Source organism: Zosterops lateralis (assembly GCF_965231275.1).
Source record: "Zosterops lateralis genome assembly, chromosome: 13".
Taxonomy (NCBI): Eukaryota; Metazoa; Chordata; class Aves; order Passeriformes; family Zosteropidae; genus Zosterops; species Zosterops lateralis.
The window spans coordinates 1,683,480-1,820,285 of record NC_139773.1 but is presented as its reverse complement, the minus strand read 5'-3'; the positions used below and the strand labels follow the sequence as shown (position 1 = coordinate 1,820,285).

Below are 136,806 nucleotides of genomic sequence, written 5' to 3'. Positions count from 1 at the left end.
CATGTGCCTGAAAAAATAGCTGAAAGCCTCCCATCCCTGCTTCAGGGGCTCTTGTCCCCCAAATCCACTGCAGCTCTGAGGCCATGAGATGGCTCCAGATTAACTCCATGGACACTGATCAGCCAAACTTCCTAACTGGGGATAATTGATGGCCTGAGCTGTTGTGTTTGCACAGGGCTGACTGTGCTCCCGAGGCTCCAGCCTTCCTCCAGACCACTGCTTGCTTCCCCGAGAATCAGGAACTGGCATGGGATCTGGGAGCCATGCCAGAGCCATGCCAGCCATCCCAAAGCAAGCTCCTGTGTGAGTGACAGGTGAGGAAAGCATTGTCCCTTCATTCCCCTGCTCTGCTGGGCAGCACTGTGTGCCTGCTGGGCACATGGTTTGGGAATCTGATGCCGTGCTGAGATTTCCTTCACCATTGAGAATGAGAGTGGCAGGGAAAGCCCCGACCTGGTTCCTGCTGCCCCCTGTGCAAACACATCATGTTTGCCATGCCTTTATAAAGGCAGCAGAATTTGGCTGTGATGAGAGAACATGGCCATTATCAGAAAGAATTCCAGCTCTGAGATATGCCAAGGCACAGGCAGACTGCCCCTTGTTCCCATCCAGAATATCCTTCCTGAGGGTGGAGAGCTCCAGCTCTTGCAGCATCCCCAGGGAGTCTGCATCCTGCATACCCTCGGGGTGAGTCTGCTCTGAGATGCTCTGGGTGGATGTTATTTACAGCAGCGTTTTTCATCGATAGGAAATGGTTCTTGGTGCCGGGAAAAAGCTGCTGGCAGGGTGCGGGCAGGGTGCAGCCGGAGCACCCAAATGCCTGCAGCTCGTGAACGCTGCCAGTTGCCTCAGCAGAAAGTCAATATTGACCCTCCGTCAGCGCTTGCACGCACCGGCACTCCTGCTGCCAAGGCAGAACAAAGCCCAGTGCGTCCCTTCAGCACCGCCTCTCTGTGCCGGCTCTTCAAAAATAAACAGCGTTAAATTGTTGGGTCTGCCGGGGCTTTGCTTGTCGTCCCTGAATTTCTTGCCTTCAAGTGTTTGAGTCTTTGCAGCAGCTTTCTCACGCTGCTTCATGTAAACAATATGTATTCTTAGAAATTATCTGTATGTTTTGCATTCTTGTTCTCTGAGAGAGAACTTGACTGATGGTCATATTGACCAATGGAGTCAGGAGGTTGTAACCTCCTTGGGCCAATCTTGGCCCTCTGTACAAAATGTATATAGGCCTTTGGAGTCAGATAATAAAGAGCTTTCCATGATTCACCAAGCTGCTGCCTGCTGTCTTCTGTGAGGCTCCACTCCCACGTCTCAACGTGTTGCCCCTCTAAAGGCTGGGGTAACATTTGCTGGAAGTCAAATGCCTGGGAAAAGCCATGGAGAAAGAGAGCTCCAGCTGCTCTGCTTCTTACTCCTCACCCTTCTCTCCCGAGCCAGCATCCCTCCTCTCCCAGGGCACCCATCCAAGCTGGATCACTACAGGGAAGGGACATCACCTCACATCTCCGTCACATCCCCAGCTCCTCGGAGGGCACTGTTGTGCCAGAGCCGGGACACGGGAACTGGCAGCACCCCAGGGGAATAAAAGTTGAAGTGCTTTGAAGACTTGGCCTCGAAAGGGGGAAGGTGATGGGGGAGAGGAGAGGAACCAAAACCCAGCAGTGGAGGAACAGGAGGAGGGCAAAGGGGAAGTGAAAGCAGCTGTGATTACTGAAAGCTCAGATGTGAAAGACTGGGACCACTATCTTTGGAGCTCTCACTTCCTTGTCTGTGCAGGTTTTCTTGGCTTTGGGCTGTTCTTAACCCCGTTCCTGTCCTTGCTCATAAATTCCACCCTGGGGTAGGTGAGGTTGGTGTCACTGGAGGTGGGTGCCACACGAGCCATCAGAGTTTGGATTGTGGGGGCTGCTGAGCATCCCTGCATGGTGTGGTTTGGGGGGGGGAGGTCACCCAGCATTCCTGGTCTGCTGAGTTTTGGGACTATTCCCTGCCAGTGATGCAGATATATCCAAGCTGCATCACCCCTGTCCATTCCCTTTCCATCCCATGGCACATGGGCTGTTTGACCTCCAAAAAATGAGGTATTTTAGTCTTTTAAGCAGACTCACAAATATATGGTTCCTGTCCCCAAATATTTTCTGCAGGACTGCACACCTGGTGGTGGGGCAGAGTGGGGTGTTTGAGTACATCCAGCACCTCAATAAAAGCCTTTTTAACATGAAACATCATCACCAATGGTTGAAAGAGCTCCTAGTCTGGTGTCAAGCAAGAGTTTTCTTTCTCCAAAAATAATTAGTGATGCTTCCTCTAAATGGTCCCAATCCCTGCAGCCTCCACACTTAGTTTTGAGTAACAAAATTCTGCAGATGCATGTATTTAAGCAATTTAATTGCACTAATTAAAACAGTGCACCCCCCACCCCGTCCCTGGAAAGAGTCAGTGTAACTTGGCTATGACCTCGGCTGGGCTGTGTGACTACTGTCCTCTGTGGGACCCCAAACCTGGGCTTAAAGTTAAGCCTGGGATTAGAGGCTGTGCTGAAGCCAGCGGGGTGAGTCCCTCAGTGTCCTGAATCAGCAGTGACTGCACAGGGAAGCCCTGGAGCAGGCAGGGCGTCTGGCAGCTCGTGGGGTGTTGGATGCTCAAAGGAGGGAGCTGGCTGAGGGTCCCCTGAGCTGTAGGGGACAGAAAACCCCAGTGAAATCAACACCACTCCCACACACACCCATTGGATTTAACCCACTTAAGCCTCTGTGCCTTGTCCTGCTGTGAAGGAAGCATCCTCATTCTCCCCCAAAATTCTCCCAGGGATGTCTGCTCCTTTAATGCTGCTGGGTCAATTTGCCCCCGTTTCCTCTATACCGGCCTTAAATTCCATAATTAACAGGTCAATGCAGTCAGTCCAGTTCCAGGGATGAGGAGGGAGGCAGGTCCTGCTCCGTGCCAAGGAGGGGACGCACAAGGAAATATCTGGGGGCTTTCCCTGTGAATTAAACCAACACAAGAAAGAAAGGATAATATAATTAGGTGGGGGGAAAGGCAGAAGAAAAGTCACTCCCTGAAACCCAGCCCCTTTCATCCCGCAGGAGCTCGGCAGGAAGATCACAGGTGAAGCTGGGTCAGATGCGCTGTAACATTTCCAGGCCTAGAGTGTTTAAATAGAAAGGTTATGTACGTGGGAGATTTATTTCATCTCTTAATTGGTTGTTTGTTTACGTGACTCGGGAGCTCTTTGCTCGTGTTTGTTTTGCTGGCTCACTCAGCTGCTGAAAATCCCGGCCGGCCCAGTCCCGACCCGGCCAGTGCCAGGCGTGGATGGGGCTGTCCTTTGGCTCCGGCTCCTTCCCATGACCCCTTCCCATCCCCCGGCGCCAGCGGCTCTCCCATGGCACCCAGGTGTGCCGGTGGGATGCTCCAGCTGAGGTTCCACCCTGCCTCTTCCCTTGTGGAAGCCAGGAGATGGACCACGCTGGGCCAGGATTTGAGGCTCTCCCTCTCCCAAGCATTCTGCCAGGCCCAGCAGAGGATGAGATGCAAAACGCCTCGGGTTTGGGTTTGGGTTTGGGTTCGGGTTTGGGTTTGGATTTGGGTTTGGTTTTCCCACCGGTCTTGGTTCTCAGCTGGCCTCAGCCTGCACAAAATTTTGGAGGAAAATCAGCTTTCTCCTACCATAGCTCTGGAGAGAAGTTTTAGCAACATCTGGAGAAGTGCAAGAGCTTCTCTCTCACCGTTCTCTCTTGGCTCTATTTACATTTTATGCTAATTTTTTCTGGGTTTTATCTCGGTTTATGTAAATTTTCCCCCGTTTCCAGGCGTGCCCAGGCACGGGCTCGAGGTGCCCTGGGGCTCTTCGGCCCAGCGGGTATCCTGATGGCAGATGATCCCCTCCACCTCCTCTTGGATGGGAGAACCTCTTTCCCTCCCCCTCCCTGGAGCCAGTGGATCCTTATCTCAGCCTGGCATCCATCCCTGGAGGGGAGAAGGGAAGTTGGGCTCCTGGCTCGGCCCGATAAGGAGCACCCACCCAGATGGATCAGTGGGATGACCTTGGGAGGAGCAGCCTCAGGGGCCATAGGAGACCCGAAGATAAAGGCGGGGATCATGCCCAAGATGAGCTGGCACTGGCCTTGAAATGAGGAAGGTATTTCCAGAACAGGCGGGTTGGTCCCAAAACACCTCCCAGCTCCTGCAGCTCTCCTGGAACTGATGTCAGCAGTGGCCACGTGTGTTTGGGAGGAGGTGATGGGTGTCAGTGCAGGAATGTGAAGATCTGGGCCTTTTTTTCCACGAGGTTTTGGGTTGCAAATGCGTTAACATCTGGGGGTTTTTTGTTTGTTTGTTTGTTTTTGTTTGTTTGTTTGTTTTTTCAAAATTGTGAAAAACAAGGTTCACTTTCTATGTAAATTTTAAGAAATAGGTTTAATAATAATAAAAAAAGACAATTAGGAGACAAAAAAAGCAAAGTATAGCTGGCCAGGTGACTTGACATTCAGCCGAGTCCACGACCTGCTGTTTCAGAGGCCTTCTTTAAATACCCTTTCTATTGCATCAGTCTTGTTGCATTCAAGCTTTTCCACAAACTAGCTTCCATATTCCTGGAACTGTTTAGCCCCTCCTTGGGTCTGCCTTTTTAGATCATGGGTGTTTCTGGGCTGTGTCTTCATTATCACCTCCAGCTTGGGCCTTGGGCCATACTTTCTTCAGATGGGAGATGGTGATAGTTGGTGTATCAATAGCAGGGTCTTCTTTACATGTTCACTGGGTGTTATCCTGACCAAACAGACAGTTTAAGCAGACTATATCAACTACTACCACTATGCCTAATTTTCTTTACTAATAGGAGAAATAAAAACTTATATCCCTACCACAAGTTTATTAATCATATAGCACATGTCTTGCAAAAAGCCAACTTTTTAATATACGCTTATAAAAAAAATCAATCCCTTTCTCAGTCTTTCCTGGATGCAGATGAATACACATTGCTAAGAGATAAATCAGAGCCTCTGCTTCTTCTCCTCCTCACTCACCTCTTCTTCTCTCCTTCCTCCCTTTGAAGTCTGAATCAACACCAATAATTAAAACCACGTTTGGGAGAAGTTTATTGATTTATCCTCTGGAATTTCTTTTTCCTCCTGGACTTTTGAACTGCTGTCATGAAGAAAGAGTTTCCCATGTGCTGCCCACATATTTTTGTGGGGATATGATGGGGATTTTAGGAAAGGCACCAACTTACAACCATCCCAGGCCATGATGGTGTCTCCAAGCTTTGAGGCTGTGAGGGCATCCTGTGCTGTCTCCCCAGTCCATCCCCAGTCTCTTGGAGTCAAATCCAGCAAGACACAGCAACCCAGCCCCAGGCCATCCACTGAGCCCCATGAGATGTTTAGAGCAGCAAGGAGGTCAGGAAGCCTCCAAGCTGGTGCTGGCCTGAGGTGGTGGGATGGGAGGACCAAAGGCTATGGGGAATTTTTCCCTCTTGCTGCAGGGCGTTGAGGAAAAAAATGTGTCAGGATGTGGTGATGGGATTACCCAGCCCCACTGGGTAATGGAACATTCTCCAAAAATTCATCATTGCTTGGGGCTGAAAAGTCCTGCTGGGGAGCTGGGAGTCACCTTCTGGAGAGCAGATGAGACCCTGCACTGAGCATTGTTCTTCTGCTGCTCCTAAGCTTTGATGGGAAAGTGCTGGGTTTTGGGACTGTGGAGAACAGCAAAGGCTCATCCAGGATTTTCCTGGGCTGGGATTTATGTATGCCACTGGCCAGCTGATGAAAAGTCTGGAAAACCCGGGACCTGCCATGTCTTGCTGAGCCACTGGTTTGGCATAGGCAAAGCCCAGGCCACTAATTACCTGCCTGAGGACAAAACCTTGTGGATTTGTGTTTTCTTCATGTCTGATCCAAGAAGGTCCCCATCCAAGTGGCACCAAGAGTGCCCCAGGGAGATCTGGCGTCCTTCTGGAGAGCATGCAAAGCAGGAAAAGCTTTGAAAGCCAAGAGAAGGAGGAGGAGATCCCTGAGTGTCACTGAGCATCTCCTCCAGGCCTGGCTGATGCAATGTGAGCCCTTCCAAAGGCTGGGAAGCCATGGGAAGTCCCCGGGAATTTTGGTGGCATCAAGGCCAGCTGCTGACTTGGGCTGGGGACTCCGCAGCCCAGGGGCAGATGCTGAACTGGGGCCAAGCTGTGGTCCCCTGTGGGAAGGGCTGATCCAGCTGCTGTGGATCAGATTGCACCAGATATCCCTGAGGGAGGGTCAGCCAGGAGTAAACCTCCTTCTAACAGGTTTCTATGAGCTGCAAGATGATGAGGACGTGGGGTTGGGATGGGGGAAGAGCAAGGCAGGGGGTCTTTTCAGCCCTAAACCCTGAGCAGCCATCCTTCTCCCTCTCCCCCTCCCTCTCCCTCTCCCTCTCCCTCTCCCTCTCCCTCTCCCTCTCCCTCTCCCTCTCCCTGGCATGGTAAAGCCATCCCTGAGCTGGCAGCATGGTTTATCCCAGCACCACCTCATCCCCAGCCCTCTTTCCTGAGGATTTCCACAATAAAAGCCCTGCTGAGGGAACTGGGGTCAGCCCCAACATCAGTGTCCAGTAACAGAGGGGTGAAAAAGGACAGCTTGTACATCCAAGCAGTCAGCTGGGGGATGTCCTGTCCCGAACTGGGCTGGAGAAGGTCCTGCAGCCCCATCCAGGGATTCTGCAGCAGGCACAGCCAAGAGCCTCACTCTTTGATTGTTATTTTCTTTTCTTTTCCAGGCACTGAAAATTGCTGCGTGGGAAGAGAGGTGTCTGAAGGTGATGAATGGCTTTGCTATGTTTGCCAAGCAGATGTTTTCCTTTGATGGGCATCAAAATACCTGGGCTTGCCCTTCCTGGCTGGAAGAGTGAAATTCCCTAAAACATCTCATAGATACAGGCCAAGTCCATAGTTTCAGGAGAAAAAGAGGAAGGCTGGAGGTGCCATTGCAGAGGAGGGGAGAGGCCTTGCTCAGCAGTCTGAGGTATGTGATGTCCATGTGCTGCTTCTGTCCCAGCCAGGGGGATTTTCCAATGGCCTGGATGTGAGCAGGGCACGCTCCATCCCTCCCACCAGTCCTGGCTCAGAGAAACTGAGTCAGATGAGCATCCCTGAGCCTGGAGGTGGGGAACCACGCTGGGATGAAGGCTCCCAGGTCCCAGGGATGCAGCACCCCAGCCTCAGCTCCTTGGTTTGCATGTTGAAATCGGGGTTTTCCCATGACAGGAAGATTGTGGTATTCCCTCTGCTTCCTTGGAGGAGCAGCATGTGGGCTGTGAATCATGCCTTGGGTAGCAGAAAGGAGATCTTCAGGGCTTGCTCCCTGCTCCACTAAACATCATCCCTCCATCCATCCCTCCATCCTGAGCCATTGCACCAAACCCAGGTGCTCCTTGTCATCCCAAGCTCTCTGCCACTGCTGCTTTCCTCCCTGAGAGTGGGATCACAGGGATTTGGGGCTGTGGATGTTGGTGCACATCATTTAACCTGGTTTATCTGCTCTGTTTGGGATGCATTTGTATTTTCTCATAGTGCTTCTGAGGAGCAGAACCCAGGCAGCTGTTGGGCTGCAAAAACTTCAGTGGGCTGTCATGGACGTGTTGCCCGATCCCGAGAGAAAACACAAACCAACAGAGTGTCAGTTTATGCGGTGCTTTATTTGAGGGCCCTGGGGACCTGAGGACTAGCGTCCCAAGTCAGAGTCCCAAATTGGTTACAAAGATGCTCATCTTTTATACCTTTGTTACGGGTCTTACTTCATCAGCCTACGTGCAGTTTCCTACATAGTTTACTTTAAACATTCACATTCATCTTTTAGATAACCTTTCTAACGGTTATAAATTTTGCATGCTTGCTTTAGCTAAAACTAAAGGTTAATCTTCTAAACTTAACTCCCACCATAGAAAACATCTTATCGGTAACAATGTAACCATATTTCACGAGTAATCTGTATATCTGTATGTACTACATGCTCTACTAAATCCTTTGAACATTGTTCCCTGCATCAGCAGATTCTCAGGCCTCATTTCTCAGGCTTGGTTCCTATGGGCCTGCACCAGAAACCAAATCCTTAGCCTAACTACTGCTAATGGAGGCCTTATGGCAACAGACGGATCTCTTCAGAGAAACATTTTTAAGCAGAAAAAAATAAAATACTGATTTATTTTTAGTAGCTTCTTTTTTGTTTTTTAAAATCACTTAGCTGGTTCTTCAAGGCATTCCAGCCCCAGCAGCATCTCGTGGTGAGAAGTTCCCTGGATGAATGCTCAGCCTTAGCTCACCTCTGCCAGGGCAAGGACCTGGCACTGGAGCATCACCAGTAATTTTCCACCTGTCTCCACGCTGTGGAAATACACCCGGGCATGGAAAAAGCCTAGAAGGGAATAAAGAAGACACTTGGCCTGTAGAACTTGGCCAGCTCCCAGCTGAAGGAACAGCTTCAGGTTCATCCCCAGCACTCAGTGCTTGGCAGGCTCAGCTTCTACAAATGGGACAGGCCAGCAGCATCCCTGCCAAAACCCAGGGTGCTCCCGCTCCAACAGCTCCCTACGCCCATGGGTTTGCAAGACAAAAAGGGGAGAAAGTGGCCTTTTTGTGGGGTTTGGTTGGGACTTTTTCCTTTTTCTCACCACGGAGAAAAGAAGGAAATACTTGGCATGGAGGCTGGAGCGAGGAGGAGCTTGGGGACAGCGGGGATGTGGCGGTGGGAGGTGAGCGGTCTCTTTATGAGGCTCTAATTACTCCAGCTAAAATCCACATTAGCCCGATGAGTGAAAGGAGGTTTTTACGAGGGTAATAAGATGCCCCAGCCTGCCGGGGCGGTGACTGCCAGCCCGTGGCCTCGGGCTCTCCGAGGAGCCGCTGGTGCTCCTGCTGCAATTCGACTCCAGTTCGGCAAGAGGGTCCGGCCCGTTTCCCAACCTCGCGGTGCTAATCCCTCTTACCTCAGTGGTGCAGCAATTACGTCCGGAGCCACCACCACCTCCCGCTGCCGGCGGCTGCAGAGCACAAGATGTTCCCGGACAAGGCTCCTCATACCCTGTGCAGCCCCGGCAAACAAGGGCGGCTTCCCAAATCCCCTGAGCATCCTTCTCCCAGCAGCTTCCAATGGGAAACACCCCTGAAGAGTGGCTGTGGCTGTCCCCAGTTCACTTCGTTGAAAACTCAGGTTGCTGTGAAAATTGTGGTGAAACAGGCTGGGAAGGGGGCATCAAGGGCAGACATGACCGAGGTCTGTGATGTCCTGATGAGTCCAGAGAAGATAAGTGATGAGAAGGTGATGACTCACTGCCTCTTGTGCATGATGCCTTAGGAAGGCTGACCTGAAACAGAGACAGGACAGAGCTAGAGAATAAAGTAGGTGTTTATTGAAAGGCCTCCAGGGTCCACCTTGGGCAGGACAGGAGCCTGACCAGGGCTACACCCAAGATGGACTAAGAATGGTCACAAAAGGGGTAGCAAGTCATGAGACCTTATATTTTTATAAGTTTTGGTCTATTTGCATAATGGGGATTGATTGTCCAATTACAGCTGCAGGTTGTGAGGTCTCATCCTTCTTGTTCCTCCCTTCAGCCACCCTTGTTTGTGCTCTTGGGCCTGAAAGTTGTCCATCTCCAGCAGGAAAAAGATTTGTTTTGTCTCCTTGCTCTGTGAAGAGAGCTTACTAGTACTTAATATGAGGCTCTGAACTACACCTAAGCAGCACAGAATCCAAAAATATGAAAGCGAAAACTTAAGGCATCATGCAAAACCCAGAACCATCCAATGCATCCAGCATGTCTGAAGGAGATGTTTCTCCATAGGATTTCTCCAGATGCAGGAGGATGAGGGTGGTTTCAAAAAGCAACTCCTGGAAGAGGAGGTCACCCAGGACACCAAGACCATCACCAGCTCACTCTGCTGGGTGTAGCAGCTCACTGAGGTCTGATGTTTTCCTGGGATCCTCTGCTTCAGGCAATGGCTGTGGAGGAAGAAAACCCATCAGCGAGGTGTTGCTCCCACATCCAAGGCACGGGGTTCAGCAGTCAGTTCCTGGGGACAGGCTGGCCAAAGGTTGGCCAAGCTCCAGGGTCAGGACTGGCAGGCCTGAGCAGGAGCAGGAGGGGGTTATTTGGTGGAGGTGGACACAAAGGAAACAAGATATTCCCAAGCAAAGTGCCTGAAGGGAGCTGCAGACACCAGGATTTAACCCCATGGGAAGAACGAGTCAGTCACAGGATCTGTTATCAGAAGGATCTGTTATTGGTGGGAAATCTGTCTCATGAGGGCATCAAAGCAACTCCTTGTGTGCCAAAAGGAAGGAGGAAGGGGAGGAGAAGGGGACAAAGATCCTCTGTGCCAGGCAAGGAGAGTTCTGTGGCCCCCAGCCCCTCTGAAATGGTGCAGGAGGGCGTTCAAAGCCCCATGTCCTTCCGTTTGTGAGCTTCTTCAGCCCATCCTGGCAGCCCAAGGGCTGGGGGAGCAGGGAGGGGAAGGTCTCACTCTCTGACAGCACCAGGAGCCAGAGTTGGGCCCAGTGTGTGTTACTCACCTTGAAACTATGTGAGTAAACAGAAAAGACTCCTCTTCCTGGTCCCACCTCAGCAATTAGGTTGCTGGAGCAGATGAGCCTGAATCCACCCTGGCAGATCATGGGGACGTTCTGCTCTCTCCTCTGTTGAGTCCTTGGGCCAAGCCACCCAGGAGAGGGGGACAGTGAAGCTCCATTTGCCCTCCTGGGTCATCCCCTCCTATATGGAGTTTCTTGGAGATGTCCTACCAGGAGGAAAACACCCCTTCCCATCACTTCTGGTGTTTTTTTAACTTGTATCACCATTTTTCGTTGCTGAGCAGCAGCTACACTCGTGGCTTACTCTGACATGGGGGAAGTGGAGCCAACTGAGAAGAGCCCAGTTGAGAGACTCAGCACCAGCTGTGAGGAAGAAGAGATGATCCCACAAGAAAGGAACCTCAAAGCAAAAGCCTTTGAGCTGCAGGGATTTGGTGGCCACCACTGCAGCCATGAGTCCCATTGGATCCTGATGCCTTCCACCTTGGTCCTTAGGGTTCCCACAGAGGCTTGGCTCTTCTCTGTGGAAAACCTTTATCCATCTTGGTGTCCTCTTTCACCAGTGCTAGAGGAAGAGGAGAGACCACCCTGGACCATCCTAGAGGGAAGAGAGCAGCCTGCATAGCAGGACTGGAGCCCAGAGCTGGGGAGCCTTGCAGAAGACTGAAACCTTTCCAGGATTGACAGTGATTTCTGCAGGCAGGAAAGGGAATAAAATGGTCAAATTCCTCACGATTCCATGCCTGTCCTCCCACACAGAGTAAAGGAATGTGGAAGATACCGCAGCAATGCCATGCAAACACCCTGGAGAGGTGAACCTACTCCTGACCCTGGCTAGGAGAGAACAAAAACTTTGTTTAAAAAGTTTTAAAGACTTTTGGAGCATCTTGATGCATCCGTGGGAGGCTTGTGGGCAGTGCATTGGTGGGAGGCAGCTGAAGGGTCAATAGCCCAAAGGAACACCGAACACATGGACATCGGAGATAACTGGTGGAGATAGAGTTCAGAGATGTTACAGAGCCTTGCAGCCATTCCCGCACTGGGAATCATGTAGAAATAAATTAATTTACCATTCCAGAGCTTTAGGTACAGACAGCAGCGTCTATGCTGGCACACACACAGGGATTCTCTTTGAGAATGAGGCCACGAATGGGAGGAGAAGGGGAAGAAGGTCCATGTGTTGCTGAGGTTCAAACTGGGTGACCTCAACCAGAGCAGAAAAAAAAAAAAAAAAAAAAAAAGAGAGAGAGATAAGAAACGGCAGGCTGATCCCTTGCAAGGCTCCCTCAGAGTTACATCATGGTGTTTATTAGGATGCAGGTCCCTGGGAACCATAGCTCCAGAGCCTCTGGAAGGATCCCTGGGGATGCGGGGCTACCTGGCCAGCAGCCAGGGCAGTAGGGATGGCACCTCAATCCCAGCTGTGCCACTGAGGCCAGCTTCCCTAACACAGGCACTGCTGGTGTCCCCACAGAGGTACTTGGCTTTGTTTGGGAGCCCAGGGAGGTGAGGGGTGTTTGGGCGTGGGGCTGGCTCCTGTCTGTGCTCATCCCGGTGTTCCTGTTCACTGTACAGCTGCTGCTGGCCGGAGCAGAGGGCAGCTGGCCAGCTTCCCTGGCTCAGCTGTCACCACACCCAAGGCTTTGCCAAGATCACAGGTCTATTCCTCACCACACAGCACTGAACAAGGTGGTTTCCCTGCCCTGGCTGCTCTCTTCCCTGAACCAGGAATGCTGAGTGTCCCTGGAGGTGCCAGGTAGGGGACTGCTTTCCGGTGGAAGGGCAGGGTGGGGAGGTGAGGCGTACGGTGATTTATTAAAAAACTATGGATATTGATCTAATACAAATATCCAACTATGACGGACAAAGACTCTCTAACAGTTCAAAGTTAGAAAGTGTATGTTTATTACGACGCTGGGCAGCGTGCGGGATCGCTCCCAAATACACACGCGCCATTTACAGATGATCACAGGGTCTTTTATGTACAGGAGTATTGAATACACAAACTACAAATGCATATTCATAACTCTGGTACCTCCCATTCCCCGCTTCGTATGGTAATTAGCCCAAAAAGCCACCAAGCATGCATAGTTTGTTCTTTGAAATGGGTCGGTGGTCTTTTTTATAGGGTGGGGTCCCAAAATGATGAAGTAAGATGGGTCTTCCTCCCTTGACTTTTTAACCTTTAGTGTTCTTGACAGCTAAATCCTGTTTTTTCCAGGACTGTTTGATTTATGATTGTATTGTATTCATGGGGTCTATTGATTATTCAGGATGCAAAAGCCTAGTTTGACAGCTTCCCTGATTTATCAGTTCCTTCCAAGATTTATCAGTTCCTTCAGTCTGGCTTCTGTTAGCAAAAGGGAAGTCCTAGCTACATTATCTCAGCACTATCTATTTTGACTACAGTCTTTAATTCTTCTAAATCAGTGCCTCAACGGGGGAATCCCAGGCCAGGAATCTGCTCCTGGGTGTGAGATTCCTGCTAAAGGCCTTTTCTTATGCCCCAGGGTGCTCCTGATGCTGGTGAAAAACTGTGCCATGGGACGGGCCTGGATGCTCCATGAGAATCCATTCTTGGCTTTGGGGGTGTTTCCTTGCTGCAGGCAGGGAGCAGGTCAGCCATCCCAGCGCCTGCATCCTGCCTGCTGAGAGAGCAGGGAGCGTGCCCGGAGCATCCCCAGAGCTGCCATTGTCCCAGGACTTCCCACAGAGGGAGCATCCAAACGTGCCAAGTTAGCAAGTCGGGCCGTGGAATTCATCGCTGGAGCCGCAGACTCCAGGCACATGTCCTGATGCACAAGTGCCTTTCCTCAGCTTTGGATGGGTTCCATCAGCCTGCAGGCTGCTCCAAGGGGCTTCTCCCTCCCTCCATCCTCCCCCAGGGTTTTGCAGGATTTCACCTCCCATACTGGAAAACAAAAGCAAAAAGAAACACCACGGCTTTTTTATTATGAAGTGCAGGAACGGGGTGTGAATGCCAAGGCAGTAATTCAAGAGGGAACATGGACCTGGAAAGCTTTCAGCTCCCAAACTCGACCCAAGCCTCAGCACTTGGCTTTGTGCTGCTCATTCATCCACAGGGTTATTTTTGGATTCCTCCTCCTGGGAGAACAGGATTAGTTTTGTTTTCAGTGTTCCTTGGAGAGCAGCTTGCTGAGGGAATGACTTAGCAGAGAAAAACCCTCTTGGCGGGTGGGGTCTGCTCAATTCCATGATTCTGGATGGGAAGGTGATTATATTTCATGTCCCTTGGGGATTTATTCTCACTCTGCTCTTGCTGGGGCTTGGATATCTCATTACCTACGGATAATTATCTGGAGATAAGGAGGTACCTGCATCTCTGGGTTGCTGGGCCTTGTCTTTATTGCTTTCCTGGGGCAGCAAGCAGATTAGGTTGGGATTTTTATTTATTTATCAATAGCTGTAGGCCCTGTCAGGATCCAAATCAAAGTTTTGAAGGAGATAAAGCTAGAAAAATGTTGGATGAGCAATCAGACTTGCCCATGCCACATTAGAATCATAGAATGGTTTGGGTTGTAAGGGACTTTAAAAATCATCCGATTCCATACATAATTTTCTCCTAGTTCAACCTAAAAGGGGATCTTACTCTGGATAGAAGGAGATCCAGAGCAAAGAGGGGTGAGAGAAGCTATAAAGACCCACCCCAAAAAACTCTCAGAGTGTGGGATCTGACTTCCAGGACAGGGAGAGATGTGGGAGTGGGTATTTCAGAGGATGTTTGGTTCTCCTCCTCTCACTGACAGCACTCACTTGGAGGCTTGGAAGGAACTGGCAGATTCCAAGGCTTCAACTCCTTCTTGGCTCCAGAAGAAATGAGTGGGATGAGGAAACCTGGATCCCTCTCTTCACAATAAGTGTACTTTAAATTTAACCACCATGGCAGCTGTTGGGAGCCCTCCCTATAACCCTTCCTAATCCTTACCCCCTCCACTTCTCGATCCCTTCATCCCTGTTTTCCTCTGCCTCTCTCCTCCAGCCAGGCTGTGTGTGGGAAATTGGGACTGTCTCTACAGCTCTCTTATTCCAATTAGCTCGCTAATTAGAGCCTCATCAGCTGCTGCTGCTGCCAAGGATATCTCCAAGGCGAGAGCTGCTAACGAGGCTGGGAAGTCCCCAGGAGGAGCCCTGGGGATGGTGGGGTGGGATAAAACCCCCCTTGTCCTCTTGGACAGAGCAACAAGTCCTGGTGTCCCAAATTCCTTATGGTTGGATGGAATTTGGGGATTTTTTTGGGGGACTGAGGGGATGTATCTTCATTCCATATGTGGGACATGTTTCAGCTGTAGAGGAGGACCCCATCTATCTCCCACTCCCCTCCAAATGGCTGAGTCAAATAAACCATCTTTGTTTTGGCTCTCTTGGGTAATTTGGGGAAATTGAGGGATGGAGAGGGGTTGTCTGGTCCCTAGGAGCATACCCAAGGTAATTTTGGAGGGCTGCTGTGTTTAAAACCAGGGAAGCTGTGGGGTTTGTGGCAGCAGGTGACCTTTAAATCCCACCTCTCCCTGTCACCATGGGATGAGTTTAGTAGCTGATGTCTCCTGAACCTAAAGCATGACTTTATGGGGAAGTAAATCAAAGAGAAGAGGGGGGAAAAAGAGGGAAAAGGAGTGAAGGTAGATATTTCTGGACCGATCTGCCACAGGAAGAGGCAATGAACAGACCACTGAGATGGAGACCACCCCCCTTTCTCCATCATTCGAACCCCTGGCCAGCATCACTCTGGGTTCTCCCCTACCAGAGGGGGTTAAATCCTTCTAGGGGGCTTAATTAGCACCACGACAAATTGGGGAGCAAAAGCTGGGACAAGATCCAACCATTTTGGGGTATGAGAGAAGTGGTGTGTCTGGGGAGCAGCAATGAACTCCGAGTGCTGCTTGGATGCCCATACTCCCACCTGGAGCCCCCACATTCCTGTGTCTGCCAGGGTGAACCCCAGGATGGGTGTCCCACCTCAGACATGGAATGTGGGAACCCTGCAGGCAGTGGCAGTGTGAAGCCAGCAGGTTTCCTGAGCACTTAGAGGGAGCCACAGCCCAGCAAACAACAGATTGAATGGAGATGCTGAGGCTGAGAAGCCTCAAAAAGAAAATGGAAAACTACACAACCAAATTTTGACTGAATCAGTCAAATCCTCCCCTCCCTGGGCTCACAGCAATCCTGTGGGGATGCTGGGGCTGCTCCCATCACTGAGTTCCAAACAGAGAGGATGCTGGTGGCTGGAGGGGCAAAAACGGTGGGAATGGCCATGCCCTGAGTGGGATCACCATCCACCTCTCCCCCAACGACACAGTCCCAATGTGAAATGTGGGGTTGTGTTTTGTGTCAGGTGGAAAAAGGTGGCCTGTGTAGTTGTGGTTGTGAAATGTGTGGAACAAGGCCATGGGGCAGTTATAAAAATGAGTTTTAATGAACAAATGGGAAAAGCATGGAAAGAGGCTTTTGGGACAAATATTTTGAGTGCTTATAAGTGAATAATGTGAGCTTTAAAGTTTTCACGATATACATTTTAAATTTTGGTTTTTTTAGGCCTTTAACATGTAGGATAAAAGAATGCAGAATTACTATTATTTCCTTTGAAAATAAAATTATTATAAGCTTTAAGCTGCTTTGTAATAAGTTTTGAACAATAGCTTTAGAATATATAAAAAGAGTTGTAATCACCTAAATAAAAGAAGGAAGTGAGTTTATCCCAAGCTAAAATTTGATGATCCTGGAAAGGAAAACTGGACGATCCTGGAAAGGGAAGCTAAACATCACCATCACTGATTTATGGTCTTCAAAAGAGAAGCTGGGCCTCACCATCACTAATTTACAACCCTGGGGTATAGAAATTTGACATCACCAATAGGAACTGATCACAATGGGGTATAGAAATCGGACTTCACAAATAGAAACTAGGAGGAAACCACACACACACAAAAAACCAAAACCAAAAACAAAACACACAAAAACAAACAAACAAAACCCTAAAACAAAAACCTGCTGAGAAATGCTTATGAAGATGCTCAATAAATACCAGCAAAAATTAGTAGCCAGCGTGCAGTTGGAGGGGAGACCCCCACTGTACCCAGCACACTGCTTTGCTCACACTTTCACACCTTACCATTTGAATTAATGAATTGATAAATTGATTGTCACTTGATACATTGGCTGAGTCAAGCTTTTCTTCCTTATACCAAGTCTTTAAAAATTAATATAAAAATTAAAACAATAAAATAGAAGTTAAATAATTGAGGTGGGGTTTTTTAAGTTGGTGTCTCCTGTGCCAGCAGGTTTGATGCCTCAGCAAGGAGCTGCTCAGACCATCTGAATCCCTAAGGCAGAGATGAACCACATGGGAAGCTGAGAGAAAGAAATTCACAGAAAAAAGAACAAAACAGCAGGTATTTGCTGAAACAAAAGGTAAAAACTCCCCTCTCTTCGGCAGAGAAATCTAAGAGTGAAAAAATGTTGAAATTTAGCTTTCAGAGTCCAGCTGGATGCCTGGCAGCAGCGATGTGGCCAAACTGGGATGAGGAAAGGTGTTTCTTGAGTAAAGTTATGTAAATGTTGAGCCAACTCAAGCTTAAAGGGATTATGTGCCATTCTGAGGGAATTGTGATTCTGTTCATCGAGGCAAAAATTAACACTGATCGTTTTAATGCCCAAAACTCCAAATAACAAGCCTTATTATTCACCCATTTGCTTGTTTTAATACATAATAACTGTTATATGTCGCACACTAATATATAGTATCTCATAATTGGATGTAGTAACTATTCTGTAATTGCATTACCATTTGACCAAAGAAAATATTAATTAATATCACCTGATCAATGAACTCCAGACAAAGCACTGGTGTGTAAACTTCAGAGCCAAGGGACTGGGAATTCAGTGCGAGCTCCTCCCAGATCCTTGTTTTCTTTGCTGCTGCCACAAAACTGCTATAAATTAAAGCTGTAAGTGGAAAATAATGCTTGTGAGGCCAAGGAGAGGAGAATTCAAACCCTGCTTTCTCGGTCTTTGTTCAGTGAAGTAATAAAAAAGTGGAATTATTTCTTTTTCACTTTATTTCACACTGCCTGAGGGAGCTGAGCCTCTGCCACTGCTTCACTCCACGGCCTTGGGCAACACACTCGATCTGCCAGGATCTGTGTCACTGGGTTAATCATATTTACGTGCCTTTTATGAGGGTTAATGATTAGTCCGGGAATGTTTGCATGGACTTTTCCAGACGCGACTCCTTAGATAAACGCTCCATGTTAATGCTTGGGGCTGGCGGGGGTTAAATCCAGGAGGAGAGGCTCTGCTTTGGGGCGGGGAGGGACTCCGAGAGGGCTCAGAAACCATCCCCAGGCTGCCAGCGGATCCTTGGCTTTCCCAAACGGAATGGGAAAGCGATTTTTTGTGGACTCAGGGACTTGTATCCGGCCACATCCCGGTGGGCTCGGCTTGGGGAAGGATTCTCTGTGCTCTGTAAGGGGGGGAGCTCGGGTTTCACAGGGAATCCCCACAAGGCAGCAGACAGACACAATATCTGTATCTGCTGTTTCCTCACCTGAGCTGACCCAGCTTTGCTCCCTGCTGCGTGCAATGGACGCTCTTTGAGCTTTGGAACCCAATGTATGGGCTGCAGTGGGGGATCCTCTTCACAGGCACTGCCTGTGTCACCGAAATTAGAACTAAAACTCCTTAACCGCGGTGTAGCTCTAAGAAGCAGATGTTATTATCTGCCCGGATACAGGGCGGGTGACTGCGCCTAAGGTGCAGTCGTGGCTCAAGATGATACACGCCTTTATTAACCGGTGCCAGTCCAACAGAAAATGTTACATATAAAGGTCTTGGCTGTCAGGGTGAGCTGTGTTTTTTGAACAATTTGTTACTCAGGCGGCCGTGGAGTCCCTAAACTGGATTGGACCGCACGGAATTGTTACTGAGCTCTCAGTGTTCCACAGCCACATCCCGTTCCTTGAAGTGTGACTTCGCCGTCAACACCTGCCCGGGGGGTCCCCTCGCTGGGGGTCCTCCCATATGGGGATGCCTGTAACTGGGGGTGCCTCCTAATTTGGCACTGCCTGTAAGGGGGGGGGGGGGTCCTTCATAGGGGCCCTCCCTAATGGGGACTTCTTGTAAGGAGATTGTAAGGTCGCTCCTCCCTAATGGGGTCACCCTTTAATGGGAAGGGGGTTCCTAATGGGGACTGCCTGAAGGGGTGGCCCCCTCACTGGGGGCTCCACACAGTGCGAGTCCCCTTAATGAGGCACCGTACAATGAGGGCTGCCCTTAATAACACTCTCCCACACCGTGGGCTCCCCATGCGGCCCCTCCTCTATAACGGGGGGCTCTCTGCAACGGGGACCCCTCCGTTCAGCGGCCCCCCGGCTGCGGGTGTCCCCCGGAACGCGGGGGATGTCCCCGTGCCCAGAGTCCCCGCTGCAGGCGCAGGGGCACAGCCCCGACCAGCTCAGCGCACATGTGGCGGGGCTGTCCTCTCCTGTCCCGCGCCGTCCCCTCCCCGCCTCCGGCCGGCCCACACGCACACCCAGCCCTCCTCCTTCTCCACCTCCTCCTCCTCCCACTTCCTCCGCACAACGCGGGCTGCCGGCCGAGGAGGGGCAGCGTTCCCCGTTCCCCCGTCCGCGCCGAGCCCCCACCCGAGCCCGTAGCGATGCGCCGGGGGAGGCACCGCGCCGCAGCCGCAGGTGAGTGCGGGCCCGGGGGATGCGCGTCCCGCAGGAGCCGCGCTGGAGCCGGGGGATGGGGCTGGAGCAGGAGCGGGGGGACCCCCAGCCAGCGCTGCGCCTGCCTCGGGGCTCCCTCGGCGGGTGAAACCCTCGATCCCTGCACGCCTTCCTCGGGATCGGCTGTTCTCCTTGGGCCGTGCAAGGAAAAACGGGTTGCAGGCTCCGGATTCCGGGATTTTACCCATTTATGGACACTTCGGATCATGCGGCTGATTGGCAGGGAGTGCGCTCAAGCTCCTGCAAAAGGTTTATTTTGGGGGTCGCCGGAGTGTTTCCCGCGGAAGCGGTGGCCGTGAGTGTGCGGAGGGGACAGAAGGACAGACACGGTCACCCGCCCCTGCCACATCCAAACCTCGTGTCCTGGCAGGGGCTTGGGAGCACCGAGGGGGTCCCAGCCGTGACCGTGGCCACCCTTGGATATGACATTTATGAGTCGGACTGGGATCAATGCGTTTTGGAGGGGTTTTAATCCCCCAGGTAGAAGGGGATACAGTCACTGAGCCCTTCTAGTGACTGCTTAATGCTCCGTGAAGTTTTTCGATTTTTAAGGTAAAAGTGAATATTCCTGGGGGGAAGTTTCAGCTTTAATCGCAGAACAGTCGCGGCTTGGTGCGTGCATTCCATAGGGATACTGCCTTAAAAAGCAGCGGGGTTCCTCCACGGGAAGGCTCCGGCCGGGCTTTTGCCCGCGTGGGAGAAGCTCAGGAGCTGCAAACTTTGTGGGAAAGGGACAAGATGTAGAATAAGGAGGCTGGGACCGCTGAGGCCTCTTGTTTGTTCCCCCAAATGACCGAAGTTTGGGGAAGCGATGCCGGTGAGCTCATCCGAACCCGCCGGCCGTGGGAATGGTGACCTCCTCGCAGGATCCCAAAGTCCCCGAGATTGTGAAACCAGGATTGCGGCCGGCCAGGAGAATCCGCCTCCTTACCGGTGGAGTCCATTGGTTTTGGGGAGACCCCGGGAACACCCCCCGTGCCCCAGCTGCTCGGGAAGTTGGGGTCGCTGGGTGCTAGCAGATCTAGGAGATTTTATTTCTCGATCCCTGCGGGTTGGCCGGGAGTTGGCGGCTGTTTTTGGCATCACGTGGCGATGGAGGAGGCGGGAGACTGCGATGAGAGAGGCTCCCGCTCCGGGCATCGCATCCCGGGGAGGAAATTCCGGGGAGCCTGCGTGCCCCGCTGATAACGCACACGGGCGCATTGTTCGGAGCTGTCGGAACAAAAAAGGGATGCCTGAGCTGTTCCCAACGGCCTTGGCAGGCCGAGGAGGTGCGGGAGCCGTCCCGTGTCCTTTGAACACCCAAAACGCGGCAGATAAGGCTCCCGTGGGAGCTTATCAAGGAGGTTTCGCTGGTGGTGGCACGTGTTCCCTCCGTGCTTGGTTTTGCTTTTACTCCCTCGTGGCCAAACGGCCCCTTGTGGGAAAAAAACCCTGAGAAGAAGGAAGGGAAAGAAAAAAATATAAATAAAAGAGGAGTAACGGGTTGTGTTTATTCCACCCGCTGCTTTTCCCAGCTGTAGGGTTTCAGAATTACTGGCTGCATGTGACGGGGTTCTTCCAAGCATCCCCCCCCCCGCAGCGCTGATTCCCTCGTGTCCCTGTCCTCCCCCTCTGGCTGCAAGGAGGATAGTCCCGGAGGGAAAAGGCTGACGGTGACAGCAAAAGCAGAGCAGTTTTCCTGGCGTGGCGCAGGTGTGGGGATGGCACCGGTTGGGCAAAGTCCCCGGGGATTTCATGGAGAGAGGGAGCCCCTTTCCCTGATTTGGTTAATGAGCTCAACCCTACCAAACGATCCCTGTGCCCGGCTCCAGCCGCTGCAGTGTCATCATCACTCGTCCTGCTCTGCAGCCCTCCAGCAGAATTTAACTTGGAGCTGGGTGAAACAGGGCGATTGCATCGTGCGGTGTGGCGTCACCTGATCCCGTGGTGACAGGAGGGCCAGTGTCACAATATCCCCACGGTGGGGCTTTGGGGAAAAGGGAAGAAGCAGTGGGGAAACGTCGGCACTCACAAGGTCCTGGATTGCTGTCCCAGCTTGTCCACCCCTAATATTGTCACAGCTGGGAAGGGATCCCATGCCTGCATCGCCCTCCCACGCAGCATCTCCCAGGGAGATGGATTTAAACACCACCTTCCCAAGAGATCCCTTTTGGAAGGAAAATAACCCAGTCTGGAGATTTCTTCAAGCTTTCTTCAAATCGAAGGGAGCTGTTTTCCCTGGATCTAAGTGCTGGCAAATGACCCTAAGGGCTTATCCTGAGGATAAAACTGTTGGAAATTATGTTGCGGATCTGCTTCCAAGGGTGCAAGCAAGGAGGGAAGCACCGAGGCTCCCGTGGGGATTTTCTGAGGATTCCTGAAGGAAAGCAGTGTCCTTCCTGGTGTTAGTGTTGAAACACATAATCACAGAATGATTATATGCCGGTACTTTATTGAAGAGCTCTGGGAATCAGGGGTACAGGGTACAGACCCAAATCTGACTCTGACATGGGTTCGAAATGGACGTGTTTTTATACCCTTTCATTATATAACTATATATGTTAATGATTAAACCCACATTGTTCTGTTGTATCCATTGATCTTATCCAAGCGTGAATTTTGTAAATATCGATTCTCATGATTCTTGTTTAAGATAATAATCATATTTGATTACCAAGCCAACGTTACAATTAACAATCATATAATTTATCATATGATGATTATGCAGGTGCAGTTTCACCTGACCTAGTAAAGAAGGCCTAACTTTTGTTTCCAGAGCCTGCATGTTGACTAAGAATCACAATCATCCCCGCCTCCCTTGATTTATTACCTAGGCAAAGTTATACTTGATTTGGTTAGGACAATAGTATGAAATAACGTCCTGGTTACAGTGAAGCTAACATTCTGTTCCCAGGCCTTGCTGCCCAGAAATCATTTTAACCCTATCCTATCACTGGGAAGTGCTGAATTGTTGAAGCTTGCATGAAAAACCCACTGGGAAGGCTCAGTAAGAGGTGCAGCCTCAGTTGTGCTGTTTTGGGGTGAGGTGGGGAGCTCTGGTTCCCTCCCAGCAGAGCTGCACACCACCACCACAAGTCTCTCCCCATATCTGCTCTGTTTCCCCTGCTGTTGATGTGGCTTTTATCTTATCTGCACGTGCTCTTCCTCCATTTCCTCCTTGGCTTCTCTGCTAACACTGCCACAAAAGGAAGGAAGGAAAAAAAAAAAAAAAAAAAAAAAAAAAAAAAAAAAAAAAAAAAAAAAAAAAAACCACAACAACAACAACTGGAGGAGATCCTACTGTAGGGAGTCCATCCCTGGGCTTGGGGTTGTTGTGCTGTGCTATGCTGGGTGACAGAGAGTGACATTTGGTTGTGCTGGGAGGGTGCTGAGGGATGCTCAGATTTGTCCTGGAGCTACCTGGGTGATGTACAGGATGCTCAGGTAATGCTGGGGATCCTGGTTGATGGTGCAGTGGTGCTCTTGGGGCTCAGGTGATGGTCAGGTGTCTCAGTGGGATACTCAGGAGATGCTGGGTGATGCCAGGTGATGCTGAGAGTACTTTTGGGGTTCTCAGGGATGCAGGAATGTGATGGGACAGGCTGCCAGCTCCACCTGCTGGCACCCACCACCTGTCACTGCAGGCCAGCACCCACCCCACAGCAGCCTCAGATCCCCAAAGGGAGAGGCTGAGCTGCTGCCTTGGGGTAAAAGTCTCCAATTACTTTACAAGGTGAAGCCGGGAATGGCAATTTTGGGCACTCTGTGTCTGCTGGCTCCTCACCTGAGCTGACCCAGCTTTGCTCCCTGCTGCCTGCAACAGATGCTCTTTGAGCTTTGGAACCAAAGCAGCCAGACCTTTTCAGGGCTTTTCCAAGGAGACAGATGGAGAAATGCCCTGCCAGCCTCCCAGGACTCCCCCCAGGGGCAGGGAGGGTCAGATCTTGTGGAAAGGGGAGATCCTGGCACAATTAAAGCCCTCACAACTGGCCACACTGGAGAAAGTGTACAAAAGACTGTGCCTCTCCAATTAGTGCACACAGAGTTATTGGACCTGTAGTGACATTGCCCTGTGGAAATGGACTCGGATGTGCAGAGATTCCCTGTGTTGATCCGAGGAACTAAAAGTTTGCGATAAGATTATCAGTTTGTTTATAGTTGTTTTATTTGTATTTTCATCAAAATAACTAGTTTGGACACCAAATGTTAGTCAAACAACTTTTTTCCATCGTTAGTTTCATTTTTGCTATGTTCATTTTGTCTTTTTACTTGGAAAAAAAATTATGTGGGAAAGCTTTCTACCTTATGGGAGTATGGTTTTCTCTCAACCAAACTTAGCCTGAGAGTTAGTGCGAGGAATTATGCATGTTTAGAACAAAAAAGATGTATACCTTTCATGTTCTGCCTCGGAAGGCTTGATGAGGCTACATTTTTCAGAGATATTCACAGGAGAACTGAGTAATCTGGACAATGTAATAGAGAAAAGGTCACATGACCTCTCCCATTATACTGCAAATCACAACCGTGGGAGAAGATTTGGAGTGCGCAACAGCAGCAGAGAACTGGTGGAATGTTTGAGTAGGGGGTGTTATAAGAGGCTGGAATGTTAATGGTTAATGCCTCAAACAATCGAGCATTTGCAGTAACTGCCCAGGTGCAGATGGGCGGACATTCATCCCAGCCTGCAGTTGTCTGTTGAACAAGATAAGAGGCTGATAAGAGATAAATCCTGCCAAGTGGGATGATGCTTTTTGTCCCTGCAGAGTGGCTCAGCTGTGAAAATTCCCCTTATCTGGATATTAGCCTGCAGGTACTCATGCCCTCTAATGGGCCATAGACACTTCTTAAAAGGTGTCACAGGCAAACAAATACTCCGAGGTGTTCAGTGATCCACAGCATTACATCATCCAGAGTAAAACTCCCTGCCCCAGGGGAGGGAGGTACCTGGGCGTTCCCACGGAGCCTGAGCATTATATTAACCCATGGAACTTTGTGTTTCCTCTGCTTCCCTCACCGCAGACAGATCATCACAGTGGAATTGCAACTTCCCAGTCTTGTTGTAAGATCCAGGGGGGTGGGATCTTTCCACTCTTAACCTTCCCTTTCTTTTTCTTAGGCATTGTTTGGAGAGTTATTTTTATGCTTTTATATTGCTGTATTACAGTAGATAATAACCTAAACGGCTCCACTGCAACCAAATTGTTCTAAAATAAACCTCATAATTTATATATATATTTATAAACACTGGTTATTCAGCATTGTTTCATTTTAATCAGCCCCTAGAGATGCGTTAACAAGAACCTGGGTTATGCTCCTGTCTTGGGTTTTGTAACAAAAAAAGGGAGTTTATTCCATCTGTTAAAAGCCGGTTGGGGAGGTGTTTTTTTCTTTATCTATTGTAACTCCAGGAGGGAGGGGGTGACTGTCTTTCTGATAACAAGCCAGCTGTTAAAACCGGGTGGGGCATTGTTCCTTATCTCTTTCCACACTCCCAGGGGATATTTTCTGTAATGGGCCATTAAAGCTTATCACCCTAGTGTCTCCCATTACCTCCACGGGGATATCTTCTGTTAATGGGCCATTAAAGCTCACCAATGACATGACACATTGCATCATCTCATTGTGAGATGCTCTGCCCAGGGGGAGGAGCCAAACCATTTCCACTTAGATAAAAAGGAGTCACCAGTATTCTGGTGACATGTTTGGGAAGAGAAGCTCTTCCTGAAGCTGCCTGGGAGCTTTGTGGACCAAGTGCTGCAGAAACACAAGGTGGAGCTGTGTCCCACCACCCTCTCGGAGGAGAAGCACCTGAGGGACCTAGAACTGAAGTTCCTACAGGACTTCCAAAGGAAGACTGGACCCATTCTGGACCCTTTTCTCTACAGGACCATCTATACTTCCAACAGGACTACTCCAGCAGGGCTTACTTTTGGACTGTAACCAATACTCTGACCAACAGCGTGTCAGGTTGTATTCTGACTCTTGTCAGTGTTCTTTTGTATTACTGCATTTATTTTATTTTATTTTTTTCCTCCTTCCTACTAAATTGTATTTCTGACTTGGAGTGTCTTATTGGTTATGCTTTCAAACCACTATGGCTCCCCTTGTGGGGTGGGTTGTAACCCTCAGTCACCCTGTGCCATCACAGACTGCTCGCTGTGGGGACTTTGCTTTGCTCATGGCTTATTCTCTCTCTTGTATCCAGGAAGGCCAGCTCACCTCTCCCGTGGGGACATCAGCACTGACGTATAAATGGCCTCAAAACGGCACTTGCAGTCTGCGGACACCGTGGTTGTCAACAAGCTACCTCGTCCAGACCCCGCTGCCGCCTTCCTGCCCAGCAAAATCCCAGGCACATCCAGCCCCGTGCCCCAGCCTGGCTCTGAAAACCATTTCAACTACAAGGGCTTCTACTTTGCCTGCCCGCTGCAAAGCCCCGAGAGTCCCGCAGCTGGCTGGAGCCCTGCGCCTGCTTACCTGCCCTACGGCCCCGGTGCCCTGAGCCAGCCCGTGCCGGCCGAGGGGCCACTGCTAGGCTTCCTGCCCTACCCACCGGGGAGCCCAGGCTCCAGGCTGCAGCCTCCAAACACCCACAAGTGCAAGGACAGCCTGAGCCAGGAGCAGCTGATGGCCAGGAAGAAGCTGGACAGCCCCAGGTGCCCCTTGCCGGTGAAGAAGCCAATGGTGGTGAAGAAGGCAGCCCCTCTAGCACCTAAGCCGGTGTACGGAGCCCCTGCCTCCTTCCTGGCTCCCAGGATGGCTCTGCTACTGGGAACACAAGCAGAGAGCCTGCAGCAGCGACCAGGAGAGGTAAACTGGGCTCTGCCCCCCACCACCCACCCTCTGCACCCCGCCGAGCCCCACAAGAGGAGTCCCTGCTCTGACCACAGGCTCCAGCTGCTGCCCTCCAGCCAGGCCCTGCCTTCCAAGGAGCAACTGGGCTCCCGCGTCTCCTTACCTCACTGCTGTGTCACCTTTGATAAGTACAGGGCACCCCCCAGCACCCTGTTCCTGGAAGCAAGTCGTCCCTCTGCCCAGAGCCAGAAGGTGCCAGAGGTGCCCAGCCTCAGCCTGGACTCCTGGCCCAAGCTCCAGGCACCTGATGCCAGCCCAGTGACCCGGGATAGGACAGCAATGTGCTACCCAGCGCCCCCCTACCCGCTGTCACCCCACAGAGCTGGGCCCCTGTGCCACCCCCCGGCTCCCACTGTCGGGGAGCCCAGTGCCCTGCCTGGCTTTGGGTATGTGGGAAGCAGGGAGCCCTTTCCCAGCACCTACCTCAAACCCCAAGTCCCCAGGAGTTACTTCCCCAGCCCCCTGGAGCCCTACGTGCAGGGGACAGGGGCTGCCAGTCTGGGGGTGGTGCTGAGGGATGCTGAGCCACCCAGGGATGCTGAGCTGCCCAGGAACGCTGGGTACCCAGGGTTTGCTGTCAGCCTGGGAGATGCATCCATGTTCCATGCCTCCTTTCCCAGCATGGAGCTGGGGTGTGAGCAGCATGGGGCTGACAGTCCACAATGGCGAACAGCACCAAGGCACAGCAGTGCTTTCCAGCCTGTCTGCACCTCAGAGAAGCTTTCTGGAGGCTCTGGTGGGCTTGCTGAGACATTTCCTCAGAGAGGAGGGAACTGGGAGAAACCCAGGCAAGGGGTGGAGGAGCCGCTGTACCCAGGGAGGAGGAACATCAGCCTGGTCCCTCAGGACACCCCCCATGGGGGACCAGGGGAAGGAAATGCCTGCAACATCAAGGATCCAGCCAAGGAGCTCATCCGCCCTTCTCCGTCTGTGACCCCCACCCAGGGGCTGGAAGACCTGAGGGACACCAAGGCTTTGTCGTCCTCCCCACCCATGCCTGTGATCCACAATGTCTTCAGCCTGGCACCATACCAGGAGTTCCTGGAGAGGGCCAAGAGCTCAGACCCCATTCTGATCTGCAAGAAGCACCTGTGGGAGGACTCCTCACCCCAAAACACGGGTGGCAACCAGGAGCCTGCTGCCCTAAAAGACACCTCGGTGGTGTCCAGCCCGAGGTCAGGCAGTGCTGCAGTGCAGAGCCAAGGGGAAAACTGTTACAGGAGCAGCCCGAAAACGCCAAAGTCTCTGCCCCAAGAACTGGATTCTCAGGAGGGCAGCCCTGACAAGGTGGGCACTGAGGAGCTGCACCCTGAGGACAAGGTTTTGGATCTTAGCTTCAAGAAGAGACTGGTAGAAGCTGGGGACACCCAGAGTCCCTCTGGGTGTGCGGAGGGGACAGTGGAGCGAGAGGTTAAGGAGGAGAAGGAGGCTGCAAAGGGGAAGGTGGGGTTGGGAGAGGGTGCGCAGCCCTGGATGCCTGAGGCAGACTCGGGAGACAGGAGCAGCTTCCAGAGCTCAGTCACCTTCATGTTCCAAAAATACAAGCTGCTGCCCTCCCTCCTGCCAAGCACTGAGCCCCCCCGGCAGGATGGCAGCCCCCAGGCCCCCCAGCCCAGCCCCCCCAGCAGCACCCCCACACCAGCTCACCCAGCCCCCTCTCCATCCTGCACCCCCCTGCTCCCACCACCTGGCCCCCAGCTCAGCATCATCCTAGGCCCAAACCCTCCCCAGACCCTGCTTCACAAAGCCCCCTCCACCCCGGGGGAGGAGAAGGTCTCGGTGGCCAGGCAGGCTGGTGGTTCCCCCACACGGAGCCACTCGGGGCAGTATTTCACCACCCTGCACACCTTGCTCTGCGACACGATTTCAGAGTCGGTGTCCCGCTCCTCCCCAGAGCTCCTACGGCAGTGGCTGGAGAAGGCTGACCTGGCAGGAGAGCTGGGAGAGATGCCCAAATCCCTGCCCAAGCCCAAAAATGGCTCCAAGGCTCCCAATCCTCAGAAGCCCAGCAAAGGCAAGGAGATCTGGCTGGCTTTCCAGGACGTGGCTGAGCTCCTCAGCAAGCTGCTCTCCGAGCTGCATTCCTTCATGTTAGCTTGCCCTTTCCCCCATGTTGTCCGGGCGGGAGCCATCTTCATTCCCATCCACATGGTGAAGGAGAAGCTCTTCCCAAAGCTACCTGGGAGCTTTGTGGACCAAGTGTTGCAGAAGCACAAGGTGGAACTGCGTCCCACCACGCTCTCGGAGGAGAAGCACCTGAGGGACCTGGAGCTGAAGAGCTGCACCTCCCGCATGTTGAAGCTCCTGGCGCTCAAGCAGCTTCCTGAAATCTACCCTGACCTGCTCAACCTCCACTGGCTCAATTCCATCTGGCAGCAGCTCGGTAGGCAGCCCGGCATCTCCTGGGGGTGGGTCCCTGGGGCTCTCCCAGAGATGTTCCAGCTGCAGCTGCCCTCCATGTGCTGCTGTTTTTCGGGGCATCCAAAGGTCCCTCCATATCCCTGTCCTACTGAGGGTTCTCCCCAGCTTTTCCTCTGTGGGTTGTGGAGGGGGAAAGTTTGAGCTGGAAGGGAGAAAAAACATCCTGGGGATATCAGGAAGGTTTCAGTCAGTTCCAGGCCACCTCTGTCCATATGAGGGTGCAGTGTCAGACATGCCACCCATGGCTGTCCCGTCCAGCTGGTGACTTCACTGCTATGTTCAGATAACCTTTTGTTGCTAATCAAGGCCCTTACCTGTTGCTGGAGGACACAAAAGAACTACACTCACCCATCAGGTTCTGAGATGAGAAAGAAAGTTTATTTTGGTTTGGGATTTAAATAGGGTTTGGAATTTGATCAGGGATTGAGGGATGAGAGTAACACCTCTCTGACCCCAGTGGTCAACTTAAAAATTCATCAATTTGTCCTTCCCCATGGAAGGAATGTATTATTTACTCTTTGTTTTTCTTACAATTTGTAAGAAAGCTCCAGTCTAAGAATGATAACCTCAGAAGGCTGAAAAATTAGGGTGCAACTTACCAACAACTTTATTTCTTCCAGGTTCAAGCTCAGGCCCTGGCCAGCAGCCTTCCAAATAGGTAACTTCTCTTCCACGTGAGTTAATAGGAATTTATGGGATTTGTTTGTCATTTTGTGGAGATGTATGTGTGTGGATTTCATGTGATGATGAGCAGCTCGAGCTGGCTGGGGAGGCTCCACTCCCTGTGCTGGGCTGGAGCAAGGGATATTTGGGATGTGGAAGTGTGCCCTCCCTAACCACTCTTTCCTCTCCCAAGTAGCCCTGGCATTGAGGCACTGAAAGCTGATAACAAAGCACAGCCACGGACAGGTCAAGGAAAAGGAGGCACTGAGGAATGTGCCAAGGGCAACAGCCAAATGATGACAGGAATGGGAAGCTCCTGAGTCCGCAGAACCATTGGATGCTGAGACTGCCAGCAGCCCTGCAGGCAAGTGCTCAGCTCCCACCAGAACCAGGATCCTCCAGGATGCTGATACCTTGCCAGGGACCCTCTGGGGATGCTGCTCAGGGTGGAGAACAGCTCAGTGGTGCTCCAGAGACACACACAGGGATGCTGGGGGGTTATCCAGGCCCATGGGTATGGGCTGGAGCCACTCACGACAGCTGGAACTGCTTTTCTTTAAATGGATCATCTGTGATTGCCATGGTGAGCTAGGAGGGAATGGCTGGAGTTCCAGTGGAGCTGGAGAAAGAGCAGCATGGAAATGGCCACAGCACCGTCCCCAGCCTTGGAAAAAGGAACTGCAGGGATGACATCCCCCCTCCTGCTTTATCCACACCATTCCAAATAAACATCTCTTTCCTCTGGGATTTTCACCTTTAAAGTGCCACAAAGACTTGGCACAACAGCAAGGGCAAGGGAGTCATGACTTCCATAGTCCCAGGACTAAGTTGGGTTTTTTTAAAATGAACATCAACATTTTACAAATGTTCTAGATTTACCTTTATAAGGAGCTGCTACCTTCAGGTCATGTGTTTTGGGTTGTATTTTTTTCTTTAAATACAGTAATTTATACGTGTCTTTTTATTTAAACTATAAGGCTGCCAGAAAGATTTAAAGACTCTTAAAGAAAAGAAAACCAAATCACTTTGCATCCCACAGGAGGATGTAGGAAATACATGTTTAGGGACCACCTTGGTAGAGACTAAAGGGGCAGTGAGAGGAGTGATGCTGCCAGACTTGGAAGGAGGGATCCTTTCATCCCAAAGGGTTACAGGCATCCCAGGACCAATGGACATCCCCTCACCCTGGGGGCTGCAGCAGGGTACACAGCAGAGGCCTTAAAAACTCATCACTCAGGTGTTCTTCAAGGTGCTGCAGGGTGTGGAGGAACAAAACAAAGTTTATTCAAATTTTGTGTTTCACTACAGGGATTATTTATTTTAAACTAAGAAAACAGAGCCGGGAGGGGGGGGGGAGGAGGGGAAGAAATGACCCTACCCAAACTGTACTTATTTCAGCCAAATGGTGTATTTGCTACTGGGGGTTTCTGTGGGTGCCTCCCTGGTTTTCCGTGAGGATGGGGTGGCTGTGGATGGAATGAGTAAAGGGGATGCTGCTGCCGTTCTCCTCAGTGCTCCTCACCACTCCATGCCGGTGCACAGTGATTTGGAAAGCAGTGTTTGTTAATAACGTTGTTGTTTTTATATGTATAGAAGGTTCTGGGGAAGAAAGTTCCTTCCCTTTATTTAATTTTTTTGTAAGAATATGAAGAGCTGCCTTACTTGGTTTAAAAAAATTTGGTTTGTTTCCAGACATGCTCTGCTTCTGTCTCTGCTTCCCAGTGTGGGCACAATGGGACCTACTATAAAATGTATTTGTCCTGTTTTAGGGCAAATTTGGGAGAAAATTTCTGGATGGGGTCCCTCTGGGAAGTAAACCCAAATGGTCCCTCCTCTAAGTGGTCTGTGAAAAAAATCTCATTGGAGAAAAGTGGAAAAAACTGTTTATTCAACTAGTAGAGTGCCTACAAGCATAAAAAATGGGTAATATGAAACAATAAAACCTCTCGGCATTCTGAAGAGAGATCACAGAATTGAGGAAGTCCTTTCTTGGCTCACTCAGTCTCTTATCACTCCCTCTGGTGCTGGAAAATGTCATCCTGGGCCCTGGTGGGGCTCCCTGTGCTCTTCTGGACTTTAGTCCAGAGCAGGTTTAAATAGTCCAGAGCAGGTTTAAATAGTTCTAAGAAAAAGGAAAAAAAAAAACTCATCTAGGGAACTTCTCTGCCTCAGCTGAAAAACTAACTAAAAGCAAAGGAGATCTCTGTCTCGCTGTCTGTCTGTACTGCAGACAGCACAGTCCAGGAGGAGAATGTGGAGCAATGAGAGCAGTTTCTGAGAACAAACTCTGTGCTTCTCTTTTTCCCCCTTTGCTTTCGGAACCAGTCCTAAAGGTACAGAACATAATATCCAAGATAACCAGAACAGAGAGTTGGGGATACAAGCATCATAAAGTCATCCCAGGACATTCCACCCCTTATCCCCATATCATAAACTTACTACTGAAACTAATATGTATTTTGACACTACACACACATACATTATATATATATATATATATACATATATACACACACACACACACACACAGAGTACACAGCTATATGCAGACAATGGCAGTGACATTCAGCAAACAGTGATATTTACACATGGTTCTCACCCAACAATCAGATCTCCCTGAGGCACACATCGTGTTGTTCATCTTTCTGCATTATCCACCATGTGCAACCTGGTCCCTGAGCAAAGACAGTCCCACAGATGGGTTTGTCTGTACTTGAGGCAGAATTGATCCAAACTGTCTTTTCTAACAAACTTCTCACATGTACCAATGGCACTTTATCTCCCTTTATTGTATGCAGGGGCTCAGACTGGGTAGGGCCTGCTCTGTTGGTGGAATCTCGGATGTTAACTAACCAGATGGCCTTTGCTAGATGCTGCTCCCAATTTTTGAAAGATTCCCCCACCCAATGCATTCAAAGTGTTTTTTAACAGTTTTACTTCTCCACTTTGCTTGCAGCTGGTGCATGGTAGGGGATATGGTTCACCCACTCAATACCATGTCCCCTAGCCCAGATGTTGATAAGGCTGTTATTGGAATGAGTCCCATTGCCTGACTCAATCCTCTCAGGGGTACCATGCCTCCAAAGAACTTTGTTTACAAGGCCTAGAATGGTGTTATGGGCCATAGCATGAGGCACAGGGTAGGTCTCCAGCCATCCAGTGGTGGCTTCCACCATGGTCAGCACACAGCGCTTGCCTTGGCGGGTTTGGGGAAGGGTGATGGAGTCAATCTGCCAGGCCTCCCCATACTTACATTTGGACCACTGCTCACCATACCACAGGGGCTTCACCTGCTTGGCCTGTTTGATTGCAGCACATGTGTCACAGTCATGGATAACCTGAGAAATACTGTCCATGGTTAGATCCACCCCTCGGTCTAGTGCCCACTTATAGGTGGGATCTCTATCCTGATGACCTGAGGCATCATGGGCCCATCGAGCTAGGAACAACTCTCCCTTGTGTTGCCAATCTAAGACTGTCTTTGACACTTCTATCTTTGCAGCCTGATCTACTTGGTTCTTGTTTTGGTGCTCCTCATTAGCCTGACTCTTGGGGACATGGGCATCTACATGACGGACCTTCCCAGGTAGTTTCTCTACCCTAGTAGCAATGTCTTTATACTCTTCAGCAGCCCAAATTAATTTTCCTTTACGCTATCAGTTAGCTTTTTTCTCCTTCTTCAACCATGCCCACAGAGCATCAGCTACCATCTATGAATCAGTGTAGAGGTAGAATTTTGGCCAGTTCTCTCTTTCAGCAATGTCCAGGGCCAATTGAACAGCTTTGAGTTCAGTGAGTTGGCTTGACCCACCTTCTCCTTCAGTGACTTGTGCGACCTGTCGTGTGAGGCTCCACACAGCTGCTTTCCACTTCCAGTTCATCCCTATGGTGTGACAGGAACCATCAGTGAAAAGAGCGTAGCGTGTTCTGCTGGCAGTTGGTTGTACGGTGGAGCGTCTTCAGCACAGGTCACTTGTTCTTGTTCCTGTGTATCAGTGGGACTAAAGTTTTCACCTTTGGGCCAATTTGTAATTATCTCCAAAATCCCAGGGCAATTCAGTTTTCTAATACAGGCATACTGTGTGATGAGAGCAATCCACTTACTCCATGTGGCATTGGTGGCATGGTGGGTAAGGGGAACCTCTACTTTGAACATCCACCCCAGCACAGGTAGTCGGGGTGCCAGCAGGAGTTGTGTTTCAGTGCCTGTTACCTCTGAGCAGCTCAGACTCCTTCATAGGCTGATAAAATTTCCTTCTCTGTGGGAATGTAGTTGGCTTTAGACCTTCTGTAGCTTTGACTCCAGAATCCCAGTGGCTGACCTTGAGTCTCCCCAGGCACCTTCTGCCACAAGCTCTAGGACACACCATGGCTCCCAGCTGTGGAGTAGAGCACATTCTTCACATCTGGTCCCATCCTGACTGGGCCAAGAGCTACTGCATGAATGATCTCCTGCTTGATCTGAACAAAGGCTTGTTGCTGTTCAGGGCCCCAGTGGAAATCGTTCTTCTTGCAGGTAACCAGGTAGAGAGGGCTCACAATCTGACTGTACTCAGGAATGTGCATTCTCCAAAAGCCTATGGCACCTAGGAAAGCTTGTGTTTTCTTCTTGCTGGTTGGTGGGGACATCGCAGTGATCCTTTTGATAACCCCGGTGGGAATCTGACACAGTCCATCCTGCCACTTTACTCCCAGGAACTGGATCTCTTGGGCAGGTCCCTTGACCTTGCTCTTCTTGATGGCAAAACTTGATGGCAAAAGCTTCCAGGAGAATGTGGATGATCTTCTTTCCTTTCTCAGATACTTCCATTGCCGTGTTCCCTCACACGATGATGTCATTGATGTACAGTAGATGTTCTGGAGTCTTGTTCTTCTCCAGTGCAGCCTGGATCAGCCCATGGCAGATGGTGGGGCTGTGTTTCCACCCCTGGGGCAGTCGGTTCCAGGTGTACTGTACGCCCCTCCAGGTGAAAGCAAACTGAGGCCTGCATTCTGTAGCCAGAGGAATGGAGAAAAATGCATTAGCAATGTCAATAGTGGCAGACCACCTCGCTGCCTTGGACTCCAGCTCATACTGGAGTTCCAGCATGTCCGGCACAGCAGCGCTCAGCGGTGGAGTCACTTCATTCAATGCACGGTAGTCCACAGTCAGTCTCCATTCTCCATCAGACTTGTGCACAGGCCAGATGGGGCTGTTGAAGGGTGAGTGGGTTTTGCTGACCACTCCTTGGCTTTTCAGCTCTTGGGTCATCTTGTGGATGGGAATCACAGCATCTTGATTTGTCCGATATTGCCGGCGGTGCACCGTTGAGGTGGCAACAGGTACTTGTTGCTCTTCTACCTTCAGGAGTCCTACTGCAGATGGGTTCTCTGATAGTCCAGGCAAGGTGTTCAATTGCTTAATGCCCTCTGCCTCCACATCAGCTATCCCAAAAGCCCATTTGAGTCCTTTAGGATTTTTATAATAGCCATTCCTGAGGAAGTCTATGCCCAAAATACATGGGGCCTCTGAGCCAGTCACAGTTGGATGTTTCTGCTGCTCCTTCCTGGTCAGGCTCACCTCAGCTTCCAACAGAGTCCATTCCTGTGATCCCCCTGTCACCTCAGCAATGGAAATTGGTTCTGCCCTCACATGTTCTGATGGCATTAGAGTACACTACACACCAGTATCAACTAAAGCTTCATATTTCTGTGGCTCTGATGTGCCAGGTCATCAAATCCACACCATCCAAAGACCCGATTTCCTGTGCCTCTTCCTGGCTAGAGGTAGGGCCCTTCTAGCACTGGTTATTGTTTCCTTCCTGGGCATACATACAGAGATTCTTTCAAGGGGATCCGACATATTGTCCTCACTTCTGTAATACCTGGCAGCTTGGTCATGGGAGGCTGAGGCAACCTTCATTTTAGTGGAACCTTCTTGGTGAGTGTTTCTCTCCTTGAGCTCACACACCGTGCTGTCAGGACAGAAGTGGGTTTCCCATCCTGCCTTCCCATGTCTTCCCCGTGGTTGCGCAGGAAAGACCACAGGTCAGCTCATACCCTCTCTCTCTGGCTGGGGGACGTTGGGCTCTGACTCTGGGGCCTGTGACTCACACTGGTGCCACATGGGAACTGTTCCTCCTCATCTCCTCCCTCACCTCCCTCATCTCCTCTATGAGTTCCTTCACCACAGCAGAGACCTGAGCCTGCATCAGGCCACTGATCATTCTCATGTAATTTCTGAGCCTGTTGTTGACAGAACCCACTGTCTCTTAGTTGGAATCAGGATTAATTGTTGCAATGAAGGTGGTGTATTGAAATGGCCCTTGAGTTGCCAGATTGCGCTACATGTGCCCTGTGTACTTGACTTTGTTGGGGTCATTATAATGCTGTCCAGCCCTCCCAAAGAGTACCTCCAATACTGCCACTTCTCTCAGCACTTGGGTCCCCTTCTCAAGGGTCTTCCAGCACATTCTATGATGGTGCTCCTGCATTCTCTCTCTGTGGACAAATCTCTCCCTTACACTCATTAAAAGCCGCTCCCAGAGAGAAAGAGGCCCTGGCTCCCTTACAAATACCTGATCCACACCTGAGTCCTGGGTCAAGGGTCCCAAATTCCTTGCCTCACCACTATCCAGTTGCACACCTGTACCCATCAGGTCCCAGACCCAAAGTAGCCAGGCTGTATAAGCCTCATGTCCTCGTCCTGCAATATATTTTTGTAGATTGAATAGACTTTCATACATCAGGGACTCAGTGATGACCTCAACTTGGGGCTCCCCTGCGGGTTGTGAGGGCCCTCCTTTCTTATCCTTATTACCTAGGTGCTCTGATTTCATCTTATACTTCTTTGTTTCCACAGGGGCAAGTGCTGCTGGCTGTGACTGTCCCTGTGGTTCAGCTGGAACCTGGGCACTTGTAACGACTGTGGGTTCCATTGCTGCACCTTTAGACTCTCCCTCTTTGAGGCAAGGAGAGGGTCTCCCACTTTCTGGGGCTAATGAGACCACCACTGAGGAAATGTACTTCTTTAGCATCTGGCCCATCTCCTTCACCAGAACCCCCACCCAGACTGGGTGGTTCATTTCTGAGGTGGGCTGTGGGGCAGGGTCAGGCTCTGGGGGAGCATCCCTAGACTCCGGGGCTGTGTCAGGCTCTGGGGGAGCATCTTTATTCTGTGGGGTAGGTATCAGGGTGGTTATTTAGGTCAATCTCCCCTTTTCTCTGAATGCTAAATAGAATAGTCCTATCAGCAACACCAGCCACTGTATGATATCATTAGCATTCAGAGAGGATTTTAACTCTTCAAAAACTGGTGGGGTAGACCCAAAGAGCTGGGTGAAGGGTTGGGAAAAAAATCTTCCCCAGTGTCATTTCCTCACAGTAGGTACCATTGTTAAAGTAACCCCAAAACCACACAGTTAGTTGTGATAGCTCTAAATCTATGTGCCCACCTACCAGAAGAAGTTAAAAATCCATGACTTCCTCACTTTATTAACCCATAAAGCAAACTGGATGACAGCCACAGTAGCCTTAGTTACAAGGCCCGTGTTTAGATAAGGGCCTGCAAATGTGATAAATACAGCCACAGCCACGTACCACCTGAACCAGGGCAAGGTAGACCACATGGAGTTACTTAACGAGGTTTCTATATCCAGTGCACACAAAAGAAAAAAATTAGGTGACTCAAGAACAGTTATTCCTTTTTTCACTCTTCTTTTCTCAATGCCCTTGTGCCCTATGTTGGGCACCAAAGTCTATCTTGGTTTCAGAAGACAGGTGTCTGTCAGGGAAAAGCCAGAGTCTCTCTTGGAATGGAGAATGTAAACCCCCTCCCTCCAAATTAGTATAACTTTGAAATTAAGGGGCTTTCAGGCAAAGATACGGGAATAACAGTTCTGTACTAGAAATGTTAAAAATAAAAATGTAGTAGTACAAAAAAAGCAAACAAACAAAAAAGGAAGACACTAACAGAGTCAGAATACAACATGACACCCTGTTGGTCAGATGTTGGTAGCAGTCCAATAAAGTCTTCCTGGAGTAACAGATGTGGTTCTGTTGGAGCACAGATGATCCTGCAGAGAGATGTAGTTTTCCTCTGAAGGTCCAGTGGTGGCATAGAAGGGTGCAGTCTTCTTCTGGGAATCCAGTGGAAAACAGGCTGTCCTGGTGTTCTGAATCTTAGATTTTGTCCAGGCAGGAATGCTTGGCTTCTCCCACTGGTTGGAGCATCACACAATGACATGATGTAATTTTATCAGTGTGCAGTGAGCCTTGATGGCCCATTAACACCAGATAACTCCTAGAGGGAGGATGGATGCTGGAAGAGATAAGGGCACTGCCCACCTGGTTTAACAGCTGCTCATTAACAGAAGATACCAGCCCCTCCCCCCTGGAGTCATGAGGAATGGGTCATAGAAAAGAAAAAAACACCTCCCCAAGTGGTTTCAACAGATAGTAATAGAATACCTACTTTTAGTTACATCTTGCATTGCAACCCAAGGCAAACCATGAGAAGATAACATGGAAAACAACTTGTCAAGTTCATGACTCATAGTCTTAAATAATATATAGAGATAAAATACTCAAGTCTTCCCATTATAAAATCTTTGTGTCATTTGAATAGGTAAAATCCTTAAACAGTCAATTCAAAAGGTCCCAGATTTCCATGTAAAAGGTGTAGAAGTTGTTAAAATCCTTGGTGCACAATATCTGCTGTAGAACATCAGGAGGGAGTTGTCTCTGGTCCTGAGCAGGACGTGGGCCAAGGCAGACACACCTGGCTGGTATCCATCTTGTTTCTGGTGTCTATGGAAATGCAACCATACCCACACCCCCACGGAATGAGGTGCCATGGACCTTCCCACTTGTTTGTGATAATGTCTTTTACCATTACTTTAGGTTTAGGTGACTGGGCATCACCTAATGTAATGGCAGGAAATGGTTTAAGATTAGTGGGTTTGGGGATTGTTCTGGTAGTGTTAAGTGATTCAATGTGTAAACAGCTTTTGCTACTCTGCTCTCTGGGGTATTTTCACTTCCATGAGCCAAACAATACCATGCAATTTTTCAGTACAAGATTCCTTAATCTCCAGAGCCATCAGGATAATGGATTCAAAGCATCTTCCACATGATTAAACATATGAAGGAAAAGTCTGGAAGTTTCAGTAGTTTATTATACAAAAACTTATAAAGATCTAATGCAAAGATTAGCTTCTAAGTCTAACAAATAAATCTTGTTGAATTAAAGCTTAAGGGGAAAGGAAATACAGACTGCTTTATGTTCTCCAAAAGAAAGGTGTCAGAATGCCCTTTGGTAATGGAATTTCCTCTGCCTGTAGACATTTCTGCACAAAAATCTTCAAACGTGACAAACAGCCCATCTGGCCAGAACTGGTCACTGCTTCAATTCTTGGAATATAGGATTTCTGGACAAAGAACATTGTTTTCCAGAACTGAATCCCATACTGCTTCATCAGAGCATTGCCACACACTTCCAAGAAATCCAAAAGCAGCATAGCTGTGACATCTGCCAGAGGCTCCAGATTCAACATCTGTGCCAGCCAGCGCCATCCATAGCTCAGACCATGAGGATGTGCCCCTTGTTTGTTTCCATAAGGCCACCAAAGCTGAATGATGGCAGCATAGAGACGAATCATTCCTGACATTCTTTTAAGAAAATGATCTTGTTCTTCCACTGTAGAATCATGAACTTCATACCCAAGCATCCTCTGATACTCCTCCATAGAAGTCCCCTCTCTCCAAGCAGGGTAAAACGGCACAGAATATGGGCACTTTTTGTGTAGATGAGCTAAAAAAATGTCTCCAACTTGAGGGTGTAATTCCCAGATTCCTGAGAGCACCACAGCTATTGGGAAAGCTGAATCATGGTGAAAGGATACTTCTGCTTCCCCATGTCTCACAAACTTCTCTGCAAGTTTGTAACAAACAAACTCCAGCCCCTGTGGATGCTGAGTCACCAGCACCGTTTGCCCTTCAGTCTGAACAGGCTTACCAGACAGCAGGTTATTGATTTTGTCAAACACCTCTCTCAGCTTAGAGCCTGATATGCTTGAGATCTGGCTCACAGGGATTGTAGCTGCTTTCTGCAAGTTTGTTCTTATCTTCTTCACCTCAGTGTTGCCTTTGCAGTTTCCAATTTCACTGAAAGCAGCAACACATTGCTCAGCAGCATCCTGAAGCCGCTGGTACCGCTGCATGATACTTTCTTCTGTTTTAACTTGAAGTCCTTCCTTTTGCTGCTTTTCCCCCAACTGCTCTGCAGGGGCAGGAGTCTGACTCTTCATCTGCTTTTTCTCTAACTCTTTCTGCTTTCGTTTCTTTTCCTCTTCATCTTTTCTCTTTTTTTCTTCTGTGGCTGCAGTGATTTCCTGCTGCATGCTGGATATCAACCCTCGCATCTCCTGCAGGGCTTGTTCAGTGCTGGCCACATCTGCTTGAGTCGGGAACCCTCTCTCGTTCATGGTACGGATAAGCCCTGACACCAGCCCACAGATCTGGTTGCCTCGATTGCTGTATGCAGACAGATCGATTCTGGGCAAGTCTTTGTGCCTGTAGTTAGGATCAATCTGCTGGTTCAGCTGCAGCAGCTCCTCCTGGATGGAATAAAGGTGACACAGTCTCTCCTGGCCCTCTTCCTTGAGCAAACGTTCCAGCTCTTCCTGGCGTTGCCTCTGCTGCTCTGCCTCACACAGTTTTAGGTTCAATACCTTTGCTCTCTGTCTGTGTTTTTCCTTCAATTTCTCTTGCTGCTCCTGAGCCCTCTTTGAGCTGTTCTCCATTACTTCTTGCAATTCTTGGAATTCCTGATGACTCTTTAGCTTTCTCAGTTCATCAAAGCGCTTCAGCTGCTCAATGGCCTGGGTATAGGCTGCCCTCACCATCTGCTCCTGCCGCTGTCTCAGCCTCTCCCTTGCTCTCAGCCTGTGCATCTCTTCATACATCTGAATGCAGGTTTCGACTTTTGCAGCTTTAGATGACAGCACTGCTGGAACAACTTCTTGATTTATTTCCAGGAGACTAAGATGATCATTTTCCTTTTTCCAGATGGTCACAGGATCAGGCAGGGCTTTTGGCAATGTGGCAATGGTGACGATATTTTGGGGCTCCACTGAGGGATGATGGCTCTGGCTCTGTCTCTCATCCCTTGCTGGTGTACAATCCAAAGCAACCTACCGCTCTGATGGTGGCAGTGCAGTCATGGTGACAACTGCTGAGGGATTCCCCCATCTACTGTTTCTTCTGGGAATTTCTGATGACTTATTTCCGGGCCTGCCCCTGAGTTGCAGGGACAGCTGGACCCACCCTGCAGAGGCTGGGCAGAAGGCACAGTCTCAGAGCCAGACCAATGGGCTCCAGGAGGAGGCAGTCCTGGTGCACGTGCTGCAGCAGGAGGTGTAGGTGTGTCTGGCACACACTGTTGGAAGGGCTGCACAGGCATAATTGGAACAGCTGTAAAGTGCTTTGTCTCTGCAAGAGCAAGGTGCCCCTGCAGTGCAGCGGCAGAGCCAGCATAGTTAGGCTTGGTCACAGAGTGCTTCTTTGTCATTGCTGCCCAGCCAGACTTGGTGGCAGAGAGCCCTCTGCAGCAGCCACGTGCTCCACAGCAGCCACATGCTCTGCAGCAGCCAGTTATCTCATGGTGGCCCAGCGTTGCCTGGCAGCAGGCAGAGGCAGCTCCACAGCATCCAGCCATTTTGCGGCAGGCGGTCGTGGTCTCGGTGGGCTCAGCTGAAGTGGCAGGGCACAGAGAAAAGGCAGGGCAGCCCATTGCAGCTCCAAGGGCTGGCACAGCAGGATGTGGAGATGAGGCAGGACCAGGAGCAGCAGGACTCTGGGGGGCTGCAGGACACCTGTTTAACTCAGCTCGGGAGCATGGGCTGTCTCCATATCTTTGTTCACCAACGGTGTGCTCTACCACCATCACATCCTGGTGTGGGCTAGTTCCATGGCTCTGCAAAACGGTGGGACAATTGGCTGGCATATCATCCCTGCCTGGGGCTATGGTGTGGTCCTGGGCAGCCACAGGGTGATCTGTGGTCAGGTCACCCCCAGTTGAGGAGTTGCTGCTCCGTGCAGTGGCTGCTCTACCTGTCCTCCTCCCCTACTCACCCAGTACCCTCCCCTCTGCCACACTCATATCTTGCTCACTCTCTAACTGTTTTATCAGGTCCAGAATGAGCCTCCAGGGTTTGATGACATTGATGGCAGTTTCATTGCCTATGGCAGCTGCTGCAAGTATATGTCTGCCAGCCTGGTCCCATGTTTTTAAGTCCAAGGCAGCCCCTTCGGACACATCCAGTCTGTGGCTCCTGCACCATTCTACTAAGGCCAGTAAAGCCTGTTTATCATGTTCAATCCCTCTTTTTTGTTAAAATCAGAGTCCATACCTGTAGTGTAGAGTCTTCTGGCACCGATGCCCACGCTTCCATTTCTCCCAGTGGTGTCTTTAAATGGACCCACGTGGCTTCCTGCTGTTCTTTGCCTCACTCTACACTGCCGGCAGCACTCTCTGCTGCTTGCAGTGTTCACTGCTGCCCACAGCTCTCTCCTCTGCCCTTGGCTTTCTCTGCTGCCTGCAGTGTTCTCTATCCACAGCTTTCTTTGCTGCCCGCAGCTCTGTTGTGGTTTGAAAAGATAGGTGTCTGCAAAGGAAAGTAGGAGCCTCCCTTGGAATGGAAAATGTAAACCCCCCTCCCTCAAAAATAAATTTGAAATTAAGAAGTTCTCAGGCAAAGATGAGAACAGGAATAACATGTCTTGAATAGAAAAATTAAAATAAAATACAGTAGTACAAAACACTGACAGAGATACAACCTAACACCCTGTTGGTCAGGGTGTTGGTAGCAGTCCACCTAAATGTTGGCTGCAGTCCTCCTGGAGTGACAGATTTGGTTCTGTAGAAGTGATCCTATAGAAAGGTGTCGTTTCCCTCTGAAGGTCCAATGGTGGCATAGAAGAGTCTGGTCTTCCTCTGGCAATCCAGTGGAAAAGGCTATCTGTGGTGTTCCAAATCTCACATTATATCCAGGTAGGAAGGCTTGGCTCCTCCCCCTGGGTGGAGCATCTCCCAACAGGACGGTGTAATCTTATCAGTCATGCAGTGAGCCTTAATGGCCCATTAACAGAAGATATCTTCCCCAGAGTGACAATGGGTTGTAGAAGAGATAAAGAACACTGCTCCACCTGTTTTTAACAGATGGTAATAGAATACATCCTTTGGTTACATCTTGCATTGCAAGTTAAGAAAAGGTGTCTCTGCTGCCCACAGGTTTCTCTACTGCCCACAGCTCTCTTTGCTGCTTGCAGTCTTTTTTACCTCTATCTTCTAACAAGCTAGGCTGGTCGAGTTGGTGTCTGTTAGGCCAAATTATCTGTGCAGCTACAGACCAGCTATAGCTGTCACATTGCTGTACCCAGGGAGGAGGAACATCAGCCTGGTCCCTCAGGACACCCCCCATGGGGGACCAGGGGAAGGAAATGCCTGCAGCATCAAGGATCCAGCCAAGGAGCTCATCCGCCCTTCTCCGTCTGTGACCCCCACCCAGAGGCTGGAAGACCTGAGGGACACCAAGGCTTTGTCGTCCTCCCCACCCATGCCTGTGATCCACAATGTCTTCAGCCTGGCACCATACCAGGAGTTCCTGGAGAGGGCCAAGAGCTCAGACCCCATTCTGATCTGCAAGAAGCACCTGTGGGAGGACTCCTCACCCCAAAACACGGGTGGCAACCAGGAGCCTGCTGCCCTAAGAGACACCTCGGTGGTGTCCAGCCCAAGGTCGGGCAGTATTTCACCACCCTGCACACCTTGCTCTGTGACACAATTTCAGGCTTGGTGTCCCGCTCCTCCCCAGAGCTCCTGTGGCAGTGGCTGGAGAAGGCTGACCTGGCAGGAGAGCTGCCCAAATCCCTGCCCAAGCCCAGAAAGGGATCCAAGGCTCCTGTTGGGAGTTAGAATTGATTCTTTTTTACTTATAGAATTTTTTCCCATAAGTTGCTAGGAAACTAACTACTGGGTACTTATACTTGTGCTTATGGGTACTTATAGGTACTTAAGCAGAACAAAGTGGCCAAAGGAGTGTAACACCTGACTACACTTCTTTTGTCTCTGGGAGTTTCTCTTCGATGGGGAAGATTGCTGCAAGTTTTGGGGGCAGAAAAAGGATGGGGCTGGGGGCAGCTGCTCTCTCTTGTTCTCAGCATCAGAAGGAGGATGGCCAAGCTCTTGCTTATTGTGGGAAGAATTCACTGTCACCATCAAATCTGGTCCTAGGAAATCTACCACTATCTGCTCGTGTGCCCAGGAATTCTGAGGTCACCTCCTCCTGCCGTGCTGGAGCTGGGCTGGCCCTGTCCTGCTGCCAAGCCTGCTCTGAGTATTTTTGTTACACTGTAGCCCTGCACACCCTGCCCTGCTGGGACATCCCTGCTGCTCCAGCTACCACTGCAGAGCATCTGATATATCTCATCCAGCAACCTGGGATTCCTGCTCCTTCCTGCCATCCCAGCTTGGTGCTCCTCAGAGTCCTGCAGGGTCACCAAGATCAGATGTATGTTTAGGGACCACCTTGGTAGAGACTAAAGGGGCAGTGAGAGGAGTGATGCTGCCAGACTTGGAAGGAGGGATCCTTTCATCCCAAAGGGTTACAGGCATCCCAGGACCAATGGACATCCCCTCACCCTGGGGGCTGCAGCAGGGTACACAGCAGAGGCCTTAAAAACTCATCACTGAGGTGTTCTTCAAGGTGCTGCAGGGTGTGGAGGAACAAAACAAAGTTTATTCAAATTTTGTGTTTCACTACAGGGATTATTTATTTTAAACTAAGAAAACAGAGCCGGGGCGGGGGGGGGGAGGGGGGGGGGAGGAGGGGAAGAAATGACCCGACCCAAACTGTACTTATTTCAGCCAAATGGTGTATTTGCTACTGGGGGTTTCTGTGGGTGCCTCCCTGGTTTTCCGTGAGGATGGGGTGGCTGTGGATGGAATGAGTAAAGGGGATGCTGCTGCCGTTCTCCTCACTGCTCCTCACCACTCCATGCCTGTGCACAGTGATTTGGAAAGCAGTGTTTGTTAATAATGTTGTTGTTTTTATATGTATAGAAGGTTCTGGGGAAGAAAGTTCCTTCCCTTTATTTTTTTGTAAGGATATGAAGAGCTGCCTCACTTGGTTTAAAAAAATTTGGTTTGTTTCCAGACATGCCCTGCTTCTGTCTCTGCTTCCCAGTGTGGGCACAATGGGACCTTCCTGGGGTTGGAGGGTCCCCAAATCCCCCACCCACTGCACTTGCCTGTTTCTCCCTGCAACAAGCCACAGGTGCTGTGCCCAGCCCTTCTGTCCCATCACTGGAGGCTGGATCCAGAGTCCAGGATGCCATCACAGAAGCACATCTCAGCCTCCACAAACCTCCCCAGGTGACAGCCTGGGAAGAAGGTGCTGGGGAATGTCTGAGCATCAGAAACTGGGCAGGAGAGTGTGGGGTGCTCAAGGGATGCAGCTTTGTGAGGCAGCTACAGAGAACCAGAGTGTTATGAGCTCCTCACAGCTGAATCACATCTGGGGTTGGCCAACAGCCCCAGAAAGGCTTAAAAATATTAGCAAGATGGTATCAGTGGAGATGTTTGAAAAGCAAAAATGCTTTAATTAAGATGAAAATAACAAACAGAACAGTGGAAAAAAAGCTGTGCCAGGTGCAATGAGGATCCTTGTACCTGCTAAAACATCCCAAAAATACCATGAGGGGCTTTGTGGGGTTTTTTTAAAGAATGTAATGACTGAGATGGGATTCTTGGCATCCTGCCCAAGAGAAATAGTAACAGGTTTTGAGGTACAGCTCTAAAGACCCAACAAGTGTCTCTGTGCTGGCAGACAGCCAAATAAGGTGAGAAAAGCATCAAAGTCTTGGGGTTTTTTTTTAACTTATAAATGAGACAAAGAGTGAAACCCAAATCTTTCCATAATATGGAAACCCATCCTACTGTGGGGTGCACAGCCCACTATGGTGAGGTGCATTCCTATAGCCTGTGCTGATCCAGTGGGGACCTCTGAGAGTCTCCTCCTTGTGATCCTCCCTCAGGCACCGAATCTGCCTGATCCCCAAGGCCAAGTGCTGCAATCCACGATTCTCAGGCTCAGTTACTGGAGCCCAGCAGGTGAACACTGCCACAACCTCACAAACAGGGTGTTTTGGGGAGCACTGGCAGGGTTTGGGGACCATCCTGCCTGGAGGGGAAGGCCCACTCCCTCCTTTTCCTGCCAAGGGCTTAATGAGCAGCCGAGGGGAGCTGAGACCCTTTTACACCTGGGGAAGTGCAGATGAGTTTGTGTGTTAATTGGGAGCAGCTGGAATGGAGCCACATCTCCCCCACCTGGGGAACCAGATAAAAGCTAGGCCTTGGCTAGGCTTTGCTGCCTTCTTCTTCTGGGGTGCTGCCAGGTGAGGGGTGCTGGTAGGCCTGGCCTCGCCTCCTTGAGGAGGTTTCTGGGGGACAAGGTGGGTGTTTGGAGCAGGAAATGTCTGAGCCCAGGGCTGGTTATAACCCTGTGCTGCACTGGGAGCTTCCCAGGAGGTGCTGAGGCTTGGCACTGGCTTTCCTGAGCTGGGAGGCTGCTGGGGAGAAGGAAGGTGTTTTAATAAGGAGCTCTGGAAGTTTGAGAATGGGCTAGGTACTGGTATGTGGGTGCTGCAGAACCCCATCCTGAATCTCCTGCTGTCCTTCATAGCTGAGCTCTTTGTGTGTCTTTTCCCAGGATGAGACAAGGAGTTGGACCACCAAGCCCACCGGATGCTGCTGCCTCGCAGGCAGGAACGCTGCTCCGTGCTGAGAGGGTCGGGACTGCGGGCATGGCCCCGTGTGCTGCTGTCCCTGCCAGCAGGATATGGTTCAGGGTCCTCCTGCTGCTGGCTTCATGTGTGTGTGTCACTGCTGTCCCCTACAGTCTGAGGGCTCTGGCTGCTGTCACCTGGGGTCCCCCAGGCTCACCAGCCTCCCAGCAAGATGTGGGTGACAGTCTGGTGACAGCATGTGGGGACCTCCTCACCTCGGGCTGCTTCCTAAGGCTCCAAGGAGTTGTGACCACTGAGGGACAGAGCCTGGGGACACAGACTGCGGCCACACGGACACTTTGGACCTCCCTGCAGTGGCAGCCTGGATCTGAGGACAGAGAAGGGCTTAGGCTGGACACAGCAATGGCTGTGACTCTGTCCCCTGCACAGTGGCCTGGCACAAGGGTGCCTGCTCCCTCAGCTCGGCTCCTGCAAAGTGAGAGTGGCCCCTGGCGCCGCCTTGATTGGGGAGGCCACCACAGAGCAGAGCCAGGCTCACATGGTGCCACACAGACGCCAGCAGTGACTCCAGCTGGTGGCCTGGGGCAGCCAGTGGGAACAGCAGAGCCCCAGAGCCCACAGAGGGAGTCTGAGGCCACTTCCAGAGCTTGGAGTGAGCCAGCTGCTGGGGTCCCTGCCACCTCCCAGGTACAGCTGCACCCTCCTTCCCTCCCCTCAGCTGTTTCTGGCCCCTCTGCAGTGATGCAGGTGGCACCTGACCAACTGGTGCCCCTCCAAGGGGCAGCTGTGAGGTCTCAGGTCCCACCAGATGTCCCTACATGGACACTGATGGATGCTGGCTCCTGGAGCCCCAGCATGGCAGAGCATGTGGTGGCCTCTGCTCTGCCAACACAAGGGACACCCAGCTTGGCTGAGCTGCCTCTTGGCATGGTGTGGGTGTCCCCTGCCCTGACACCTGAGGGGCTCTGGGACATGGCTGGCACTGCCCTGCCTGGGAAAGGTGTTCCATTGGTGGATGCTGCATTGGCCCAAGTTCTAGGAAATGGGTCTGGACTCCTGGATACAGCCCTGACATTGGTTCCTACCACTGTAACAGCTCCTGGTGCCCACAATCAGCACGTGCTGGCTTCCTCCCATCCCACGGCGGAGTCTGGGGCTCCTGCTGTCACTTTGGGGACACAGAGTGAGTGGCCTTCTCCCTCTGCACAGCCAGTGTCCACTGGAGCCTCCCCAGCTGAGACCAGGGCTCCCAGTTCTGCAGGTCCCACCCTGACTGGGATGAGCTCTGCAGCCACAGGTGTCACCTCAGAGCTTGGACCAATGTTTGGGATGGAAGAATCCAGACACAGCAAGGCAAGGACAGCATCAGTGGGACCTGTTCCCACTCCAGCAGGATCTTCAGGGCCCACCCTTGCCAGCCCAGGCTCTGTGCTTCCCCCCTGCTCCACAAACCCAGCTGCAGAGCATGGCTCTGAGCCTGGGCACCACACTGCCACCACCAGCAGCATGACATCTCCATCCTACCTGCTGACTTCTCCTGGAGCTGGGCGTGCAGCCAGCTCTCTGCTCAGCTCCCAGACCCTGGCTGTGCCCACAGGAGTGACCCTCGATGCCTACATCATGTCCAGTGGCTCCAGCACCTCCCAGCTGTCCTCCACAGCCATGGAGCATCATCCTGCAGCCACCAGAGAGGCCTTCAGCCTGGCTGACCTGATGATGAAGGACAAACCTGGCTCCACAGGGATGAAACCCCCTGCATCCCACCCCTTTCCCACACCGCTTGTGCTGCCCTTGCAATTCCGACTGCTGGGTGTCACTTACACCCCAGCTCTGGGCAGCAGGAATTCAGAGAGCTACCAGGAACTGGAGAGAGACGTGAGACTGATGGTGGGTGTGGAGGATTTTGGGACAGATTTGGCACTTTGGGGTGCAGGGTTGTACCAGGCCCTGCTGGGGTGAGAAGCCTGTGTGCTGCATCACCCTTTGGTTGGGTGATTGCCCACCTGAGCATGGTGGAGGTGGGTAAACCCCTGGCACTGCTCCACTGGAGTTTGGTTTGAGGTGGGACTGGGCTCCCCTCACCTCTGGCAGCCAGCAGGGCCGTGGCACACCCTATTATTGCTGGGGTATTCCCTGCCAGGAATGTGGATGGTGGCTCTGGGTATCCCAGTTCATCCCCAGGCACACCCTGGGGTGCCAGTATGCCCTCCCCTTAGCAGGCTGAGCTGACTTCCCTCTATTGATTGCCCACCTGCCCCTACATTTCCCCTTTGCAGGGGAGCTTGGAAAATCTTCTCAGTTAGTTACCAGGTGCTTCTTCCTTCCAGCTAAACCAGATGCTGTCTGGCTACAAGAACTTCCTGCAGGCAAATGTCCTTGAGTTCATGTGAGTGTGCAGGTGGTGTGGAGGGGTGGGTTTTGTAGAAGCAGTGGCCTTTGGTATCCATCCTGGCCTTAACGAGGGTCCTGTGTAGAAGAGCAACTTGTTGCACTTAACTTTGCTAAAGACACTCTGTTCTCTTGGGAAATGTGCACAGCAGAGGAGTGACTACAGCCATAAACACCACATGTGAATGATTTTCCTTTGCCTCCCAGAATCCTGGGAGGTGGATGTTTGAGTGGATGGCTGATAAGGGCAGAAACATCTGCTCTAATGAATGTTTGGTGGTGTGGGCTGTTTTTTTCTTTCCTCTTGTGTTCCCAAGCTTTCTTTAAATTTTCCCATAGTAAAAACATAAATACTGGAGTACTAAAGATGGGTTTGATCCTGCTGGATGAAGCGGTGGTCTCTGTTTTGTTCCAAGTTGCTGCAGGTTTATCTTGGTGGGAAGGGCTTGCCCAGGAGAATGCTCCAGACAGGTCATTGTGAAGGGCTACACTCCCTCCCTGGTGTCATCATCCTGAAGGATCCCTGTTTGAATTTCTGGATAAATGCACCTGGAAAAAAAAAAAAAAAGGGGGGGGGGGGCAGCAGGTGTTCAGCCCACTGTCTCCTCTCTGTCCCTCCCAGGAATGGCTCGGTGGTGGTGCGAGGGGAGGTTCTGTTCCGGGGGGATGCTCCTGCTCCCACCAACTCCCACCTCATCCGGACACTCATCACAGAGGCAAGCAAGGGAAGGAGCATCTTCAGCTGGCAGCTGGACCCTCAGTCTATCCTGTCTGGAGGTAAGTCCTGAAGATCTCCCCACAGCAGGGCTGCTGCTGCTGCCAAGTGCCCTCCTTGTGCCTCTATCAAACAAAAAACCTGCACAGTTTGGATTCCAGGCTTTTCCTTCACTTAACAGCCCTTCTCCTGGCCTGTGTAAAACTATTGTAAGGATGTTAAGGGTGGTGGAAGGCACATCTGAACAGCTGGACCTGTGTGGACCAGTGTTTCTGCTTGACTCCCTGGCCTCTTTGCCCCAGCTCTCCTGTGCTGGGAAATGGAACATCCTGACCCCTTCCCACTTTCAAAGGAATTCCTCCTCACTCGGCTGCTCTGCTGGTTTCTGCTTTTGGTGTGCGGCCATGGATGAGCTCAAGCTGAACAATACCTCTTAAGGAAGCTGGAGGAATAGGGATGAGTATAATTCTTCCAAACTCCCTTAGGCTTCAGCCTGAAGAACCTGGACCCAGAGAAGCTGTCCATCTCCTTCATTGCCTCCCAGCTTGGGGTGAGCAGGATAGATCTTGTGGAGCAGCTGATCAGGGAGGTATGCCAAGCCTTGGGGACTCTTGCAAAGGATGATGCTGGGAGAATGGGGACAGGCTGCCTGGGTGATGGAATAACCTGTACTAAACAGGGGAAGGTGTGAGCTGTTGTCTTCTCCCTACCCAGGTAACTGCATCTGTCAATGCCCTCTACCATGTGAGGAACTTCACCATCTCTCAGCTCAGGTATGGGATGCAGCTACTCCTCTGCCAACACCCTCATTTAATTACCTTTGCCATCTCTGGTGCCCAATGCAGCTAATGAACTGTGCTGCAAGGATGGAGAGGATGGGAAAACCTGGGAGGGGATGTGCAGCCAGAGCAAACTGTAATTGAGCACCTTCTGTGGGTCTCGGGGGAAAACCACTTGTAAAGGTGCTGGATTCAGGTCCCAACCCTATTGCCTTGCTCAGAGCTCTTCTCTCTCCTCAGAAACCTCAGAGGGAACACGGAGATCACTGGAGACCTCTACCTAGACACAGTTGCCCATGCTGATGTTACAGATGTTCTGGAAGCCCTGACTATGCTCTCAGATCTCTCCATGGACCTGACCTCCATCTCGGTGGAGGGTAAGGACAGGCACACAGGGTGGTGTGGGCAGGGTCGCTGCCAAATCTGCACACCCAGCACTTGTTTCTTGTCCTTCAGAGTCCAAAATTGGTCTGCATGTGTACCCTATCTCCTTCCTCGTCACCAACAGACACTTCAGCCAGGAGCTTCAGGATCCACTCTCTGAAGAGCACCACAATCTCTCCAGGGAACTCGGCAATGTGGTAGGAATGTGGGAAGAGGGAATTAAGGTCCCCAGAGTGGGAGGACAAGAAGAGCCATGGGAGGAAGAGGGGCTGTTTTGGGGTGTCCAAATACCCCCAACAGCTGGTGGGGAGCTGAGCATAACCTTTCTTCCAGGTGGCGAGAGCCCTGAGGGATTACCCAAGCTTCCTGAAAGTGATCATAAAAGAATTCCTGTGAGTGGGAGCAGGGTTCTGCTGGGGCAGGGGTTTATGGGGCAGGGAGGTCTCCCTTTAAGTATCAGCCAACGGGTCATGGCTGACAGGTGCATATTTTTGGCTACAGAAGGATTTGCAGAGGCAGCTGAGGTCAAGCATGAACCCATTGATTAAGTGGTGACTTGCTGGACCTCCAGGGATGTCCCTTCCTTCCCATGGCTCCCTGAGTGCAGAGATCTCTTCCTACTGAGCAAAACCCTCTGGGAGGAGGCTGGATGTGCCTACCCCATCCCACTGTGGGAGGTCATGGTGGGACTGGCAGCTGCTGGAGCTCTTCCCAACCCTGTCTGCAGGCCTGGCTCCTTGATCTGCCATGGGAACATGTTATTCCGTCAGCCTGCTCCAACCAGCGTGGAAGTTTTGGAGACACTTGTGCTCTCGGTTGGACCAAACCAGGCTCTGGCTGACTCTGACATCCGTGTGGATCCATTCTCTCTCTCTGTGGGAGGTAAGCTCCCCTCTGGGGACATTGGCACATGAGGTCTACAGGAGCTCCACATGGCCACTGTGAGCAGAGTAGATCCACAGCTGACCAGATCCTGATCCCTTGTGTGAAGATGAGATGTGCTGGCTGGTGTGGTGACCAGAAAGTAAAACTTTAGTGACAATTGTGCCCTTTCCCTCCGCATAGCCTGGGGCATTGTGGTTGGGGACCTTCTGCTGCAGGCTGGTGTAGGGGAGGAAAAGGCATGAAGGGTGTGGAACACATGTTATTATATCCCCTCTATTTGTCCTGGAGCAGAGTGGGTGGCTGGCACCTTGGGGGGCAGAGCTGGCTGCTCCAGGCTCTAAATGCTGTGCTCTGCTCCAGAGGACACCCTGGAACATCCCTCACCCCAGCAAGGATTCCCAGCCTATGGAGTGGCCCTCATGGTCATAGGTGGCCTCTGCACCATGACTGCGCCCGTTGTGCTTGTGGTAAGGGCCAGTTCTGTCTGCTGGGCTGGACCGGCAGCCCTGGGCCCCTGTGTGGGGTGGGCTGAGGGACTCTGTAGGGCCAGGTAAGGCTGCAGTCCCTGTGCTCTCCTCCCCAGTGCCTGGGGACCAAGAGGCTGCTCTGGCAGCATAGAAGAGCTGTTTGGGACAGAGGAGACCCTGAAGTGGGGATCCAGACATTGGAAATGGATAACCAGGGGTTCTGGACAGAGGTGAGTGGCCTTTGCATCCATTGGACTGTTTTCTCTTCCTGGGAGCTGGTGTTTCTGCAGTTCACAGGTTCTTCTGTTACCTGGTGATGATCTCTGGGGTTGGAGAAATCTGTGGGGAGCTGGTGGGAGGAAACCCTCATTCCTGCCCTCACAGGAGGTGAGGTTTAAAGTGACTTCTTCCCTCTTCCCTGTAGGACCCTGAGGATGGTCACTTTGAGTGGCAAAACACTTCTGCCTGAGGAGAGAAAAGCAGTAACTGGGGGGAGCTTGGAGAGGGGCTGTAGGTGGGAAGGAGATGCTGAGAAGCTCTCCCTGACCTGTGGCAGCAGCTGCCGGGAGTGCCTTGAGCAGAATGCAGACTCAGGTGTGTAAAGGAATAATTTTGTATCTTAAATAAACTGTTTGTAGACCGTGAAACCCAGTTGTGGAGGATGTGTCTGCTGTGGTGGTGTTGAACCCTCCTCTCTCCATGGACAACCTTCCCTGGGCTCCCAGTAGCACCACAGCCATGTGCTGCTGCTCTAACTGGTGCCAGCGAGCTGGGCTTGGTCCTCTCCAGCTCTGGGATAACAACCCTAATGCCTGCAGTCCCTTTTCCAGTTCCACAGTGCTTCTGCTTGCAGCACCCGGATTGTATTTCAGATCCTGCTCTGGAGAGTTTGCTCCAGCCCTGACCCTGCCCCACAGGTTGATCTCAGCTCCAGCCCTACACTGCTGCTGGCAGCTCCCGCTGTGCGTGCTGAGTGCCCCAGAGTCTTTATTTCAGATCAAGGGCTGTGCTGCTTTCCTTCTGCAGCCCCTGTTCCAGCCTCAGTGCCAGGAGCTGTATTCTGCCTCTCCCCAGCCACAATTTTTACTTCATCTCCAGCACTGCTGTCTTTATTTCAGGTAAGCCCAGGGGTTTTATTTCAGCTCCACAATCAGAATTTCACCCCTATTATCAGCATCATATCCCAACAATCTTTATAAACACCTCAATGAGATCCCAGCTCTACATTGACTCCAACTCCACTCTCACGAAACTTTTTCGCTGCCAGCTCTGCCTCTTCTCCTTGCGGCCCGGTGCAGCTGCTCACGCATCTGAACAGGATCTTTATTTCGGGTTGCGGTCTGTTGAGCTTCAGCCCTAGCTCTGAACTCCACATTCCCGCTCCGGCCCTGTGGCCTTGGGGCTGGGAGCACGAATGCGGGGCTGAGGCGGCGCCTCCGCGCCCGTCTGGGCCGGGCCGAGTAAGGGATTGAGGGGCCGGGCTGGCTGAGGGGCTGTGAAGGGACCGGGCCGGGCTGTGTGAGGGGCCGAAGGGCTGAGGGGCCGGGCTGTGCGAGGGGCTGTGAAGGGCCGAGGGGCCGGGCCGGGCTGGGCTGTGTGAGGGGCTTGAGGGGTCGGGCCGGGCTGAGGAGCCGGGATGACTGAGGGGCTGTGAAGGGGCTGGGCCGGGCTGTGTGAGGGGCTGAGCGGCAGGGCCGGGCTGAGGAGCCGGGATGACTGAGGGGTCGCGCCTGCGCGGGCTGAGCTTGTCGGGACCGCCCCGGATTGAAAGGACGGCTGTGATTGGGCAGGGCGGAGAGAGGCGGCCCGGGATTGGCGGAAGCCGCGGGGCTCCGGCCCGTGGTGGCGCGAGCGCTCAGTCGGAGGGGCCGCGGTGGCCCCGGGTCCCGGTGCCGCCACCCCCGTCCCCTTCTCCGGCCCTCTCTCCTGCCCAGGTCCCAGCTAAAAGGCCTCCAGAGCCCCTACCGGAGCGCCCCACCGGCGCTCGGGGCGGGGAGGGCAGCCGGCAGCCCGGGGAGTGGTTCCGGGTCGCAAAGACAGATTCTGCGATAACAGCACGGACCGGGGAGCGGCGGCGACATGGTGGGGAGAGGGCTGGGCGGCGGGGGGCGGGGAGGGCGTGCGGAGCCCGCAGCGGGCTGACCGCCTCTTCCCCCGCAGCGCTTCCGCTTCTGCGGGGACCTGGACTGCCCCGACTGGGTGCTGGCTGAGATCAGCACCCTGGCCAAAATAGTTAAGTGCCCGCGCCCCCCGCGTCCCCTGCCCGCCCCCCGCCTGCTGCCGGCCCGCCGCTCACCCTCCTTCTCCCCCGCAGTCCTCGGTGAAGCTGAAGCTGATCTGCGCCCAGGTGCTGCGGGACCTGCTGGGGGAGCCCATCGAGGTAAGTGGGGCTACCGCAGTGGAGGTCAAGTGCTTCAGCACTACAATGGCATAATCGGCAACCTTAATTAGTCTCGTGTTCTTCATGGAAGCCTCAGCGTTAGGAATGCTACTGGCCTCTACTAGTAGTAACAATGTGCATAGTAAGTGTTACTAGTATTGATGTTTAGGTTAGAATTGTTAGTGTTAACACTGGTAGTGTGTTACCATGCCGCTTCTGCTCTCCCACAGTATGACAAGATCCTGAAGCTGACCTCAGATGCAAAGTTAGGTGAGCACTGCTGTCCCTACCAGGATCCCCCGATGGAGCCCTACTCCAGGGATGGGCAGCAGTTTGTCTGGGGATGCCTTCCCAAGGTGCCAGAGCTCACCCTCCCTCCTGTCTGCAGAGTCGGGGGATGTGAAGGCGACCATCGCTGTCCTCGGCTTCATCCTCTCCAGTGCAGCTAAGCACAATGTGGACAGTGAGTCTCTGTCAAGTGAGCTGCAGCAGCTGGGACTGCCCAAAGGTAGGGGGAACCCTCAAGGGGGGCACCATGAGCCAGACATAGTGGGATGTTGTTGTCAGTTCACACCCAGATGGAGGGCAGGCTGGCTGCTGTGCTGTCCTCCATCACCTCCCTTCTGTGCCATCAGTCCCTGGGGGCTCCTCAGGTGCTTTGGTGGAGTTTGGCAGCCGCAGGTGTGGTGTGAGCAGAGGGGTTCTTCTCTTGTCTCCCCTGCCGAGCAGAGCACGCCAGTGGGTTGTGCCGTTCCTATGAGGAGAAGCAGAGCCCCCTCCAGGACAGGCTCAGGGCCTGCAGCCTGCGATGTGAGTGGGGTGTTGGGTCCTACCGGGGCTGTGGGGTCAGTGTCAGTCAGCGGGGTGCCGACACCATTCCCCCCCCTCCCTAGTGAGCCAGCTGGGCTCGGTGCGCTGGCGGGTGGATTACACCCTCAGCTCCAGCGAGCTGCAGGAGGTCAATGAGCCCGTGGTGCACCTGACCCTCAACGTGCGGGACAGAGAGGGTGAGAAGATGACGGCCATCCCTGTAACGCTCTCACCCAACAAGTTCTGGGTGCTGCTGGCAGGTGAGGAGCCAGGAGGGGAGGCAGCTGGAACCTCCGTGGGGGATTGTGCAGGGAGAGATGCTGTGGGGGAGGCATGCTGGGAAAGGGGTGCTGGAAGGGATGCTGCAATACCAGCAGCTCCCCCACATCTCCGTCCTCTCCCTGCAGAGCTGAAGCAGGCCCAGACCCTGATGAACACCCTTCTCTGAGGAGCTGGAAAAAGGCCACGGCGGGAGGCTCCGACACTGAGTTGAGGGTCCAGATTGGTGCTCCTGGCTGAGGAGGAGGTTTCCTTTCCCTCCAGGTTTCCGGGGGTCCTCGGGGCAGCTCCAATAAAGTCCCGGTGACAAAGCTGAGCCGTGTCCCGCTGTGTCCCCGCGTTGTGCAACATCTCCGAGCGCCGGGCCCGCCTCGGCCGGGCACCCACCTCCGCTATCGCCGCGCAGCCAATGGGAGCGCGCGCCGCCCGCCGCGCAGCCAATGGGGGCGGGCGCAGCCGAGGGGGGCGGGCCGTGCCCGGGGCCGCGGCGGCGGGTTCGGCCGTGCCGGGCGGTCGCGGCCATGCCTGAGTGCCCGGAGCTGCACCTGGCCGGGCGCTTCATCAACCAGGCGTGCGGGGCGCTGGTGTTCGCGGGCGGCGTGGAGCGCTCGGCGGTGGGCCGCGGCCCGGAGGTGCCCTTCCGCAGCGAGGCCTACGGCATCTCGGCCCTTGCCCGGGGCAAGGAGCTGCGGCTGACGCTGAGCGCGCTGGACGCCGCCGGCGGCCCGCCCGCGCAGGACCTGGTGTTCCGCTTTGGCATGTCGGGGTCGTTCCGGCTGTGCCCCGCCGCCGAGCTGCCCCGCCACGCACACCTGCGCTTCCTCAGCCGCGAGCGCCCCCCGCGCGCCCTCTGCTTCGTCGACCCGCGGCGCTTCGGGTCCTGGCGCCTGGGGGACGCCTGGCAGCCGGAACGCGGGCCCTGCGTCGTCTCCGAGTACCAGGCCTTCAGGTGAGCGTCCTGAGGAATGCCCCCGCTTGGCTTTGGCTGCTTTTCCTGCACAGACACGTCCAGGTGACTCTTCTTGATGGCCCGTGCTCACTTGCAGGGAGAATGTGCTGAAGAACCTGGATGACAGGGCTTTTGACAAGCCCATCTGTGAGGCCCTCTTAAACCAGAAGTACTTCAATGGAATTGGGAATTACCTGCGTGCTGAGATCCTGTTCAGGTAAGGTGTGTTTAGCACCCGCTGGCCTGCCACAGAGGTTTAGTCTCTAAGAGTTTGCTGGAGCTTTGACAGCTCCTTGGCTAAGCCGGCTGTGCCTCCTCCCCTGGTGACACTGGAAATGCCAGAAGCAAGGCTTCAGGATTGTGTGTAACTCTCTCAGGTTGAAGATCCCTCCCTTTGAAAAAGCTCGGACAGTGCTGGAGGCCCTGAAGGAGCAGGAGCAGAGAAAGAAGGTGGGGAATACCAGGTGTTTTCACAGACTCAGAAAGCAGCAGGTTTCCAGACAGATGCCAGAAGCAGTGGTTTGGTTTCCTGTGATGAGCTCTGCCAGTCTTCTGCCCTAAGGAAGTTTACAAGTGTTTTTGGGGTGGGTGAAGAAGTGAGGGAGACACCTTGCAAGTTTAAAATCTCCAAGGGTAAAGCCCAAGGCTAATCTTGTGGCCTCAGGGAGGAAGTGGCTACTTTAGGCCTGAAAACAAACTACATGACTGCTGCTGGTGTTTTTGTGTGTTAGCCCTGTTTCATGTCTTTGCAGCTAAGTTGGAAGTCTAGTCTGTGGTGAGCTCAGGGCCATTGTATATGGAGAGTGTGGCAGCTCATTCTCTGGAGGGCAAGAGATGGGGAAGAAGATGGGAGGAGAGAAGCCAAGGAAGCACTGGTAGCTGGCAGGTGATTTCTCTGCCCTTCTCCATCCATGCCTGCAGGATCCTTCCCTAACCCTGAGCAAGAAGGTGAGGCTGAGGCAGGAGAACCCAGACCTCCTGGAGCTGTGCCACACCGTGCCCATGGAGGTCATCATGGCAGGTGAGGGGACAAGACAGGCCACAGGGGGATGGGGCTGGCAGGGAGGCCAGGGCTGTGCATTCTCAGCATCAGGAGGTTTGGGGGGTGCCCTGACACGGTGATCAGGGCTTCTGCTCTGATTCTGTCCTTCCCCTGTCTCCCCTCCCAGAGAAGCAGCTCTCTGACCCTGAGCACTCAGATAATTACGCCGCCTTCAAGAACTGGCTGCAGTGTTATTTGGTGCCTGGCATGAGCTCCTTGCGTGACCGCAGTGGCAGGACCATATGGTTCCAGGTAGGAGCCTGAGGCTGCTGCTTGGAGCTGGGGAGCTCCCAAACCACTCCTCCAATGGGCCACTGGCCTGTTTTCTCCTTGCTGAGACTCCCATTACACCGTGTAACTGCGAGACTGGAGGTCCCCCTCTCCATCGAGCTGCTGGGCATGGAGGTGACAAGGACCTCCTGTGTGGTGTCTAGCCAGCTAATGGATGGTGAGCAATCTGGAGCAGATAGAGAGAATGAGGGGGTTTGGGCCATCTGGCAGTCCTGTTCTTCCCTTCTGGGCCCTGTGTCTGGGGCCTTGCAGGTACAAGAATTGATGGCAGAGTCCCCAAGGCACAGGGCAGGCAGAACAAGCCCAGCTCCCATGCCTTCCCAGGGTAATGTGGCTATTTCTCTACCACTGAGGTGGTTGCAGGATGGAGAGGGTGCAGAGATGCTGCTGCCTGCAGAATGACTGCACCCCAGTCAATGCTCTGTCCCTTCCTTACAGGGAGAGCCAGGCCCCATGGCTCCCAAAGGTGAGTTTCCCCTCCCTCCCCTTCCTGTGGGACCCTCTCTTGTTCTGGGAGGGCTGGAGCCTGGGAAACCCTGTTCTTGCTGTGCAGCACAAGGGCACAGGCAGGAGCAAAGCCATTCTCTCTGGGGTGCTGACAGGCCTGTGACAATCATTGGCACCAAGGGACAGAAGCCATTTGTCCCCAAGGCTTCCTACCAGCATCCCAAGCAGCCTGGGTGCAGCTATTGGATGGTTTTTCATCCTGTAGTTCCTTGCCCAGGGCAGCATCCCTGCAGGGTCACTGTGACATGGTCTGTCCTTTGGGGTGCAGGCTCTGCCTCATCCTCTCCTCACCCCACTTAACCTGGGCACATCCTCTCATGCAGGGCAGAGACCCCGCAAGGCGCCCTGCAAGAAGAGCCCTCAGCTGAAGGCAGAGCCTGAGGCCCTGAGCCCCAAGGTGAGCAGCTTTGTGGCTGTGTCTGGCTGCCCTGTTGCCTGTGCCTTGCTCGGGCTGCTCGTGAGTTCATGCTGATGATCCTACATGGAGTTTCTCATCTTGGTAAGCTCTGGCTCTGGTGCCCACTCAGGTCACCCCACGTGCCTTGAAACAGCGCCGCAGGGCTGCAGTGAACCCCCTAAAGTCAGAGGAGAAGGAGGAAGAGAAGGAAGAGGAGGTTGATGGGCCAAGGAAGGGATGTACTCGTGGGAGGAGGAAAGTGACTGCTGCTCCAGCCTTGCCTGAAGTGCCTGTAAGTGTCAGAAGAAGCCGCCGGACATCTGCTCGCAGGGGCAAAGGTGAGACTGGCAGTCCCTGTGGCTGTGGGAGAATTCCCTTGTGGCAAGGGGATTCAGGGGTGCCAAAAGGCAGGTGAGGAGCCCATGGGGCTGATATCCCATTGTCCTCTGACTCCTCATTTCCCTCTTCCTTCTCCAGGCGCAGCCCCTGCTGTGCGAGTGTCACCTGCTGCCACCTCCTGAGGGGCATTTAAGGGGCCAAGAGGAGCTCAGGCAGGTCCTGGCCACAGACCAGGGTTAGTGCTAGTGAAAATGGAGTTGCCCTGTACCTGTGCTCACATTTATTTGCTGCTGTTGCATCTTGCCACTGTGAGAGGGAGAAGCTGAGAGTGGTGATGGGGCTTTTTCCTGCTGTCCACAGGCATTTGAGGGGAAGAAGGGCCGGGACCACATGTGATGAACTCTGGCTCTTCTCTCTCCCTATTCCCTTTCTGGCTGCTGATCCAATCACTGGTTTTAGCTGACTAATAAAGTATTTTGTGTAGAAATCACTGTGCATGCCTTTTCATGTAAAGGATAAATCCCTCTGTGCCCAGCCTCTTCCTCACAGGGGTTGGAGCAGACTTCCCCACCTCATCCCCCCAAAATAAAGGTAAGTTCAGCCTCCCCAGTGCCAGGAGTGAGATCCTGCTCCGGCGGACACTAGAAGAGCAACTACAACAAAGCCCCTGGGAAGAGGCAGGTCAGTGCAGTTACCCAGAAACAAGTTAAGAAAACAGGCTGGAGCTTGTTTTTACGTAATTCTCTTGATTTTTTTTTTTTTTTTTTTTTTTTTTTTTTTTTTTTTTTTTTTTTGTGTTTCCTTCTTCTGCAAGGGCAGTACAAAGGGCAGGCAGGTGGAGAAGGGAAGGAGTGGTGTGTGTTTTTACACTCGCTGCTAGACCAGATGAAGGCTGTGACACAGGAGTCACTGGGGAAGCTGCTGCTCTCCAAACCTCTGTGGCTGGAGCAGAGCCCATGCAGGGCACCAGCCTGTCTGCACCATATCCACACTTTAATGAGCTCAGAACTCACTCAAGCTCCCCTACCCTGGCTGGGCAGGTCCTCCTTCCCTGAGGAGCGAAGTTGTTCAAGTGTTACTCTCCAACACCTGCGTGCAGGACACGGGGACACTGCTTTCCCTGGAACTGCTGCCTTGCACAACTCTTGGGATGGGGAACAGCTCAGTCTGTGATTTGAGCTCACAGTGTTGGTCTGGGTGCCTGCAGGGGCGGTTTGGTGTCAGTGGCTCAGGACCAGGAGGATGGAGAGCACACGGAAGGGTGTGAAGGAAAGCCTCAGGCCCCGTGGCTCCAGTCGCAGGTGCCCCTGTGCAGCTGGGCGCTCCAGGAGGTCACAGCTGGGGGGCAAAGCACAAGGGTGAAGGCATTGATCTCACCCCCACACACCCCTAGCCCTTCTGCAGGGACTCACAGCATCGCCTCCTTAATGGGAAGGGAGGTCTGGAGCCAGGCGGTGACTGTGCTGCCATGGGCCTCATAGAGCCGGACCACCACAGCTTCAGGTCTGTCCTCGGCCTTTGGGGGAGTGCAGAGAGATGAGACAGGCACAGCCTCTCCTGCACAAGTTGCTGTGCTCAGCTGAGTTTGGCCACCACACAGTGTGGGTGGAAAAGCAAGCCCTGCTTGACAACAGCACCTTAGCCCCTCTGTCCTCCCCTTCTCCACCCCAGAACTTGCCTGCTTGACAGTCTCCAGCACGATGGCGGGTGAGCTGACAGAAAATGCACTCCAGGCTGGGCACTGGGCACAGCTGGCTGGGACCACGTGGAGGGGGAAATTCAAGTTGTAGGCTTGCTGAATCACACCAGCCTCCTGGAAGGAACCTGCAGCACAAGAACCTCTCTCTAGTCTGCCTCTGTACACACACAGGCAGAGGCACACTCAGCCCAAGGCTCACTGGAGCACCTGCCACCCTGCATGTCTCCATAGTGCCCAGCTCCGTCACTCACCCTGGTGAGGCATCACAGCATAGGTGAACTGGTGCTGCCCCATGTCTGCTGTGGAATCAGGGGACTTGGGTGCTCTCAGCCTAAGGCAATATGAGGTTAGTGAGACAAGTGCCTTGAGACAGTAACCCAGCGCGCTGTGACAAGACAACTGCTTCCCTTGCTACCCTTAACGCTGGGCCCTGAAGTGGAAGCAGGCATGCAACAGCAAACAGACCCTAGACAATCCCAGAAGCTAAAAAACTGGGGTGTCATGTTGTGAAAATTGTGGCTGCCTGAGTCAAACTGAAATAGGCAGTTTCTTTTAGCTTTGTATCCACCTGTAACATTAATGCTCCTGTTCCTTTCCTCTCCTTAAGCCTCCCTTCCTGGGGAATGGTTTGGTTAGCAACAGAAAAGTTACCTGCCACAAATATGAATCTATCTCTCCTGAACTATCTTTGATTATCTGAATTATCAGTTCACAGGAATTAGTTCCAACTGACTTAGATCATGTAAGTCAGCCAAATTCCCAGAAAACAGCCACTCACTGGACTATTTCCTTGTTAACTAAGGTCACTTAGGAGCAGGTGTTGCCTTGACTTCCAAGAGACACACTCAGAAGGCAGAGTACATGCAGCAGCTCCCCCCTCGCCCATTCCTTACTCACAGGGAGAGGCTGAGGATGTTCCTGTGGGCTGATGCTCCGTATTTGCAGTCATTCAGCAGGGCTACCCCAAAGCCATGCTCAGAGAGATCCAGCCACTTGTGAGCCCACACCTGAAGCAGGTACAGGGGACGTGTTCACCACACAGAGCTACTGCCAGGAACAGGAGCAGCTCAGGCCCAGGACCAGAGCAGCTCCCCCCTCACCTCGAACCGAGCCCAGTCCCAGGACGTGTTCCAGTGCGTTGGCCGCTGCAAGTGTCCGAACTGGATCTCGTAGGTAGCGTTTGTGCTCCGGACCTGCACAGGGAACTCCACCTTCAGGAACTTGTGAGCCTCCTTCCACTCAACCTAAATGTGGCAGCAGAAGGACGTCACCATGGGGCACTGACAGGCAGAGACTGCACTTCTTGTGTCCCAATGCGTAGCAGCCAGTCCACGTAAGCCACAACAAAAACACACCAGAGTCTCAATGCAGATGAGCTGGTGGGTCCCTCTTCCACCCTTGTCCCTTGGGACCCCTAGCCTTGGGCTGCTTTCTGTGAGGAAGGACAGGCAGCAGGGGGCTCCAGGGAAGCAAACAGGTAGGGGGAGATATAATTCAGGCACGAGGTTCAGCTCCCTGGTTCCCAGTAGCAGCCATGGGCCAAACCTGTGTCAGGAAGCGGAGGTACGGGCACACGGCATCCAGGATGATCTCCTGGGTTAAGGTGCTGCTTTTCCCAACCTGCAGGGAGAACCTCACGCTTCCCCGCAGGCCCCCAGCTAGGGTGATTTCCAGAGGCCTCAGCAGCATTGTCACTGGCTTCCTAGAGAAAGGAATGAAGGCAGAGATAGTCTCAGCCTGGTAGATCCAGGTTCCCAAATCCCCAGTGCAGCCACCCACACAGCAGACTCACTTCTCCAGAGTGAATGCTCTCTTACAGCTACGACTGACAGGGAGGCAGGAATCTCATGGCAAAGCCAAAATCCAAGTGCTGCGTGCACTGCTCCTTTACCTGGTTTCCAAGTGATAATCCATCACATCCCAGGCATCCCAGTAGAGGGGAACATCATCAAAGAGTGCAAACTGGTTGGCATAGCAGCCATCTGGGACTGACTCTCTGAAAGAAAGTGTAACAGGGGAACAGCAGCATGAGAAGGACTGGCAGTGGAGAAAGGTGCACAGAGAGAAGTCCCGAGAGAGTTTGAGGCGCTCAGGGCCAGGAACTGAGTGACACAAACCTCCCGGACTCCAGCAGCTGAAGTGAGGTGAGGCGCCCCATTGTGTCCAGGCAGACAGCAATTACCCCATTCTCCATGGTAATGGAGCCATCCTCCTTGGGAAAAGGCCAGAAACAGTGTCACAGACCCACACCTGCGGGAGCTGAGTGCCTCCATTGCATGCTTAATATGTGGATTCCTTAGATTTCTCCTCAAATAACCTCTGACATGGGGAACATAGACCTGAGGAAATCTGCCTTGTGCTTACCTGTTTCCTCACTGCCACAGGCTGAGGAGGCACAAATGGCTCCTGTGCTAGAGCATAGCCCATGCTGGGGACTCTCACCAGAGCTGGAAAGCAAAGAGGTTCTACTCCAACACTTGCCCCAGACTGAAACCCAAGTCACACAACTGCTGCCCTGCTGCTCTTGTGTCAGATCTACCTCCTCCCATATCCTCCTCTTCATGCACTCTTCAGGTGAGTTTATCCTGTTTCAAGTTGTCCAAAGAACAAATTGATCAGTCACTAAAACCCTCCCCAGGGCAGGGAGAGGCAGAGTATTTCCCTGTTAGCTATCTCTGCCCCTGTAAGGAACTCTGATACAAGAGCTACCCCCAGGTCAGACATACCCAAAGTCTCTGTTCCGGCTGGCCCAGGCCTGGAGATCACCTCGGTGCGTTCCCAGGACAACGTGTTCAACACGAGGGTGCTCGGGGTGCTCCGTGCCTTGGACTGCAGCAGATCCCTGCACAGGGATTGCACAGCTTCCTCCTGCAGCTGAGCACCAGCCCTGCGGATCTCTGGGCAAAAAAAGGGCCTGAGTTGGATCTGAGGCAGCTTCTGGCACTCTCCATGCAATGTACACACACTTTATCTCCTTCCAAGCTACAATTGCTAATTATCATTAATTATTATTATCTATTAGTAAGTAATTCAAGTGTATAATTATTCTAAACTTTGTTATTACAAGATTACAATGAGCTGTGCCAGCTCAGCTGGAAAAATCTGGTTAACAAAGCTCCTGCAAGCACTCCTGGGCAGGCAGAAACAAACCTTGGTGGGAGTCTATCCTGCCCTGCCAGCAGCAAGAAGAAAAGTCAATAAATTGGCATGGCTCTCAATCCCTTGGCTCCCCTGCTAATTTAATGCTTTTGCAGACATGCCTGTAGAGGCTGGCCCTGGCAGCCCAGAGCTGGAACCTCTGCAGCCCCACCAGGCAGGACCTGCTCCCACAGGTGTGTGCCCTCCTAGCCAAACTCCCTGCTCACCTGTGTAGTACTGCAGGGCATCCTCAACCACGAGCTGGATACAGCTGCCTGGCAGGACATCGTGGAACTGGTTGAGCAGCAATAACCTAAAACAGAGAGCAGAAACCAGGGAAGAAAGTGGTGGAACACCAGATTTGTGCTGGCTTAGAAGAAGCTCTTCTCTCAAAGAAGAGCCCTGTTTGCAAGACAGACAAACTTAATAACTGTTCCTTATTCCCCCATTACCCAGCACTTGAAAGAAAAGGATATTTTTCCACAACATCCTTTAATTCCCTTTATGTTAGGGCTTGTCAACTGTCATCTCAGTAAACCACAACCACAGGCATAAGAGCTATTTGTTTTTACCCCTCAGGGCTATGAGACACGTTGTTGCACAAGCTCAAACAAGCCAAAACTGGAGAGGAAGAAGCTTTGGTAGGAAACGAAGCTTCCAGACAGCAGAGTAGTGAGGGTTTGGAGTTATCTTTCAGCAGCAGAATCAAGCAAAGCAGCAAATTCTTTCCAGGTGGATTCCTGCTCAGTTTATGGCAGGAGTTGTGTACACAGAGTGCTGCAGCACTGAACTCTCCCCCAGTACCAGCAGTGCTCCTACACTCCCTCACCTCCAGAGCTGCTGGAGCTGGCTGGCAGGATACTGGAACCCTCTGTCCTGAGCCACAGCCAGGGTGCTGAGCACTTCCACGTCATGGAGAATCCGCTCACATTCCCGATTCCCCTTCTTTATCTGGTGCCAGTTAAGGACAAAAGGAAGATGCTCAGGAAATGGGTAGCTGGGAGTGGATCTCTCATACCAGCAGCAGAATCCCAGCTCCAGGGCAGGATGGTTGGTTGCTTGCAGGTGTCATGAGTTTGCATGGCCCCTCGCCTGGGAGTGGGACCCTCACCTGGGCCTGGGTGGTGTAGGTGCCATTGTGCAGCTCCAGGAAGAGCTCTCCCACCCAGGTGCACAGCTGGGATGACTCCTTCTCCAAGACAGAAAAGAGCTGGTCAGGAGTGGAGATCTGCACCCTGTGGGACGGACACACAGACAGTGATGAGCTAGGGATAAACCTGTGACATGGCTAATGATGCATCCAGACTGGAAAGGTGACAGGCCTCAGAAACTGCTACACAACCATACTAAGTATTCCCCTCACCCTTCTGCTCCCCTGTGACCCTGTCCCTCTCCTGTGGACATTCCCCAGGCAGCTGGTGAGTGCCAGGCACAGCTGCTGTGCTGGCCATTCACCCCACAGCTCTCCTGAGGGGTCACAAGCAGTCCATGGCTGCCCTGGGGACCTATTCTTACAGCTCTTGATGATGGAGAGATTGCATCCTCCTGGAAGTCCTTCCCAGCCTTCTGGTTGCCCATCTATCTGTCCTTCTCCCTTTCTTTTGGCACTGTTGAAGGCCAGGCCTGGCTCAAAGCAAATGCCCCTGCCAGGAGAGAGGATGGGAGCTCTCCTCTCACCTGGGCAGCCCATCTGTGTTACTCATTCTTTTCATCCTATCCAGCATCTTCTGCGTGGGTCCCCCTCCTCCATCTCCAAAGCCGAAGAGGAACGCACTGTGATTCACACGGCCTTTGTCCTTGTTGTTCTTCACTGTTTTCAGAATCTGGAGGGATTTTTGGGCAACTGGAATCCTCTGGCACCCAACCCTAGCTCCCACAGCTCCATACAAGAAAACCAGGTCAGTCTTTAGGGTGCAAAGCCCAGTCTTGCTCTTCTTCCCCAGCCCAAAGTGCCTAAATCAGGCACAGGCACATCTTGGAGTCAGGCACCCCAACAACCTCTCTCCAACAATGCTGCCAGACATCCTGCTCCCTTCCCAGGCAGTGCCCTCTCCCAGAAGCCTCACATCTGGCCTCAAGGGGCTGGCACTACCTTTCTTGTGCAGGTCTGGAAATCTCACTCACCTCTTCCACTCGCCCATGCATCCCATAGGAATCACCAGGGGGGAAATGGGTCAGGACTTGGGAACCGTCAATGCCTTCCCAGAAAAAGGTGTGATGCTGAAGGGGAGAAAAAGCAAAATGTAATGCACAAGGGCATTTCAGAGCCTCTTCAGGATGCAAACTGGGCCTTCATTTCCTCTCCAGGGAGGTGCAGGATGCCCTGATGGATCCATTCAAGGAGAGGACAAGAACAGGGAATACCACAAGGGCAAGGGCTGGGTTTGCTGTCTGTTGGATCTTCACACGAGTCACAGCTTCCTGTCTGGAAGCAGAAGGAATATGTAGGACAGAGGCCTGGCTGGGATTGCTAACAATGTCCTTCCTCTTTCCTAAAGCCTGACAGGACACCACTACCAACAAAACCTAGTGGCTTCTGGAAGCAGAGCTATGTTAGCTGAACTGAAGAACTGTGGAACCAACAGGTCCAGCTCTGCAGAAGACTCCAGCACCCACACATCCATCCCCTGAGGAGAAAGCAAGCACAGCTCACCGGGAAGGAGTTCACCAGGTTCCAGCTGAGCTTCTGCGTGAGGAAGCGCTGGATCCCACAGCCACGCATCAGCTGGGGCAGCTGGGCTGAGTATCCAAATGTGTCCGGCAGCCAGAACTGGGAGCACAGGGGACAGGAGCACAGGCAGAGGGACACACACAAGTCAGCCCAACCTCACAAAAGGCCAGGGGTGGAAGGAGATGGTGGGCAAGGAAAGTATGATGGAAAAGAACAAGTACCTCCGAGCAGAGCCGGCCAAATTGTTCCTGAAAGAACCTCTGTCCCTGGAGGAACTGCCGCACCATGGACTCCCCGCTGGGCAGGTTCCCATCCTGGGGGGAAGGCACAGGCAGTCCACAAGGAAAGCCAGGCACCAGGGAAGGAGAGATCTGGTAAGACCCCCGTTCCCACCCACCTGACCTGGCAGATCATGGGGAGAACCTCACTAGGGCTTGGCAGAGAGAAAAAGGAGGAATACACTAGGGAATCTAATGCTCCTTTCTCAGGGAATGATTTGGGAGGATTATATTTTTGTGAGGCTGGACACTTCAGACAGCTGCTGTTTCTAGGCCTGGAGACCATCCAGACAGGCTCAGCAAAGACTCTGCTCTCCCCTGCAGCATCAGGCCTGGTCCCAGAGAATGGCACAAGGAGGGTGAGGCATGCCAGGCTCACCATGCTACTCACCATTTCCACCCAAGTGCCCCCAACAGGAATGAACTGTCCCTTGGCCACGAAGTGCTGAATGCGCGCATAGAGCCCAGGGTAGCAGCTCCTCACCCACTCGAACTGCTGGGCCTGCCAGAGCACAGGGATCAGCCCCAGCTCCCTCCATACCACCGCACACCCTGCCCCTTCCCTCTGGTTGGTCACATCCTTTCATCTCCTTTTGCTGGAGAAGCAACATACCACAAGCAGAGGAGAGGTGTCCAGAGGGAGGTCACTCACCTGGGAGCAGGCAAAGGTGAGCTCTGGATTGTGCTCCATCAGATGGACCACGGTGACCCAGCTCCGGGCACACTTACGGATAGTCTCCTCATACGGCCACAGCCAGGCTGCAGGGACAGGCATGGCCCCACCATGGTTATTACCTAACACAAGCTCCTCACAGAGCGGGAACCTCTCTGAAACCCCTCCTGGGATGGGAAATCAAGGGGTGAAGCCCAAGAGGTGGAAGACAGCAGACTGTTATTTATCCCTGATCCCCAGTCCCATCAGTGTTTCAAAGGGCACAGCTAGCCAGACCCACATTCCCACATGGCCTCAGCGACAAACCAGAGGTCCCATTCCCTTCTCTCAAGGCATGGTAGCCTGTGCCTGAAGCCTAAGGGCAGCCTGTTCTCCCCTTGGGCAGCACACCCTGGCCTCCAGGTGAGAGGAGGAGGAACCCTGTGCTGCTCTCACCAGAGTCAATGTGGCAATGTCCCATGGCATGGATGGTGTGCTGGCTCTTGCCGTTCCTCTGGCTGAAGATGGCTGCAGCCAGGTCACGTGCAGCAGGGAAGGTGGAGGGGTCCGTAACATCACACACATTGACCATCTGGTTGGCAGTGTACAGTGCCTGGAAACTCCTCTGGTTTTCCTCCCCGAGGAGCTGGGGTTGAGAGGGATAAGAGTATGACTCTGGCCACTGTATCAGCTCAGATGTCACCTGTCTCCAGGACAACCTGCTACCTCCTTTCAACATCTATCTCAGGCAGTCACAACAGGTAAACACCATGTCTCCACTTCACAAACACAGCCTTATGCCTTTTCTAACATGCCTTCCAAATCCAGGTTCCACATATGCCCATTCCAGGGGACCATGGTTATCACATCCTGCTTTGGAGCAGGAAGTGGATGAAAAAACACCTGTGGCTTCTCTCAATTCAGTCTTCTCCTATTCTAGAATATACTGAATTGGGAGGGACCCACAAGGATCATCAAGCCCAGACAGTGTCAGTTGTGCTGAAGCAAAAGCAGCAAACATTTTCTCCTCCAAGATCTCAGGTCGTAGAACAGCAGGAGAAGGAAGTACAGTGAAGTTGAGGAAAAGGGGAAAGAAGGGAAGAGGAGCTCCCAGACCTGAGCCATGTCCAGCAGTATTTCCAGGTCCACCAGCAGTTCATAGACATCTCTGTTGAAGACAACTAGCTCAGCCTTGCTCAGGGTAACCCTCCTGTCTGGGTCCGGAGGGGCGATCATGCTGCCCTTGCCAGCTCCAAAGAGCCCATTGCAGGCCAGCTCCACATACAGTGTCAGGCTGTGGGAACAAGATGAAACCATCAGGGAGCAGGTCACAAGCACCAGGACAGAGACACCAACAACAACAAGGTCCCCCAGCAGTGGGGGGATCTGGCTCAGCTGACCATCCACCTGTGGGGCTCCGACTCTTTCAGGCTTCTTGTCAGGATGTAGCTGGTCTTCTCACCTTCCTTAGTCAATCCCTGCACAGGAAGGTGGCACATTCAGCACCATCATGCAGAAGTCATGACAGTAGGCTGGGTAGGCAGGATAAGATACTCCAAAGTCCAGCTGGCCAGAGGGGCTGGCCCCACATGCTGTGGGATAATTGTTGGCACAAGAACAGGAACCGCAGCTGCTGCTGCCCCAGCAGCACCACGACCCCTGCATGCACCACTACAGAACGTGGCAGGGGTGGCAGAGGTCACCACTGTGTACATAGCAGGGCACCTGGCACCCTCTGATCCGTGCCTCCATACCTGCACAGGCTGGGCGTCTCGCCACACCAAGCCTTCCCCATCGCTCTCCCAGATGAAGTGCACTTCCCGCCCTGCCCATGCTGGGGGGATGCTCAACTCCACCTTAAACCAGCACGTCTCCCATCTGGAAGAGAGCAAGCGGCAACCTCAGTCCACCATGTCACCCTCTCCTGAGAGAAAGAACGCTTCCTCAGAGCCCTCCATGGAAAAACCAGAGCGGGGACAGCCCATGAGTTTGATGGGATTCACACACAAGGATGCTGCCTGTCCATACACACACCTGATTTAACCTGTGCCCTTCTGGAACCCCAGAGAAACCATCAGTGGCATCTTGTCTGACCATTGCTGGGATAAGAACTTTCTCCCAATCTTGACAAGCAAACACATCCCCCCAAGATGCATCAAGACACAACCACAGTCACAAGGAGCTCTCAGCAGAAACGAGCAAAAAACTTGTCTGTTCCCTCATGAAATCTCCCTTAGGGCTTCTGGGCAGGCACCTCCAAGCACTCATCATGAAGATCATCAACTCATCTCTTCACCAGGGACAGCTTGTGAGGACTCACGCACACAAATAACTGAGACACGAGCTGCAGCCCCACGGGGGCACAGCACCGCCGACAGCCGGTACTCACGTGGGCCCCAAGGACTGTCCCACCTGGGCCGGCCCGAATTCCTGCACAACAGCCTCCTGGTACGGGATGCGCCGCGGGGTCTGGAAACAGGAGAGCGATGCCGGTGGACAGCGATCCCCAAAAAGCCTGTGGGTGGAGATGGCCAGGACACATGAATAAGAGTCCCGCACAGACCAGCCCAGAGGTGGTACAGGGAGCTTTCACAGCACGGCTGAATCGCCATCGCCCTGCCACCACCCAACACCCTCAATAATACTAGCAGATCACTGAGTAATAAAGCGCCCTGATGGCCCCTGGTGGCCAGGGGAGGGCTGAGGGGCGGTGCCGTGGCTCTGAGGGGCTCCATGCCGACTAAGATGTGTGTGAGTGTGTGATCTGTCCCCTCAGCGTGAGGCCACTGAGCTCCCCGAGGCCCCGTACCCACAGCCGGCAGCGCCCCGAGGGGACACCCCGGAGCTTGTCCCGGCGGTGTCCCGGAGAGTCCCCCCGCCGCCCACCTGCCCCGCAGGTTGCAGTCGGTGAAGTAGATGTCGGAGATGAACTTCTCCACTCGCTCCAGGGCCGTCCGCCGGTGCTTGATCGCGGCCATGGCCGTCCCAGTGCCCCCGCCCTGCCCTGCGCGGCGCAGGCGCGGCCGAGCCCGCCCGGAGCCCGCCCGGAGCTCGCCCGGAGCCCGCCCGGAGCCCGCCCGGAGCCCGCCCGGAGCCCGCCCGGAGCCCGCCCGGAGCCCGCCCGGAGCCCGCCCGGAGCCCGCCCGGAGCCCGCCCGGAGCCCGCCCGGAGCCCGCCCGGCTCTCTGCGGATCGGGGCTGTCCCGGGGATCGCCCTCCTTCGTTTCCAGCTCTCCTGTTTCCAGACCCCGCGGCGCATCCCGTACCAGGAGGCTGTTGTGCAGGAATTCGGGCCGGCCCAGGTGGGACAGTCCTTGGGGCCCACGTGAGTACCGGCTGTCGGCGGTGCTGTGCCCCCGTGGGGCTGCAGCTCGTGTCTCAGTTATTTGTGTGCGTGAGTCCTCACAAGCTGTCCCTGGTGAAGAGATGAGTTGATGATCTTCATGATGAGTGCTTGGAGGTGCCTGCCCAGAAGCCCTAAGGGAGATTTCATGAGGGAACAGACAAGTTTTTTGCTCGTTTCTGCTGAGAGCTCCTTGTGACTGTGGTTGTGTCTTGATGCATCTTGGGGGGATGTGTTTGCTTGTCAAGATTGGGAGAAAGTTCTTATCCCACCCTGAGTGCTCCCTGGATGAGGAGAAGGCAGAACCCCCCTCATCGCTGCCCTTCAGGCTAAGCATTCCTGCAACCTCCTCTCCATGTCCTGGTTTGCCTCCAAATCACCCCAAAATGTCATTATTAGCAGGAGGGAAGGAAGAATCTGTACACGATGCTCAGCCCTGATGTTTTAATGGAAATACTGAGCTACAGTCAAGTTTACAACATTGGTATAGAAATCACATGGGTTGTGGGCCGAGGATCACGTTACAGAATACAAAAAGCATGATGAAACAAAAAGAAAAATTAAAAAAAAAGCAAACCTCTGCTATTGTATGGGCTGGGAGCAGAGCTGGGATGTCAGATGGAGCACCAGAGGCAGAGGTCGCCCCGTGGTGTGTCCCAGGGACCCCTTGTCTCAATGAGTGCAGGCACAGGCTCCTGGGATAGGATCCCCACCAAGCAGCAGCAGCTGGTACTTGCAAGCTGGCCAAAAGCCTAAATCACCAAAGATTTTCCCTTCCAGATCACCTTGAGCACACACCAGAATAAAAAAAGAGGGAAAAGAATAGGGGAGCATGCATGACACCTTTGGAATGGAAGAGGACACATGAGAGCCCCTTTCTGGCTGGTTACAGCAAAGGAGTAACCAGGTGGGTGAATTATTGCTAGCAAAATGTGAAAATTCCCTGCTGGGCTCTTCCTTCTCTCCATAGGAGGCTCCCCTTCCAGACCTGCCTGCTGTGCATTGGCTGCCAATGACTCGTGGCCCCTCGGGGCTGTGACTTCCACCCCAGCTCCAGGTCCTCACTCCAGCCCTGCTCCCTGGCCTCTCTCCATGGAATGGAAGGAGCTGTGGTGGCAGGAGGAGAGAACCTGGAACTAGATGGTATTTCAGGTCCCTTCCAAGCCAGGCCATTCTGTGATTCTGTGAACCTGCTGTCTCAAAACACAGTAAGTCCCTGGGAGAGGCTGAAGCCGTAGCAAAGCCCTGCTGGTGGCTGCGTATCCAGGGACAATGGAAGCCATTCCAGGTGTGTAGGACTTGGCAGCATGGATTTTTGCAAGGAAAGCCGCCTCCTTTGGCGGAGACACAGTGCAGTGGTGGCTGGCGTGGTTTACAAACTCTGTGCTGACTTCTTTATTTTTAGAATCAGAATCTTCCCCCGCATTTAAATATCTGCCAGCGTTAAATTTCTCTACTTAAAAAAATATATATCCCATATGTGGATTTCTGGAGTGAAATGCACTGAGACCTCCCCAGTCCCTCCTCCTCCTCTTGCACACATGCACACACACACGCAGAGCAGCTCTGTCAAATACTGGGTTGGTATTTCCCATGATGTTTTCTCCAACACAAAAGGGAAAAACACATCAGCACAATCAGCCGCAGCTAAGTTGCTCAGCAACACTTCTGAAAAGCGAAGATCCTTGGAGCTGGAAGACAAGGTGGATAAAAATTACCCACCGTGAAAAAAAGTCAAAAAAAATTTAAAAATTTAAAATTATAAACTCTATATTTATATCTCCTTCAGGCTGCTTATACCTCAGTTGTTCAACCCCCAAATGCACCCACTGCCTCTGCTGTTTCCTCTTTCTAGCCTTAGAAAAGGGGTTGGATTACACCTCCCTCTTCCCTCCCCTTTCCCAACCCCAAAACCTGCATGCTGTAACAGTGCCTTTCAGACCAGGAACACAGCTGTGGATGAGCGAGTGTCTTCCTCCAGTTAAGAACAAAGACATTATTTTTTTTATTTACAAAAAAAGGAGAAAAAAGTTTCCACACAAAAGCACTACAATGATAACTCCCTTTGGTAAAAAGTGTAATAAATGTCTCCATCGGTCTGTCTGTCGGTACTAATTCTCAAGCCACCTGGTACTATGGTACACAAGAAGCTAGTACAGTTATGCTAGCACATCAAGCATAATTCCTTTAATTAAAAAAAAAAACCAAAAAACAAAAAACAACTAAACAAACCAAAAAAAAAAAAAAAAAAAACCAACAAAAAAAAAAACCCGAAAAAATTGACAATTTGTACATTTATTTACAAAAAAGGAGGGGAACATGTTAAAATTGTGTTGTTCTCTGCTGTGTGTGTGTACGTACATGTGTGTGAAAAGCTGGTGCATGGCACTAGGAGAGACTAGTAAACAAGCAGGTACAAAAAAACCAAAATCAAAAACAAAATAAAAATAAAACAGTTCCACTGGCACTAGAAAGGACAGACCGATCTGCACAGGGTGAGTCCAGCCTGGGAGGGAGGGGAGGGAGCGAGAGGAACCCGGGGTCCGCTGCCCCATGGCCCCGTGCCGGAGCCCGCAAGGAGAGGAGAATCCGGTGGTGACAGGCACCTGGGGATTTCTGGGGACACATCCAAGCGGTCCGGTGGTGGAGAGCATCCTGTTCCCCTCCCTTGCCACTCAGGGAGTCAAAGCCTCAACGCTGCTGGTGTGTACGAGCTCGTGGTGTTTCTCTGGGATGGCTCAGTTCAGAGAAGGGTCCCTTCCTGCCCAAAAAGGGCCGGCAGCCCACGGCCCCGGGCGGAGATCCACGTCCCCACAGGGAATCCCGCCGGGACAGGTTGTACCAGCCACGCACTAGTCAAGTGGCCATGTTACGGAGATACACAGTGAGGGGAGAAAGGCATCTTCCTCCTTCCCTGGATGCGCGCACACACACACATCTCCCGGGCTCTTCCCTTGCCCCGGGGGACTCCTAGGGTGTCTTGAATATCGTGCCGTATTTGACGCGGTACTTGTTGATGCTGACAAAGTGCAGGGTCTCTGTGTCACAGGTGGTGGTGCAGGGCACCAAGCCCTCCAACCCTTCACCCATGAGCCACTTGTTTGTCTCGGCTGCCATTTCACGGGGCACATGCTCCTTGGTCCATTTGTCCACCCAGGCCTGGAACCGCTGGTGCAGTCGCTTGCTCACCCTTTCGTGGGACTGCGGGAACAGGGACAGGTGTTAGGAAGAGGCAGCTTTGGCCCCCAAACCGCAGCATAATGCAAAGCTTGGCTACTGGTTGACACTGGCAAGGGGATCAAACACAGAGGGAATTTGTAATGCAGACACTGGAGTAATGACAGAGAGAAAGCTCTGATGAAGGTCCCCTGGGTCTCCTCTCCAAGAAAATTCACGGCAAAATGAGTTCGGAAATACAAAAAAGTTTATGCTCTTTGTTTAACACAGCAGTTCACGGGCTGGGGACAGAGAACATATTCTGTTCCCACTGATGCCCAGCTCAGAGTCCCCTCTGCATTGCCCAAAGGATGCTGCTGCCTCTGCTGTTAGCCCCCAAGACCAGGCAAGTCCTGCTCTTCCCAGCCCACAAGGTCTGTCTCCAGCCCCCAAAGAGGGGCACAGTCCCAGGAAAGAGCAAGTTCAACATGTGTTATACATACTGGGGACACAATTGCTACAGAAAATTAAGACTCAAGTCAGGTCTGACAGGCTCAAGAAGCTCTGACTTAGCAGAAACATCAGGAGAGGAAGAACTGTGCATATTTTTGGATAAGCGCATCTGCCTAAGGACTCTAAAATCCAGGACAGATGGTATAAAGCCATGGCTACAGTCATAATTGAAAACAGGCAATATAATTAAACCCCCAGATTAAAACTTACAGATTTTATTATTTGTTTGCTCTTCTCCCAGAGACTGCTTTGGGGTGTTAACTGCTAAATCCAATAGATTTGTTTCCAAAATCCAGTGTGGCTTCTACGGCTCCCTCAGTGTATTCCAGTAACCAAGGGCTAAGCTGCACACTACATATTTAACACTTCAAGCATTTATGTTCAGATTCTCTGTGAAGAGCACCGGCACATAGTATCCTGCTTATAAGCTTACATTTCCTTGAAGTTTGTGCCAGTTGAATGAGATGCATGGAATTCAATCAAAATTGTCAGTATCAGCATTTCAAAGAGTCACTGAGCTGCAATAAAATGCTCTCAACTGATGTGGACGCAAAGTTTAAGAGAATTGCTTTACAACTAATGAAGTAAAGCCACTATCTGTGTCTCATCAGCAGGAAACATGGTAAGTAGTTGTTTTATGAATCTAAATACATGGTAAATGTGGATGGAAATATTCCCATAGGATGAGAAAAGGAGAGTGTCAAAGCATCCAGATGACCAGATCAGTTTCGTCCAGTGCAATCCTCCTAAATTTCACCCATCTGGGGTCACAAGCTCTTTTCATCTGGGATAAACCCAAACCTCTAGAGCTTCTCAAACAGCCGGAGAGGCAATGCCTCCTTCCTTCCCCTGGGTCCCAGAAAACACCAGCAGCCCCCCATTCTCTGGCTGGCTCCTACCTGCTGAGCTCGCAGCAGCGCAGTCCTCCTGTACATGTAATCCTCTGACTTGATCACATACACCATCTTATAGGAGTTCAGCTTGAATTTACACTCCAGCTTGTCCAAGCTCTCCACGTTCTCCATGGACTTCTTACTGTTTCCCTCCTTCCCTTCCTTCTCCTGCTGCTCCCGACCACGCTGACACTTGCGGATCCGCCTCAGATTCCTGCAAACCAGAGAAACCCTCTTGGAATCGGTGCCCAGACCCAGGCACGGCAAAGCTGGGTGTAGGTGGTGGATCTCAAGGCCAGGTTGGACTTGGAACAACCTGGTCTAGTGGGAGGTGTGTCTGCACACGGCAGGGAGTGGAATGAGAGGAGCTTTAAGGGCCTTCCCAGCATAGCCTGGCCACTCACCTGGGCAGGAAGACGGGTTTCTGGGCCAGGTGCTCGCGGAGCTCGGGGGAGGTAGAATCAGAGTTGACGTACCGCTCCACGTAGTCGGACCAGCGCTGGAAGCAAGCACAGAGCACTCATCAGCCACTGCCCTCCCACCAGGCAACACGCAAGAGTTAAGGAGGCTAAGCTGGAAGTCACACAGAAGAACACAACATTCCTTCTGAAGGCTCTGTGCATCTTACGCCCAAAAAGGAAGGTACAATGTTTCTTTATGTGGCTTTGAGTATTTTCTAATACAAAATAAACCAAGAAGGATTTGCCTGCTCACATGATTGGAAGCTTTACAGCATGTCCTTGATGTTTCTTTGTCTTGTGTTAATGAACCATGCCATCAGTCAACTGGACACTCTGGTCCAGAACAACCTTGCCCATCACAGTCAGCTCACTGGACAAGCTGCACTTACCTCTGCTTCCACAGGGTCATCTGAGTTTTCCTCTTCTGTGTCCAGCAGCTCGATGGTTAACTGAACTTGACCTCTGCTCTGAATGAACATCAGCTATAAAGAAAAAGTAAAAGGAACTTAACTATGAGGAGGTTTGAAATAGAAACAAACACCTTCACTTCTTACTGGGCCAAAGGGACAATGAAGCAAATTGGCAGTTTTAAAGGAAACCTTCTCGAGCCCCCAAAGTAAGTTTGAGGGCATGGGAAGAGATATTATACACTCAGGCTTTTATCCAAAGTACTTCTCTGCCTCAGAAAGGGCATGAGCACTTCCTGCCTCTTCAGCAAAGAAGTATGGATTTGATTAGCACAGGTTTATTAGCAATGTATGCAGACAGCAGTGATTTAATGCCCAGTCAGTAGTGGTAGATCTGCCAACAGTCGACAAAACTGAAACACCAGAGAAATGGGAGAGTTTGAACTAACAAATTAAAAGCAGTGGCAGCCAAGCAGTCAGTATGATACAGCCCAAAGCTGCTGTAAAGCACAGGGGATATTCATGGCTGTTCCAGGAAATATATTCCTCCTTGAAACTTCATTTCTGAGGGGCCCTTACAGAAGCATTAACCTATGTTCCAAAAGCTGTCAGCACATGCACTGGTTTTAGCTGGAATGGAGTAAATTTTCTTCATTTTTGGGTGCCTAAAGAAGGCTCTTTTTTAAAGGACCAGTGCCTCTCCCTTCTCAAAAGGCATTCCCCTCAGCTCTTGTTGGTTTTACACTGTGGTTCAGAGCCTGGCTTTACCTTGAAGCAGTTCTCCTCGGACATGAGCTGCTCGGCCTTGCGCTGGTAGGCGGCCTCCAGGAGCGTGCGGGAAGACTGGGAGGCGAGGAGACCTCCGGTGGCCCCATTGCTGTTCTCTGACAGGTACAGGTCTGTCACCTGCACACAGATCTCATCGCTCACAATGTGCTGGAGCTGCAAACAGAATAGAATAAAATATTCTATAAAATAACATCCCCACCAGAATAGAATAAAATAAGGGTGTAACAATGGGATTGAGCTCAAGCAAAACACCCTTAGCTTCTTCCACCTGCAGATGATCTCTGCTACTATGTGAAAACCCCACAATATCTTTAGAAAAGTTAGCAGGTGGCAAAGCACAGCTACTCAGAGAAAAACTACACACAGAAAACATTCTGATCAGCAGCAGGGGAGGAAGGGCCAGAGCTCTGTGACACAGTATGTCCTCTCCTCACCAAGGGGCTGCTGCTGTGTCTGAGGAGAGGGGTGGGAGGTTTAAGATCAAATCCATATTTTGTCTAAGTTTAAAAATCTAAAGTCCCCCAACTGTCTTCTGAATTCAGTTAATCTCTGGACTGAAGGGCTTCTGAAGAGCAGCTCTACCCTTCTGAAAGAGGAAAGCCCTTTCAAGTTATTCCACTTCCAGCCCCTTGTGTCTGTTTTTGTTCTTTATGCTACAAAAAGGCACAAGAAATTTTCCTTTGCTCACGCATTCTTCCTACCAACCCAATAAAAGGACTGGAGTTTAACAGCCAAAATGAGCTACTCCAGCAGCCAGATGAAAGAGACAAAAGGTGTGCACTCCTACAGCACTGATGGAAAAGGACTATTTAGATGTCGTTTCCTTTTTTTTTTTTTTTTTCCCCAAAGCTAAAGCAAGATTAGCTCTGGACATGCTTTGAATACTTACATCCTAAAACATCTGGAAAACAAGGAGAACTCTTGTAGAGGATATTCTCAATAATTCAAAGAGATCAGAAGTCACCTTCAATCATCTCTCTTCTATGAGGGTTAGAGAGCTGGGTGAGGCAACACCCTGAATTTACCTGCTCACCCCCGAAATTCCCCATGTGGGCATACAACATGGCCTCCAGTGAGGGCCTGTAGCATACAAGCTGTCTACCTTCCCTGCCCCACCCCACCCAGGCCGTGCTGGCAGGCACCTGTCGGACGATGCTCTGGATCAGCTTGTCCATGGTGAAGGCGATGTAGGCATGGATGGTGAACATCTCGCGCAGGGAGTCCTCGTACTGCGACGAGTCCATGTTCCCGTCCAGGAGGTTGCGCACCATGTCCAGGAAGGCCGGGTAATAATCCTCAACGTCGATGTCCACTGCCACAGGAGAGAAGGGGAGATATGGGCACATCACCCCCAGGAAGGGTTGCTGTGAGTGCTGGTCCTCAGGTGACCCACTTAAGCTGCAAAGTTACTTAAACTTGTCTTTTATGGACAAAAATAAGTCTTTTTAAGGCCACAGGTATTTTCATAATCTCTTGCTTTCTAACTCTAGCCTCCTCTTTTTATTTCTGAAAGCTTTTATTTAGGGAACTTGAGGATATGCAAGTGTAAAATGAAAACTCTCAAAAAATAACTGCTGCATGTTATCCTTCTGCTATTCCAAGTCCCATGTTCTCCACATCTTCCCATCTCCCCAGGGATAATAAAGGGGAGCCCATCTTAAAGGGTCACTGCTGTCACGTGCCTGAAGACACCAAACACCCTGTCACCAACACTACAAACAGAAGCACCTTTCCCCCCCAGCCTCCCTCCAGAAGTCACTCACTGGGCTCCTTCAGTCGCAGTTGGATGGCAGGACTGTCAGTCTTGTCTCGCTTTATGCCCAGCACTTCCCTCTCCCACTCCCGTTCCCGCGTCTCCTCCTCAATCTGCCGCTCGGCCTGGGTGCAGATCCGCAGCAGCCGCAGGCACAGGATCTGGTGCAGCCTCATGAAAATGTACCAGTTGCTGTTCACGTAGAAGAGGTTGTAGACCTCATCCATGCCCCGCAGCTTCTGGGCTGTCGTGTTGTTGAACATCAGCTTGGTTTTGGGAGGACTACCCCCAACACCGTTGTGCTTTTTTGCAGCCCCAGTAGCTTCGTCCACATCCATTTCCTCTTCTTCTTCCTCTTCCACATCCGAGAGTTCACCTCGCTGAGCAAACAGCAGGTCTGGAATGAAGTGATACATGATCTGCTTGATTTTATACTTGTCCTCTTTCTGGATTCCCGTCTGCCGCTTCACGTGGTGGATGATGAGAGAGGCAGCATCTTCCAGAATCTGTTTGTCTTCATAGGCTAGTGAGAGGTGTGGGCCTGTGGGGACTCCAGCATTGTCTTCTGAAGCCTGTTCTTGCCTCTACAAAGGAGAAACAGCATAAAAATCAGCCTAAACAATCCCTTTCCACCATCCAAGAGCTGCTAGAAAGCTCTGCCAGTGGAACAGATTTCCTCCCTCATCAAGCTGTGAGGAACAGGAACTGAAACTGCACTAGCAAAGTACATAAGCTCAAGGGGAGGAAACTATTGGTGAGCATCTCACCTCATCATAGATGCTTTCAATCTCATTGAGGAGACTCTTTGACCTTAGGACCTTGGTATCATTCTGCTTGAAGTTGATGCCCTGGTGGTCTAAGGATTTCAGGTAATACTTCTCATTCTGCTCTCGCCAGACTTTATTAAATCCTCTCTGGGCTTCTCGCCACTCCTCCTCTTTCATCTTTAACCTTTGATCAAGAAAACAAAGGTGAGCTAAGAGGTGAGCACACACGAAAAACCTCAGCCCGTGGTTCTTGGTGAGTGTTGACAAGAGCCAAACTCCCAATGAAATGGGCATGGATCAAAGATATCCCACAGAAAGGAGCTTTCCAGGAGGTGCCCCCTGGACACACTCTTCTGGAGAAACCACTCTGTGTTTCTTTCACATTTAGGTAAAACCACGCAGGAACAAAGCAGCCCCGGGAGAGGAAACAAAGGGACAGGGAAGGCAAAAAAGCTGGCCCTATTCTCTCAGAAATCCTCAGAAAGCTCCACCTGTGGAACAGGGGCAGCTTAGTTTGGACAATGAACAAAGCATGGACAGCTGAGTATCCTGGGAATGCACTCCTGAACCTTAACTCAGCATCCCAAGCAAAGCACCTCTGATTCAGTCCAAGGACAGGGAAACTGGGACCTGGCAGGTATCCTGGGAAGGCTGCTACACCCAGCTCCAGAACTCCAAAGCACAGGACCAAGAGTCCCACAGAGATAAAACAGCACGTACTGCTTACACATCTCCTTGACCTTCCCTAAAGTGTTGTAGCATCCACTCCCTTTTCACTGAGGAAGCGGAGGCTGACAAACAGGACTGGGAATCTGAGGATAGCAGAGACGCCATGATCTGGGCACACACACCCATAGGATTTGGAAGGGGATCACATTTAGCCCTGGGACAACAATTCCCTTATCTTACAGGCAGTGCTGACAACAGGGAAGAAAAAAAGTTTAAGAGGAGACAACAAAAGCTCTGTATCCTTCCAGCTGAGCTGTAAGGATTTTGTTTCAGGAGGACAATTCCCTCTAGGTGATGATTATGGAATACACCAACTGTCCAGAATATAAATGAACTTCTTAGTTTCACAGAATAATAGAATCATGGAATGGTTTGTTTTGGAAGAAACCTTACAGATCATCTTGTTCCACCCCCTGCCATGGGCAGGGACACTTCCCACTGGACCATGTTGCTCCAAGCCCTGCCCAACCTGGCCTTGGACACTTTCAGGGGTGGGCCAGCCACAACTTTTTGGGGCAAATTTCCAGCCTTGTGGAGGGCACACTCCTTAAGGGCAGAAATTAGCCACTTTTCCATAAATCTGGGCAGCATACAGTGCATCACCCTTTGGAAGGGACCCTGGGGCAATCAGTACCTTTTCAGCACAATGGGGACAGCCACAGATGGGTTCTTGCGAAGCCCATCAATGATGTCAGCCGCTTTGTCAGCGTATATCCTCTGGAGAGCCTTGCGGTGGATCACCTCTGAGGTGCCCCCCAGGGTGTTGTCCAGCCGGAATTTGGCCTGCTCCTCTGCAGACAAGCGTGACAGCTTCTTCTGGATTGCCTCAAGAACACGGATTGTTGCCAGGTTGGTCTCCAAGACAACATCCAGCTGGAGAGAATAGTGCATTAGCCATAGCATTTGAATAGACAAAACATGATACTTCACCGAGGCAAACGTTCAAGTGACACGAAACAAGAAGCTGCGCCTGTTTAACAAGGTGTACTCGAGCACTTTGGTGTTCAGCTGCTCTAAAATAATCCAATTATATTTCATCTGTTACCTAAATAATACCGTGTAAGAATTTAAAGGCTACAAGAACAATACTGTTCGGAAATTACATTTTCCAGCTGGGAATAGAACACAATTGACAGTTACTCTACAAAAGGACGTGCCAAATCTGTGTAGATTCAGGTAATTGCCCAGCTAACTTCCATTTCCAGTCAGAATGTCAGTCATTTAAAATCCTGAACACATTGCTTTGCAGATGATTACAGGGGAATGCATGTTCTCATACACTACGTGGGCAGGAAGAACAGAAAAGATGCAACAATTCCATGCTGGCCATTCAACAGTTTCATGTGGAGCGGGGTGAACGAAGAGCTCCACACAAAAAGGTGAGGGGCAAGGGTGGCAACTTAGTGGTTATACGGCATCTTGAAGAGAAGAGAAAGCAAGCTTTTATGCCAAAAACAAGATGGCAGACACAATAAAAGATGCAGAATTAAAGGTATCACTACATCAGGTTCATTAACTGTTCACAGAACAGAGCTTTCTGAGACATGAACCAAGGAAAAGCAATTTACCTCAAAACGCTCATCCTCACACCTGTAGATGTGCTCTTCATATTGTGTCTTCTTGGAGCTCACAAATGTGGAATCTTCAGACCAGGATGGGAAGGAGACCCAGGTGTCATTCAAAACCTTTGAGGGAGGCAGAGGGAGAACAAGAGTCGTGGTCAGTGTTCAAGGGGATCACACCTGGCCAGCTTCAAGAGCAGTCTTCTGATGGAACAATCTAATTCCCAGCTGGAAAAAGTGTGCGCCCCTTCCAAAGCCCAGCATTCACAGGGTAACCCCAAACAGCCAGAACCCAAACAGCCAGGCAGCCTGAAAAATTCATAGGCTGGAGCTGTGAGGAAAAACTTGCGAGAGAAGAGGAAAATAAAGGTGAAAGGAGCTTTTCTGCTACTTTGGATTAGTCAGCTGGTTCCCCATGTGTGATTCATCATCAACACTGTGTGGTCACCACAGCAGACGTGACTGTCAGACAGGACACAGTTGCTGCCTCCAAATAAGGCTAATTGGAAGTATAAAACCATACCCCAGCATCACCTTTCCTGACAAACAGCCCAGCACCTGCAGCTTTCAATATAGGAGCAGAACATTTTAAAGCAAACAAACGAACCAACCAACAACAACCTCAAAGAGGCTGAAGGCTAAGAAACAATGCAGGCATTTTTGAAAGCCAGGTCCAGTTTTCATAAACACACAGTCTGAATAACAGAGTCATTAGATTCTCACAGGGAGAAAAGTTCGTAACTGCACCACACAAGAAGCTTTTGAGAGACGTGTCGAGACATGGATTAAAAATTCAGCATTTCAGGGAGAAAGAAAGATATATCTGAGGGAATACGTGGGAGAATCTGTCTACAGAAAATATGATTTTCTTTTAAAGTTGGCCTAGAGAAAACTCTGAAAGCAGGCTAAGTGGGAATTTAGGTGAAAAGGCAGCAATAATCCTGAATTACATACTACCTTGTAAAGGACCTCTGAGATCACATTAAGACTACACAGAAAACCAGTTCTGTCATCTCCTACTTAAGTTTGCAATCTTAATGCTCCTTTCACAGGTTGTACTACGTAACACATCATAAATAAAATGTAGGAGCACTAGGTATGTCAGTAATTAACCACCATAACTATTCAGTAGGTTTTTTTCCAGCTGCTCCCCAATGCTCTAATGCAAACCTTTCACAAACGATGCTGGAGAAGAGCTGATGCCAGCCATCAAAGCCACGTGGGCACCCCACCTCCCAGCCAGCTTCCAGCATAACCCAGTTCCTAGATTGATGCCTCGCCCTGTGCAAGAGCTCCTGGATATGATCCAGATGTTTACGGGAGTGCCACTAGGAATTCCTTAGGCGCGCTCCCCTCGGGCTGCCACACGCACGGCGGCGATCCCGAGCCAGGATGGTGTGCCCACACACGTCTGGGTGCAGGAGCAGCACGGATCAGTGTGGATCAGAAGAGAGAGGAGAAGGCACTGCCTGGCCCCAGCTCCATGCTCACCATCACCAGATGTGCCCTGACATTCCCAGGAACCTTCCCAACACAGGGACACAAACTGAATTCCCCATCCTGCTCCCTTTTGCTCCAGTGCTTTAAAAAGGCTGGGAAGAGTTTCCCTCTGTGGCTCTGCCTTACCTCTTTACACAGCGGAGTCCGCCCCGTGCACTTGGGTTGCTGGTAGCTCTTGGGCAAGGCTCGGTAGCTGGAGCCCAGCCTCTTGCAGGAGGCATAGTCAATCTCCATGGCAATCCCCTCAGTAGCCCGTTCCTTCGGATATGTCTCCATGTGAACAGACTCCTTATATCCCAGAAAGTTTTTAAACCAAGTAAACAGTTCTGGGAATTTCCTAAAATAAAAGGAATGAAGTGAAAAAGGAGTTAAGCAGAACACAAACAGTGCTGAGCTGTGGTGCTGAGGCTAGAACTGTTTACTACAGACAACCCTCTAAACTATCATTTTGGTGAGAAGGCCCTCTCTGCTTAACCCCAGTTCCACTGAGCCTGACCAAATGGGAAGCAGCACCTGTTGTTGCTCAGGTGGGGGATTCCTCTCCTGGTGCAAGTAAGGTGCTTTAGGATTAGTGACAAGCAAGGAGCAGCTGTCAAAGCTTTTGCTACAGGAACAGCATTCATGGCACAGTCATGTCTGTATCTCCCCAAACTACTCTGGTGGTGAACTCAAGACAGATTCCTCCTTGTGTGCCAATGGTTTGAGCCTTAAACCAGACCTTTTCTTTCCAGAGACAGTGAGAAGAAAACCAAAAGGCAATTCTGCAACTACACAGCAAAAGGTTTCAATGCCAAGCAATTGCTTGAACCAGATTTCACAGAGCAGCACAAATGATGGACAAGCCTTTGCCTGCAAGGCCCAAGTTCACCTGTTTGCAAAGTTTCCTGAAAAATTTATTTGTCTTAAATACAGCACTTGTTCAAATCTTCTTATCCCATGCAAAGCTAGAGCAATAGAATGAAATGAACCTGTTACTAATTGAATCAGTAGTTATTCATTGCTTTTTCGTTGTATGGTAAAAATAAAGTCCAACTCCAGAATAAAAAAAAACCCTGTATTATGTCTTTCCCTATAATTAGGAGCGCAGACAGTAGATGGAAAAAGTACAGAATTTTCTTGTCAAATATTGCACCTTTTCTACCTACAGTCAGGCATCCTGCTGATGCCTGACCAATTCCAGTGGACCTACAGAGTGAGTGGAAGCTCCTTAGGGCAGTTTTTTTGCACAGTAGCTACTGTAATGGGGTCCTGAACCCAATTTATGTTACCTTCTCACTTGGAACCAGCAATTCAGTGCCCAGGCAAAAGAAACACTAATCCAAAGTTGATGAGAAGATATCTGCCAGTTTTAACCAATTAACAGAGCTGTTCTGTACACTACTGACAATCATGGAAGTTGTAAATTCCTATTTAAAGTATAGAGTTCCTTAACATTTTTTTGCTTTGTGGCAGAATTCAGCTGCTTTTTGGAAACTTTAGTGAGTTTATATCAGCACTCTGCTTCTTTGGGGGACATTTCCTATGTAATTAAACAGTCAATCTTTTCTCAAATGACATAACTCATGATTCCAGAGCAAGAAACTGCAATAACAGGCCACTAATAATTTTGTTTGCCCTACTGGAAAGGGAAGGCACACAGCAAGCAACACCTGTACTGCTCCTGCATGCTGCCTGTCAGGACACAGCTGGGAATCTCTCTGAGATAAGGAATAGGAAAAGGTGGTGCAGAAGACCACGAAGATGAGTGCTTCTTTCCTGGCTCCACAAGAGAAACAGACCAGGAAAGGGACTGCACTTACCCCAGGAAAGGAGAAACCAGCTGCACAAGCTCGGCCCGGGAGATCACCTCCTGGTTGAAAATGACCAGGCAGCGCAGGAAGTTCTCGTACGCTTCTGTGCTACGCAGAGCTTTGCGCACCTGAAGGAGAGGAGACAGAGGCAAACAGGAGCTGTCAGGGTGAGACTGAGCAGGGGGAGCTCCTGGAGACCTGGATTTGACACTGTGTTTCCCACCAAGGCACACAAATCCTTAAGTGAGTTGAACAGAGAGAACTTGCCCTGTACAAAGGGCCAGACAAACTGGTTCTGATGGGAGCCATCCCCACACTGGGATCCCCTGCAATGTCAGCACTGGGGCATTACTCTAAGAAAGGAGTTGCAAGTGAAGAACTAAATCCTTCAAAGAACCCTGTAACAGCTGGATTAAAAACCACTGGAATCATGGACAACATCAGTTGTAGCTGCAACACTACAAACCCACTAAGGCTGCTTTTAAACTCCAGAGAGTATTTCAAGTAGGGAGTGGGGTGTATGAGACCTGTGCCCTGGGCAACACCTCTCCAGCCTCTGCCTGCTTCCAGCCTGGATTATCACAGACAATCCTCCTTCTGTAACCTCAATCCTCACAGAATGAGGAAGCCAAACTATTCATCCCAACACCATTACCTTTCCCACAAGAACAGCTGGATCTACACATTAGACTGAGATCTATCATTGCTAAGTTATTCACTATTATGGTTATAATTCCACAGCAGGGATTTCTAGGTTTACTCATGTTAACACATACATATCCTCCAAGCAATAAATTGGTTCCCAGTTACCATTAGCTGGTTCCCATCACGCTGCAGAATTCACCAGCTCAGCAGGGAGCAGCCAAGACTGTCATCAGTTCGTGAATATTGCTTAAAAGGACGGTTTTAAGTTTATTCCATACTCCCCTCTGAGCTATAAGGCAATGTATGGACATCTCAGAGAAGACACCAAGGTACCACTTGGAAACATCCCATATTTCCTCCACTTCATCTGTGTGCTAAACCAGCAACAGGTAACAACTGTGCAATTAATTAGATTAATCTCTGAGGGGAAATAAAAAAACCCCAACCCAATGTAAATATGAATCAGGTGCTTAGTAAACCGAGCTCCCCCACTGCAGCCAGCTGGCTGTAGATGGGTACAGGCTGTGCCGACACAGCAAGGCACGCCATGCACATCATCAGCTGTATGGGGATCTCATAAAGGGGAAAACAATCAGGAGTGTGGGTTTACAGGGAAAAATTCCCATTCCCTCAAATAAATTGCAGCAGCAGCAGGTGGAAACCTGGAGAAGGAGTTTGGGGAAAAGACACATGTAAAAAATATCACAAATTTTTAAGAAATTCAATGGATCTGACTTAGAGGTCGCAGGATACATCTGAGGTCAAGCTGAGAGATGTTATCAGGGTGGTGTAAATCTCACACACTTCACTGTGATAGAAATCCACATGTGTATACAGGAAGGACATACATCAAGGACATGCAACATCTGCATCCTGCCTCTCACCTTCTCAAAGAAGAGAGATTCTGTCCCCACACCATGTTTGCTGGCTTCTGCCAAAGACTGGTCTTTCAAACCAAGCAGCTTTGGTTTCTTCTGTTATCAAAAAAAGAAAGGCAATTAAAAATTGCAAGCAAGTTGAGATAATTTGATTATCTATCACACATGAGTGCCAGCTTCCTGATCCCACCATGTGCTTCCCATTAAGGAAAGGTGGCTTTTTTGAAGGAAAATTCTATTAAAACATGTGCTACAAGTTAATTTACTGAATGTTAATAAGTAGCATGCCACTCCAAATACTTGTAATACATTGTTGCACCCTTTCCTGTAACTAGCTGATTGTTTCAATCACACTACAGCATATCTTACTTGAATAACTAGTTTGGAAAACTGCCAGAATAAATGATTTTCCTATCCAGAACTCATCCAGTTCTGCAAGTCTGTCCCCAGAAAGACAGTTTTTTTCTCTCTTACATTCTACTACAAGATGCTTTATTTTCCCCATCCTCAGAAAGGCTGAAATTTGCCTCCAAAACGTGTTTTATTTTGGTGCCTTTGATTTGAAGAGGAAGAGAAAGGGCAGAAGAGGACTTAAATGGTACAATTATGCCTGCTAATGCTTTTCATGACAAAGGAAGATATACTGGCTTCAAAAACACCAGGCAAATTTATCCTTCATGCACAAACATGACGCCACCTGGCCACAGGACAATTTTTGTTGCACTACAAAACCTCGCTGCTGTCACAAATCATGCGTCATTGGAAAAGGGCAAACTCTGCTGAGAGAATAATCCTTCATCATTGTATTAAAAGCTTTATCACAGGAAAGATGAGCAAACATGATACTACTGCATCTGCTCCAAGTTCTACTACAACAAAGCTTTCAGGCACGCCTTTTCAGCAGGTCTGCTCCTCCGTGCCTTAGCAACATTTGCTACAAATATTGGACAAATTTATTCTGTGGCATTACTGAGACTTTTGTCTCCACACTCCACAACTCCCCCTCATTAAACACTGCTAGTAAAACTACGTCTTTCTAATAAAGTGATGAAAACTCTGTTTCCCCAAGCCATTAAAGTAACTCTGTCCCACCCTGAGGAACAGATACCACCACCGGTTTGCAAAAATCAGAGGCAAAGACTTGAGCTTGGAAACAAGGACTTCTGAAAGGTTGAAAGACAAATATTCTTTTCCAAGTTCTCAAGCTGCAGCCCACACCACAAAAGTCACAAGGACTTGGAAAATACATCCTGCTGTGCCCCAGCCCCCCGGGACAAACAGGGCTCTGAAGGAGCAGCACAGGCTCTTACCTTCACCGGAGGGGTTGCTCCAGTGCCCGAGTGCCGTCGGATCTGGCAGCCATTCTGGTTGGGTCTCTGCTGCTTGTTGTTGAGCTGTGGCTTCTTCACTGTGCCCCCGTGGTCATTCCTGACAGATTCCACTTTCTCTGCAGTTGTCTTACTTAACAGCTTGGTCAGAGACAAACCCGTAACACCATCAGGGCTACGTTCCACACAAAATGTCACAGAATGGTCTGGGTTGGAAAGGACCTTTAAGACCATTCAGTTCCAATGCCATGCCGTGGTCAGGGACACCTTTCACTATTCCAAATTGCTCAGAGTTCCATTCGACCTGCCCTTGAACACCTCCAGGGATGGGGCAGCCAGAGCTTCTCAGGGTAGCCTGTGGCAGTGTCTCACCAACCTCACATGGAAGAATTTTTTTCTAATAGCTAATCTAAACCTAAGTATCTAATATCTAAATAACCTATCTATCTAATATCTAAACCTAAATATCTTATCTAAATCTCTTTCAGTTTGAAGTCATTCTCCCTTGTCCTGTCACTCCGTGCCCTTGTAAAAAGTCCGTCCCATCTTTCTTTGAGGCTCTCTTCAGGTACTGGAAGGCTGCAATTAGGTGACCCCTGAGCCTTCTCTTTTCCAGGCAGAACAATCCTAATTCTCTCAGCCTTTCTTCACAGCAGATGTGCTTCATATCCCTCTGATCAGTTTGGTGACCCTCCTCTGGACTTGCTCTGACAAATCAAGGTCCTTCCTGTGCTGGGGACCCCAAAGCTGGATGCAGCAGTCCAGGGGGATCTGCTGCTCCTCCATGATCAATAGATTTTACTGCAGCCACAGCACTAACTTAGAACAGCCCTTTTAGGCAAAGGAATTGCATTTAAAATAAAACTTATTTAAGAGACAAGTTGTAGCCAGAAAACAGTCTACCCCTCTGACCTCCTTCCTACATCCCAAGAAAGTAAGAGCAAAAGCACATTTTTCTGAACACTGGCTTCACACAGAACAGTCTGCACTAGGTATTTCATCCTATATTGAAGGGTACTCACCACAGAGCTGTTGGCATCAGGCAGGAATTGCCCAAATTCCGAAAGCAGATCCTCCTGGTTCTTGAAAAGGCGAGCCACCTGGGCATAGACCTCCTGCTCAGTCAGAGCTGGCGTGTAGTTCCCTCCTGCCTCCTTGGCATTACGCTGCTCTTTCTGCCAGAGGAAAGAGGAGAAGTGTCAGAAGAAAAGATGCATGAACTATTCAAGTGACAAAGAAAAAATAAATAAACTTTCAGTGATAGAAATAATGAAACAGCAAAGCTCTCAGCTTCTTACGTAAAGCATCATACTATATTAATAATATGACTCTCATATATTTTAAATATCGATACTTATATATATTATAAATACATCCTAGACGCCCAGTGGGCCCTGGAACAGTAAGACACTGACCAAGGAAGTGGTTTCTTTGCTTTTAACACAGAGCTATTGCCACATTGCCTTATCCTGACACATGCTCACAGGAAAAAGCCAAATCCAGTTTTTAAACAAGCATTTCAGACACTTGAAAACAAGGATGATGGATTGAAATCTATTACTTCATACTGCTATGTAATCTTTTTAACTTGCCAGACTTCTGCTTATTTCAAGCAGAATTCAAGACCAGGCTGGGGCTTGGAGCAACTTGACCTAGTGGAAGGTGATGATCTTTAAGGCCCCTTCCAATCCAAACCAGTCTATGATTATCTGCTGGCCACTTATAGCACAGCAGAAGACTCAAATGCAAGTTTTGGACACTCCCCCAAAGCAAAGCAAGAGAAATAACCACAAGTAGACACAAATTCACGTTTCTAACACTCACCTGGTACGTATGGAGAATCTCCAGGAAGGCTTTATAGATGTCTGGCTGTCCCTGGAACCGATTCTTGATCTTGTTGACATAGTTGATGGCGTGATTAAACTCCACGGGCTGATTGTTCTGCAGGGATGGTGTGGTGCCCAGAGAGATTGTCACAGGCGTGTGAGGCTGCACGGGCGGCGAGCGCGGCGACGCGTACGGCGGGATTGGCGGCGTTTGCTGGCTGGCGGGAGTATGAGCCTGCAACTGCGATGGCTGAGGGGAGCACAGACTGAGTTAGGAGGCAGCAGATGCCTTTATGGTCGGGATAAAGGCACTTTTAATCCACTTAGGGATAGATAAATATTTAGTGGGCCAGCAGAGGCTAAACTGCATCAGGGACACAAAATGCTTGGGCCATTTGAGCTGTTGTTATTAAGATGATTTTCCTTGCTAATTGCTTTGGACTGAAACCTGACAAGTGACACAAACTACCTCAAAAACATAACAGAGCCAAAATGCACAGTTATGGATAGCTCCAACACTGCAAGTTACTTTGGCACTAGTAAAGAATGATGAGATGTATTAAGGCAATAGCAAGGGAAAACTAGAGCTTCTTGAGACAAAAAGCAGGAAGTGAATAATTATTTTGAATACTCTCAATGGACATCGAACAACCAGGTGAAAATTTAGTTTTGAGGTGACAATTTTAAATGGAAATGGAAGTACTTATTCCCCTCACGTTTTACATTTCAAAACTTGCATTACAGAGTTTTCTGGACTGAGAATGTAAATAACTGTTTTAGGATGGCCATAAATATCCTGTTACAAGGTCCTGCCTTGCTCAGCTACAGCGTTACCTGCCTGGCAGGGACATCTTACCTCATTTCTAGCCTGTCCCTCAGGTTCATTTTAAAGTTGCAGCAAAGACAGTTTAACATTTTGCAGGGTAATAGGGAGAAAACCACTTTTCCCATGGTGTTAAGAAGGAGTCTGTTACATCTTTACTGAGATCATGTACTTCTTCAGAAAAAAATCCTTGAAATCTGGCACAGGCAAGTTCATTCTGCAATGATCTGCAGTGTCCAGTTTGGCAAATCTTTTAGCAAATCTTTCAGCATGTTTTTGTTTGTCATTTCTGAGCAGGAAGTTCCATGTCCCAACAATGTTTGTCCAGAGATCAGCTTACTGCTGCATTTTAAATCCTGCTGCTTTTAAAGTGCATATTACCTTTTCCTTTAGCTTTTCCAGGCAATTGTTATCTAACAGTTTAGGGATTAACCCTTGAAATTTTGGAGTTTCCCTCCCTAAGGCTCTGAAACATTTCTGCATTTTGAGGCTAAAATATGCAATATTTCATCTGGAGTAATCTCCTTGAACATCTATTATTCTGCTCTGTTTCACATAAAATATATCTTTTAGACAGTAGCATCTGGATTATATCTGAACCAGAGTCAAATTTCCTTTTTTAATGGAAAGTCTCTGTTTTGGGCACACACCCCAATACCTACAGGCAACAGCATGGTCATCTTGCTAAACTCTTGCACTTTAGATGTTGCCAGTAACTCCTGAACCCTTCCAGCTGACAGCTGAACCAGATCCCTCTAGAAAAATCATTCAATCCGAAAGCAAGACTTCAAGCAATGCAGAATCCACTAAATAACAAATAAAGGTTTCCTAAAGGCTTAATTGTCTCAAGCATTTGAAACAATACACACACTTTCACACCAAAAAGAACATCTTTATCACAATCTCTGTTTTATGGGCTATTTCTTGGGACTTTAGGTCTAAGACAATATACACAAAAGCAGGCAGATAATGTGTGCCCAGTACTTTAACTAGGAACCTTTTCCCTACGGTTGCTGGATCACTTTTTGAATAATGTGTGTGCCATTTACCAGATGCTCTCACTGTCTTTCAGCTTCCCACTGCCAGCAACAAGGCTTTTCCAAACCCTTAATGTTTTGGAAAGCTTATTTGAATTGCTGTCAAATTAACTATAACTGCATCTTCAAGTTTGAAAATGAGAAACTAATCCAGCAGCAGAAGGGGAACATATGAAGGTTTCACAAATACTGTGGAAAAGCAGCGTGGAAGTAATTTTTTTCACTCTCTAGCTCCACACTAGCTTCAGCTGGAGGAAGCAGGATCCCCATGCTCTTGGTGCAGGCCACCCAAAGCCTCTCACCTTGCTGATTTTGGCAGGTGTGGGCTGTGGCGCCGGCTGTGCTGGTGTTGGGGTGGACTGCGCTGAAGGCTGCGATGGATGCGGCGGCTGCGGCTGTGGCTGGGGCTGCAGCCCGTGGGTGGGGATCTGGTGAACCTGCCCCGGGGTTGTCACGTTCACCATGTCATTGGTCTGCACCTCAATCTTGTAGCCAGGTGGCAGGAAGGTGTTGAAACCCATGATCAAGTCTGGGTGGCCCTTGAAGAGCTGTGACACACGGCTGATCACTCCTGGAGTGTCGATGCTGAGGAAGGAAGAAGATCACAATGTTCACCATCCTCTGGGACCTTCCAGTGAGACAAGGTTCTCTACACAGCAATCTTCCATTAGATTATTTTTTCCCTTATCACCTCTAACATACGAAACAATGCAAAGCTGAGTCCTATAAACACACTGCTGAACTCCAGAGTGACACTAGCAGTATTTTATTAGGCCAGACAGTGTTCTATATCCATGAGATCAGTCCCAAGTCTGATCATTATTAATGGGCAGACAACCAGACAGCCAGATGAATCAGCTGTCAAGGCTGAACTTGTGAACTCCCACTCTAAGCAGAGATTTAGTACAAATGGAGGGAAGCATTTTATTTTCAGAAAATGAAGCACACAACTGCTTTTACACCATTGTCCAGGTGTGTTACTCTGTATAGGAAGGACAGAATTCAGCTGTGTTCCCTCTGTTCCTGTGTCCACACACACTCTTTCTAACCTGGAAGGAAGAAGCAAAATGCAGCTTGTTACCTCTGAGATTTAAATTCCTTCATAATATCCAAGAAGTCATTGTAGACCTGTGGCTGACTACCAAACTGTAGCTTCACCTGGTCAAGGTAAGACAATGCATCCTCCACCTGGAGACAGACCAGACAGGTTATATTAGCAGTGAAGATTTGATTTCACCTCCCATTGTTCTGTAAAACACTCATTATTTGAAAACACAGCTGTTAGCCCTGAGCCTGGGCAGGGAAATAAGGAGCAAAAAGCTCATGAGCCTAGTTAGTGTACTACCAGCACTGTCTGAGTAAGAGGTACTCACTCCCCACTCCTGGCCCACAAGATAAAATTGTACCAAAAAGAGATAAAAAGGAAAAAAAAAAAAAAAAAAAAAAAAAAAAAAAAAAAAAAAAAGCAACACAGATCAGCAGAATTACTCAGAATAAAAAACCCCAACAAAATCCAAGACACTCCATATTTGCCATCACTGAAGTGACTGCTACGATAAACAGAACTAGACTGAGTATTTTTCCTGCATTCATATGTGGAAATTATTATGGAAGTCTAAGAATAAGCAAAGTGGAAATGACATATTCAGTGTAGATGCCTGCCAGGTACACACTTGCACTTCTCTCAAAAAGCCAGACATTTCAGTTCAACATAGAAGGGCTTGAAAAATGGCAACTGTGGGCGGCAAATTGTTTTACACCTCAAACAGCAAGAGGTTCATGATTCGTGTACCAACAGCCAATTTTCAGAGGTACTGGAAGAACAGCCACAGCCTTAAGCAAGAGCTCTGTGCCTCCAGCAGCCTGGCCACGCACTCAGCAGCTGCAAGAGCTACACATAGGACCTCCCTGTCTCTGAAATTCAACAACAGCAACGGAAGAAAGACTCATGTATAGCCCCAACCTTGCACCAGCCAAGGAATTTCCATGGATTTCACTGTGAGGAAGAAACACACTTTTTGAAATCAGTTTTCAGAGGTTTGTAGAAATGAAGTTTCCCACATTCAGTAAAAGGAAAGGGCAGTGGTTTCCACCAAAACTGGAAAAGACTCACACCATATTTGGAAGAAGCCGAAACAGGCACCAATTTGTATGTATGTGCCCTCTCCAAATGTAGAAACTTAAAGGGGTTATTTTTGGTGGACTTTTCTCTTTGTTTAAGGATTTTACTTCACATAATCTGAGAATAGAGCCTTCCTTACTCCCAAAATACACCCACACAACCACCCACATATGCATGTGTTCAGAAAAGCACCAAATGTTTTGGTAATTTAACCCATTCATCCAAATACTCTAGGCAATACATTTTTCCTTTCCCTTCCTGCCACAAATCTTTTCCTGGCGAGTCCAATTTCTTTTTATAACGGTATGTGAAACAACAGGGCTTCAGCAGAAAGTGAAGTCCATTTCTGCACTCAATAGTCTCCCAAACACGAGAAGCATCAAATGGGGGGAAGGAGGGAAGGAGGGGGGAATTTTGGGAGAGGAGAGCTGACATCAGGCAACTGCTGACATTACCTTGAGCCTCTGGAACTGCTGCTGGCCCTGCACAGGCACGGCCGGGGGCGTGGGGTGCGTGTGGCTCTGCACCACCTGGCTGCCGTGGGGCTGCACGGGTGCGGGGTGGTGGTGGCCGCTGTGCACGGCGGCGATGGCCGGGCCGTGGCTGCCCGAGCTCTGCGGCACGGCCGACACCTGCCAAGGCAAACAGTACCTCAGGAACTGCCCCGTGGCAGAGCACAGAGCCTTGCAGCCTTTGATAACAATGCAATCAAGGAGGCAGAATGCAGCTGGTTTGAGTTTTAACCACAATTGCTAACAGCTTTACTCAGCCTCAATTATCCTCCAAATACAGGAAAGCCCTCCCTGCAAATGCGTTCCAAACACAGGTTGTCCCCAGCCTGCACACTCACTGGATGTCTAGTATGTGCCCTGGCATAAAGACCTGAAAAAGGAGGGTGAAATGGAATTTTTAATGTGAGAGGAGGCAAGGTTCTCTCCTTTCCCTACATGTCACAAGTAATAATCTGAGTGAATGAATCTTTGTGGGCTGCTACATTCTTGATAATTTAGTTTGGGTACTGGAAGACAAATTGTGGCTCTCTGGCATCAGCAGGCTCAAGGGAAAACCCAGCTTGGTATTTCCCCTAGAAAACCAGGGAAATAACAGAAGCATGCACTTTTGGGACTGATTCATACCGTAAACCAGGAAAGTTTCAATTTGGAAAATCATTTTCACAAACCCGGTTTTCCATTCAAGCCTCTTTTAGATGGGACATACTTAATTTAATCCTCATGAACAAAATAAGGTTTGCCTGCTGGTCCATCTAAGTTCTTTTTAGGAAGGACTGCCAGTATCAATACCCTCTTTCCAGCCCCTGCAAGGGTCTGCCTGCGGCTCTTCAGCTCGCTGGCTGCCACTATCATTGTGAATATCCTTTCTGCAGAAGCTGTGTGTCTCAGGCACTAGACAGGGAGAGCAGCTCACCAGCAACACGAGCGTGGAAGATTAAACACGCCAGAAATGTGGCAAAGACAAATATCCCACAAATAGCTTTTCCCTGCTCTTTCACTGACAGCTATCTCCAGTGTACTCTTAAAAAGTTTTTTTTTCCTCCCTGTTCCCAACTGCCAGCTCCTTGTGAAGGAGGCAAGAGAGAGAAGAGTGCCACCTAATGACGCTGGGGTAATGTTTTCTGAAACATTTCAATTTTCCTGAAAGTCTTCAATCTAAATGCTGATCTAGTCTGTTAAGCTTAAGATCACCCAAGATACCATACGTCTTTTACAATAGCAAACCTTTTCTTGTTGAAAACCAGAAAAATGGAGGAAAAATCCTCCACAAACCCGGCTGTGTGTTTCAGAGACCATGGCTTGAGAGAATCATGAGAAGAACTGTGTTCAAAAAAGCCAAATCACACCATGCTGGTTCATGAATGAAGTCAATAAAGCCAGCACTGACAATGAGATGTACATTGTCCATTTTTTAAAGGAAAACTTGGTTACCAAAACAAAACCTTGTGTCAAATACAGAACTCAGGCTGGCTGCCAGAGCCAGAACCCAGATGCTGGCTGCCCAGGGAGCTAAAGGCTGAGCACACACACCTGGTAGCTGGGAGTTACAGAGTACTGGATCCCCGTGGCCGACTGCATGGTGTCAGAAACCGTCTCATAGACCGGCGGGGCCGGGGCGAGCACGCGGTGCTGGTGCGGGAAAGCCTCAGTGCTGCTGGTGATACGTCTCTGCTGCGACGCATACACGGGTGACTCCTGCTCATCCAATCGCCGCTTCATGCTGAACTCATGCTCGGGAAGCACCACAAAACCTGGGGAAAACACAGTGGTTAGCACAGGGAATCGATCTGCCGCTTCCATCCTGCACCACGGAGATCACCGCGAGCAGGTTGGGCAAGTTTCTCTATCCGGGTGCTGATATATTCACATGGGAAAGTGGAATTAAAGATTTAGCTTTCAGCATAAAACATGCAACTGTATCTCACCACAAAAAATACAGCCTTATTGTTGTAGTAACTGGAAAGTTAATGATTTCTTCAGTCTCACCCAAAGGATGTTGCTAACAGAAGCATCTGAAGCACACACAGACACTGAGTGGCGCAAAGCTTGTGAACACAGTGTTTGAACACAACAGACTGGGGAAGGATGTGTTACCTACACATCATTTATACTGACAACAGAAAAAAAAAAAAAAACAAAACAAACTCTTGGACAGTCCAGATAGGATGACAGCTGTGAGATATGCTTTACATGGGAAAAAAGCAGGGTGCAGAATCAGAGTTTGAAGTCACTTACAAAGCTCCAAAGTGTTCTGCATTTAATACACATCTAATAAACACATTTCATGTGTAACTTTAGGGAAAGACATAGGTCTGCTATACCAGGAGTATTTTGGATACCACATGCCACACCCGTGGTCTTGCCAGCACCCTGGCCCCACTAAGAAGTTGGATTCCTGCTTGCCTGCCAGGGAGAACAGATCAGAATCTCTCTCACTTACTTCCCTGTATTTTTCTTCATGTTCCTGCCCAAACTCAAGTTGCTTTTTTGCAACTTGATTTCACTTCAAATCTGACAGGTCATTCTGCCACTGTCCCACTCCAAAAGAAGCCATGAATTCCCAGCTCTGTTGGATTGAACTAGTCACCTCAAGCAAAGTAGTCTTTACTGCAAGCAATTCCAGTGCAGCTTTCTATCCATTGATAGTTACTGCCATCCTTGAGATGTTATCTGCTGTTTATTAAAAGCCCTGGCAGCCTGTTAAGATGTTTGAAGGAAAGAAAAAAGTGAAACCATCTTCTTCTGCTTCAGGATCTCTCCAAAGCAAGGCCTTTTCAGTTCACTGCAGTTAAAACATGCTCATTGCTAAGGCAAGCACACGGATAAATGAGAGGGCACAATGTTCCCCTAGAATAATGGTACAACAGGCAACTGAGCCAATCCCCATCTACCAAGTCAGGGCAGCTCTTCACAGTCTAAATCTATCATTAATCAAATAAACCAAAGATCATTAACTATTATCTCACGTCAAATATGGAAACAGGAATCAGCAGGACAGGTGCAGATTTTCCCCTCCGGGAGATAAAACATAGAAAAGATTTGGAAATATTTGTTTTGGATGGGACCTTAAAGATCCTCTCATTCCACCCCCTGTCACAAACAGGGACACCTTCCACTGTCCCAGGCTGCTCCAAGCCCTGTCCAACCTGGCCTTGGACACTTCCAGGGATGGGGCAGCCACAGCTGCTTGGGCCAACCTCTGCCAGGGCATCCCCCTGCTCAACAGGAAAAAATTTCTTCCCAGTATCCAATATAAACTCCATCTATTAGTCCCTCCTTTCACTTGGAGAGGGTAGGACAACAAGGAAGATGACTTAATTTACTTTTGAAGTTACTCTTCAAGTTTAAACTCTCAAGAGGTCCCCAAATCACCTGGCAGGTCACAGACAGGAAGCAAAGGAAGGCTCCTTGCTCTAAGTAAAGCCGAAAGCTCATCAATTGCATCTTAATTGCAACTTCCAAACTCTAAGTAAGCCTGACCCCCAGCACACACTCAGCAAGCAGAGGAACACATTCCAGGGGCTCACTTTTCTAATGGTCCCTGCACTGGTTGCCTTTTCAGCTGGTCTCTGCTGATAAATGAAGAGCAGGAAGGTTAACATGGAGCTACTCCCCTCATGGAGCTACTTCTCTCAGGCACAGACCACATTTCTCTCTGCAAAAACATGGTTTTATGCTAATAAGGCTGGGACTAAACTGAGTAAATCTGGCCTCACACCATCCACCCACAAGCAGAGCTGGCCAGGATTTTGCATGACAATGGCTGAGTGCATGAGTAAAATCTGGGCAAAGGTTTGGTGGCAGCTATTTACAACCTACTCACCAACTTGGACACCCTTCTGCTCCTAACACCCTCAGCCAGTCCTGCCACTCACTTTTGATCTCCCAGGCTGGTTCTTCCCTGACCCTTTCAATATTGTGTATAGATCTATGTGGTGTGAAGTGGTGTGGTGGCTGTGCAGTGTCCCACCCTTGGGTCTCATTTCCCAAAGCAACACTCCACACTGACCCTTCAGATGGACTCACCAGCCCCTAAAGCAGAGGCTGTTTGAGGGCAGAAAATGGCTGGAAAACTCACGTGCCCTAATGAGGATTAAAAAGCCACCTTAGGCTGCCTGAGAAGACTTTTCTCCATGAAGCTATCACAAGTCTTGGCCTGTGAAGCCACAGGAATCATGACAGCACCAAGGATCCACCACCACACACACACCAACAGCATGAACATCAGTTTATGAAGCTCCTGATTCTTGCAGGCTAAGTGTACAATCTTCCAAAAATCTAGTTTGCTGTATGGTTGATACTAAAACTCCTGTAAAGCAAAAATTACAGCTCATGTAGGTTCATCTTCCCTCTAAACTCCCCTCACCTTCACCGAGTGAGCTTGGACTCTGCTTTTATCCAAGCACTGGACCTGCTTCAACTGTGAAATTATTGTGGTGTGTGCGTATATATATATAGTCAATATATGGGTAATAGTCAATAGCACCAGGCAATCTTCCCAAATAACACCACACTAACTCCTACCAAGGGTCTGCAATCCACTGAGTAAGAGTGTCTCACAGCAAACCAGCCCTTAATGAAGATTGCTAATTCACAGGCTTTGTTAATCCTAGCAGAGAGATGATCTCAAAGCTCTGCTGTACCAAGATAGAGACTAGTGATGGTAACTCTGCATCCACCGTCACCTAAACTCTACAGAGAGGGGAAAGCAAACCAGTACCTGAACAGTGACAGGTCTGTATCCTGCAGAAGGAGAGATATGGTGCTGAATGTTCCTAAAGTGCATTCATTTTCTCACTGAAGTCCTGCTAATCTTGCCCTGGCATCTCCCACTGATCTCTGTTCAAAAGCTGGAGAGATCTGTTGTGCAGCAAGTCCTACCCCTCCTACAGCCCACCAAAAAGCTGAGGAAGGAACAATGAGATGAAATCCAAGACTAGACATGTCATTTTGAATTGATTTAGCCAAAGCTGCTGCTCAAAGGGGCAATTCCACCCACTTCCACCCTCAGTAACAACTCATTTTTCCTTAATGATGGGAAAGCCCAGCTAAGGGAAAGGTATTTTGAGAATAAGCACACAACATCAAAGACTTGTACCAAGCATTTTCCCTCCACATTACAAACAGTACCACGCTTATGTCGTCATCTCAGAAATGCAGCACACATCTCTGGCATCCCCTCATGGACTTTGAAGTGTAGATTTAGAGAGCTCCAATTCAAACTGCAACATCTGTAACCTTAATCTGAATGTTGAAAAGCCCTCAAAATACAGCAGGGACTGAAAGTAAGTCACAAAATTCAGGTACTTTCCTTTGTTAAAAGCATTAACAGGATGCGTGTAGGAGATCTTAGCTCCACCTGAGCAGACCAAGTCAAGAATTGAATTCCCTTTCCCCAGCAGCATTTCTACCCAAACTCCTTAAAAGGAGCACTCTTCATTCTGTCTAGAGGAGGATGAAAACTATTGTTTTTGGTTGTTTTGTTTTGTTTTGTTTTTTTTTTTCCCTGAGGTTTTTAGTGTTCCTCTTTGCAGGAAAAGGATGCTGCATGGAAACACACCTCTGGATCTTCCCACCTGTGACACTTCACAAGCTCACCAGCTCCATGCCACAGGTAAGATGCATCAGGCAGACACACACACAGAGGATCCTCAGCTGGTAAAGCAAAGGAATAATTAGGAAAAGCTACGTTGCATCTCAGTAACAACACTAGAATTATGCAATTCTACCTCGCCGACCTCATCAGAGGGTTTCCCCATCCATCTGCCTCACATAAGCCGGTGGGCCAGATAAAGGCTAGTGGAGCACATCCCTTTCCCTCTGGTACTGAGGAAAGCAGAGGAGTGGCAGTACTGACACAGAAGGAGAAGGAACAAAGCAGGGACAAGGCTGGATTCAGCTGGTGGAGCATTGCAGGGCTCTCCTCCTCCTGCTCACTGCTCCATGGGAGCAACAGAGGCACAAGAGCCCAGGTGCTCTCCTCTTCCAATGCAAAACTGCCTCTCTGGTGGTAGCTCTGCTCCCCAGCATTTTACCACATAATATCCCAAAAATCTCCATTACTTCTATTGCATGTTTTCCCACCAGATAAGCAGAGTCTTCTGGCATTAGAGATCAGCTAGTAATGTAAAAAGAAAAAGCCAGATAGAGACTAGGAAGAAAGCAAATCGGAAAGGTGCACTGCCTCAACACCTGTTGGAAACCCAAAACACCTGTAGATAAAACACCACTTTCACCAACAAGCTGTAAAAGATCCACTGGAGAGGATTTTGGTCCCTCTGAAATTGCAGAGCTGCAGAGGATTTGTTTAACACATGTGAGGGCTTTTTAAAAGGTTTTCTTTTGAGAGAGAGAGGACTCAAAAGTCAGGAGCAGCAAGTGTAAGTCTCAACTCAGCTCCCGGAACAGTCGCGGATGTCCTGCAGGACACATCCCACATGGGATTACAGAAGAGTACATGGCAGTGGCTGCTGGAAAGGAGCCGGCTCAGGTTCCAGCAGTGCTGCTAACCCAGCCACACGACTTCCAGAACATGACCCAGCTTGTTCAGCAGTCACTGCTACACTTTGTTTTTATGGTGACACATAGCCCGGGTCCCCTGCCTGTAGCACAGGGACAACCCCTTGGCCATGCTACAGAAAGGCACATCCAGGACCAGAGCATCATTCCAAAGGGAAATTAGAAGCATCCTTAAAAAAAGGTGGTGGAAAAGCACGACCTGAAGCTTTGGGAGCAGTCTAGGAGAGTTTTCTGCAGGGTGACACTGTGACAGCCGTGCCAGCGCTCACAAGAGGCAGAGGGGACACAAAAAACCCCACTCATCCAGAGGGGTAAGAAGTTCGTGAGGCACTGATCCCTGCTTTGCCAAAAAGTAGCAAACCCCACTGCACAGACATGATCCCAGACATGCTCTGCAGAATTTAGAGCATTGTTTTCTCCTGTTCCGTGACTGCACCTCTCCATGCACAGAGCAAATGATCAGAATCCTTTTATTTAACCAAATGAAAAAAGAAAAGACCCCAGCAGGGTTGGAAAAAAGTAGCATGGTCCCAAAAGCACATCCCAGGCTGAAGTGACAGCTATTACGGGGCTCTTTTCTGCTCCAGCTCCAACAGCCATAAAAGCTTTCCAACACTGGAGAAGTCCAGAACAGCAATCTGGACAGAAAACGATTCATAAATCCTGGAAACGTAAATGATCTGCCTGCCAATTCCAACACGATGCTCCCAGCCCCAAGACCCACACGTGCCAGGAGCCTGTGCAGAGGGCTCCCATGGCAATCCAGGCTGGGGCCAGGGGGAGAGCATCCCCCTTCCCCACACTGCTCACAAAACCAGCCTGAATCAGCCAGAGTTTCCACAAACTTGAGCAAATTAGTGCTGGGTTTTTTAATGAACGATTACGTTGCAGTATCTCAAACAAATTCATGCTGAGACCATGTGTCTTCACCAGAAGAAGAAGGTGGGAGGGATGAGGATAAGATACTTTGGGGGGAGAAAGCACAATTTCCTTTTGCAAAGAGCGTACCCATGTGAAAAACTGCTAACTTCACCTCAGTAGGGGAAAAAACCAGACCCTAAAAAGTGGCTTTCTGCCCTTGGAAATCCAGCACAGGCTGACACCAGGCTGCCAAGGCACTTTATGTGATGAAGGAAGTTTTACAGATGCTTTAAAATTAGTATATTAAAATAAAATGCCATTTTAACTTAAAATACTGTACTATATAGTTAATCCTATATAGTAATGTTTACTCTTCTGAAACCGTATTTTTTTAAATAATTACAAGTTAGGAGTGGAAAATGGCCAGTACAGATACAGCTGTACTAGATTAAGTTGGGCATTTCCCACTTGTTTACTGACCCTACACCTTTTATTACAACTAAAAGCGGCAAGTTAAAAGAGAAACATGAGGTGTTATGTCAGCCTTAAGCTACACTTTAACACACAGACCAGGTTTAGATTCCTCTGGACAGCGTGGGAGACTGAAAATCCAAGCACAGCTGGAGATGCCTCTGATAATTAATTTAAAATAGAGCTGACACAACTTATTTTGTCACATTTCAGTGGTCCAAATAAATGGATTTCTTCAGGGATGTAACTTCTATCTGAACACATGTGCCAGTCACACAAATAAAGACTTTTAAAATTCATTCTGAACCCAGGCCAGGAAAAGGCAGAAAAAACAGGATTCAGTTCAGCAGACACAAAGCATGGTCATACTTTTAAAGCTACCTGAACTCCACCAGCCTCCTGCTATCAAAAAAACCCCAAACCCTAAAGTAGTTTCTAGGGATGTACAACAGCCTGAAGAATTATAAAAAGGGGATGAAATACCAATGCAAGTGTCTGCCAAGTTCACAGCACTGGAGGACGAGCAGAAGGATCCGGCTCGCTACTAAAATCGCCGGAAAATTAATGGGTGCACGAGGAGCTCTCGGGTTTCCATGTATCTACGCGTCGCTCCAACAGGTCCTTTCGCCGAGCTGTGCTATGGAGCTGGAAAACTGCGAAAAGCGGCGAGGGGAACCCTCGGCGATCCCGGAGCCGCCGCGAAGCGCCCGTGGCGCGGCGGAACGGGACCCCGGCGTGGGGTACGGCCCGGCGGGCGCTTTCATGGCAACTCCGCCGAGAAGTTGGGCGAACACCGGGACCGGGGGGGCACCGCGCCCTCCCTCCGGCTCTCGGAACGCCCCCCCGGGCGGGCGGGAGCCCCGGCGGCGGCTCGGGCGCGCGGTGCGGCCGGTACCGGGGCCGTGCAATGCGGGCGAGCGCTGCCGGGGGCGGTCCCGCCGCAGCCCGGGAGCGGCACCGGGCGGAGGGCGGGCGGAGGGGCGGGGGGAGGAGGCGGCGCCCGGCTCGCAGCGCGCCCAGCGGCCGCCGCACGCTCCGCCCGCCGCTCCCGCCATGCCGGGGCCGGGACACCCCGGCGGGGCGGGGCGGGGCGGGAGGACGCGCGGCCGCCCGCGCGGGCCGGGGCTCCCTGGGGAGCCGCACCGCGGACACCGACCGACCGCCCCCCCCCCCCCCCCCCCAACCCCACGCCGCCGCCGCACCGGCGCCGGGCCCCGCCCCCTACGGATCGCCGGAGGGGGCCGGCCCCGGGCCCGGCAGCCTCCCGTCCCCGCCGCCCCGCTCTTCCTTACCTCGAAGCGGGCCCAGGCAGCGGCCGGGTTTCCCTCAGGATCCGGGGGTGGCGGGCACCTCCCGGGCAGGCGGCGGGGGCGGGCTGTCCCCGGCGCAGTGAGAAGGGGGGGTCCCCGCGCCCCTCCTCCCGGAGGGGGGGGGCGGGCGGGGGCGGCACCGGTGCCCCGGCGGGGGCGGGGGGCTCGGCGGGGGGGGTAAGATGGAGTAACCGTCTGTCGGCCGCCGCGGCGGAGCGCTGCCCGCTTCTCTGTTCCCCGGGAAATCCCGCCCCTCCTCGCGCAGGGGGGGAGCCCCGAACGCCCGTTGGACGAGACGCGTGCCCGTCACCGTCTCGGCCAATGGGAGCGCTGGCCCCGCCCACCAGGCCCACCCCTATTGGCCGCGGCCCCCAGGAAGGGGATGTGGAGAGGAAGGGAGGGAGGAGAGGAGGGGGGGGGGGGAGCGACCGCCGAAGAAAAATGTCCGTATAAGCAGCGCGCCCCGCCCCCGTCCCGCCTCCCCCGCCATCCTATTGGCTGCGAGACCAAAGCTCCGACCAATCGGCGAGCGAGGCCGCGCCGCCGTCACGGCGAGAAGCCCACCCACGCGGCGAACTGGCCCCGCCCTCCACCGGCGAGGCCACGCCCCCCTCTCTGGGGAGCCCTTTTGTGGAATGTTTACATCGCGGCCGCGGCCCGCGCGAATGGCTCGCCTCGTCTTTCCCCCCCGGCCCCGGGCCCCGGTGGCAACTGGTCCGTCGGCGGGAGGGGGGAGACTCGGCGGCGGGGCTCGGGCCCGGCGGCGGCGCGGCGCTGCCTTTTGTCCCCGACCCCTTCACTTCCGGGATGGCGGCGCCCCACGTGGGGCGGGTCGGTTACACGTGCGGGTGGGGGCACACGGCAGACACACACACTGGCTCACGCACACGCCCCACACACTCACACACACTCACACTCACGCACGCACGCACCGAAGAGGAGGAGGAGGGGGGGGCCGTAGGCGGTGCGCGCCGCGGGGGGGCGTCGCCCTCAGCTGCCGCAGCCAATGGCGTGTCAGGGAGGGGGCGTGGCCACCGCGGCAATGCCCCCCCCCCTCCCTCCTCTCCCCACGCATACACAGTCACTCGCCTCCCCCCCCGGCCCGCTCCCGTCGCCCGTCGCGCGCTTCCCGCCGGCGGGATCCGGAGCGCGCGCGCGCTTCTGTCTCCTCCAACCCCCCCCCCCCCCCTTTCCCTCAGGTCCTGCCCGCCCGCCCGCCCCTTGGGAGAGCGATTCCCGTGAAGGGGGGCAAAACTGAGAAAGTGTGTGTGTGGGGGAAGCAGCTGTTACATACCCTCAACGCGCAGGCGAGCAGCCCTGAATGGAGGGGGAACTCCCCGCGGGGCGGATTGGCCCCGCGGTGCCGATCGTCACGGCCGCACCGCCCACGGCGGGAGGGGGGGCGCGGGAAGGGGGGTGTGAGGGAAAGGCCTCTCGGCGGAGGGCGGGAGGGAGCTGAGGGAGCCGCTGCCCCCGCGGCGGTAGCCGGCGTGCCCATCCGCTAAAACAAGAGATGGAGGTGGGGGTTAATGCCTTCAATCATCGTGTTTCTCACCCTTTAGAAAGTTGTGGAGTGGGCTGCTGGCTTCCTCAGACGGAAGCTGGAGGAGCCAGGCCTGGCCGCCCGTTAGTGCTCGTCTGGGCGTCTAGAGCGTGCTCGGGAAAGAGCGAAATACACACACACACACGTTCCACACTTCTGTTAAAATGTGTATTTCAAGCGCTTTCACTCAAACAAGATCTAAACCTCCTAGGCTGGGTTGTTTTTGTTTTTTTCTTTCCAGCTGTTGTTCCCTTTCTCAGAGCGGGAGAGCGTTGCAGGAGCAGTGGGGCGGTGCCAGGCAACGCGCGGGGAGCGGGCAGTGAGGCGGGGCCGGACACGGCGGAGGAGGGAAGCTCTCCGTAGCTGCGAGCTGCAGCTTTCACCCAGGGTTTAACCCCTGGAAGAGCTCTCGACAGGGGTTTTGAGCCTGCACGGGCTGCAGTGCCACCAGAGATCGAGCCTGAGCCTTGGAAACCGGAGGCAAGGAAGCAGAAAGGCTAGGAAATGAAGCCTAGCTCTGGAACTAGACTCTTTCCAAACTCCCAGGACGCAAAATTACAAGAATCGTCATTTGCGGGGCAGCGTGCATGCAGGCAAGAAAGCCAAATGAGACAGGTGGGCACAGCGATGGCAGCGCCGCTTTAGGATTGCCCTGCAATGCCTTTAAATCCTCGTTTCCAAACTCCAGCGTAACTTTGGATTTCGTTCTTTGAATTGCCTGTGCTGTTACTTGTGCCCGTGGTGGCTGATCCCCATCTCTGGGCCACTCCAGGGAAGGGGAGGTCCTGCAGGCATCAGGCTGCTTGCACTCAACAGCCCATTTTTCCCACCACTGTCCAAACAATACAAAGTTTTTCTTTCCAGTAACTTTTGGCTGTCTGCGTGAAGTGATCATTTCCAGAGAAATCCCTATTTCTGCTGCTGAGCAGGACCTGCTGGCACAGAAGGAACGGATAGAGCAAAACATTGTGTTGTGCAAGAGGACTGAAAACGCTGGCTTTGAGAAGAAACGTAGCCCTGGAAATAGTAAGGGAGGGTGAGCGTTTGGGTTGTTTTTCCATGGAAAAGATTTACAACCTTTTCCTCCACCTCCAGCACAGATGGGATCTTCATCCCTCGAAGAGAGCAGCATATCTGAGCTGTTGCCATTCATAGCCGGAGTTGGTGATCTCCATCCCCCTCCTCTATTTACTCCTACCAGACACCCAGGACATGAGTCTTGGAAAAGTTTTGGTTCTCTATGCCCACATCACGTGGAATGGAGCCAGAAGGCACAACCACCTTCACTGTGAGCACAGAGCAGGCTTGGTTGGGATTTCACAGCCTGTGGAAGAGAGACTGGGCACATTTGTGGGGCCACGTGGGACACATGGCATCACCTGCAGCTTTTGGAGCCGAACCCAACACTTTGCCAAAAGCCCCGCTGAGCCACAGAGAGCTCCTGCTGACAGCACAGGATTAACAATAAACATCAAATACTCCCTTCCTGCACGTGTGCTGAGAAGAAAGCCCTGCTGGGTGAAAGTTTGGCAGTGAGGAGGGAGGGCCCTGGGAGCCTTCCTTCAGAGGATGAGAGCTCTTGGAGGAGACATCCTGCAATGGATGCCTGGAGGGAAACTCCGGGGCAGCCTGAGCCGGAGGAACAGATCACACTGGCTGGGCTGATGCTCTCCAGGAGACAGCTGGGTGGAAAATGGTACCTGCAAGGATGGGACACTGCAGCTAAACCAGAAACACTCTGCAGGCAGGATAGGCACAGCTCCAGGGATGCTCCCAACACCCACCTCTGGCACACTCCTATGCACATGCAGCCCTTCCAGACGGATTCCCTGCTGCATCTGGTTCTTTTCCAGCCTTCCAGTGCTTGTGTCTGACCTCGGTTTGGCACAGCCAAGCCAGTCCACACCTAGAGCACAGGGAAAAGCTTCTCCCTGTGCTAGCCCTAGAAAGACACTGGCAACTCCTCACTTTTTTAGGCTCCAGCTGAGCAAACACAGGTGCTGCTCTTCACACCCTCCAGCTGCCCTGCTCTGAGGCACAAGCGCTCTCACTGGCTCTAGGGCTTCATTTGCACAAGCTGCCTTTTTTCTTCCCTCATTCCTAAGCCTCAGGCTGTGGCTGCTGCTCTGGGACTGGCATCACTTGCACCTGAAGGCACTGGGGCTGCCTGACAGCCCCAGAGTTCCCCCTGATTTTTGTGCCCTACATGCCTGCTCAGAGGGGATCCAGAAGCACTGAGGCAATGCCTGCACCCCCAAATCCTGCAGCAAAAGGTAGCAGTGGGCAGATACCATGGCCAGACAGGAGACTGATGTCCTGGGGCTTGTCGAGGCCCTGGGAAAAGAGGCAGGAGCTTGGAGCAGGGTGGCTTGTGTCCCCCCTGGCCACATCAGCCCACTGTGCTGCCTTCCCTGCTGACACTATCCTGCCTGCCCAGGAAAGCTTCCTGCAGCCTGGTTATCTCTGTCTCAGCTTCACCCAGGCCAGAAGAAGTCCTAAACACAGCCCTGTGCTCTTTAAAGTCCACGTGTAGTCAGGGATGGGGCCAGCTGGTTTTTAGCGATCACAGCCTGTGCAAAGCCCTGAATTCCCTCCTGTCCTGCCAAAGTGCCCCCACAACAGCAAAGAGGACTGGTCACTGGTGGTATATTTATATATCAATACAAATAAAAACAAAACAACTCCCAAAAAAGTAATGACAACAAAAAGGTTTCTCTGAGAGCAAAACAGGAACATTTACAAATACTTCTAGCTCTGGCTTGGATCAAGTTAATGTTAAATACAAAAAAGCCCAAAAAAAACCCAAAAAACCAAAACCCAAACACAAAAAAAAGCAAAACTCAAAGAAAACAAAACAAATCCTCCCAAACCCTGCACTCCCCTCCCCCAAGATTATAAAAAAATAAGAATATACACATTCAAAGAGCTTATTACAGTATAAAGTTGGGGAGGCCCAGGCATTGGTGGGGGCTGGGGCCAGGGCAGAGGCTCATTGCCTCTCCAGGATTTGGGGTTAATTCTTGCTCAGCGCTTTCCCAGCCCATGACTCAATGCAGGGCTGGGCCTGTGGGTTCCCAGTGGTAGCTTGGGAAAGCCGGGCAACCTGGAGAGCCGGTCGGTCCTCACGGCCCCATCACCTCGTACCTAGTGACTCCCAAAGAGCAGGGGATGCCTGCAAGCTCAGCACCCCCTGGACAACACAATCCTCCAGATCCTCCCAGGAGCACAGCTGCTATCTCTCCATGGGGAAGACGAGACAAAGAAACAGGGGGGACACCATCAAGTACCCTTGTGCCTCCAGCGGGATGGGCACAGGAGTGGGTACCGGGTCCCAGCGCTGCCCATGAGGGGAAATAAGGGCAAGGGGGAAGACAAGACAGAGCCAGGACCAAACTCACCGCTCCAGAGATCACAGCAGTGAGGTGGCAGGACAGCGGGAACCCTTGGGAGCTGCTGAAGGGGAGGTTGTATATATGTATATATATAATAGCCGGGGGTCACAGCGGGGGTATATTATATACACACATACATACAGACACAGAGATGGAGCATCAGGTGAGGCCGAAGCACGTGCCTCTTCCTCAGCCCCAGGACTGGGAATACATTTCCTAGGACTTTGCAAAGCCCCTCTCTAGGTACATCTTAGGTGGTCCCAACAACAAAAAACCAAAAACGAAACAAAAACAAAACAAAACCCCAAAAACTTGAAGAGAAGACAAACCACCTCCCCAACCAACCAAACCCAACCGAAACACGATGGGGAGGAGCAAGAGCCTTTTCCCATGCCAGCAAGTGGCAGCCACCGTTTGGGTTGAATAAGGCACAGTTCCATAGCAGTGCTGACAGCTGTGGTGCTCCGGCACCGCCGTCCCCATGGCTCTGCTGGGCCCCAGCGGGCACCGAGGCAGCTCAGGCAGCCCCCGAGGATGGGCAGCAGCGTCTGCAGGGAGGCAGCAGGTCTCAGTGCCCTGGCGAACTCTTCTCCTGGGTGGGCTGGCTGTGGTTGGTGAGCAGCAGCCCCTCACGCTGGGCATGCTCGAGGATGGCGGTGTAGCAGAAGTAATACTGCTCAGGGGTCTGGATGCTGAAGGCACGCTGGGTCCGCATGCGCAGCACAGTCTGGTAGATGTTCAGAGTGCCCACATCCTGCAGCTGGGACAGGCAGATATCCAGCGCACAGAAGGTACCTAGGGATGGCAAAGGGGATGGTGTCACACACCAAATGGCACCATCACTGCCCCTTGTGAGAATGGGAGTGGCGGTGCTCAGCCTCTCACTGATCTCCTGTGGAGACTTTTCTCAGATCTGATGGTTGTGGGAAGTCCTGAGGACATGAGTCTCAGGTCAACCAGCTTGCAAACACACTGTGGGTCCCCAGGATGGAAATGGCCTAGGGAAGCTGGACTTGTCACCCCACCATCCCCAAACCTTCCCCATGCCCATTACCTGTCCTGCCAATGCCAGCGCTGCAGTGCACCACGACTGGGGGTCCCCCAGGGTGACCCTTGAAGCGAGGTCCCAGGGCGCTGACAGCCACTCTCTGCTGCTGCTTCACGGCCCCCAAAAAGTCAATGAGAGTGGCAGCAGAAGTGGGGACACCATAATCTGGCCAGCTCAGGTACTGGAAGTGGGACACTAGCCGCCGCTCCCTGGTCTGGGGAAAGCAGGGGGTTTAGACCCTCTTTCCACCCCTGGTGCTCCCATGCCATTCCCCCACCAGGCAGCTGTGGCCACACACCTCTGAGCTGTGGATCTCCAGGATGGTTTTCTTGTAATGGTTGAGGTTTTCTACGCCCAGGTTGGTGATGGTCAGGGCCCCAAAGCACACCTGGAAATCCTTTTCCAGGGGCCAATACTGGCCACACTTCCTCCTGCCTCCTTCCTCCAGCCTGGGAGCAGGACAACAACAAGGTGGTAATGTCCTCCTTGCCCTGCCTGAGACCTTTCCCATGCCACCCAGTCTTGGTCCTTTGGGGATCCTGCAGGGACCAAACCATCTGTCCTTGACCCAATGTCCTCCCTCTATGGGGCTCTGGCTGGCACTGCTGCTGCAGGATCGCTGCACTGAGCCCAGCGTTGCTCATCCCACAACAAAAATGCTAATTTTGCTCAGAAAAAGAGGCCTGTGTCCCTCCATGAGCACTCACCGGGTTGTCATCACGATCACCAGGACGTTCTGCTCCCACACCATGCGCCAGAAGTCACCATAGGTGTTTTCCAGAGGCCCTGCAGGGACAACCCACACATCAGCCCAAAAATCTCATAGATTTGGGCAACCCCTTGCCCAGCTGCATCCACCAGCCCCTCATCAGCCCCAGGGAACCACAGCCCCTTCCTCTAAGGGCTGATGCAGGTGTGGATCCACGAACACAGCCTGGAGCTGTCACTGACTGCCACCCCCAGCACTGAGTCCCTATGGCTCAGTGCTGATCCCACCTCTCTGCTCATCCTTGGGCAGATGGGGCAAATCCAGAGCTGGGATGGGGGCAGGAAAAGGCTGCTATCATGGATGAAGATGGATCCCCTTGCTCTCTCCCAGGAAAAACTTTAGTCCATTTGCTGGAAACCAAGGGGAATAAATACACCCAGGGAAGCGTAAATACACTCTGAGAGAAGGGAGACATGCTGGGCAGTGCCTGCTCCTGGGATGTCCCCCATGGCCAGGGGCTGACACTGGGCAGAGAGGTGGAACCCATGGGTGCATCATGAGCAGAACAACCCCTTGTTGGCTCAGCCATACCCTGAGTGCCAATGTAAGCATTCCTCTGCTTGTAGCCATCCATGAAGCTTGCGTTGATGTAGTCAGTCAGCTGCAGGGAGAACAGCATGGATGAGATAAGGCCTCCAGAACCCTGGGACAGCTGCGCCAGCTTCCCACAGGACTGTGGGTTTCCCTCCTGGGCTGGCTCACCTCTGGGCGGCTGTACGGCTTGGCCAGCTTGACACGGGTTTGGTCCAGGCAGGGCACGTCCCCGTACCGGTTCTTGTCCTGGTTGTAGGGTGCCCTGGAAGCCGGGGGAGAAGGAAGCAGGGATGTATTCCAGGCAAGGCAAAGGCAGCATCCCTCCCTCTGTGAAAGCCTCCGGGACCTGTAGCCTGGGCTCTGCTGCCATCACCTGGCCAAAGCCTCGGGAAGCAGAGTCCCGGCCAGGTCCTGGTCCCTGCTGTCCTCTGTGGCTCCCCCCTGTTCCCAGAGACTGCAGGACCCACAAAGAGTGCTCACACCATCCCTAGACCGGGGTTCTCTGTTGCTAACCCAAAGCACCGCACCATAAAGAGGCCAATGGACCCCCATCCAGCAGCAGAAGTGTGGGGTGGGGGAGCACTCAGCTTTTTGGGGTCAGAGGGGCATCTGGCTCCCTCCCCCAGACTCACAAAGAGCAGACAAAGGTGCCAGCTGGGCTCCTGCGCCGAATGTCTTCGTACTCCTCGTAGATACCACGTTTCTGCTTGTGGCTGACATGATCCAGCAGCTCCTGGAGGGTGATGGACTTGGGCCCAGGGATGTGGACAGAGCCGTTATCTTTGGGAGCTGCCAGCGGAATCAGGATGAGCTCATCCAGGGGGTCGGGGTGCCCATTCTGCTGCGGCAGGAACCGGCAATTCCAGCTCAGAGGGTCCAGTTTGAGGGACCCTCCGAGGTACTCAGGGAGGCACTCCCGAGGCAGGTGCTCCTTCAGCTCCGACATCTTCACCATCTGCACCTGTGAGAGGAAGAGGAAGGTAGGAGTGACTCCAAGATGATTGGAGAGGATTCACTGGGGATGGGGAGAGGGATGCCAGAGGTCTGGTGCTCAGCAGCTTCCAGCAGATGGGGCTCAATGGCACAAGCTGCTTCCACCACCCTGTCACAAAGGGAAAGTAGCCTTAGCCCTGCCCACTGAGGGTCCTGTGCCAGCAGAGTCCATGCCAGGAGGGTCCCCACTCACCCGCTCCCGCAGCTTCTCCTTTAGCAGCAGGCTGATGATGGAATAGGGCACGCGGAACCACATGGGTGCTCCCACGATGAAAACCTTCTTGAGCCGAGCTGGGAAGGCACCCTGTGGGCGTGAGGAGGGGGTCAGATCCACTCTGCTGTGGCAGGGGACATATCCCAGCAGAGGTGACAACCAGCAAAGGGACTGTATGATGGCAATGCCACATCTGAAGTGTGCCTCGCACGCTCACAGCCCTGCTTGTTTTTATGAGCTGATAAGGAAACAAATTACCTCCTTGGAATTAGGTAAGCAGATGATTTGGCTCCGCAGGGGAGAGGTGAAGACTGGGATTATGCATAGAATACACCCTGGCCAGTATTTACTCTTATTGCTTTTTTTTTTTTCCAGAGAAGGGAGGAGGCACCAAATGCCAGCACGATTAAAAAATAATTTGCATCTGTTTTCCCAAAAGCGCTGCCAGCAGCTGTGAGAGGAATCCAGCCCGGAGACAGCTGATCCGACCCGCCTGCGTGACACCGCAGCCACAGCCGGGCCCAGCCTGGCACACTCCCAGTGCCTTCCCGAGCTCCTGGGGGCTGGAGCTGGTGCTCCTCGGCTGAGACATGCTCAGCGTGATCTGGGGTGCAAATTGATGCCAAAACCACAGGATTTTGGGCTCCTGGTGAGCGAGTGGCCCATACACTGTCCCCAGACACCAGTTAACCCCCAGGCACCACCTTGAGCAGATTGAGGATCTTCTTGCTGAGGTCCAGCTCGAAGTTGGTATACTGTGACCCTGCCATGTCGTAGATGAACACCAGCCCATTCCTTTGTGTCTCAAAGCTGAGAGGGGGAAACAAACAATGTCAACCCCACAAGATGCAACCACCTGTCTCCTGCTTCACCCGCTCTGCCCCACACTGACGCCCAAAAATCCCTTCCCATGCTTCCAGAAGGACTCACAGACCCAAACCTTGCTTCTGCACTTCCCAGGTACTTCACCACCTCTTCCTACGGCCCTCATTTAAGCCTGCCTTGAGCCTTAAGCCTGCCTCAGCAGCATCATCCGTGATGGGTAAGGTCAAAACCAGAAAGAGCCCAGCAGGATAAATGGCGGGGGAATGTCCTGGGTTTATATTTTTGGCAGGGCTCACGTGACGTCTGGCTGATGGTGGGGCTGCCGCCTCCCCAGCGAGAGCCTGCAGGAATCTGGGACTTTGCTAAACTGAACCCAGGGCATGGACAGGGCAAGGCTGCAAAGAGCCTGGTTCAGGGCCTGCGGGATTTTGTTCCCCTGCTGAACAACTCCATAAGGAGGGCTGGCTGGAGTTCAAACCAGGGAATTTCAAGCCATGGGGAGCAGTGATCTCCCTGGGAGGGAACGTGCTCCCCGGGGACCCTGCAGTGTGAGACAGGCTCACCTCTCCACAGCTCGGTCCAGCAGGTAGAAGAGCGCCTGGAGCACCACGTGCTGCACGCTCTTGCTGGGGTGGTGCAGCTTGGCTGTGAACAGGGCGATGGAGGCTCCTGAGGGGTCCCGCACGCTCTGCCGAGGAAACAGGGTCAGGCTCCTGCAGCAGCCACGCAGAGCAGAGCTGGGATAAGCCACCCAGCTGAGATAACTCTGTGGGGAACACCCCACCTACCAGAATGGTGAACTTCCCGCTGAGCAGCTCCGAGCGCAGCGGCTCCTCGTGCGGCTTCAGCTTCACAATCCCCTCCTTCAGCCGTGTCTCCTGCGGGCAGGGAGGGGGTGACAGGGGGCACAGGCATGGCCCACCTCTGTCCCACGGGACACCCAGCCCTCCGAGGGAACCTCTGCTCCATGGGATCATTTTCCAGCACACCCCCCCAGAAACAGAAGGAGTGACTTTGCAACACCAGGTTGGAAAAGGCATGCATGGATCTACATCCTTAATATATAGGGAAATGCTCTGTGGGCAGCACACACCAGCCAGGAGGGCACCCCACGAGCTGCCTCCCAGAGGAGGGAAAGGGATTGGGATGGGTGAGATCTCCATGGCAACCCGCCTTGGCTGAAAAAGGATTTTCCAGTTGGATAAAACATGTAAGGGAGAGAGAAAAAAGGAGCAGGGGGAGGGTGGTCCTAGGAGCAGGGATCTCCTGCAGAGCAGGAAGCCCTCAGATGGGGGGGTTCCGGCCCCTCTGGCTTACCCGGTAGGAGTGGAAGAGCTCGATGGCCCGCAGGACGTCGAACTTGCGGGCCATGAGGAACTTGACAGCCACATTCCAGGAGAGCGGGGACACATTGTACTGGCCTGTCCACTTGTTGATCTCCTCCAGGAACTGCTTCGTTGCCTGTGGGAGAGATCAGAGGTGTGCGGTGAGACCAGGTGAGAGGAAGAGGAGAAACAGGAGGAGGAGGAGTGCCCAAGGAGCATCCCTGGTCATTGTTGGAGCTACAATCCTCAACAGACCCAGCAGCTTCTCGGGGTGAAGCAGGGAGCTCCACAACAAAAGGGGTATGGGCAGTGGCGATGGAGACGGCAGAAATGCCATTTGGAAAAGGGAGCAAGGGGTAGGAAAAATGGCCTGGAGGCTATGGGACACTTACGGAAAGGATAGGGGGAACAAAAGGAGGATTTTACAGGCAATAAACTCCCATTCAGACACAGCATCCCCAGCACAGCCCCATCAGCTCGAAGTGGCCTCCTGAGGCTGTAGCTCCACCACAGAGCAGCGAACTTGGCTGTGGGAACACAGGTAATGAATATGGAGGGCTGACACTTTGACCTGCTACAGGACATGGTCCAGCTCGCCCCAGTAGCACCAGTTTCACACATACATGGAACACCAGGAGGGTCCCAGCACACTGCTTTGCCTTCTGCTGTGGATTGATCCCCTGTCCCACACAGGAGCCCCAAGGGAGACAAGGCAGCCCAGTCTTCCACCGCATCCTGCTCAAAGGTTGCAGGCAGGATGGAGGGAGACACCAAAATGCCTGGCTCCCACCCAGGCACATGCCAAAATGGAACAGCTTCCCTCCTCCCTGGAACAGAGGATTGCAATGCTTTCCAAGGAGGTGGAGGAAGGACAGGGAGTGCTGAAGGCTGGCTCCAGGAGCAGCAAGCGCAGGCAGGCGGCGGTGTAGGATGTCAGGCAGCGGCACGAAGTTACTGGGAACTATTCAGAGTTACTGGGAGCTATTGAGCCAGAAAAGCTTGTCGGTGTTAATGACTTCCGACAGGAGGAAGCAAAGGGCCGGGGTTTATCGGCGGCGCGAGGCTCGGCAGGGACAGTGAGCCCCTCTCAGGGGATGAGCCAAAGGAGCCCAGCCCACCTCAGGGGTCTGTCTCCCAGCACACTGCAGCCAGAAGCTCCCTAACTTGGTCCCAGAGTCGCACAAGCACCACAGGAAAATAAATGGGGCAATACAGGAACCATCTTCAGCCTTAAAACAGCACACATCCACACACATATGAATATACCTATCCGTAAACATATCCTATCCAATATACCCTGAGCAGACCTCCACTTTGCCAGGGCATCCCCTGAGGCGCTTGGTTGCCCAAAATCCAGGGCTGCAGATGCAAACCCAAAATAACAGTGCAGATGATCCTCCTCCAGCCCATGCAGGATGATCAACGCATGGGGGTGAGCACCAGGCACAACTCCCACTTTCCCTGGACAAAGACCAGAGTCAACACCACAGCCTGAGATGGATGTGATACCCCAGGATGATGGGAAAGGGGTCCCCAGATGATGGGAAGAGGGGCCCAAAGGGCATGATGGCAATGAGAGGACGCAACCTGTGGTTCAGGTCTGCTTCCTCAACATATAACCCGTCACACTTCACACAATCCCGTTTCCAGCAGCAGTCACAAGGGATGACGGGCTTTTTGCAAGGGGAAGATGCACAACAAGCACTGACTTTGCAGGGCAGTTCAGCCATGAATTCCAGCTTTCCCTGGGAACAAAACCAAATTCCAAACTTACCAGTGCCGCCATTCAACAGCAGGGAGCCAGGCGTTACGGAGCTGAGCATCAATGCCAGCCATAGCTCTGCCCCCTTCACGCGCTCCACTGGGTCTCATCATCATTCCTAGCCCAAATTCCAAATGGATTTACAGACATGTCAATCCCAGAGGAGCAGGAATCGCTCCACGTGCAGAAAACAAAGCCTGTGACCCAGAGCTGCAGCAAGAAGTCCTGTTTTGGCAGCACTGGGAGTGAAATTGTCCGTGGCCGGGTGTTTGGAACAATGCTGGTCTTTGGAGTGCTGGCGTCATCCATGTCCCCGCTGCGCTGGAGCAGGGTGGTGACAAAGGCACTGCTGCCAGAATCCAGGGGTTCTTCCAGCCCTCCTTCCCCAGGCAGCCAACCTACCCTCCTTCCTCAGCATGGGGAAGTGGGGATAAACCTGTGAGAATTGCAGCTGGGCTGAAAACCCTCAAGGAAAATTGATTTGGCTCCTTGGGGATAGGCAGAGAGCCAGTAGAAGAGATGTCCCAAGGCTGGCCTAAGAGGAGAAGGGTGAATTTCCCCCTGGCTTAGTAACAGGGGAGAGTGGAGGAAATCTTGATGGTCCCGAGGAGGATGAAGGGATGGCAAGAAGGGCATGTTCCAGCCCAAACCACCACTCACACATGGAAAGAAGGAAACTTCCTTGATTTTGGCTTCCAAGCCACCAAGGGCAGCATGAAAGGCAGCCTTCCCCACACCAAGCTGATGACCCAAATCTGGAGCCATTATTGCAAACATCTCTTCACCTTCTCCATCCAATATTCCCAAACAAACCAAACATCTCAGATCCCTCTCCCGGGATGCTGCTCCAGCTGCAAACCAGCCTCCTCTGCCACTGCAGGAGGTCCAAAAGCCCTGTTTCTGGAAGCTTTGCCCCCACCATGACACAGGAGAAACGCAAATCTCCGGCACCTGTGGGGACAGAGGGCAAGGACACTCCCCATTCCTTGGGATTTTATCACCCTGGAGACAGCAGTGCTGTTCCCAGGAGGAAAAAGCCCGGTAGCTCAGCATTTGCTGAGCACCAGCACAGGCTGCAGGAGGGGCTCATCCATGGAGGCTTTGAGAAGTCGGCATCTCCGTCCCAACCCTTCTAAACCTCCCTGCAGAAATGAAGGATTTTTAAAGGAGAAAACCAATCAGCCAACCAACTGGAAAACCCACCATTTTGGAAGGAAAACGGGAACTTTTGCCTTCGCTCTGCAGTCCCCAGCGCCACCAATGTGACAGCCCGAGGGGGCAGAGGGAGCCCAGGCTCCACATCCCCATCCAGAGGGAAGCCCGGCGGCCCCGGGTGGGCGAGCCTGGGGAAGCGGACAAAGAAGGGGACAGGCAGGGATTGCTCCGGCCCCCCGAGGCGCCCCGGCCGGCTCCAGGGCCCCGTTTCCCGAGCCCAGCAACATCCTCCCGCGGTGACGCAAGGCCGGCGGAGGAAGCCGGGACGTCACGGGAGGCCTGGGGCGTGGGAAGCGCGTGCACACCATCCATCCCCACGCATCATCCCCACGCCACGGCCCCCGGCAGGGCGGCCTGCCAGCGGGGACACGCTGCTCGGGGACCGGGACACGCGCCCCGGCACCTACGGCACGGGCCGTGCCAGGGCTCCCGGGGAACGGGAAGCGTGGGGGGGTTGCGTGGATGGGGGTGCTGCAGGGTGGGCGCTGCGTGGGTCGGGAGGATGCGGGTTTGGCGGCTGCACGGATGGGGGGCTGCGTGCGGGTGGAGGCTTCCCATCCGGAGAATCGCCTCGCTGGGGAAAAAAAAAACAGCCTTGCAACCCAGGGTAGCCAAAAAACGATGGGAAAGGAGCGGTGGGGGGAAGGAACGCCCGGGGTCCTGCCCAGCCCGCCCCGGGGAAGACGAGCCCGGCGGGACCTACCTGCTCCTCCTCGGCGCTGAGCTCCGCGGCCATGCTGCGCGCCGGGCCGGGCCGAGCCGGGCCGAGCCGGGCTGCTCTAGGCGGAGGGCGCCCTGGCGGAGCCCATCCCCGGCGCTGCGGGCACCGGCCCCTCCCGGCGGCGAGGGCGGCTCCGCCCCGGGGGCCCCGCCGAAAGTGCCGAGAAAATTAAAATAAAATGGGAAAAAATATATAAAATTTAAATATCTCTATATGTGTGCGCGTGTGTATATGTCCGAGCCCCTCGGGAAGTTTGGCTCGGCCCGGGAGCGCCGCTCGGCTGGGCCGGGCCGAGCCCAGCTCCCGCCCCGCTCCGCTCTGCCCCGGCGGGGGCGGCGGCAGGAAGCGCCCGCAGCCCCCGGTCCCTCCTCCCCGTCCCCTCCCCGCGGCTCGGCCGACCCCGCAGGGCGGGCGGGGGACAGGAAGCCGTTCCTGGCGGGGGGAGAGCGGGGGACAGCAGCCGGGATGGGGCTGGAGGGGCCCAGTCTCCCCCCCCGCTCCGCGCCGGCTCCCCCAGCCCCGGTTCCGGCCGCGGCGGGCGGGAGCACCGCCGCTAAAATGGTGGCAGCATCCTCCTCCCTTTGCTGGTGCTGGATAAAATTCCCGGCAGCCGCGTCCTCCCTTGCTGTTACTGGATAAAATTCCCGGCACAGCATTCTCCCTTGCCGGGATTCCAGCCTCGCAGCCTTCCCCCCACGAGCGGGAGTCCGAGGTTTCCAGGCGTCTCTTTCCACTCCCTCCTCTACGATCCCTAAATTGCATTTCCCAGCTGAGCGCAGGTGTCAGCGCCCGGATGGAGAGTGCCGAAGCTCCTCCGGGAAGGAGCGGGGATCCCGGGAAACACAGCCCCCGTCGCTCCAAAAAACCAGGCCCTGGGACAAGGGGACATTTTGTTCAGCCGAGGAGCACTGTGCTGGCAGCGTGCCTGCAGCCAGAGTCTGTGCACCTAACTGGGAGAAAATGGAAGTAGGGCAGAGGGAAGGGGCTGAGCCCCGGCTGAATGAGGGCTCCAGGCTGGATCTGTCCCTCAGCGCCCCAGGCCACGTCTCCAGGTCGAGCTGCCCGCTCATCTCTCCTGCCCCAGGCCAAATTTCAGCTCCCGGTGGGGTGACCCCTCCAGTGGAGCTGCTGTCTGTTCCAGCTGGGAGTGGGATCGCACCCAGCAAACACAACAGTCACGGCACCAAACTGCGCTGGCCCCTGCGACTTCCGTTTGACACCCTCCCTCCGAAAACAGCCTTTCGTTCCCAACAGGAATTGTAACGCAAATATTTATTTCTCCAGCCCAGCTCGTGCTTTTAAAAGGGAAACTATGAGGCATCATCTGGAGCCGGCGGGAAGCTGCAGTCGCTTCCCCCTCGCTCTCCTCCATCAGCGCACACAGCCCCTCTTCGGCTGTATTTCCTCTCCTTCCCTCGCTGGAGGACCTTGGAAGGCTGCTGGAGGGCAGTAACCTGAGCCGCAGCTTTCTCTGCCCTAAGAGATGCACAAATCTTCCATCCCGATGCCCACCTCCGGGTTTAATTGCCCGATGGAAGGAAGGAAAGCTGTGCTGACAGGAGGCTGGGTGCAGTCTCCAGCTCAACGCTCTCCCTGCAGATGTCTGCCAACCAGGGAGGCTGAAGGTGGGAACCTTTAGGGGATAGGGAGGTTAAGGCAGTCCAGGTGCTCATCCTCTTTCCCTGGAGCAACTGCTTCACATGTTAAAAAAGTAATACCAAAACCAGTAAATTAAGCAGCTGTTTGAAAGAGACAGCTCCAAACACTGCGGGGCCAGGGTGCCACTTCCCTGCCAGGGAAGGGGAGTGGAGGGCAGCCCTCTCCCACAGCCAGGCCAGTTCCTGCTGCCCACCGGTAACATCAATAGCGGCCGCACAGCCAGATGGTCACACACAGCCCACACACTCGGCACAGAAACCAGGCTTTTTCTGGGAAAAAAAGGGGGGTGCAAGGACAGGATACAAGTGCACCCGCTATCTGCAGGTGGCCATCCCCACTGTCAGTGTCTCCTCCAGGGAGAGAGAGCTGGGAGGAGAGTCCCCAGTGTTGCCTTGAGTTTGATGTTTTGTCTCCCTCCTTTTCATCCCCCTTTGGAAACCAACTTGAGGACAGTGAGAACAATCATTTTCATCTCCCTAAAAGCAGGGAGGGGAAGCAGCTAGTGCTTAAAAAGTGGGATGAGAAACACAGGACAAGAGACTGAAGTACCTCGATTGCAGAGAATTAAACTCACACAAGTGTTTCCTTTGCTCCAGTCAGCACTGGAACCAATTTTTCAATCCCTATTTGGGAGGCACGGCACGCATCCACCCTTAGGTAGCAGGAAGACGCTCAAGAATTTGTCTTTCTGAGAAACCTTTTATTTGGCATGATCAATGGTAGCGTTTTTCAGAGTGAAGCCATTCCTTCCTCCCCCCACTGAGAAAAGCCTCAGACAGAGAGGCTTCTGCCGTGCTTGCACCGCACAAAGCCCTGCTCCAAGGCAGGTCCTCCTGCAACGCAAGGAAATTTAGATTTTCCCAAGAACCCGTGGGTGTGCAAAGTCCAGCCTTTGCATTTACAGCAGCTCACTGCAAACTTTTTGTTAGTAACAACTTTGATTGAAAAGGCCTCAGAAAACAGATGGATCAAAGGCTGAGAAGCCCCGATTTCCAGGGCTGGAAAGGTGGGGCTGCTGCAAGGGTCACAAGCAGTAGCTGCACCTCAGAGGTCCAAGCACTGTTCCTATGCTGGAGTTTTGCCAAGACTCTGACAGAAGCAGGGTCAGGAGCTGAACTGTATCCCTGAGCTATGGGGACAGATCATTTCCCAACACATGACTGCTTGAGCAAAAAATCAGACAATCCTGTCAAGGCCTCACAGAAGTCCTGGCAAAAAGTATGTAATAACAAATTTTAAAAAAATCCAGCAGCACCTGGGGCAAGATATTCCACTGTCATGCCCTTTAAACAAAACCATCCTATCATCATCACTCTGCCCCTCTCAGGAGCACGAGGCACAGTGAGAAGCAGGGAGCTTTTTCCCTTCTCCCTGCCCAGCTGGCCTGTCCCAGCAGCTTAACTCTCCATCTGGCTCACTGCTCCATCCCGGCCCTCCGCAGAGTTTTCTGGCTGAGGGGTGGACAAGTGTTCCAGCTCGTAGTGTCCATTCCTGGCAGCCGCCTCGCCGCTGGGGTGGCCCTTTTCCCCCGCCAGCTTTTTGCTTCTCTTGCTCTCGATGATCTGCTGGAGCTGCCGCCCGGCATAGTCCGGTTTGGCCGTGAGCACGGTGGCAGGCACAGAGAGCCCCAGGATCTCGGGGACCATGTAGGGCCGGAGCCAGCCCACCAGCGGGGTGCTGCCCGGGGTGTAGTGGGTCTGCTTGTGGTAGAAGAGCAGCCCGTCGACCTGCAGGCAGGAGAGAGAATGAATGAAAGGGCAGAGCTGAGGCTGCTGCAAGTGAATGACCAGGCACCAGACAACGGCTCTGCTCTCTGTTTGCAGGCCAAAACCACCAGCTGGATCATTTTTCCTCAAGCGGTGCAATAAATAGCGGAAGGGAAAGAAGAAACCTGCAGAGCTCCTGCCCTGAAAGATCAGCGACTCCCAGATGGCTTTAAATTGTCAGAGGCAAATGAGTCCAGCCTGGTATCGGCAGAGAGCAATGTCCTCTGGATGCTTTCATCCCATTCTGCAGAAAAGCCAGAGTTTCTGAATGAGACAGCCCACTTTACTGGATTAGGGTTATTTTAAATAATACATTTGGAAAGTAATTAGCCTGAGCGTGTGACGCCAAGGAGCCCTGATTCCTAACAGCTCTTTCAGTTGTCTTATGCCAAAAAAATTCTTAATGTTTCCCAGGAGAGAACTTCTCCCAGCAATCAGTGACAGTTAAGGGCACTCAGGACTTTAAAGGTTTAGGCCCTAACTCTTGTGCTACTATTTCCACACTCTGCAGTGCTGCAGCTGGCTGACGTTTTCCCCACTTCCCCACCGTGCTCAGGGATTCTCATCCCCCCTCTTCCCACGCTTCCCAGGGGTGTGCTCTGCGAGGTTGGATCCTGCTGTCAGGCTGACTAATGCTGGAGGTGGTGCTCCTTTTAGCTCAGCTTCACAAGCTCTTAAAAGGCCATTTGGCTATGAGGAAGAGTGGCTGAGTGGGCAGAAGAGAGGAGAACAAGAGCCCACCTCAGGATGAACTGCTTTCAGCCCCCTCCCTGATCCTACAATCCCCAGAACAGAAACACTGGCTGAGCACAAAGCACATATATCCACTTCTGCTCCACAGATGCTAACCTCTGGCAGAGAAGGTAAAGCTTCTGGCACTATTCTGCCCATAATTTTCAGTCACTGTTAACATCTTGCAAAATTATGCCAGAAAAAGGGGGATTTCTCTACTAGGAAAACATAAACCAGAACAGTAAACATCATTATGAGCTTGTGCAACCCCTCTGGATATATAAAGGGAAAAGCTTTTCCACCTTGCCTCCTGGGAAGAATCAGATTCTGTAGCACTCCAGCATATCCAGCCCATTCCTGTGGGCGCAGGGTGTTTGATGAGCAACAGGGATTCTCCGGCACCCACAGGAATGTTTTGGTAAAGATCAGAGCCCAGAAAGGCCTTCCAGATCACTCCAAAAAGCTTCCCCAAGCTAGAAAATTCAAAGGAGTTCAGCCTGGTGGAGTTAGGTCATGTTCTCCATTCCCTGATTTAAGTGACTCCTATATTCCTTCCCGTTTATTTAATTTGTTGGCTGGGCCCCTACCCTGAGTCACCACAGTGACAGTGGCAACATCAGAACAAGGACTGACACTGTCCCTGAACGACCGAACCTGAGGAGAGATGGCCTGGCAGGATTCAACATTCCACAGCCATGCTTTCCAGAGTTTAGGTGCTTAACAGTCCTCCCATTCCTAAACATCAGGGTTTCTCAGAGGCTTTGGCTCCCCTGCCTTTGTGGAAAGCAGATCTGTGAGATGGTTTTACTCAGACCTGTGAGAAGGACAGTAGCTCTTAAGATCCACTCCAAAAAACCACTTGAAATTCAGAGCCAGTCAACTGATCCAAAGTCTACTGAATTCTGGGGAATAAGAGTCCACTGAACAGAGTGGATCAGGCCCTACCTCTGAGGTTACAGAGTAACCCTGCAGACCCAGATCTGAAAGCACTGACCTCCTCTATGGCCACCACACACACAGGATCCCTGTCTGCATCAAAAGATGCTGGGTCCAGACCTAAGGCCACCTTTCATCCATAGCCAGGATGTATTTTGCCTCCTGCAAAGTTTATGCTGCTCTGTGCCAGTGGTAGAAGGTGTTTTTGGGGATTTTTGGGCTCCCTCTTGTGGCACGCTGCAGAGACCCACAGCTCCCTTCTTCCTGGAAAAACACCACAGTTCCTGCGTGTTGAGGCTGCTTTGAGCCAACATACACCACATTTCGCTTGAGGTCACACCCTGATATAGCAGAGGGCTGGGGGGGCAAATCACAGCTGGATTACACAGCTGGAGTCTGTTCAGCTCCATCTCTTACTCCAGATTTTTGCAACAACCTCCTCTGCAGCCCAGGAGTTTGCTGCTCTGACTGCAGTGGGCAAATGCTCCTCACAGCCTTTCCTCAAGGGAGCAGATAATACCTCAGGAAGGAATGAAGACTTTACTCAGGAAAGCCAGGAATGACTGTGCCCACAGAGGCACTTGGAGCATTTATTATTGAGCAAGCCAGCTGTAAGAAAGCTGGGAAGCCCCTTCAATCCATGTTCAGAGCAGGGTCTGGCAAGACCAGCAAGGGACTGGGACTTTCCAATTTGCTCTGATGACTGTCCTGGTTTTCACAAGCAGAAAGCAAAGTCGGCTCTCACAGCCAAGTTACTGCCCTTAACTTGAACCTACACCAATTTTAATGGCTAACTCAGGATGGGAAAGCACGAGAGACACTGTCACATCAGTGTGGCTTTTGGCTTTGTGGGACAAGAAATCTCTGTGGAGGCTGTTCCTGATGTAGGGCTGAGACTGGGCACTCCCAGAAACAGCTGCAGCCACTGGAGGAGCTTCTGGCTCACAGATGTCTGTCACTGTCACTGGGTCAGAATGCCACTGCCTCCTCCATCCCCTTCCTTTGCAGTAAGACGAGTCAGCCAGGGCAGGCAAAAGCAGCCAGAGCTGATTCCACAAGGGCCTGTGACTCCCTGCTCACAACCACATGGAACCAAGTTGAGTGGCACATGGATTTGCCTTCCCCAAAGGTCAGAACAGCACAACAGCTGTGTCAGGGAAAGTTTAGAGTGGGTATTAGGAAAAGGTTCTTCTCCCACAGGGTGGTCAGGCATTGGAATAGGCTCCCCAGAGCAACAGCTATTAGCCCAAATCTTGCCTGAGCTCAGGAAGCCTTTGGACAACACTCTCAGACGCAGGGTGGGATTCTTGGTGCTGTCCTGTGCGGGGCCAGAGTTGAACTTTGATGCAGCCAGCAGGTCCCTTTTCACTCAATATTGTGTGATTCTATTTTTAAAGCTGATGAAGCAAATGTAGGTGTCCTGCTCAGTAATTTCTGTCACAGCCAACTGCCCCCATCTCCAGTACACCTCAGGTACCCACCATGAACACCCAAACATCCCAGAAACCACTGGTATCTTGCCACCATCCTTCTCCTCCCTCCCCACAAAACTCCCCCAGGTGCTTTGTTGGAAGCACCAACACCAAGGAAACACACACAGACCCACACAAGGGCAGTGGTCAGTACCAGTTTGGGCCCTAAAGAAGTCATCTGTCCACCACACTGCTATGTGAACCTGAGCTGTGCTGCTTCTGGAGGCAGCCTGAGTGTCCTCTCACCCCAAAAGGCTCTTTCAGACACAGCCAACTGCAGCAAGGGCAGCGCAAACTCAGGGAGTGCCATGGTTTAACTCTTGCTTATTTGTGTGGTTGAATGAGGTTGGTGACAAGGCAACAGATCAAACATGGGCATAAAGGCATCCATCCCACACACAGGAAACAGCAGCTTGGCAAGCTGTCTGCAGCCTCAGAAGAGCGAATTCCCGAGGAGAGGGGATGCACCTCCCTCCCAGCACTGGCAGAGCTGTTGCTAAGGCTCCCACCTGTGTGTTCTCACCTCAAAGGAAAAGTCTGTGGCCAGCAGCTCACACAGGCTGTCCGAGGAGCAGGGGAAGTTCTGCAGGCCCACAAATTTGTACTGAAAGAGCAAGAGAGGGTTAGAAGAGGCAACTCTCTGGTCTACAGGAGGACAAGTTGCTGAATCCAGCACTGGTGTGCAGGCAGCTTAGAAGGAAGGATTCCTTCAGTGCAGGATCTGGCATAAGAGGGAAAGGGTGAGGAACAGCTCCCACATACTCCTGATACCTTTTTTCCCAAGCACCTAAAACTGCAGGAAGGATTTTTCAGGAGACCTGACCCAGAAATGCTCTTCTAACCAAAATAGAAAATGACAACCTCCAGGCAGGATGCAAAGCAGACAGACGTCTGCTCCAGGCTGCTGGCTCAGCCAAGCCAATCTTTCCACCCAGGAAATGAAAGCTGAAACGACCCTCTCCTTCATTAGGTAGTTATCTTATGGATATTCCTGTTGGGAGTCAGGACAGGATGTTCTCTGAACACAGACACCTCACTGCATCAGCCCCATTTATCACTGAGATGCTCAGCTCACAGGAGCTGCTCTGCTTGGCCACGCCTGAGCAGACAAATCTCACGTGTCTGTGCCCAAAAATCACATTCCAAACCGCTTGGGATCTAGGTCTGACCCCCATGTGTAAGTCTTCAAAGGAGGACTTTTTATTCTGGCTCAGCAGGGATTCAGGGTGGCAGGCCAGCATTGACCTCCACAACTTCAGTGATCAGTTTAAACAGAGGGAAGGCTTAAAGCTTTACAAACCCACAAGACTGCAAGAATAAACCCCATTGTAGTCAGGCTGCCAACCAACAGTGCTCCTGAAGAAACCACACTGGTTTTCCATTCCATTACAAGGGAAAGCTAAAAACAGCTTGGAAGTTAGCTGATACCCTGCAGCCTGATGATCTCCCTCAGCACTTTGGATGGGGGGAAAAAACCTCACTGAACTCATTTACAATATGCAGTCATTCTATTTACATCCTGACACGGCATCCCATTACATCAGACCTACACTTTGAAGCCTGATCTGTGAGGGGAAAGGAAAAAAAGGAAAATGCTTTCACTTGTGAAAGAAACTGCTGAAGCCTGCTGAACAGGAGAGCTTACCCCCCCCCAGCCTCCTTCTCAGTACAAAAGGACTTACCGGATTAATCCTGCTTTTCTCTCCCAGCCCCTCCTCCTCTTGGATTTTTGAGGAGAGCCAGAAGAATCTGAAGTCAGTCTGTGAAAGGAAGCAGAGTTAGAGACCACTCACCACACACCACCTGACAGCATCTGCCAAGTGTCTTTGTTCCTCTGCACACACCTGGGAGATTTACAAACTTGACTTCATCTGCAGAAACAGCACCCCAAACCCTGCTGCTGCTCCCCCCCAAAACATGCACACAGTTATCCAGCAGCCCTAAAGCTGTAAAGATGCTGGTGCTCAGGAGAAATATCTGCCTTTTGCAGAGTGAGTTTAGCAGTGCTGGAGCACAGCAGCTCAGGGAACTCCAGGGACTCAGTACCTGGCAGTCATAAACAGGGTGTCCTCTCCAGCACATCACATCCAGGATATAGTAGGTCTGCTTGGCCTCATTGTAGATGCAGTCCAGGATGCTGTACACTGCACACACAGACACAGGGAGGTCAAGCCCTGCTCCAAACACTGCCCAGCCCAGCTGGCAAACACTGGATCCCAGCTCTCCAGCATTAATCCTGCCCTGATGTGAGACTGTAGAGGGATGGATCCCCTTCTGCTAACAGAAACTGCGACCACAAAAAGCCTTGAGCTTGAAGAGTCCCACAAGGGTGCAAAGGGACCAGTCAGAGGCACAATAAGCAAGGGCATGTTTCAGAAAATGGCATTTGTCAGACAATAAGCCTCTCTTTTGGGGGCAAAAAAAAAAAGAATTCCAATAGGTATTAAGGAAGATGCCACGATATAAAGGTCTGTGTTAGAGGACAGAGAGGATGTCAGGGTTTAAGAGTGTCAGTCAGACAGAAAACTTATTTTAAAAAGTGGCAGGACATGGGGCAGTGGTTTTAAACTGGAAAAGGGCAATTTTAGATTAGATGTTAGGAAGAAATTCTTCCCTGTGAAGGTGCTGAGTCCCTGGCACAGGTTGCCCAGAGCAGCTGTGGCTGCCCCATCCCTGGAAATGTTCCAGACCAGGCTGGTCAGGGTTTGGAGCAATCTGGTTTAGAGGAAGGTTCCCTGTCGTTGGCAGGGCAGTGGAACAAGATGAACTTTAAGGTCTCTTCCAACCCAAACCATCTGGGGATTCTATGTGCATATCTAGCATAAAGGCTGATATTGTTCCCATCGAGTTATCTCCAGAGATACAGAAACAAGCCTGAAGCTGAGCACCCCAGCACAAAAAAAGGGGCATAGCTGTAGGACTTGGGAGAGCTGGAGGAGCAGCACTGGGCCTGTCAGCACACACAAACTCCCAGATAGTGCTCCTCTCTCTACCCCAAATGCCTCCTCACACCTGTACCTTTGTCACTGGTTGAGTTGTGCCGGTTTCCCCCCGGCAGCAGGGATGGGAACCTGTTGACACAGAAGCCACTCTTGGTGTAAGCTGCTGTTGTGCCCTGTGAGGAAAAAAGGAGAGAAAAACCCAGTCAAGCCAGTTTTATGTTGTCTGAGGACAGGTACATGACCTTTAGCAGCTGATGGAAGCCCACTTACCCTGGAGGCCACAACAAGAGCCCTTTTCCCGACGGGACACACCACCACAACCCACTCCTGCTCCAGATCTGAGGGAACATCCACCAGCCACTCTGACAGCATCAGCTATGGAGAGCCCAGGGAGAGAAACCAGTCAGTGACAACTCTCCTGAAGCTATGGACAACAAGCAGCTCAAGGGTAAAACAAGGAGGTTTTGACCTGGCTTTAGAGGTAGGGTGACTGCTTGTCACCCCCAAAAGGGATCCTTCCCTCCCCTCTAATGAAGTCCAACCTGCCAACACATTCTTCCCCAAGTCTTTCTCTTGCTTCCCAGCTGCTGACTGAGCTTCAGACTCAGCAGGGCTTACAGCCCGTGACTGAGCATCCCACACCTTGGTCCCCACTCCAGCACTTTATTTTTAAAAACACAGCACGGCTTAGAAATTTCAAAGTGTTAGGAGTAGAGAGCCTGGACAAGTTGATCTCTTCAGAAGTCGTAAGTGTCTATGTGTTATCTAGGACCAATACAGCACCCAGGCTGACAAAACCCAGCTGAGTTTGCCCTTCTTTCCTTTCCAAACACAGGGAAATGCAGAAATCTTTAGCTGAATACTGCCTAACAGGGTACTCTTGCTGCTGGCCGAGCTGAAATCTCCTGAAGTGGAGAACACAGTGATGCAGAGTTAATGGCTGGAATCAGTGACCTCGGAGGTCTTTTCCAACCTAAGCGATTCTAAAGCATATCCCATCTCCACGTGTTTTCCATTGGAACGCAGCACGTTTTGGAGGTGAACTAATCACAGTTTCTCTGTGAGCACCAAGCCGGGCAGGACACACTCCTCTCAGCCCCCAAATGGCCATCTGTGTGCCCCTAAACCACCTCACATCTCTCCTCCACAGCCACACCTCGCCCCGGGGACACAGACGGCTCCTCACCTGATTGGCGTAGCGCTTGGGCAGCTTTTTGCCAGCATCCACGTCCATCGCCTCTTCCTCAGCATCTTCCCCTTCTCGGTCCTCGTCCTCGCTCTCCACCCCTGCCCAGTCGTCCTCCGCCAGCCTCCTGGCATGGTTCACGTAGTCCAGCCGCCTCCTGGGCTCGAGGAAACAACCCGGCGGGCAGCGGGTCACCCACGGCACACCAGCCCGGGCCGCTCCCCTCAGGCAGCCCCGGCCCGGCCCAAGGCGCCCCGCGCTCCCGTCCCGCCGCCTCCCGCCCGCCGCTGCCGCGCTCACTCTCTCTGGATGCGGAGGAGGCGCTGGCGGCGCTCGGCCTGCCCGGGGCCGCCGCGGGGTTTGTAGGCGGCGAGGCGGGGGTGCGGGGCGGCAGGGCTGCAGGGCCCCGCCAGCCCCACGCCCGCCGCCAGCGCCGCGCTCAGCTCCTCCATGGCAACCCCGCGGCCCGGCCGCGCTTCCGCCCGCGCCGCCGCCCGGCCCGCAGCGCCCCCGCGTGGCGCGGAGGACCCGCGCCCCCCCTCAGCCCGCCCGGCCCGTGCCTCAGTTTCCCCCGCCGGGACGGGGCGCTGCGGGCCGGCACCGGGCACGGGCGAGGGGGACACCCCGGCAGGGGCGCGGGAGCGGCCGCGGGCCCCGCGGGCGGGGATTCGTGCCCTCGGGGCCGGCTGCCTGCAGAGGGCAGCGTGCGGCTGGCCGGGCCGGGCCGGGCCGCTCCCCGCCGCGAACCGGGCGGCGGAGCGGGAGCGCGGCGCTGCCCTGCGTCACGGGAGGCTGGCGGCCGGCTCCGCCAGCGCCTCGGCACCGGCAGCGGCGCCGGCAGCGGAGCGGCCCCGGCGCTGCCCCGGCACGTCCAGCGGCAACGGGACCGGCCCCGGCACCCACACGGGCACCGCCGCCGGCGCCGCCTCCGTCCTGCGTGAGATTTACGGATTTCAGGGAAAAAACAAACCCCGCCAACCATCGGGAAAGTCGGCCCGGAAAGGAATTGCAAAATCCCGGGATCACCGGGAGGTTGGGCAGCGTTTGGGGTCGTTCCCGACGCTCTCCCAGCGCCCACCGACGGGAAATTTAGGGTATTTTATCCACAGGAGCCCCGAGAAAAATCGCTTTGGATTCATTTCCTCGTTGGCAGCCAGGGGTTTTCCTCCCGGAGAGCGAAACCTCGGGATCAGCCTCCCCGGAGAGATAAACCCTGCGTGGACATGGCAGAGCCCGGCTCTTGGGCCGAGCGGGATTCACATCCCGGAGGAGCCAGGGGAGCGCCGCTCGCTTGACTGGGAATCTTGTTTTTATCCCGGGAATGTTCTTTTTAACCGGGGCGCCGGGATCGGGGAGGGTCACTTGGACATAGGGACATTGGCGTCACCTCGTAAGGGATTTCTTCTCCACCTTTTCTTTTATTATTATTATTTTCCTGGGAAAGCGGCCAGGCCATTTCCCACAGCGCGTGGTGGTGATCCCGGAGCTGCACGAGCCCGCGGTGTTGCCGGGGTGGGGGGGCTGTTTTGGCTGGGGGGATTGCGTTCCTCTGGCTCCCCCCGCTCTTCCCGACCCGGGACCGGCCATGGCGTTGAAAGCCAGAGCGCTTTACAACTTCCAGAGCGAAAACAAAGAGGAGATCAGCATCCAGGAGAACGAGGAGCTCGTCATCTTCAGCGAGAACTCCCTGGACGGGTGGTTACAGGGCCAAAACAGCCGTGGGGAGACCGGCCTCTTCCCTGCTTCCTACGTCGAGATCCTCCGCTCCCGGGCGGGCTCCAACTACACGGACTATTCCAGCAGCCCGGTCGGCTCCCCTGGGCACGATTCCTCCTCGTACTCAGCATCCCCCAACCCCGGCATCTCCTACCAGGGCAGTTTTGAGGATGATGATGACGACGACTGGGATGACTGGGACGATGCGTGCACGGTGGTGGAGGAGCCGCGGAGCGCGCCGGGCACCAACGGGCACCCCTCGCCCAGCCTGCAGTGCCCGGCGCCCTACGGCCACCACCAGCACGCCGGGTACCGGCCCAAGCCGGCGCTGGAGAGGCAGGACAGCATGAGCTCCTCTAAGAGGGGCAGCGTGGTGGGGAGAAACCTCAACCGCTTCTCCTGCTTCGTCCGCTCCGGGGTGGAAGCCTTCATCCTGGGCGACGTGCCCCTGATGTCCAAGATCGCCGAGACCTACTGCATCGAGATGGGTTCCAGAGGCCCGCAGTGGAGGGCCAACCCCCACCCCTTCATCTGCTCCGTGGAGGACCCCACCAAGCAAACCAAGTTCAAGGGCATCAAGAGCTACATCTCCTACAAGCTGACCCCCAGCAACATCAACTCCCCGGTGTACCGGCGGTACAAGCACTTTGACTGGCTCTACAACCGCCTGCTGCACAAGTTCACGGTGATCTCGGTGCCCCACCTGCCCGAGAAGCAGGCCACCGGCCGCTTCGAGGAGGACTTCATCGAGAAGCGCAAGCGGCGGCTGATCCTCTGGATGGAGCACATGACCAGCCACCCTGTCCTCTCCCAGTACGAGGGCTTCCAGCACTTCCTCTGCTGCCGCGACGAGAAGCAGTGGAAGCTGGGCAAACGCCGGGCAGAGAAGGATGAGATGGTGGGTGCCAGCTTCCTGCTCACCATCCAGATTCCCACGGAGCACCAGGACCTGCAGGACGTGGAGGACCGCGTGGACGCCTTTAAGGCCTTCAGCAAGAAGATGGATGACAGTGTCCTGCAGCTGACCAATGTGGCGTCGGAGCTGGTGCGCAAGCACGTGGGGGGCTTCCGGAAGGAGTTCCAGAAGCTGGGCAATGCCTTCCAAGCCATCAGCCACTCCTTTCACATGGACCCTCCCTACAGCTTGGATGCCCTCAACAACGCCATCTCCCACACGGGGAAGACGTACGAGACTGTGGGGGAGATGTTCGCTGAGCAGCCCAAGAACGACCTGTTCCTCATGCTGGACACTCTCTCCTTGTACCAAGGGCTTCTCTCCAACTTCCCAGACATCATCCACCTGCAGAAAGGTAAGGAGGCATTCTTCTCCCCAGGAATGGCCCCATGTCAGTGGGGATGGTGTGGCAAGTGGCATGGGTATGCAATGAGGAAATTCTCTGTTGGGCCATGAAGGGAATGGGGAATGAGGATGGGAATGGGGATGGGAACCACTGCCTATGCCTCTTAGGGAGGCAGTGTGGTTCTCGCTGGCACAGCCCTCCAGTCACTCCAGCCTGGGAGAGTCTGGTAGGACTGTTGGGTCCAGAGTCCGCCCCAGTGATGCCATAAACTCCATAACTGCTGCTGGTGCTACCCAAAGCATTGGCTGGGGGAGTCAGCATGAATGACTCCCCCAGACCATGAGCAGGAGCCAGCACTGCTGCCATTAGGTCTGGGGTGACCTGCCCAGCACCTCTTGTGCATCCCCACCCACTGCCACTTGTCCCTCCTCATCCTCCCTTCCTTCTTGCCAAGGCAGCAGTGGATACCGGAGCTTGCTCCCCCAGGGCTGGGACAAGGCTGGACATGGCCTTGGGTCAGTTGGAGGGGCCAAGGGGGCTGTGCAGAGGGCAGTGGGATAGAGGACACCCTGAACCTCTGAGGACAACCGGGTTCGCACTTTTCAGGGGTATGTCCCTGCACCTGCAAGCCCAGCAGGAGGGGGTTAGCACCCCCAGGGCATCAGAACTCCCCATGTCCCATTCGTCCTGGTTCCCTGGATTTGGTGGGATCAGAGGCAGGGAGAAGTGTCTGCTGTTCTCTCCCTGGGGTGGGGAGGGAGGGCTCAGTGTCCTTTTGCACCCAGGCAGCCATGGGTGTGGGTGTGGGGCCGAAGTCCACTCACTCCTCCCTGCCCAGCTGCCTGCAGCAGGGAGGGGACAGCCACACCAGTGTCCCCGGAGTTTGGAGGACAGGTTTTCCCCAGGGTGAGGCCATGGCTGTCTGTGTCCAAGCATGCAGGGATGTCTGTGCATCACTCCACATCCCTGGGGAAGGCTGGGAAGGCAGAAGGGGCAGGGAGGATTCAATCCTGCCCGGGCAGCTTCCTTGCCTTTCCTCTGAGTGTTGTTTACCCATGGAGAGGGGCTGGATACCGTCCGGAAGCGAGGCCGCGTGGGCAGAGCGGAAGGCAGGATTTGGCCTCCAAACTTTGCTTCTTCCTTCTCCTCCTCCTCCTCCTCCCCTCTGGGAGCAGGGCTGGTGCAGCGGGAGCGCTGTAACCCCGGGTCTGGTGCTCCCGGCAAGGGGCAGGGAGAAGGGAAAAAGGCCCAGTGCAGGCCAGATCCTGTTTTTAGTTTTTTAGCCTCTGTGCTAATGAGGGGGAGGAATGCAGGGCTGGAGCCAGGCAGGATTCTTTCGAAACCGAGCTGTAAAAAAACATGGAAGGAGAGGGAAAAACTGGTGTCAGAGCATCAGCTGCCTCTGGGAGTGGGAGATGCTTTCCCAGCCGAGCTCCAGACAGCACCACATGCCCTTGCCACATCCTGGTTTGCTGCGTCCTGGACTGGGGTCTCTCAGGGCTGCTCCTGACTCCTGTTCATGGAATGGCATGGAATATTTGGAGGGCAGGCTTGGCTGGGGTGCTTGACTGTGCCAACACTGCGCCACGTCAGCTTTGCACCCCAAGCCTTGAGTCACAGCACCCCAGGAGCCCAGACCCCCAAAACCAGCTATACATGAGGCTGACTGCCCAGGTATGGCATGGAAAAAGAGATGGGGATGCCAGAGTCCAGAGGGAGAATGCTGCTGGCCTTTGCCTGCCTGGAGTAGAGGGATGGGTTTGATGGGCAGGGTGAGATGCAGGCAGACATGGGGCCAGTCTGTGCCTCTGCTTTGGGGTCAGGCCGGTGTCTGGGGATGGGATCGAGCCGGCCTGCCCAGGGAACAGGGGCCCTAGGGTGGCACGGATCCCCTGACGCTGCTCCCTGCCTCGCCAGGCGCCTTTGCCAAGGTGAAGGAGAGCCAGCGGATGAGCGACGAGGGCAGGATGGACCAGGAGGAGGCGGATGGGATCCGCAAGCGCTGCCGCGTGGTGGGCTTCGCCCTGCAGGCTGAGATGAACCACTTCCACCAGCGGCGCGTGGCCGACTTCAAGAGGATGATGCAGTCCTACCTGAGGCAGCAGATCGTCTTCTACCAGCGCGTCAGCCAGCAGCTGGAGAAGACGCTGCGCATGTACGACAACCTCTAACACCGCTGCCGCAGCCCCCAGGCCTCGTCTGTCTGGGACAGGCTGAGAGCGGACGGGAACTCATCACGCTAGTGACCAAATGACTCGGGGCTTTCTTCCCCCTTCCCAGGCTGGCAGGGAAGGGTTTGCCTGTGGGCTGGCCGTGCCACCTCTTACTTTCCCTGGGGACCTCCTGCCCTGCCACCGGTCTGGCAGGAGCGTGGTGGGTCACAAGAGGGACAGATGTGGAGGTAACAGTGCTGGGGTCTCTGCCCAATGATTTTTAGCTTTCTGAAAACCCACTCTCCTGGGTGCCTCCCAGCCCACTGGGAGAAGAAATCCAAGTGGTCGACATTTTGCACACTAAAAGCTTTTCTGATGGAAAAAAAAAAAAAAAAAAAAAAAAAAAGAGAGAAGAAAAGATCTTTATTTGGAAGAGATTTTTTGTTTGTTTGTCACAAGATATTTTCAATATTTTCCATTTTTCTGCAGCATTTTTACTGATCAGTTTTTAACTAGATGCACAGAGGCAAAGAGAAATCTCTTTCTCAAGTATGGCTGCTGACTGGGAAAAGGGAGAAAAAAGGGAAAAAAAAATAGTCCCACAGCCTTTTCAATAAAATCGTTGGTAGAAAAAAACACCCACCTCCTTCCCAGAGATGTCTGTGGAAAACAGAGCTGCTCCAGGGTCCTGGGGAAGGCTCAGTCTGAGCATCCCCTGGCTTCCAGCCAGCTTTCAATATCCTTGTGCTGTGGGGGGAATGACCCCAGGAGGGGTTCCCACAGCAACCACCCTCCTGCTCTCTAAACAACCCACCAAGGGGCAAATCTTGCCCCACTCTGCCTTGGCTGGGACAGTGTGCTGCTGCCTGGGAGACAGCAGGGCTGGCACAGGGGCCTTGTTTTTGAAGGGAAATGGCTGGGATAAATCACAGCGAGGAAAGTTAGGGCCATCTTGGCCTGGCTCCAGGGATAAAATTAGCCCCAGCATGCAGGCCAGCAGGGTATTGTTAAACTAACAGTGACGCTGGGAATGCTGCAGGCTGCACTCCGTCCTCCCAAAGCCCACCCTGGCCCCAGCCTGGAGGCATGAGCACTCGGAGGTACAGCCCGGCACACAGCCTCCATCCAGGCAGGACGTGCTTCCTCTTGCATCCCACAGCCAGGGCAGGCCCCTTCACCATGACCCCATCTCACCCTTGCTCCATCCCACACCAGTCCCACCCTCGCCGCATCCTGCCTTGGCTCCATCCTGCCCCGTTCCCAGCACGCTCTGGTGCCATCTCACCCCAATCCCATCCCACCCCAACCCCATCCCATCCCAACCCCATTCTACCACAGCCACATCCTAGCCTGGCCCTGTTCCACTCTAGTCCCATCCAACCCAGGCTGCATCCTTTCATGGCACCATCCCACTCCCAGTCCCATTCCACTCTGGCCCTATCCTATCCAAACCCCATCCTACTGCAATTCCATCTTACCCTGGCCATGTTCTACCTTGGCCCTGCCCCAGCCTGGTCCCATCTTGCCCCAGCCCCATCCCACCCCAGCCTCATCCTAACCTGACACGTCCTTCCTTGGCACCATCTCACTCCATTCCCTCCTCATCCCAGCCCCATCCCACCCTGGCCCCATCCCAGCTCAGCAGCCGTGGGAATGGTGTCTACCCTGTGCTAATCCTGCAGGAGTGGCGGGTCTCCAGCCTTGCTGGCCATGCCCAGGATGACCATGGTGGCCTTGGCCCACATTGAGGCCAAACGTGTCCCTTCCCCCAGCCCTGCTCCCTCAGGAGCACAATGGGCACTGGGATTGAGCCTGCCACCGCCGTCCCCGGGCAGGCAGCCAGCCTCTGGCACTGCAAGCAGCCTCCAGAGCTGAGCCAACATCCATCCCAGCTCCCCTGGACCTGGCTGGGCAAGGGGATCCCCTGCCTGGGGTGCCCCGTGGCAGCTCAGGCCCTGGGATGTCCTGAAGATAGAGTGTGCAGCTGGGGCAGGGAAATGTCCCAGCACCCAGTTCATCCTCTGCTCTGGTGTCCTGGCATGGGGACAGGGATGGGCTAAGGACCCTGTGGGGCTGCATGCACCCCTTCGGAAGGCCATGCCTCAGTTTCCCCAAAGGTGGACCTGTGTTCTCTGTGTGGTCATTCAGCAACCACAAAGGTGTCCCTGCTCCACCATCCCCCCCCCTCTGTACCATCATGTCTGGACCATCCTCTCAGGACACAGCAAATCCACTGGTTAGAACCTGTATTCCATTGGCATTCCTGCCTTTTCCCTCTGCCCCCTGGCAGCAGGCAGCTGAGCCTTCACTGCCCATGCGTGGGCATTTCAGAGTCTGCCTTGGCCAGCTGGAGGGGCTGAGCATCCTACTGCTGCCCCCCAGGCCTCCCACAGCATCCTGCAAATGTGCCAAGGGTTGGAGGATAGAACCAGCTCCGAGCATTTTGGTGGCTGTCCCAGGGTGCAGGATGATGGTGGGGAGGAGGCTGGGGGGTACACAGTGCTTCACATGCCCCAGCAGTGTCTGTCACTGCCTTTGTTATCTGTCACACAGGCTGTTCCCTGCTCCCACAAGAGAAAAAAAATCAGGGCACAGAGGGCTGAGAGGAAGCACCAGGAACATGGAGCAGATCCGTTTCCTCCTCCCACTTCCCAAGGCTGCTCCTGCGTGGGAAAGCCAAGGCCAAGGGAGGCCTTGTGTGAGTCCTGCTACTGCTGACAGCAGGGTTGGGAGGTGGCAGCAGCAGTGGTGGCTGGAGCATTGTCCTTGGAGAGCACTGCAGCCAGCATCAGAGAGCCCATGGCTGCCTCTGTTCCTGCACGTGGCTTCCTGGAGCTCTTGTCTTGCTTCTTCTCTTTGGGCCTCCCTCCACCATGGGAAGAAAACCTGACATCCTTGTTTTGAGCCCTGAGTTTATATGTGAGCCAGGCTGTCAGGCTGTAGGGACAATCTGTGCATGTATCCTGACCCTAGCAATGCTCCAGGGTGGGCAGAATCAGCTGGGGTTCCTCAGGGAGCAGCCAAACAGCTGAAGGCTGTGGACTGGGAATGCTGGGACAAGCAGAGCTGCTGATCAGAGCCTTGTCAACCACATGGATACACCCACCAGTGCTCAGTAATTGGGGATCAGCCACCAAAGGAGCGCAGTGACCCAACCCAGCTCCTCCTATGCAGGGGGAGCACAGGGCGCAGCTGTGGGCAGGACGGGGCTTGCTGTGCACGCCACGCTGCTGGCACACGCTGGCAGGGGGAGAGGCACAGCTGCCAACAGGGAGCAGGGAGCACTCCTGGGGGAGTGGGGAGGAGTCCTGCCTGCCCGTTAGGGTCAGCAGCAACTCGAGGCACGGAGCCAAGTGGAGTTTCACTGCCACCCCCACCATGTCAGGAGGTGGATGAATGTGTGCCCATGTAGTTGAGTGATTCCGGGCGGATGCAGGTGGGAGGACACAGGCATGGATCAGGGCAGAGGGAGACAGCTCAGCCTGCCAGCTCCAATCTTTTAATTGCTGTGCTTCTCAAATATTTCCGAAGCATGACCCTGAG

The 136,806-nt window shown here is 52.3% G+C and overlaps 8 protein-coding genes across 16 annotated transcripts; 4 read left to right on the top strand and 4 right to left on the bottom strand.

The window, feature by feature from the left end:
* The first annotated feature begins 25,123 nt into the window (after positions 1 to 25,123).
* LOC310914750 (uncharacterized protein C15orf39 homolog) lies at positions 25,124 to 29,568 on the top strand. Of its 3 annotated transcripts, none has more exons than XM_083871128.1 (3): positions 25,124 to 28,529; positions 29,188 to 29,225; positions 29,427 to 29,568. In XM_083871128.1, exons 1-2 carry the CDS (start codon positions 25,544 to 25,546, stop codon positions 29,223 to 29,225), a joined length of 3,024 nt encoding a protein of 1,007 aa, XP_083727254.1. In that variant the 5' UTR covers positions 25,124 to 25,543; the 3' UTR covers positions 29,427 to 29,568. The 3 variants fall into 3 exon arrangements, with proteins under 3 accessions (XP_083727254.1, XP_083727255.1, XP_083727256.1); XM_083871129.1 differs by having other exon boundaries at positions 29,424 to 29,568; XM_083871130.1 differs by having other exon boundaries at positions 29,188 to 29,241; positions 29,424 to 29,568.
* Positions 29,569 to 38,487: 8,919 nt separating this feature from the next.
* On the bottom strand, positions 38,488 to 40,459 carry LOC310914482 (mRNA export factor GLE1-like; the record flags this gene model as incomplete). Its single annotated transcript, XM_083870644.1, has 2 exons — positions 38,488 to 40,266; positions 40,406 to 40,459. The coding sequence occupies 2 exons, from the start codon at positions 40,457 to 40,459 to the stop codon at positions 38,488 to 38,490; spliced, it is 1,833 nt and encodes a 610-aa protein (XP_083726770.1).
* Positions 40,460 to 53,477: 13,018 nt separating this feature from the next.
* Positions 53,478 to 55,438, top strand: COMMD4 (COMM domain containing 4). The gene is made up of 8 exons (XM_083870846.1): positions 53,478 to 53,715; positions 53,794 to 53,865; positions 53,948 to 54,013; positions 54,244 to 54,283; positions 54,402 to 54,521; positions 54,743 to 54,823; positions 54,907 to 55,083; positions 55,231 to 55,438. Exons 1-8 carry the CDS (start codon positions 53,713 to 53,715, stop codon positions 55,269 to 55,271), a joined length of 600 nt encoding a protein of 199 aa, XP_083726972.1. The 5' UTR covers positions 53,478 to 53,712; the 3' UTR covers positions 55,272 to 55,438.
* A 185-nt stretch (positions 55,439 to 55,623) lies between these two features.
* NEIL1 (nei like DNA glycosylase 1) lies at positions 55,624 to 59,154 on the top strand (the record flags this gene model as incomplete). Of its 4 annotated transcripts, none has more annotated exons than XM_083870588.1 (9): positions 55,624 to 56,051; positions 56,149 to 56,268; positions 56,429 to 56,501; positions 56,973 to 57,072; positions 57,221 to 57,345; positions 57,823 to 57,850; positions 58,215 to 58,288; positions 58,443 to 58,626; positions 58,766 to 59,154. In XM_083870588.1, the coding sequence occupies 9 exons, from the start codon at positions 55,624 to 55,626 to the stop codon at positions 58,807 to 58,809; spliced, it is 1,176 nt and encodes a 391-aa protein (XP_083726714.1). In that variant the 3' UTR covers positions 58,810 to 59,154. The 4 variants fall into 4 exon arrangements, with proteins under 4 accessions (XP_083726714.1, XP_083726712.1, XP_083726713.1 ...); XM_083870586.1 differs by having other exon boundaries at positions 58,419 to 58,626; XM_083870587.1 differs by having other exon boundaries at positions 58,215 to 58,289; positions 58,426 to 58,626.
* A 110-nt stretch (positions 59,155 to 59,264) lies between these two features.
* Positions 59,265 to 70,058, bottom strand: MAN2C1 (mannosidase alpha class 2C member 1). 2 transcript variants are annotated; one of them, XM_083871109.1, is made up of 26 exons: positions 69,952 to 70,058; positions 69,455 to 69,580; positions 68,820 to 68,943; positions 68,473 to 68,543; positions 68,182 to 68,359; positions 67,522 to 67,711; positions 67,066 to 67,172; positions 66,805 to 66,915; positions 66,357 to 66,449; positions 66,118 to 66,234; positions 65,589 to 65,684; positions 65,142 to 65,287; positions 64,576 to 64,699; positions 64,294 to 64,415; positions 63,692 to 63,777; positions 63,053 to 63,223; positions 62,691 to 62,773; positions 62,444 to 62,538; positions 62,218 to 62,322; positions 61,872 to 62,028; positions 61,427 to 61,570; positions 61,224 to 61,333; positions 60,578 to 60,657; positions 60,306 to 60,451; positions 60,040 to 60,143; positions 59,267 to 59,965 (listed from the first exon to the last, which is right to left on the bottom strand). In XM_083871109.1, the coding sequence occupies exons 1-26, from the start codon at positions 70,041 to 70,043 to the stop codon at positions 59,848 to 59,850; spliced, it is 3,096 nt and encodes a 1,031-aa protein (XP_083727235.1). In that variant the 5' UTR covers positions 70,044 to 70,058; the 3' UTR covers positions 59,267 to 59,847. The 2 variants fall into 2 exon arrangements, with proteins under 2 accessions (XP_083727236.1, XP_083727235.1); XM_083871110.1 differs by lacking the exons at positions 69,455 to 69,580; positions 69,952 to 70,058 and adding an exon at positions 69,320 to 69,432 and having other exon boundaries at positions 59,265 to 59,965.
* Positions 70,059 to 72,683: 2,625 nt separating this feature from the next.
* On the bottom strand, positions 72,684 to 104,391 carry SIN3A (SIN3 transcription regulator family member A). Of its 2 annotated transcripts, none has more exons than XM_083870977.1 (21): positions 104,354 to 104,391; positions 95,429 to 95,649; positions 93,842 to 94,018; positions 92,346 to 92,452; positions 91,567 to 91,849; positions 89,403 to 89,654; positions 88,601 to 88,753; positions 87,561 to 87,719; positions 86,257 to 86,346; positions 84,737 to 84,855; positions 83,064 to 83,274; positions 81,444 to 81,560; positions 80,510 to 80,748; positions 79,147 to 79,330; positions 78,390 to 78,963; positions 77,769 to 77,938; positions 76,606 to 76,779; positions 75,820 to 75,912; positions 75,374 to 75,468; positions 74,976 to 75,183; positions 72,684 to 73,608 (listed from the first exon to the last, which is right to left on the bottom strand). In XM_083870977.1, exons 2-21 carry the CDS (start codon positions 95,615 to 95,617, stop codon positions 73,378 to 73,380), a joined length of 3,825 nt encoding a protein of 1,274 aa, XP_083727103.1. In that variant the 5' UTR covers positions 95,618 to 95,649; positions 104,354 to 104,391; the 3' UTR covers positions 72,684 to 73,377. The 2 variants fall into 2 exon arrangements, with proteins under 2 accessions (XP_083727103.1, XP_083727102.1); XM_083870976.1 differs by lacking the exon at positions 104,354 to 104,391 and adding an exon at positions 103,042 to 103,107.
* A 2,840-nt stretch (positions 104,392 to 107,231) lies between these two features.
* LOC310914867 (tyrosine-protein phosphatase non-receptor type 9-like) lies at positions 107,232 to 128,560 on the bottom strand. Of its 2 annotated transcripts, XM_083871333.1 has the most exons (19): positions 128,394 to 128,560; positions 128,094 to 128,250; positions 127,178 to 127,282; positions 126,984 to 127,080; positions 126,012 to 126,109; positions 125,648 to 125,725; positions 124,489 to 124,569; positions 113,695 to 113,838; positions 113,166 to 113,255; positions 112,941 to 113,065; positions 112,257 to 112,362; positions 111,532 to 111,642; positions 110,978 to 111,306; positions 110,514 to 110,607; positions 110,343 to 110,412; positions 109,750 to 109,828; positions 109,341 to 109,491; positions 109,049 to 109,256; positions 107,232 to 108,789 (listed from the first exon to the last, which is right to left on the bottom strand). In XM_083871333.1, the coding sequence occupies exons 1-19, from the start codon at positions 128,543 to 128,545 to the stop codon at positions 108,563 to 108,565; spliced, it is 2,502 nt and encodes an 833-aa protein (XP_083727459.1). In that variant the 5' UTR covers positions 128,546 to 128,560; the 3' UTR covers positions 107,232 to 108,562. The 2 variants fall into 2 exon arrangements, with proteins under 2 accessions (XP_083727459.1, XP_083727458.1); XM_083871332.1 differs by lacking the exons at positions 124,489 to 124,569; positions 125,648 to 125,725; positions 126,012 to 126,109; ... (2 more) ...; positions 128,094 to 128,250; positions 128,394 to 128,560 and adding an exon at positions 117,383 to 117,837.
* Positions 128,561 to 128,981: 421 nt separating this feature from the next.
* SNX33 (sorting nexin 33) lies at positions 128,982 to 133,901 on the top strand. Its single transcript, XM_083870628.1, has 2 exons — positions 128,982 to 131,119; positions 133,028 to 133,901. Exons 1-2 carry the CDS (start codon positions 129,679 to 129,681, stop codon positions 133,279 to 133,281), a joined length of 1,695 nt encoding a protein of 564 aa, XP_083726754.1. The 5' UTR covers positions 128,982 to 129,678; the 3' UTR covers positions 133,282 to 133,901.
* The last annotated feature ends 2,905 nt before the right edge of the window (positions 133,902 to 136,806 follow it).

Coding starts and splice junctions, on each gene's coding strand:
- LOC310914750 (XM_083871128.1), top strand. CDS start 25,544: ATGGCCTCAAAACGGCACTTGCAGTCTGCGGACACCGTGGTTGTCAAC. Junction 28,530..29,187: donor TTCCATCTGGCAGCAGCTCG/GTAGGCAGCCCG, acceptor TATTTCTTCCAG/GTTCAAGCTCAGGCCCTGGC.
- COMMD4 (XM_083870846.1), top strand. Junction 54,522..54,742: donor GCAGCTGGGACTGCCCAAAG/GTAGGGGGAACC, acceptor CCTGCCGAGCAG/AGCACGCCAGTGGGTTGTGC. Junction 55,084..55,230: donor GTTCTGGGTGCTGCTGGCAG/GTGAGGAGCCAG, acceptor CTCTCCCTGCAG/AGCTGAAGCAGGCCCAGACC.
- MAN2C1 (XM_083871109.1), bottom strand. CDS start 70,043: ATGGCCGCGATCAAGCACCGGCGGACGGCCCTGGAGCGAGTGGAGAAG. Junction 69,581..69,951: donor GACTGCAACCTGCGGGGCAG/GTGGGCGGCGGG, acceptor CTCCACCCACAG/GCTTTTTGGGGATCGCTGTC. Junction 60,144..60,305: donor TGCTGGAGACTGTCAAGCAG/GCAAGTTCTGGG, acceptor ACTCCCCCAAAG/GCCGAGGACAGACCTGAAGC.
- SIN3A (XM_083870977.1), bottom strand. CDS start 95,617: ATGAAGCGGCGATTGGATGAGCAGGAGTCACCCGTGTATGCGTCGCAG. Junction 83,275..84,736: donor CTGGTTTCTCCTTTCCTGGG/GTAAGTGCAGTC, acceptor CTTTTATTTTAG/GAAATTCCCAGAACTGTTTA. Junction 76,780..77,768: donor TCCAGAGCATCGTCCGACAG/GTGCCTGCCAGC, acceptor TTCTGTTTGCAG/CTCCAGCACATTGTGAGCGA.
- LOC310914867 (XM_083871333.1), bottom strand. CDS start 128,545: ATGGAGGAGCTGAGCGCGGCGCTGGCGGCGGGCGTGGGGCTGGCGGGG. Junction 128,251..128,393: donor CTCCTCCGCATCCAGAGAGA/GTGAGCGCGGCA, acceptor CCTCGAGCCCAG/GAGGCGGCTGGACTACGTGA. Junction 113,839..124,488: donor CCACAGACTTTTCCTTTGAG/GTGAGAACACAC, acceptor TCTCTCCCACAG/GCAACGAAGCAGTTCCTGGA.
- SNX33 (XM_083870628.1), top strand. CDS start 129,679: ATGGCGTTGAAAGCCAGAGCGCTTTACAACTTCCAGAGCGAAAACAAA. Junction 131,120..133,027: donor CATCATCCACCTGCAGAAAG/GTAAGGAGGCAT, acceptor CTGCCTCGCCAG/GCGCCTTTGCCAAGGTGAAG.